The sequence below is a fragment of the Aotus nancymaae genome, unplaced genomic scaffold, assembly GCF_030222135.1.
Source record: "Aotus nancymaae isolate 86718 unplaced genomic scaffold, 86718_ANA_hifiasm-v0.15.2.pri h1tg000017l, whole genome shotgun sequence".
In the NCBI taxonomy this organism is placed as follows: Eukaryota; Metazoa; Chordata; class Mammalia; order Primates; family Aotidae; genus Aotus; species Aotus nancymaae.
Window position 1 is genome coordinate 1,306,065 of NW_026988429.1, and position 144,179 is coordinate 1,450,243.

At 43.9% G+C, this 144,179-nt stretch overlaps 1 protein-coding gene and 1 long non-coding RNA gene across 4 annotated transcripts; one reads left to right on the plus strand and one right to left on the minus strand.

Annotated features, from left to right (window-relative positions):
• Positions 1-6,147: 6,147 nt before the first annotated feature.
• Positions 6,148-7,096, minus strand: LOC105717138 (uncharacterized). Its single transcript, XR_001107455.1, has 3 exons — positions 7,015-7,096; positions 6,547-6,585; positions 6,148-6,436 (listed from the first exon to the last, which is right to left on the minus strand). It is a non-coding gene; the product is annotated as an uncharacterized LOC105717138 (long non-coding RNA).
• A 51,667-nt stretch (positions 7,097-58,763) lies between these two features.
• Positions 58,764-117,627, plus strand: HK2 (hexokinase 2). Of its 3 annotated transcripts, none has more exons than XM_012452133.3 (18): positions 58,764-59,279; positions 77,156-77,318; positions 91,272-91,420; positions 95,851-95,970; positions 96,904-96,999; positions 97,496-97,595; positions 97,902-98,085; positions 100,630-100,785; positions 102,111-102,344; positions 103,690-103,994; positions 105,131-105,279; positions 105,539-105,658; positions 108,970-109,065; positions 110,064-110,163; positions 110,260-110,443; positions 111,673-111,828; positions 113,012-113,245; positions 115,095-117,627. In XM_012452133.3, exons 1-18 carry the CDS (start codon positions 59,217-59,219, stop codon positions 115,237-115,239), a joined length of 2,754 nt encoding a protein of 917 aa, XP_012307556.1. In that variant the 5' UTR covers positions 58,764-59,216; the 3' UTR covers positions 115,240-117,627. The 3 variants fall into 3 exon arrangements, with proteins under 3 accessions (XP_012307556.1, XP_012307557.1, XP_064233917.1); XM_012452134.3 differs by lacking the exon at positions 58,764-59,279 and adding an exon at positions 74,735-74,767; XM_064377847.1 differs by lacking the exon at positions 58,764-59,279 and adding an exon at positions 74,926-74,973.
• The last annotated feature ends 26,552 nt before the right edge of the window (positions 117,628-144,179 follow it).

Sequence of the window (144,179 nt, forward strand, 5' to 3'; positions counted from 1 at the left end):
CTAATGCTATCCCTCCCCTAGCCCCCCAGTCCCCAACAGGCCCCAGTGTGTGACATTCCCCTCCATGTGTCCATGTGTTCTCATTGTTCAACTTCCACTTATGAGTGAGAATATGCAGTTTGGTTTTCTGTTTCTGTGTTAGTTTGCTGAGAATAATGATTTCTAGCTTCATCTATGTCCCTTCAAAGGACATGAACTCATCCTTTTTTATGGCCACATAGCATTTCATGGTGTATATATGCCACATTTTCTTTGTCCAATCTATCATTGATGGGCATTTGGGTTGGTTCCAAGTCTTTACTATTGTGAACAGTGCTGCAGTAAACATACATGTGCATGTGTCTTTATAGTAGAATGATTTATAATCCTTTGGGTATATACCCAGTAATGGGATTGCTGGGTCAAATGGTATTTCTGGTTCTAGATCCTTGAGGAAGTGCCACACTGTGTTCCACAATGGTTGAACTAATTTGCACTTCCACCAACAGTGTAAAAGCATTCCTATTTCTTCACATCCTCTCCAGCATCTGTTGTTTCCTGACTTTTTAATGACTGCCATTCTAACTGGTGTGAGATGGTAGCTCATTGTGGTTTTGATTTGCATTTCTCTAATGACCCATGATGATGAGCTTCTTTTCATATGTTTTTTGGCCACATAAATATCTTCTTTTGAGAAGTGTCTTAGAAATCGAAGTTCTAGCCACCGCACAGTGGCTCATGCCTGTAATCCAAGCCCTTTGGGAGGCCCAGGCAGGTGGAACACTTAAGCCCAGGAGTTTGAGACCAGCCTGGGCAACATAGTGAGACCCCATCCCTACAAATATATATACATATAAATTAGCCTGGCATAGGGGCACATACCTGTAGTCCCAGCTACCTGGAAGGCTGAGGTGGGAGAATCGCCTGAGCCTGGAAAGTCAAGGCTGCAGTGAGCTGTGATCATACCACTGCACTCCAGCCTGAATGACAGAGTAAGATCCTGTCTTGAAAGAAAGAAAGAAAAAGGAAGGAAGGAAGGAAGAAAAGAAAGAAAGAAAGAGAACGAAAGGAAGGAAGGAAGAAGTCAAAGTTCTGGAATTATTCTCATAAGTTAAACAACAATTTAAGAAACTCTTGCTCTCTAGCCGGATGCAGTGGCTCATGCCTGTAATCCCAGCATTTTGGGAGGCTGAGGTGGGTGGATCATGAGATCAGGAGTTCAAGACCAGCCTGACCAACATAGTGAAACCCCGTCTCTACTAAAACTACAAAAAATTAGCTGAGCGTGGTGGCGCGTGTCTGTAATCCTAGTTACTCAGGAAGCTGAGGCAGGAGAATCGCTTGAACCCAGGAGGCGGAGGTTGCAGTGAGCCAAGATTGCGCCACTGCACTCCAGCCTAGGTGATGGAGTGAGACTCCATCTCAAAAAAAAAAAAAAAAAAAAAAGAAACTCTTGCTGTCTGAGGTCTCACAAGTTTTAAGCCATGAATTTAAAATAGATGCTGCCGAAAAAGAATGAACCCTGGTAAACATTCTACTTGCTACACTGAGAAACTGTATGAAATACAACTTTATTTTAAATGTCTCTGGACTGCTTTTAAAAAGAACTTTGGGTCATGAATCTAATTCCCTTCTAAATTATAAAATGGAAAGTACTTTCCTATAGTTGGCACCTATCATATGTAGTTATAGACAGACCTACTCTGTGACACCATTTGCCATTCATTCAAATAATCACCATTCAGCCCTTTAAAGTATTTATTCTCTACCAGTTTCTGGCAGTCCTTTATGCATTAGGAAAGAACTGATCTGCTTTTATTTTCAGATTTTATTTTTAAAATATATATATTCAATGATATTTGGAAGTTTATACTTACCAAGGATTTGAGTAAAGTAGAAGACATTTTCTCTAGAACATTAAAAGTGTCTGAAGACCCGCTGACCCTCTCCCACACTAGTGCCAAGACAAGAAAACCAGTTTCCAGGATTTTTCTGCTCTCTTTGAGTTCTTGTCTCCAGGTACAAAGGAATTGCACCTCAGTTATTGGAAAGTTTGCAGAATAGAGGAATGGCCCAATGTCTTTGAGACATTTAGGGCAATGCCAGAAGTCCTGGAAGAAGAGAGCTAAATAAAAGTCATCTGGATATGCCCAAAGAGAGCAGAATACGGTTGCTCAAAATACCACTACTGAGTTTGGCTTCAGTCCCAGACAAGATTCTACACTAGATTATTTAAAATAATAACAATAAAGTTTGGGAGACTTTTGGAAAAGCAGCAATTACTGACATTCAGTCTGAGATTTTAAAAACAAATTATGTCTGCTTGACCTTTTTCTTTCCTTGACATTGTCTCTAGACTCATTTATTAAGAAAATATAATAGGCACAAGGCCTGGGTCATAATAGAGAATCAATATTTGATGACTGAATGAATAGGGCCTTTTGCAAAGCTTTTGATAAGATCTTTCATAACCTGATTGATAAAGACACAGCATAAGGCAGGCTGGAAGCAAGGTCAATAAACTGGGTTAGAATTTCCCAGAAAATATCATTCATATCAGCTGGGAGGCAGAGTTCTAATGTTGGGCCATCACCCCCTAGAAAGCTCTCCATGGCATGGGTACAGTATAGAGAACAGGCTCGTCAAACTGAACATGATATCGTGCTGGGGAGGGCAGCATTCATGCTGAGGAATTAAATCCAGATCAACAGACTACTGAGCAATTTTTAAGCCCCTCCTTATTCTCCCTAAATATAAATAATACATATTCATTGTATGCAATCTGAGAAATATAGGAGAGACTAAAGAAAAAGTATTTATGATCTCCCATCACCTGAATGTAACCACTGCTGACATTTTAGTATACTTCTTTATTTAATCTTTGTCTAATTTATACATATTTTATCTAGATGTGTTAATTTCATATTATTCTTTCACTGAAACTAAACTTTTTTAAAGCATAATCTGTAATGATTATATGACAGTTCATTATATATTTGTGTTGACTTATACATGTTCATTTGTAGTGACCAATACAAATAATTTTAGCAAATATTAATATAGCGTTTTACTGAGGCCCAGATACTATTTACAGTGCTTTAAATGTATTAGCTTTTTAGTCTTCACAATAATTCTATGAGGTATTCATTATCCTTATATTACAGATGAAGAAACTGAGGCATAAAGAGTTTAAGTAATTTGCCCCAAATCACCTAGATACTAAGTGGTAGGAGTGGAGATTTCTCTGTCTTTTGAAGTCAGTGTTGATATTGGAATGATTGATATTTATTAAATGGCATTGGAATGATTGAAAAGCCATTTGGAAATACATGGAGTTGATTTTCATATGGCATTTTCCTTAGAATAAATTCCAGATAAATCAAAGACTTAGTTATAAAAGCTGAAATCTTAAATATACAAGAACAGTGATTCTCAATGCTAGCTGAGCTTTAGAATCACTGGGGAGTCTAAGAAATACCAATGTTTGCCACTGGCCCTCACTTCCCCCCACAGCTATTTAAATCATAATCTCTGGAAGTAAGGCTAGGAATTGGTATTTGCAAAGTATGCTTTATGATTTATTTTTAAATTTTACTTTAAGTTCTGGGATACATGTGCAGAACATGCAGGTTTATTACAGAGGTATGCATGTGCCATGGTGGTTTGCTGCAACTACCAACCCATCATCTAGGTTTTAAGCCCCACTTGCATTAGGTATTTGTCCTAATGCTCTCCCTCCCCTTGCCCGCTACCGGTGTGTGATGTTCCTCTCCCTGTGTCCATGTGTTCTCATTGTTCAACTCCCACTTATGAGTGAGAACATGCAGTGTTTGGTTTTCTGTTCCTGTGTTAGTTTTCTGAAGATGATGGCTTCTGGCTTCTGGCTTCATCTATGTCCCTGCAAAGGACATGAATTCATTCCTTTTTATGGCTGCATAGTAGGAATTGGTATTTTTTTAAAGTTCCTGTGGATTGGAATGTAGCGAGGGCTAAGAGGCAATGACAAAAAATAAATAAAAAGGGATAGATTTTTTAAAACCTGAGAAGGGAGAAAGCTTCTCTATGTATGATGCAAACCTCAAAAGTTCTAAAGAAAAAACTGATAAATTCAGTGTGGAGAATTATTGTTTAATGGGTACAAAGTTTCTGTTTGGGAAGATGAAAAGTCCTGGAGATGCATGGTGCTGATGGTTGCACAGCAACATGAATGCACTTAATGCCATCAAACTGTACACTCAAAAGTGGTTAAATGGTATGTATCACGTTATGTATATTTTACCACACAAAAAAATGGCATTACAAAAAACATCATAGGCACAATCCAAATATAAATACCAGATTGGAAAAAATAGGTAACTCATGATAAAAAGAAGCTTATATATAAAGAGCTTGCAGGAATCAATAAGAAAAAGAGCAACCCAATGTAAAGATGGGCAACAGATATGAACAGTTTCCAGAAAAGAAAATATGTTTCTTAAACATATTAAAAAAAAGTCCATTCTCACAAAATGTAAGAGAAAATAAAACTACACTAAAATATCATTGTCGCTTAGATTGAGAAGTATAAAAACAGAGTTGGGGCCAGGTTCAGTGGCTCACGCCTGTAACCCCAACACTTTGGGCAGCCAAGGCAGGCAGATCACTAGAGGTCAGGAGCTGGAAACCAGCCTGGCCAACATGATGAAATCCATTCTGTACTAAAAATATAAAAATTAACTGGACATGGTGGCACTTGCCTGTAATCCCAGCTACTCAGGAGGCTGAGGCAGAAGAATTTCTTGAACCCAGGAAGGAAGTGGAGGTTGCAGTGAGCAGAGATGACTCCATCTCAAAAAAAAGAAAAGTTGGATAACTCAATTGTTGGTAATGGCCTGAGGAAAGAGCCATTCTTATTCTTTGCTGATGGGAATATAAGTTGGTGCATTTTCTATGGTGGGCATATTTGGAACTATCAATAGAAACTTCAAATGCACACACAACCTGATCCCATAATTCCACATCTAGGAATTAAACCTACAGAAATATCATACACAAAATGACATATGTACAAGGTGATTAAATGCAATTATTTGAAATAGCAAAGGGGGATGCAAACATCTACCAATAGAAGAGTTGTCAAATAAATGTTGGTATGTTGACAGCATGTACTTTGGGGACACTCTGTGGATATTAAAGAAATAAAATCTATATATTCTAACATAAAATGATTGGCCCTATGTGAAAACAGCAAGTGTAAGTAAATAATAACATAATTCTATCCATGTAAGAAACTGGCAAGAAAAGTCACCTCTGGGATATAAAGAAGACATTTTTCACTGTGTGCTTTTTTTTCTTATTGATTTTTTTTTTCTTTTTTGAGATGGAGTTTCGCTCTGGTTACCCAGGCTGGAGTGCAATGGCTCGATCTCGGCTCACTGCAACCTCCACCTCCTGGGTTCGAGTGATTCTCCTGCCTCAGCCTCCCGAGTAGCTGGGACTACAGGCGTGAGCCAACATGCCTGGCTAATTTTTGTATTTTTAGTAGAGACGAGGTTTCACCATGTTGACCAGGATGGTCTCGATCTCTTGACTTTGTGATCCACCCGCCTCGGCCTCCCAAAGTGCTGGGATTACAGGCGTGAGCCACTGCTCCCAGCCTTATTGATTTTTTTTTTAAATGTCATGAATGTTTCTCTCCAAGATAATTCTTTTTTCTTTAAATAAAGCTTCATTGGGGAGGGCCAGAACCATATAAAATGGTATCTAGAAGTATCATTTGTTGTATGCTGCTGTTGTTTGCTAAGTGGCAGGGGGAAGACTTGAGTATGTTCAGGTGATGGAGGAAGAACATCATTAGAAAGGAAAAGGCTGATGGAGCCAGTTATCTGGGGAGGAGGACAGGAATGAAGCCGGGATCAGGAGGCAGGCATTAGCTCTGGGCAGGAGCAGACACACCTCCTTCCCTGAAACGGATGAGATAAGGGGAGGACTCCTCCTAAAGAGATAAAACCAGGGCCCTGGGTGGGGTTGATGGAGCTCCCACCTCAGGCCTCTATTCTCTATGGAAAATATTAGATAAGTTATCTGCTACTACCTGAGGGAGGAGATGGTGGCCGAGGGGACATGAAGACCATGGTTAAAATGCAAAGCAGCTATTTCGAGAGCCCTATAAAACTGTGGTGCTGGCAGTCCGCGTGGCTGAGAAGCGTTCTCTAGCAGTTTTCAGCAACCAGGAGCCTGAGCAGAGGGCTGGAAGGAAGTGAAGAAGGGAAGGGCCAGCAGGCTGAGGATGCTAGAGAGTGGACAAGGTCTGAAACTATGTAGGAAGAGGGCTAGCAGTTCTATCCTCGGGTTTCCTGTTCGTCTCCCCAGTGAACCGGAACCCCTCCTACTCCCAGAGCACTTACAGTCCCCAGGGCCTGAGTGGGTGCTTGGTCATGGGACACAGCTCAAGGAATGTTTCTCAGATTAATTGACCCTGCAAACACAAAAACAAACAGATGAATAAACGAACTCCAAGTCTACCACTTCATCAATGCTGTGAGAAGGTCTTTGGCCCACCTGGCATTATCCAGCTTATTTACCTACCTTGTTAGCAAGATTTGTTTGCTCTTTCCAATACGATAGCTACAAAGGAAGGAGATATTGAGGTTCTGTGTTTAAATATGCTGCAGGCTGTGATGGCAAATACTTTGCAGGACTCCACTGGAGCCCCTCCTCTTTCCTAATGTCACTTTCAATACTCGCACTTGAAATCCCACTTTCAGTGGTCCATAGCTGCCTGCCTCTCTCTCAGAGTGAGTGTGGGGGTGGGGTAGGGGGGTGCGGAAGGACGGTTCTGCAGAGGGAGGGGAGCACAGCACCCTGGGAGAGGTGACACTTGGTTACTGATGTCTTAGTACTGGTGGTTTGCAGTTAAAAGGGACCAGCGGACACTTGGTATGGGAGGAGTGAAGAGGGGAGGCTCTTAAAAGCAATCTGATGATCAATGTGCGTCCTCTATAATTTGCGGGAAGGCCTATCCTTTCTCCGCTCCGGGCTCTGTTTTTCTCTCACCTCTATCAGCAGAGGAGTTTACTGTAGCCTGGGAGGGACTCCCCTTCACTCAGCCATTCTTCCCGCTGTAGTTGAGCACTTGCTGCAGGCCCCGCCTTTGGCAGGCAGAGGAATGCAGAGGCCCCTCCCTCGATGGCCCGCAGAGAGGAGCCTTCAGCTCCAGCTGGTTCAATGTCCCCTGATTGCCTTTGGATATTATTATCTGAATCCGGGATTAACAACTCCTGAACCCTGAGCAAGTGAGAGACAGCAGTGCCCTCCAGGGACCTGGCAGAGTGCACATGCCAGGCAGCACGTAGCTGCTACGGCAGGCATGGAGGCGCTGCCATGGAAACTTCCCAGGCGGCCTTTCCACTCACAACCTCTAGGTTCCTTTGTTTGTGTCATTCGTTTCTAGGAGACACGTGCAAGGCTGTCTCTCTTACATTTTCTCATCCCTGGAAAGAGTCGAGGAGGAGTTGCTGGTGAATGGGTGGGAAAAGTCAAGTGCAGCCCGGGTGGGAAAATAGCTGGTGGATGCCAGGGCTTCCAGCGACTTGTGGGGCAGTAGCTCGCAGCTCTCAGCTCTGCTGCTCTTGTGGGAGAAGCCCCTCTTCGGCGATTGCATTCTACCAGAGCGGCTGCCCTCTCCTCTCCCTGCACCTACAGGCTGCGAGGTGCTTAGGGGCAAGGTCAGGCAGAGCTGGATTTGCTGTACCAGACCTGGGTACCGAGGCAGTGAGATAAAGTTAAGAGAGCAGTGGAAGTGGAGTCAGGAGGCCTGAATTTTGCCTCTAATCCTGGCACAGCGTAACCTTAGGCAAGTCTTTTCCAGCCTCCTGGCTCAGTTTGCTTGTCTGGAAAGTGAGAGGGCTGGAATAGAACAATAATTCCACAATGCTGCATCCGAATCATCTGAGAAGCTTTATTACACAATGCAGATTTCTAGGCCCAACCCCAGATTCCTATTAATTATGTCTGGGTGGGGCCTGGCAATATGTATTAAGGGGAATGTAAATTCATTTCATTATGAGACTCTGTTGACATACTTGAGATAATTAGAGACACTTGAAAGCAGTCACACCAGAACTGTGAATCACTGAATTAGAAGTAAATGTCAAGTACACTTGAATAATTGAACAGAATATACTAAGAATATATTATCTGATTAGTTCCAAGCCTTTATGGCAACAATTCCACTTATCACATTATGCAATGTCTTTCAGTAAAAAAAAAAATGACTGTCATTGAAACCTTCTCAAGGAGACATGACCTCACAGTGTCCTTTAGCATCAGGAATAAATGGGTACTCAACCAGCCTCTTCCAGGTGACGGTCACCTACCAAACGCCACACCTATTTTGTAGGAAGTGGGGCAAAGAACAGGACACCTAGTACTTTCTTGAAACTTTCCTTCCTTCACTTCAGTAAATCCACTTCCTCTAGGTTTTTATTGACTCTTCAACTTTTCATGTATTTATTCAGTAAATACTGATTGTATGAGTACAGCCAGACTATGCTGGGCACTGGGGATAGAGTGGAGGGCAGGGTTGTGGGCCAACCACAAGATGATGTCATGAGTGCTGTGAAGGTGCTATGGAGTGCCTAGGAAGGGGTCTCAACCCAGGTGAACCCCAAGTATCTTCTTGCCCTTCTCCTGTCTCTAAGTATCGTCACTTTCTAAAACTTGTTGATATGGTTCGACTCTCTGTCCCCACCCAAATGTCATCTTGAATTGTACTCCCATAATTCCCATGTGTTGTGGTAGGCACCCAACGGGAGACAATTGAATCATAGGGGCGGCTTCTCCCGTACTGTTTTTGTGGTAGTGAATAAGTCTCAAAAGCTATGATGGTTTTATAAGGGGAAACCCTTTTCACCTGGGTCTTATTCTCTCTTTTGCCACCTCCATGAAAGAAGTGGCTTTCGCCTTCTGCCTTGATTATGAGGCCTCCCTAGCCAAGTGGAACTGTAAGTCCATTAAACCTCTTTCTTTGGTAAATTCCCCCGTCTCAGGTATGTCTTTATCAGCAGTGTGAAAATGGACTAATACACTCATTTTTGTGCATACCTAAAATGGTATTTATTGGCAGTATATTGGTGCAGAACAGGATGGATGTCCATGACCAGTAGACTGGCTGGATTGCAGGTGGCCCCAGCAGGGAGACTCTCACAGTTGGTGATGAGAGGTTCATACTGTAGGTTAGTCAGTATCAAGACGGTTCAAACAGCTGGGAAGAGATGAATACCATGGTGGGGAGGTGAGAGCTTTCTAGGTAGGTGTTTCACAAGTCCAGCAGTGGTCATGTGGATTCAATCTCAGCGTTCTGGGCCAGGACTAGGATGGGGCTTTGTCCAGAGGAACTGAGAAACTGAGCAGGGGATACAGGCATGGACACAGACTTGGGCACGATGGGGAGGGGTAGTGGTCAGTGAGGGATTCTCTGAAGAAGGGATGTCTGAGCTGAAACCTGAAGACTGACTCAGAAGTAACTAGACAAATAGAGGAGGAAAAGATTCCAGGAAGAGGGAGCAGAATGTGGAGGCTCTCGAGAAGAGTCTACCAATGCCTGCTATCTAAATAGAATCAATGAGTTTCCTTTCTACAGAGAGTGAATGAGAGCTCAGAAATCTTACACACCTGGAGAGTTTGACCAGGCTTTGAAAGACATCAAGAAGTCTGCTAAGGTGCCAGAATCCGGGAGTGACATTCCTTCCTAACCAAAGAGAATATTAATGACCTTTGCATGGTTGATTGGAAGGCCATGAGGTGGCCAATTTTCAGAGCTCTTCTTTATGTCTTAGGGATAGCTAGGTGATAGGAAAGAAAACAAGACCCTCTTATATATTTTACTTCCACAAAGTAAAAGTGGAATCCCCATAATGGATTATTTTGCTTTAAACAGTATTTTAAAATTTTAAGAAAAGAAAGAAAAACATATATTTAAAACATTTTCCCAACTTTTTACTATTTTTGATGCGTTTATTCCTTCCCATAGATATAAATTTTCATATGATATCATTTCTCCTTGGCCTGAAGAACTTCCTTTAACATATAGGTAGATTTATTGATGATGATACATCCAGTTTTTATTTGCCTAAAATATTTTTTACCTTCAATTTTAAAGGAATTTTCACTAGATATAGAATTCTAATTTGACAGTTTTTTTTGTTTGTTTGTTTTTTGGTTTTTTTTTTGAGACGGAGTCTTGTTCTGTCGCCAGGCTGGAGTGCAGTGGCACAATCTCGGCTCACTGCAACCTCCGCCTCCTGGGTTCAAGTGATTCTTCTGCCTCAGCCTCCCGAGTAGCTGGGACCACAGGCTATTGCCACCACACCTGGCTAATTTTTGTATTTTTAGTAGAGATGGGGTTTCACCATGTTGGCCAGAATGGTCTTGATCTCTTGACCTTGTGATCCGCCTGCCTCGGCCTCCCAAAGTGCTGGGATTACAGGCGTGAGCCACCGCGCCCGGCCGACAGTTATTTTTTATTTATTTATTTTTAAACGGAGTTTTGCTCTTGTTACCCAGGCTGGAGTGCAATGGCGCGATCTTGGCTCAATGCAACCTCCGCCTCCTGGGTTCAAGCAATTCTCCTGCCTCAGCCTCTTGAGTAGCTGAGTAACTGGGACTACAGGCGCGCGCCACCACGCCCAGCTAATTTTTGTATTTTTAGTAGAGACAGAGTTTCACTATGTTGACCAGATTGGTTTCGACCTCTTGATCTCATGATCCACCTGTCTCCGCCTCTCAAAGTGCTGGGATTATAGGCGTGAGCCACCGCGCCCGGCCGACAGTTATTCTTTCAACACTTTTCAGATGTGGTTCTGTTGTCTATGCTCTCTCTTTTTTCTGGTGAGAAATGAGTTGCCATTCTTATCACTACTTCTCTGTATGTAGTGTTTTTCCTTCTTTTGTACCTTTTAAGATTTTATCTTTCTATTTTATTTTCATAAATTTAACTGATAATATGATTTTCTTTGTATTTATCCCACTTAAGCTTTGATAGACTTCTTAGGTCTATAAGTTGATGTTTTAAATAAAATTTGGAAAAATTTTTGTCCATGTTTCTTTAAGCATTCTTTCTGTATAATTTTCTCTCTCATCTCTTACTGGGATTCCTATTGCCTGTATGGTAGACTTCATCTTGCAAATTATTGAGATTCTATTCATTCCTTTTAATTTTTTTCCTCTGTGATTCAATCTGGATAATTTTTATTGACCTGTTGTTAACTTCACCAGTTCTTGCATCTATAATACATTGTCTAATCTTTAGTTCATTCAATGAATTTAAAAAATTTTCACATATTAGATTTTTCAGTTTTGTAAGCCTCATTTAGTTCTTATTAGCATTTCATTTCTCTCCTGAGGCATCTCATTCTTTTATCTATCACATCCACCCATAGGTGCTTTAATACATTTACCGTAGTTATTTTAAAATCCTGTCTGCTGAGTCCTACATATAGGTTGCCAAGGTGTCTGTTTCTATTGGCTGTTTTACTTGATTATGGGTGACAGTTTCCTGCTTCTTCACAAGTTTTGTGAATTCTTTTTATTGTGCATTCATTATTGTGCATATTACATTGTAGAGATTCTGGGTTGACCTATCTTACTCTAATGAGGATAGAGTTTTGTTCGGGCTGGCAGTTACTGAAGGATTACCTTGTTTTTGCGAAGATTTCATTTAGACTATGTATGGCAAGTCTATTTTACTCTGAATGCTAGGGTTTAGGCCTCAGTCTTGGGATTTGGCTTTTACCCCTAAGTTACGGCTCTTCTGGAGTTTCACTGTAAAACTAAGGCCCACTGAATTGGTGAATTTTCTTCAAATTCAGTCTCCCCAGCACTAGACAGCAATGGAAATACCTGCACAGCCTTCCAGCCTCCCACTTGCTACTTTCTACTGGCTTTCTTGGACCTTTCCCTGAACATGTTCAATTCAGAGTCACCCAAGGATTTGAAAAGAATTTGCACACAGATTTTGGGCTTCCTCCTTTGAGACTCCTTCCTTTCCAGGATTTCTCTCTCAATATCCAGCTGTTTTGCCAGTCCCAAACTCTAACCTCTGACTCCTTAGCCCAGTAAGACTGATGGTTTTTGTCTGAGCTCTGTTCCCTTGCACTATACCACTCAATCCTTAGGGGAAAGAAATGGGATAAATATGGATCTCATCTGCTGTGTTTTTCTTCTTTTAAAGGTCAAATCCTCTTAAGTTTCTGTATGTTCTTCATTTCTCTCCAATGCTTTCAAATCATTTTTTTTTTCAATTTTGTCTGCAGTTTAAATTATCAACAGCAGAATTAATTCAATCTAGAATCACTGGAATAGGGATAGGATGGAAGTTGACTTTATTCTGCATATCTGACAAAAAGCCGTGATTCCAAAGCAAGAGTGATAAGAATGCTCAAACATCTTATTTGGGTAGTAGGGGAATTTAAGAGCCAAACCTGGCCTTTTCATAGAGTCGAAAATTGGCACTCAGAACAGTGAGTGTGGAGAGCAGTTAGGAGGCTGAGGTCTTTGTGCAGGTGTGTGTTGAAGGCTCATTTTAGAGGGGTGATGATGGAAACAAGGATGGTACAGGAAGGTTGAGCTAGACAAGAAAGACTTGGGTCTCACTGAATAAGGAGAAAAAAGAGAAAGAAGAGACAGAAATGACTCTTCAATTTTGATCTTGGAAGACAGAAGGGCACAACTCTTGAGAAAGGCATGGAAATTGGGAAGGTTGTTATAGGCGAAGGTGATGAATAGTTCTATGGAAGAGGCAGTGTTGAAGGTCAGTTAGGCTAGAGGTGGTGATCTCTTTTTGGGAGAGTGTAGAGAAGGCCGTGTGGAGACCTGGGGACTGATCCTGGGCAAATACTGGCATTTAATGGATGGAAGAAGAAAATAGAACCTTTGAGAGAACCTTCTCTGGAACAATCTAGAAGAGGCATCGGAGAGGTAGAAGGGGATCTATAGGAGAATCTGTCAAGGATAAAGAGACCTGGAGAGTGGTGAAAGCTCAGAGGCCTAAAGTGGAGGAGCGGAGACAAGAAAAGACCTCCAGAGACAAGCAGGTGGTTGGCAGTGACAGTGGTGAGAACAGAAGTCATCATAGGTTAAATAGGAAGTGAGCTTAATTACTTAAAAAAATTCTCTGCCTTTAATGCAGTCCTATTCCTCATCCGCCAGCTCTGCCACTCTCAGGTCAGGCTCTTTGTTGCCTCTGGGAGACTGGCAGTTGCAGTTGTTGCCAAGCGGCCTTTACAGGCTCAGCTCCCTGAGGATTAACCACCCAGAGAAGGAGTCAGCTCTGAGGACAGAGAGATGAGCACACCAGCTGAGCAGCCTAACCTCCCCATGTTTGGAAGATAAATGCTTCCCATCCCAGAATTTTAATTTGAGCTTTCCGACCTTTCCTGCTTTCCAAATATTTAGCCAAGATAATGGATAACATTTAATTGTATACCTGTCTTCCTCAAAGCGTTTTAAACAACCTTCTCCCAAGATCCAGATTGGCTGGGGATTAGGCAGAAGGAAGACATTGTTCCTTAAGCACCATTTTCCCTTTTGCAATCTCCTTGTCAGCTTTTTGGAGCTGGTCTCAGGTGACGTTAACATGGAGCTGGCTAGACACAGCAGACTCTGGGCACTGATTAGGGTGCCCCTCTCAAGCTAAAAGACTAAGGCATGAATTAACTGAGAATAAAGAGGAATAAGGAGGAGAAAAGAGGAGGTGGAGATGGTTTCTGGAGTCTAGTTTGATGAATGGAGAGGTCATTAAGCAAGATGGCGAATACAGGAGGAATGATGTGTTTGGAGAAGATCATGACCTCAGTTCTGAACTGTTTGGTTGGAGGAGATGGTGACATCCAGGTGCTACCCAGTAGTCAGTGTTATCTATGAGTTAGGGTTTGGAAGAGAGCTCAAGGGTGGGGATAGAGAGTAAAGAGTAACTGGGACATAGACTGTTGGGCACGGTGTCTCTGGATGCTTGGTTGAATTGCTCCAGTTCTTCCCAAAGTCCTTCTGATGTATTAAAGAATGCTACCCTAAACAGCCTGGATGGAGAACCACTCTAAGCAGAATTTTCAGAGTTGAAAAAGCCCCCAGCAGAGAGTCAGGATAGGTGGGTTCTAATTTCAGCTCCATTTTAACTTACCATGTGACCCAAAGCAAATAGCTTCTTGTTTCTGGGACTTGATTTTCTCATTTGTAAAATGAGGGGATCAGCTTTCGTCATCTTTCTCTACTAGCACCTGTGCTTCCGTAGCCATATCTTAAAAGGGTTCCCAAATGAAGTAGGTTAGAAGGAATGGGACACCTTGACAGAATACAATCAGGTCTTAGAGCCCTAGAAAAAAACTTAGAGTGACATATTTGAGAGTAACAGAAGGAAATAGTACTTTTTTTTTTTTTTTTAATCAGTTTGCTGAGTACTTTCAATGCACCAGGCACAGAGGAGGGCCCTCTGCTTCCATAATGTTTGGTCCTCACAATGCTGAGCTTCTGTGGCTTGATAGTAAAGGAGTTAGGATTCAAATCCAGGGCTTCCTGATTCCACACCAGTGCTGGTCAATACCGGGTATGAATGCAAGAAAAAGCTGAGAGGAGAGGTGGGAGCCAGGGGATCATTTGGCATAGAACCTGTCTTTTCCTTTGATCCTGTAAATATTTGTTGATGTTGTATAGGTAACTAGTAATATAATTTTAAAAATTATAATTTCAATTTTATTCTAGATTCAGGGGCTACATGAGTAGGTTTGTTACATGGGTATATTGCATGATGCTGAGGTTTGGGGGTATGACTGATCCCATTACCCAGGTCGTGAGCATAGCAGTCAAAAGTTAGTTTTTCAACTCTTTCCTCCCTCACTCTTTCCCCCTCTAGTAATCCTCCATGTCTATTGTTGCCATTTTGTCCTTGTGTATCCAATATTTAGTTCCTTGTTATAAGTGAGAATATATGGCATTTGGATTTCTGTTCCTGCATTAATTTGCTTAGGATAATGGCCTCCAGGTGCATCTATGTTGCTGAAAGGACATAATTTTTTTTTTGTGGCTGCATAGTAGTCTATGGTGCATATGTACCACATTTTCTTTATCCAGTCCACCACTGATGGGCACTTAGGTTGAGTCCATGTCTTTACTATTGTGAATAGGGCTGCATACATCTTTCAACAGAGTGATTTATTTTTCTTTGGAAATATACCCAGTAATGGGATTTCTGAGTTGAATGGTAGTTCTAAGTTTTTTGAGAAATCTCCAAACTGCTTTCCACTGTGGCTGAGTTAGTTTATGTTCCTACCAACAGTGTATAAGTGGTCCCTTTCCCCATAGCCTTGCCAGCATCTGTAATTTGACTTTTTAACCATAGTCTTCTGCCTGGTGTGAGATGATATCTCAATTTGGTTTTGATTTGCGTTTCTCTAATAATTGGTGATATTGAGCATTTTTTTTTCCATGTGTTTTTTGACCACTTACATGTTTTCTTTTGAAAAGTGTCCATTCATATCTTTTGCCCACTTTTTAATGGGGTTATTTTTTCTTGCTTGTTGAATTGTCTAAGTTCCTTATAGATTCTGGATATTAGACCTTTGTTGGATGCATAGTTTGTGAATATTTTCTCCCATTCTGTAGGTTGCCTGTTTACCTTGTTGATAATTTCTTTTGCTGTGCAGAAGCTCTTTTGTTTAATTAGGTCCCACTTTTCAATTTTTGTTTTTGTTGCAATTGCTTTTGAGGACTTAGTCATAAATTATTTCCTAAGTCTGATGTCCATAATGGTGTCTCCTAGGTTTTCTTCTAGGATTCTTATACTTTGAGGTCTTATATTTAAATCTTTAATCCATCTTGAGTGAGTTTTTGTATATGGTAAAAGATAGGGGTCCAGTTTCATTCTTCTGCATATGACTAGCCAGTTATCCCAGCACCATTTATTGAATGGGGGAGTGCTTTCTCCATTGTTTGTTTTTGTCAGCTTTGTTGAAGATCAGATGGCTGTAGGTGTGTGGCTTTATTTTTGGGTTCTGTGTTTTGTTCTGTTGGTCTATGTGTCCTTTTTTGTACCAGCATCATGTTGTTTTGGTTACTATAGCCTTATAGTATAGTTTGAAGTGGGGTAATTAGATGCCTCCGGCTTTGTTCTTTTTGCTTAGGATTGCTTTGGCTATTTGGGCTTCTTTTTGGTTCCATATAAATTTTAGAATAGTTTTTTTTTCTAATTCTGTGAAAAATGACGTTGGTAGTTTGATAGGAATAGCATTGTATCTGTAGATTGCTTTGGGCGGTATGGGCATTTTAACAATATTGATTCTTCTAATCCATGAGCATGGAATGTTTTTTTCATTTGCTTGTATCATCTCTGATTTCTTTCAGCAGTGTTTTATAGTACTCTTTGTAGAACTGCAGATTCTTTCAATTCCTTGGTTAATTGTATTTCTAGGTATTTCTTTGTGTTGATTTGGCTCTCAGCTTGAACATTAATTGGTGTATAGAAATGCTACTGAGTTTTGTACATTGATTTTGTGTCCTGAAACTTTACTGAAGTCATTTATCAGTTTTAGAAGCTTTTCAGCTGAGTCTTTAGGGTTTTCTAGGTATGGAATCATATAATCTGTGAAGAAAGACAGTTTGACTTCTTCTCTTCCTTTTACTTTCTTCTGTTGCCTAATTGTTCTGGCTAAAACTTTTAGTACTATGTTGAATAGAAGTGGTGAGAGTGGGCATCTTTGTCTTCTTCTAATTTTCAAGAGAAATGCTTGCAGCTTTTGCCTATTCAGTATGGTGTTAGATATGGGTTTGTCATAGATGGCTCTTACTATTTTAAGATATGTTCCTTCAGTGCCTAATTTGCTGAGGGTTTTTGTCATGAAGTGTTGTTGGAGTTTATCAAAAAATTTTTCTATGTCTATTGAGATGGTTATATAGTTTTTGTTTTTAATTCTGTTTATGTGGTGAATCACATTTATTGATTTGCAGATGTTGAACTAACCTTGCATTCCAGGAATGAAGCCTATTTGATTGTGGTGAATCAACTATTTGATTGCTCCTTGATTCAGTTGGCTAGTATTTCACTGAGGGTTTGTGTCTACGTTCCTCAGGGATATTGGCCTGTAGTTTTCTTTTTTTGTTGTGTCTCTTCCAGGTTTTGGTATCAGGGTAATGTTGGTTTCATAGAATCAACGAGTAATTCCTCCTCATCAATTTTTTGAAATAGTTTTGGTATAACTGGTACCAGCTCTTCTTTGTACATCTGGTAGAATTTGGCTATGAATCCATCAAGTCTGGGGATTTTTGTGTGTGGGTAGGTGTTTTCATTACTGATTCAATTTTGGAACTTGATATTGGTCTGTTAAGAGTTTCAATTTCTTCCTGACTGAATCTTGGAAGTTGATATGTATATTTTATATTGAATCTTGGAAAGTATATGTCCAGGAATTTATCCATTTCCTCTAGATTTTCTAGTTTGTGTGCATAGAGGTGGTCATAATAGTTTCTGAAGATACCTTGCATTCCTGTGGGATTGGTTGTAATGTCACCTTTGTTGTTTCTGATTGTGCTTATTTGGATCTTCCCTCTTTTTTTCTTTAATCTAGCTAATGGTCTATCGATATTATTTTATCTTTCAGAGAACCAATTTTTGGTTGTATTGGTTCTTTGTATAAATTTTGGAGTCTCACTTTCACTCAGTTTTGCTATGATTTTAGATATTTCTTTTCTTTTGCTAGCTTTGGGGTTAGTTTGTTCTTGTTTTTCTAATTCCTCTAGGTATGATGTTAGATTATTAATTATAGATCTTTCTAAGTCTTGGAGTGCTATAAACTTTCCTCTTAACACTGCTTTTACTGCATCCCAGAGATTTTGATATGTTGTATCTCTGTTTCCATTTATTTCAAAGATTTTTAAATTTCTGCCTTAATTTCATTGTTTGCTCAAAAGTCATTTGGGAGCAAGGTGTTTAATTTCCATGTATTGATTTCTATTTTTATTCCACTGTGGTCTGAAAGTATGGTTAGTATGATTTCAATTTTTTTGAATTTATTGAGACTTATTTTATGGCCAAGCATGTGGTCAGTCTTGGAGCATGTTCCATGTGCTGATGAGAAGAATGTATATTCTGTGATTGATGAGTAGAGTCAATAATATACGTTTTAAAGGTCTCTTCATAGAGATACTCAGTAAATACTTAGAAAATATCCCTCTTAAAGAAAAACTCTAATTTTTTTACAGATAAGGAAAGGATCACCCAACCCAATTCTAGTATAATGACAACTTCTAACTTCTAGGACCATTAGAGGGCCTACCCCAATTCCTCTCCTGGCTCTAAGCCAACAAGACTGAGTATAGAAACTAGGTTGGGTCTGAGCTGATCCTGGGCAGAAAGATAGAGGGCTGGATGAGGCATAGAGGGGTGGACTAAATTGGTGTTTCTGTGTAGAAACCAGGCAGAACATTACAGAAAAAAGCACATTGTGTGGCACATATTTTGCATTTAATAAATGTCAGGGATGATATCCGTGAAGGCAGAGTCAGTTGGGGTACAGTCACCACCATATTCCTGGGGGCTAGTAAGATACCTAGCACATAATAGGTGCTTAATAAATATTTACTGACTAAATAAATGAATCCATAAAATCAGGCCAAAGCCTGTTCATCTCTTCAGAGATACAGTCCAATGTGCTGGTTAAAAACACAGATTGTGGAGCCGAACTGCTTGTGTTTATAGCCTGGTATTGACTAGCTGGGAAACCTTGGGAAAGTGACTTAACCACTCTGGGCTCCAGTTTCTTCATCTGAAAAACAGAGGTGATAATACAAGTAACTCCCACAAAAAGTTGTGGTGTGGCTTAGATGAGTTAATATCTGTGATGTGCCTGAAACAGTCCCTGACATATAAGAGCGATATATTGGTTTGCTATTATTACTATCTCTTTGAGAAACATGTGCATTTTAAAAGAGACTCAAAATAAAATGACTGGGTTTAGCCCAAAGAAGAAATCATTAATGATTGAATTCCAATCTTTCAAAATATACCAAAAAAGCAATGTTGACCCAAATCCCAGTTCAGGTTCTATGTTTCTGGGACTGAGAGAGGATTTAGAAAAATTGGATGAGCAGAGTAGCTTTTGGTCCCAAGCAGCTAGAAAATGATTGTTTTCTATTTTCTAGACAGAAGAAGCTTGATGGATGATCAAACCAAGTCTCATGTGGAGAGTGGGAGAGAGGAGGTAGCTCAAAATGATGACTATTCTACCTGCCTCAAACACAATCTGTATCTTCCTGTTGGCCCAAGACTTGAGAGAAATTTTCACAGCAGTGGAGCCTTGCATAATTAGATATTCTTCCTCTGCAGATTGGGGTATAGAAAGGAGGACATTTTCATTTAATGAGAGGATCATACATGGCTAAGAACACAAGTTAGGAGTTAGGATAGAAAAGTGTTCTTCACCATTAATCCTGCCTATAATAAAGTCTGTTGCACTACTTGTCTCAATCTGGGTTGGATCAGGGAAGCTGAACCACTGTGAGTATTGTGGATTAAGGAATTTATTAGAGGAACTAGACCTTACGCAATTGTGAGAGAATCTGGGGAAATACGGATTTGTGAAGGGAAGTTGAAGAAACAGAGGAAGAGTCACTAACTGGCCCCTGTGCTGGCAAATGAGCTGAAACTTGCAGGAAAATCTGGAAGCCAGGCATGTTCCACCACTGATGTAGAAGTCCACAGAAGGTGGTGGACTCAGGGTGGCTTCTGTAGATTTGAAGTAGAGTGTCTGATGATGGAGCCTGGATTACTACTGGTCAGCAGGGCTGGCAATCAGGAAAGAGCTAGAAGGAGAGCCAGTCATGGAGTGGGGTGCCTACCTGCACCTCTGTGGTGTCTCTCACCTCCTCTGACATGTGACAAATGCAGATGGCTGTGGCTTCTGTCCTCCACTGTCACATAGCTTTACCTCTGGCCCAGGACCATACAGGTGAGGGATTTTGTGAGACAGAGTTCTCAGCATGGCCAAGTTGATGACAAAACCATTATGCACATTATTATAATAATGTAATATAATTGATGGTTGCTTTGGTTTGTTTTTATATTTATTAATTCATATTTTATCTCATTTTAAAATAGGATTTCTGAAGCAGCTTGGAGAAACATTAGAAATTGAATGAAATTTTAAAAGGAAGTGATAGAAGCAGAGAAAAATGTGTAGGGCAATAAAATAATTCCAACATAGTGTTGGTGTTCAAGAAATCCATCTAAGAGCCTGTTTCATTGCAGATGGAGCTATGGATTGGGCTCAGGGCATCCCAGAGCCAAAGCAAATATTTTGTGACAAGGATCATCACAAGGGGAGTGGCAAAGATTTTCCTGGTCCTGTGAGCTAAGGGAAATATCTCCTAAGGGTCCTCAAAAATATCCCTTTGATAAGGTTTCTTGGAACCATTCAATGAAATCTGTGCTCTGAGGAATTAAAACAAAGAAGACCTGGCATGTGCTTCAGGCTTTCTTGGCCTCATTCAGACCCTATTCTGCCAGAAAGCTGGCAGGAGACAATTTCTAAACATTATAGCTATATGAATGGATGGTCTGTATATCCTTCAAGGTAGGTTGATGAGCTTTTCTTTCTTTCGCAATCTCAGCTCACTGCAACCTCTGTCTCCTGGGTTCAAGTGATTCTCCTGCCTCAGCCTCCTGAGTAGCTGAGATTACAGGTGTCCACCACCATGCCTGGCTAATTTTTGTGTTTTTAGTAGAGATCGGGTTTCACCATGTTGGCCAGGCTGGTCTTGAACCCCTGACCTCAGAAAATCCGCCCACCTCAGCCTCCCAAAGTGCTGGGATTACAGGTATGAACCACTGTGCCCAGCCAATGAACTTCTTCTGTAAAGGGCCAGATAGTAAATGTTTTAGGCTTTGCAGGTCATTAGGTCTCTGTTACAACTACTCAGCATTATCATTATAGCATAAATGCAGCCATAGAGAGTCGTAAACAAATGAGTGTGGCTGGGTTCCAATAAAACTTTATTAAGGAACACTAAAATTTAATTCTAATTTCCATGTGTCACAAAATATTTTTATTTATTTATCAAGACAGTTTCATGTCAATAAATTTAAAGTAACCAAAACAAAGAGATTGCGGCCAGGTGTGGTGGCTCACACCTGTCATCCCAGCACTTTGGGAGGCTGAGGCAGGTAGATCATGAGGTCAGTAGTTCAAGACCAGCCTGGCCAATATGGTGAAACCCCGTATTTATTAAAAATACAAAAATTAGCTGGGCTTGGTGGTGCATGCCTGTAGTCCCAGCTACTCGTATTTACAGCCTGGTATTGACTAGCTGGAAAACCTTGGGAAAGTGACTTAGGAGGCTGAGGCAGGAGAATTGCTTGAACCTGGGAGGTGGTAGTTGTAGTGAGCCGAGATTTTGCCACTGCACTCCAGCCTAACCGACAGAGCAAGACTCTATCTCAAAAAAACAAACACAAAAACAAAAAACAACCCCCCCCTCCCCTGCCACACACAGAGAGATCGCTTGATCTCACCGGGCTCAAGTGATCTTCCCATCTTAGCCTCCTATAGCTGGGACTTACAGGCACACGCCACTACACCCAGCTAATTTTTAAATATTTTGTAGAGAATAGGTTTTGTCAAATTAGCCTGGCATGGTGGTTCAAGTGATCCAGCTGCCTTGGCCTCCCAAAGTGCTGGGATTACAGGTGTGAGCCCCTGCACCTGGCATGCTGTTCTTGTTAATATACCCCTCTCATGTTTTTCAAAATTCTCTCAGTCTAACTAGGGCATGTCAGGAAAAGCTCAAGCAGGGGTCTAAGACATGAGCGAGTGAAACCTATTCTGCAGGGAGGTAGATGAGAAATAATTTGAGCTGGGGACAGAGTAAATGCAGGTAGCCACTGAGCAATGGGATGTAGAGCCCCAGCTCTCTACATCACCCAGCTCCTCAGTCTAGACACTTTCAACTTAAAGTGTGGTCTTGGGATTGGCAGCATCCATACAACCTGGGAGGTTGCTAGCCTTGCAGAACCTCAACTCCTGCTCAGACCTGCTGAATCGGAAACTCTGTGGGTGGGGCTGAGGAACCTGTTTTCACACACCCTTCAAAGATTCTGATGCCTGCTCAAATTAAAGAGCATCTTAAACAGCAAGTGAGGTGTATGGGAATGTAGGATGACATCTCCAACTACATGATTCATAACAAGTTGCTGAAAAATTACCGTATTTTTCTTCAACTGCTTATTTATTCCCCCAACTGCCTTTTCCTTCATTCACCTATCAGCAACTTGTTATTTATTCATTTATTTAACACACATTTACTGGGCCAGGTATTATTCTAGCACTGTGGATATAAATGTAAACAAAATAGACAAAAACATTTGACTTGCTCTTGTGGGGAAACTTAATAATTGAGATTAAAAAAAAAAGGATAAGGGTATTTAAAAGGTGAAAAGTGCTAGAGACAAAGCAGGGAAGATAAATGGGCTGTGGGTGGGTGGGGACAGAGAAAGGGTTTACTGTGTACCAAAAAATGGCTAAAGAAGGCCGGCCCGATGGCTGGGTGTGGTGGCTCAGGCCTGTAATCCCAGAACTTTGGGAGGCTGAGGCGGGCGGATCGCCTGAGGTCAGGAGTTGGAGACCAGCTTTGCCAGCATGGTGAAACCCCATCTCTACTAAAAATACAAAAAAATTAGCCAGGCGTAATGGTGTGCACCTGTAATCCCAGCTACTTAGGAAGTTGAGGCAGAAGAGTCTGGGAGGTAGAGGTTGCAGTGAGCTGAGATCACGTCATTGCAGTCCAGCCTGGGCAACAAGAGTGAAACTCCATTTAAACATATCTACAACCACCCGATCTTTGACAAACCTGATAAAAACAAGCAATGGGGAAAGGATTCCCTGTTCAATAAGTGGTGTTGGGAAAACTGGCTAGCCATATGCAGAAAGCAGAAACTCGACCCCTTCCTGACACCTTACACTAAAATTGACTCCAGATGGATTAAAGACTTAAACATAAGACCTAACACCATAAAATCACTAGAAGGAAACCTAGGCAAAACCATTCAGGACATAGGCGTAGGCAAGGACTTCATGACCAAAACACCAAAAGCATTGGCAACAAAAGCCAAAATAGACAAATGGGACCTAATCAAACTCCACAGCTTCTGCACAGCAAAAGAAACAGTCAATAGAGTGAATCGGCAACCAACAGAATGGGAAAAAATTTTTGCAGCCTACCCATCTGACAAAGGGCTGATATCCAGAATTTACAACGAGCTAAAAAAGATTTACAAGAAAAAAACAAACAAGCCCATTCAAAAGTGGGCGAAGGATATGAACAGATACTTTACAAAAGAAGACATACATGAGGCCAACAAGCATATGAAAAAATGCTCATCATCACTGGCCATTAGAGAAATGCAAATCAAAACTACATTGAGATACCATCTCACACCAGTTAGAATGGCGATCATTAAAAAATCTGGAGAAAACAGATGCTGGAGAGGATGTGGAGAAATAGGAACACTTTTACACTGTTGGTGGGAGTGTAAATTAGTTCAACCATTGTGGAAAACAGTGTGGCGATTCCTCAAGGACCTAGAAATAGAAATTCCATTTGACCCAGCAATCCCATTACTGGGCATATATCCAAAGGATTATAAATCGTTCTACTATAAGGACACATGCACACGAATGTTCATAGCAGCACAGTTTACAATAGCAAAGACCTGGAACCAGCCCAAATGCCCATCGATGATAGACTGGACAGGAAAAATGTGGCACATATACACCATGGAATATTATGCAGCCATTAAAAACGAGGAGTTCGCATCCTTTGTAGGGACATGGATGAACCTGGAAACCATCATTCTCAGCAAACTGACACAAGAACACAAAATCAAACACCACATGTTCTCACTCATAGGCGGGTGTTGAACAAGGAGAACACATGGACACAGGGAGGGGAGCACTATACACGGGGGTCTGTTGTGGGGGAGGGGGGGGACAGCAGGGGGGTGGGGAGTTGGGGAGGGATAGCATGGGGAGAAATGCCAGATATGGGTGAAGGGGAGGAAGGCAGCAAATCACACTGCCACGTATGCACCTATACAACAACCTTGCATGTTTTTCACATGTACCCCAAAACCTAAAATGTAATAAAAAAAAAAAATTGAGCTTAAAAAAAATTAAAAAAAAAAATAATAATAGTAATTTTTCCCTACAAAAAATTTTCCCATTTACTTAATAATAATAATAAAATTGAGATATCATCTCTAGCAAAAACTAAAAAAAAAAAAAAAAAAAAAAGTCCAGGCACGGTGGCACATACCTGTAATCCCAGCACTTTGGGAGCTGAGGCGGGTGGATCACCTGAGGTTGGGAGCTCGAGACCAGCCTGACCAACGTGGAGAAACCCCATCTCTACTAAAAATACAAAAATTAGCAGGGCTTGGTGGCACATGCCTATAATCCCAGCTACTCAGGAGGCTGAGGCAGGAGAATTGCTTGAACCCGGGAGGCCGAGGTTGTGGTGAACCGAGATGGTGCCATTGCACTTTAGCCTGGGCAACAAGAGCAAAATTCCATCTCAAAAAAAAAAAAAAAAAAAAAAAAAGTTCTGAGTGAGAAAGTGGCAATTCAATAAAATCCTGAAGGAAGTGAGGGAGGAGCCATATGTGTACCTGGGGAAGCTCATTTCAGGAAGCAAGGGGACAGCCAGTGCAAGAGTCCTGAGGCTCAGCACTAAGGAGGCAAGTGTGGGTGGAGCGCAATGAGTAAGCGGGTGCGGTGCGGGGGGCAGGGCGCAGGGGGGAGGCAGGGGAGCTGCAGGAGGTGTGGCCAGGCTGCTAACAGCCGTAAAGGATCTCACAGACATTACGAAGGCTTCGGCTTTTACATTCTGTAAGATGGGAAGTGTATTTATTTTCTTGTTGCTGTTATAACAAATTACCACAACTTTTGTAGCTTAAAGGAATGTAGATTTATTTGCTTTCAGTTCTGGAGGTCAAAAGTTCAAAACAAGTCTTCTAGAGCTAAAAGCAAGGTGTCTGCAGGGCCAGTTCCCTCTAGAGACTTCAGGGGATGATCCAGTCCTTGTACCTTCCAGCTTTGAGAGCCCACTGGCACTCCTCGGCTTGTAGCTGCATCATTCCAAACTGGGCTTCTGATGTATCTCCTTCTCTCACTTGGACCTTCCTGTCTTCCTCTTATAAAGACACTTGTGATAACATTGAGTCTACCTGGATAACCCAGAATAACCTCTCTGTCTTGAGATCTTTTTTTAATTTTTTATTTATTTTTTACCTTTTTTAGAGATGGGATTTCACCATGTTGGCCAGGATGGTCTCAATCTCTTGACCTCGTGATCCACCCACCTTGGCCTCCCAAAGTGCTGGGATTACAGGTGTGAGCCACTGTGCCCGGCCCGAGATCCTTAATCACATCTGCAACATCTCTTTTACTGTGTAAAGTGACATAATCTCAGGTTCTGTGAATTAGGATGTGACACTATTTGAAGGAACATTATTCAGCCTACCACAAGAAACCATTAGAGCTGTGACACGGTGTGATGTGCATTCTAAGAGTCATTACAGATACTGTATTGAACATTGTTTTGGGTGGGCAAGAGTGTGAAACAGGAAAATTAGTTATGATATCAAAGTCAGTCTACTCTTTAACTCCTAAGGACCTTGTAGGCTGTTCCCACACAAACGAGCCTGTAATTCTTTTGTGGGCTGAATTCAGTTCTCCACCCCAATCCACATGTTGCAGCCCAATCCCTCGTACCTCAGAATGTGACCTTATTTGGAGACTGGGTCTTTGGAGAGGTGATTGAGTTAAAATGAGGCCATTAGCGTGGGGTTCCTAAAGCATCTGACTAATATCCTTATAAGAAGAGGAAATTTGGATACACAAAGAGATGGCAGGGATGTGAGTGCACAGAGAGAAGGCCACGTGAGGACACGGCGAGAAGGCAGCCATCTACAAGCCAAGGAGAGAGGCCTCAGAAGAAACCGAGCCTGCCAACCTACACCTTGATCTTGACTTCCAGCCTCCAGAACTATGAGAAACAACTTTCTGTTGTTTAAGCCACCCAGTCTGGGTATTTGGTTATAGCAGCCCTAGCAAATAAATAAAATTTTAAATGCTTTTCTGAAACCCAGACACCGATCCTCTTCTTCATCCCCTAGTTCAGGATTCCTGTCAGGAAAGGAAGTCCCGTAGTTGGCCAGATATTTCTGAAACAATCCTACCTACTTCCCAGGAATGAGCACTTAAAAAGAAAAGTCTAGCTCTTCAAAAGACACTGTTCAGAAAATGAAGAGGCAAATCACAGACTGGGAGAAATTACTTGCAAAACACATATCTGATAAAGGACTTGTATCCAAAATACATAAGCCACCTAAATAAAGGAATATACTTAACCAAATAGGTAAAATATCTTTACAAGAACTACAAACAATTCTGAAAGACATCGGAAATGACATAAACAAATGGAAATACATCCCATGCTCATGGATTAGAAGACTCAATATCATGAAAATAACCATACTGCCCAAAGCATTCTACAGATTCAATGCAATTTCTATCAAAATGCCAACATCATTTTTCATAAAATTAGAAAGAAATCATAAAATTCATATGAAATAAAAAAAGAGCTTGAATAGCCAAAGCAATCCTAAGCAAAAGAACAAATCTGGAGGCATCACATTACCTGACTTCAAATTACGTTACAATGCTATAGTAACCAAAACAGTAGCATGGTCCTGGTATGAAAGTAGATACATAGACCATTGGAGAAGAATAGAGAACCCAGAATAAAGCCAGATACTTACAACCAACCAATCTTTGACAAAACATACAAAAACATAAATTGGGGAAAGGATACCCTATTCGATAAATGGTGCTGGGAAAACAGGATTGCCACATGTAGAAGAATAAAACTGGATCCATATCTCTCACCATATACAAAAATCAATTCAAGATGGATTATAGACTTAAATCTAAGACTTGAAACCATAAAAATTCTAGAAGAAAACCCAGGAAAAACTCTTCTGAATGTTGACCTAGGCAAAGAATCTGTGACTAACACCCCAAAAGTAAATACAACAAAACCAAAAATAAATAAATGAGATCTAATTAAACTAAAATGCTACTGTACAGCAAAAGAAATAATCTTCAGAGTCAACAGACAACTCACAAAATGAGAGAAAATATTTGCAAACTATATATGCATCCAACAAAGGATTAAAAACTACATATTGGGTACAATGTATACTACTCAGGTGATGAGTGTGCTAAAATCTCAGACTTCACCACTATACAATTCACCTATGTAATAAAAAACCACTTATATTCCATTTATTATTTTGATTGAAATAAAAAATACTTATTTTAAAATGTGGGCAAAAGATTTGAACATATTCTTCACATTAGAAGAAATATGGATGGCAATAAATGCAGAAAAAGATGTTCAACATTGTTAGTAATTAGCAAATTAAAATCATAATGAGATATCGCTATATACCTACTAGATGACATAAAAAAATCTGATGATATCAAGTGTTGCCAGAATGCAGAGGTGCTGGAATTCTCATGCATTGCTTATGGGAATGCAAAGAGGTATAGCTGCTTTGGAAAAACAGTTTGGCAATTTCTTATAAAGTTAAAGATATTCTTTACACATAATCCAGAAATCTCAGTCTTAAATATTAAACCAAGAGAAATAAAAACATATTTTACTGTATGTGAATAGCAGCTTTACTCATAACATCTCAAAACTGGAAACAACCCAGTGTCCCTCAGTTGGTGAATAAACAAACCATGGTACATCCACATGATGGAATCAGGACTCAACTATTGACAAGTGCAACTACATGATCTCCAAAGCAGTATGCTAAATGGAAGAAAGCAGACATAACAGGCAACATACTGCATGCCCCATTTATGATATTTTTTTGAAAAAACAAAACTTCATAGGAGTGTAGCTCAGGTTATTGGTTGCCAGAGGCTGGCAGTGGATAATTACGCTAATTAAGACAACATGTGCGAAAGTGTATTGCAAAATGCTACATGAGAAGATATTACAGTATCGTGAAACACTGACAAACCTTCCTCGGGAAGGCAATCCGTGGAAGAGAATGTCTTCTACGCCTTTCTTGAGGCAGTGGTGCCTGCTGTCTTACGCTTCAGCATTTAAAAGGAGGCCCTTGAGAGATTTATTTGCAAGCTTTGCTCTAAAGCGACTTGCTAGCAACTTACAAGGTAGCTTCTTTCACTAAATTCTCTTTCCAGGCACTTAAACGTCAGTGGCAGTTATCCTCCACTTCTGCTCCTCTGAGGAGCAGAATTAGAGTTGATTCTTATTTTCTTATTTTATTTCTTTTTTCTCCCTGTACTTCAATGGATGCAAATCTTATTTTATTTTTTACATGGCTCTGCATTAAAAAAAAAACAAAAGCATAGAAATACATATAGTGGGGGAGAGTATGGGAAACCTCAAGCAGTCAGGTGTGGCTAGAAGTTGGGTGCATGGGGAAGTGGCAGGAGATGGGCAGGAGCTCCATTATGTCCATGAAGGAGATTGCATCCATGGGGTCCTTTTTGCAAAGGTCCTTACAGCCGTTCTGCTCCAGGTTTACAGCAGTGGATCTCAATGTGTCACACCCAGACCAGCAGCACTGACCTTGCCTGAGAGCTTGTTGGAAATACAAATTCTCAGACCTCACCTCAGACATTTTGCATCAAAACTCTGAATCAGGCTCAGCTCTATGTTTTAATAAGCTTCCCAGGTGATTTTTATCCATCTTGAAACCTGAAAACCATTGGTGTAAAGTATTCCCAATTTAAGACAATGCTCCCTGCCCCCAGTGAGCTAGCCAAAAAGCCAACTGCCTTCCTGATCTTTTAGCCCATCCTCTTGTACAGGATCCCCTAACTTGGTTCTCTAAACCCCAGAGAAGCCCTCTTCTCTGAAATAACGGCAAGTAGGTAAGGACTTGCCTCTGAATGAATAGATGGGATTTTATTTACAGACAAAGAAGCGCCTAAGAGGGCCACACTTCACAGTGCTTGCTCAAATCCAGATGCTTCCCTCTTTGGGTTAAAAAGATCTGGAAGTAACCCAGAAGAGGTGCTCAGGAGGCACTGGGTCATCTAGTGCTACAATGTTACAATGTGTCCTCTGCTGTTTCTCCAGATTCTGTGGCTCTTTTCTGTCTGTTCCCATTATCCAAGGACAGAGCATCCCACTCTGACCTCCCTGCAGAACAAGGCGGCCGTGGCTGCTTTGAATTGCCGTGAACCCCTCAGGGGCAGCTGCAGTGCCTTTGACTTTCAGACCCCTCACCTGGAAGCCACCTCTGCTTCACCAGAACTTACTCTGCTCTCAAACTCTACCTGGGATTACCGCCTGTATGTCTTGTTTTTCTTACAGTCTAAAGTGATTAGCGTATAGAAAGCCCAATAAATGATAGCTACTATTTTTGCTGTTTTTTTTTTTTTTTTATTATTAAACAGGAGAAGAGATGGAGGAAACCCTAAGGAGAGGGACCATTAGAGCCAGCTACATAATTTGCGGGGCCCAGTGCAAAGTGAAAATGTGAAGCATGGATGCTGGAAAATCACTCTCTCCTTCCCGTGGGCTCACTCTTCCAGTCCACATCTGATAGGTAACCCCTAAGAGGTCGCAACCTCCTTGCAGGGACATGCTTGGAAACTGAGATGGTTAAGAGGACCCACTGAGTGACTTGCCAAACACATCATCACCAGGGTACTTGCAACTCAGGGCAGGGATGGCTGTTGCCTTGTCCTGCAAGGAGCATGCCCAACCCCGACCCTCCCCATGTATGCACCCAAGCCTGGCTGAGGCTGGAGGGCAGTGGAGGAATAATACGGTTGTCACTCAGGCAGAGGGTCGTGGCTGTCACAGAATGGGAAGGGAAATATTGGCCTCAGGTTCACGGATGGGGTGGCTAAGAACTCATCCCAGGGAGGTGCTGGGAAGTGACCACACGTGAATCATCTGACCATATCACCTTGTCTCATCAGTGACATCTATGGCTTACCAGATACAGCCACCTTCATGGGCATGTGACCTGGGTAGTCACACAGGGCCATGCTCAGAAGGGCCCCATGCTTGATGTAATGCTCTTCTGCTGCCATCTTGAAATTCTAATGATTTTATCTTTGAACTTGTGTTTATTTAGTGAAGTCCAATGGGGCAATGCAGACATGTAAACAGAGGAGGAACGAACAATATGCGTGTCCGCCATTCCTCACTGGCCCATTTGCCTGTAGTATTCGTGAGGCCCCATGAGCAGAATCTGGTGGACTCATGCTGTGTAGGAGTTTAATGAATACAAGGAAGTGCACGTGAGTGCAAATTAAGTGTGGTATATCTACAACTCAATAAGTGGGGATATTATAGCCTAGATGCCACACCTTCTGTTCCAAGTAGAACTTGCTTCAAATACAGAAGGAAGGCATTTTAAGAAACAAAAACAATCAAGGAACCTATCATCTTTTCTTACTGTGTCAGTCAACCACTTATGCTGAAGAAGATGGCATAGAAGGAAAGGAAAAGATTGCACAACCCATAGTTCCTTTTCCCTTCGGTCCTTCCTTCCCCATTAGTAAGCCTAAGATAGACAGTGTTAGTAGAATGTGCATGTATTGAGAAATGACATAAAAACAGTTGAGTTTGCCTTGCACAGCATTTCCACCGTTTTGTTAAGAATGAAATACACATGCACGTTTGGGCTTAGAAACACAAATCGATTCGATTGATTTCGAATATGAGTTAAATGTGCTCGTTTGCATTTAAAACTAGCATTGCACAATATAAAGATGAATAGTAAAATGTATGCTAATAATTTAAATTTAAAATTTTCTGTGCTTAGAATGACACTAGTAGTAAATGAAAAACACCATGACGACAAGTCAAGAGAGAGAAAGTGGAAGAAAGAAAAAAGCCTTATATTTTAGTATCTTTAATGGCCCTTACCCTTTGAACAAGGGGTCCTGTATTTTTATTTTGTACTGAGACCCACAAATTATGTAGCTGGCCCTACCCTAATCATCCAGGACTTACCCTTGTGTCCCACAGGCTACCTCTCCACCCCAAGACCTGGCATCATGCTCTACAATTTCGGCATTCATTTGGCTGATCGATATTCCAGGTACATATGCTTTGGAAAAGACAATGTGTTGTATACACATGAAAAACTTATAAAAAATGATCGGATTTTAGACAAGGTTGTTTATCTCCACACTTTTTATAATAACAAAAATTTGGAACAAGATATCTGTTGCAATATGAGAGATTAATTTATTAAATGAATTGATGTCCATGCAGTGGAATATTTTGAGCCTTTAAAACTCATGTCAAAGCTACATATTTATTGATATGGAAAAGCATTCTTGCTGTATTAATACATTTAAAAATTAGATTACCAACTAGTAAGGATAGTGTGCCTCCAGTTTTGCTATAAAAGTTCAACTGTGGCTGGGCACGGTGGCTCACACCTGTAATCCCAACACTTTGGGAGGCCAAGGTGGGTGGATCACCTGAGGTCAGGAGTTCGAGACCAGCTTGGCCAACATGGTGAAACCCCATCTCTACTAAAGTGCAAAAATTAGCTGGGTGTGTTGGCAAAAGCCTGTAATCCCAGCTACTTGGGAGGCTGAGGCAGGAGAATTACTTGACCCTGGGAGGTAGAGGTTGCAGTGAGGTGAGATCATGCCACTGCACTCCATTCTGGGAGACAAGAGTGAGACTCTGTCTCAAAAACAAAAAAAAAGTACAATTGTAACCATTGGCTACATATGCATTTAAAGTATCTGAAAGGACAAATATAAAAATATCTATAGTAATTCTTCTACATTATAAGGTATAACTTTTTTTCAATGAAAATATTTACCATTTTATTTATTTTTATTTTATTTTACTTTTTTATTGCATTTTAGGTTTTGGGGTACATGTGAAGAACATGCAAGATTGTTGCATAGGTACACACATGGCAGTGTGATTTGCTGCCTTCCTCCCCATCACCTATATCTGGCATTTCTCCCCATGCTATCTCTCCCCAACTCCCCACCCTGCACTGTCCCTCCCCTATTTCCCCCCGACAGACCCCAGTGTGTGATGCTCCCCTCCCTGTGTCCATGTGTTCTCATTGTTCAACACTCGCCCATGAGTGAGAACATGCAGTGTTTGATTTTCTGTTCTTGTGTCAGTTTGCTGAGAATGATGGTTTCCAGGTTCATCCATGTCCCTGCAAAGGACATGAACTCATCGTTCATCGTTTGATGGCTGCATAATATTCCATGGTGTATATGCACCACGTTTTCCCTGTTCAGTCTATCATCGATGGGCATTTGGGTTGGTTCCAGGTCTTTGCTATTGTAAACTGTGCTGCAATGAACATTTGTGTGCATGTGTCCTTATAGTAGAACGATTTATAATCCTTTGGATATATACCCAGTAATGGGATTGCTGGGTCAAATGGAATTTCTATTTCTAGGTCCTTGAGGAATTGCCACACTGTCTTCCACAATGGTTGAACTAATTTACACTCCCACCAACAGTGTAAAAGTGTTCCTATTTCTCCACATCCTCTCCAGCATCTGTTGTCTCCAGATTTTTTAATGATCGCCATTCTAACTGGCGTGAGATGGTATCTCAATGTAGTTTTGATTTGCATTTCTCTAATGACCAGTGATGATGAGCATTTTTTCATATGTTTGTTGGCCTCATGTATGTCTTCTTTTGTAAAGTGTCTGTTCATATCCTTCGCCCGCTTTTGAATGGGCTTGTTTGTTTTTTTCTTGTAAATCTGTTTTAGTTCTTTGTAGATTCTGGATATCAGCCCTTTGTCAGATGGGTAGACTGCAAAAAATTTTTCCCATTCTGTTGGTTGCTGATTCACTCTAATGGCTGTTTCTTTTGCTGTGCAGAAGCTGTGGAGTTTGATTAGGTCCCATCTGTCTATTTTGGCTTTTGTTGCCAATGCTTTTGGTGTTTTGGTCATGAAGTCCTTGCCTATGCCTATGTCCTGAATGGTTTTGCCTAGGTTTTCTTCTAGGGTTTTTATGGTGTTAGGTCTTATGTTTAAGACTTTAATCCATCTGGAGTTAATTTTAGTGTGAGGTGTCAGGAAGGGGTCCAGTTTGTGCTTTCTGCACATGGCTAGCCAGTTTTCCCAACACTATTTATTAAACAGGGAATCCTTTCCCCATTGCTTGTTTTTGTCAGGTTTGTCAAAGATAGGATGGTTGTAGATATGTTGTGTTGTCTCCGAGGCCTCTGTTCTGTTCCATTGGTCTATATCTCTGTTTTGGTTTTGGTACCAGTACCACGCTGTTTTGATTACTGTAGCCTTGTAGTATAGTTTGAAGTCCAGTAGTGTGATGCCTCCCGCTTTGTTCTTTTTGCTTAGATTTGACTTGGCTATGCGGGCTCTCTTTTGGTTCCATATGAAGTTTAAGGTGGTTTTTTCCAGTTCTGTGAAGAAGGTCATTGGTAGCTTGATGGGAATAGCATTGAATCTGTAAATTACTTTGGGCAGTATGGCCATTTTCACAATATTGATTCTTCCTAACCATGAGCATGGAATGTTTCTCCATCTGTTTGTGTCCTCTCTTATTTCATTGAGCAGTGGTTTGAAGTTCTCCTTGAAGAGGTCCTTTACGTTCCTTGTTAGTTGTATTCCTAGGTATTTTATTCTCTTCATAGCAATTGTGAATGGCAGTTCATTCTTGATTTGGCTCTCTTTAAGTCTGTTATTGGTGTATAGGAATGCTTGTGATTTTTGCACATTGATTTTTTATCCTGAGACTTTGCTGAAGTTGCTTATCAGTTTCAGGAGATTTTGGGCTGAGACAATGGGGTCTTCTAGATATACAATCATGTCGTCTGCAAACGGAGACAATTTGACTTCCTTCTTTCCCATTCAAATACCTTTTATTTCTTTTTCTTGCCTGATTGCTCTGGCTAGAACTTCCAGTACTATATTGAATAGGAGTGGTAAGAGAGGGCATCCTTGTCTAGTGTATAAGGTATAACTTTTAAAAAAATCTGTGTCAGCTGGGTGCAGTGGCTCATGCCTGTAATCCTAGCACATTGGGATGCCAAGGCAGGCAGATCACAAAGGTCAAGAAATTGAGACTGTCCTGGCCAACATGGTGAAACCCCGTCTCTACTAAAAATACAAAATTTATCTGGGCAATGTGGCATGCATCTGTAGTCCCAGCTACTCAGGAGGCTGAGGCAGGAGAATCGCTTGAACCCAATAGGCGGAGGTTGCAGTGAGCCGAGATTGCACTGCTGTACTCCAGTCTGGCGACAGAGCAGACTTCTGAAAAAATAGATTAAAAAATAAAATGAAAAATGAAAAATCTATGCCTTCTAGCTTTTTCTCAATGAACATTTATTACTTGCATAAATAAATAATATTTTTGTTTGCTTTTTAGTTTGAAGTCTGTGATGGTTAATTCTGTTTCAGCTTCATTAGGCTAAAGATGTTTGGACAAACTATTTTCTAAAATGTGATTACCACTTAAATCGGTAGACTTTGAGTAAAGCAGATTACCTTTCATTATGAAGTGGGCTTCATCCAATTAGATAAAGTCCTTAAAATTGAATAACATAAAATTAACTATCCTAGTTAAGTAGCTGAAAAAATTCACATTTTCATTTAGCAAGTGTTTATTAAGTACATAGAATATGTGATGTGATAAGAACACAAAGTTAGATAAAATCTAGTCCTTCTTCCCCACCCCCCCAGACACTCCTCATCTTCTAGAGGAAGATGGTCAAAGAAGCAGACAATGGTAATACAAGGTGATAAGGGCAATGGTGGAAAGGCTCCTGGAGGTGAGTGGGGTACTATACAATTTTTTGGGGGATACAAAATTTAATATAAGTCTGTGATATGAACTATAAGATCAAGGAGCTTATATCTGAATCCAGACACAGACTGGACCAACCTCATCACTGAAGTTGTCTAAGATAACATAGAACTTGGTTTAGATGAAAAGATGGCACCGAGCTGCATCTAAAGAATGAGTAGAGCCGGGCGCATTGGCGTGTGGCTGTAGTCCCAGCTACTCGGGAGGCTGAGGTGGGAGGATCGCTTGAGCCCAGGAATTCTGGGCTGCAGTGCGCTATGCCGATCGGGTGTCCGCACCAAGTTCAGCAACAATATGGTGACCTCCCGGGAATGGGGCACCACCAGGTTGCCTAAGGAGGAGTGAACCGACCCAGGTCAGAAATGGAGCAGGTCAAAACTCCCGTGCTGATCAGTAGTGGGATCGTGCCTGTGAATAGTCACTGAACTCCAGCCTGGGCAACATAGCGAGACCCCCATCTCTTATTAAAAATTTTAAAAAACATTAAAAAAAAAAGAAAAAAGAAAAAGAAGAATAAGTAGAAATAATAATGAAGGGGAAAGAGGACAGTGCATTCCAGGTTGGAGAATGGGACGACGGGTAGCACACAGCACGAGTCATGAATCAGAGACAGCGTAGTGCATCATGAATTTGTGTTACTCAAGTGGAAAGGTGGGGAGAACCACAGGAAAGATTCTTGAGATCCATGAAACAACCTGTATTTACTGAGAGTCTGCTATTGCCAGGTACTGAGCATGCGTGTGGGTGTTGGGGAGAGGTGACGAAGTATGAAGCAGAGTGTGGTGGTTCTGCCTTCAAAGAGTTAACAGATTGGTTGGACACACACACACACACACACACACACACACACACACGGCATTTTCCATGGGCTGGAGTGATCAGAGACGGTTTTGTCCATTGTAGATATATGTGTCTTGTGTCTGGGGTGGAAAATGGGGGTAGACCAGGGTGAAGCGGATGGACAACAGAGAAAGGGTGCAGCCATATGTAAGCACAGGTTCAAAGAAGGCTCAGAGGAGCCCAGTTTCCACTACCTTGGGAAGAAATCAAATTTATTGGACGGGAGAGTTTGCATCAGGAAGGAGGCTAGGGCAGGGTGGAACAGAGAGAGTGATAAACACCAGATGAAGTAAGTTGGACTTCATCCTGTGGGCAGTAAGTCTTGATCAAAACTGGAGTGTGGCAAAGTTTTAGGTGTGTAAGATGGTGATGTGGGTATAAGAACGGTGACTGAAGTGTAGGGCTCCTGAGGAAGAGAGCAAGATCAGGGATGGGGAAATATTATAAAGAGCTTTGAACAACAAGCTAAAGGCTTCGAAGTTTATCTTTCAGGCTACTAGTGTTTTTCCAAAAAGTTTTAAAGCAGTGGCACTCCCCCCCTTTTTTTTTCAAAATAATCTTAGCAGAAGTTCAATATATCAAACAGAAACCAGCAGCCATCAAGTTTGCTTGGTTCGAAAACTCCCAGAGAAAGTGATGGGGATTCAGGGAAGTTGTAAACTCTGAAGTCCATGTAGGATCTGATTGACAGGAGAGAAGCTGAAGGCTAAAGGCAGGTTAAAAAGAGATGAGATAAAGGTGTGGATGGCAGAGAAGAAGGGAGCAAGGTGGATTTGAAAGGTTTAGAATTACAGCACTTTGGGAGGCCGAGGTGGGCGGATCACGAGGTCAAGAGATCAAGACCATCTTGGCCAACATGGTGAAACCCCATCTCTACTAAAAATACAAAAATTAGCCAGGCGTGGTGGCACGCGCCTGTGGTCCCAGCTACTCGGGAGGCTGAGGCAGAAGAATCGCTTGAACCCAGGAGGCGGAGGTTGCAGTGAGCCAAGATTGTGCCACTGCACTCCAGCCTGGCGACAGAGCAAGACTCCGTCTCAAAAAAAAAAAAAAAAAGAAAGAAAGGTTTAGGAGCAGGGAGCAATACGGAGGAGAGAGTAAGAGCCCAGTCTCAGCCAGGAAAGAGAAAGGATGGTAGCTGTGGGGTGAGATTCTTGGCTGCCATCAGGGAGGAGAACTTGAAAACATCTGGTCCAGTTGTGTGGCCACTGCTATGGATGGACAGTACTGCCTGTCCCCTAAACTTTGTTCAGTGTTGAGACGTTTTGGAGGAGCCTTTGGAAGAAGATTTGAATTTAGAGTCTTATAAAAAGTACAATACTATAGATGTGTCCATGCAGTCTGACAATCAGAAGTAAAACAACTCTCCCATCTGGGCTGTCAGAAAAGTTTTGTTTGAAAGTTCCAACACAGTTCCTTTTGTTTTTTAAACTTTTATTTTAAGTTCAGGGGTACACGTGCAGGATAAGCAGGTTTCTTACAGAGGTAAATGTATGTTAAGGGAGTTTGTTGTACAGATTATGTCATCGGGCCGGTATCGAGCCTAGTATCCATTAGCTATTTTTCCTGATCCTCTCCCTTCTCCCACCCTCTGTCCTCAGTAGGCCTGGGTGTGCATTGTTCCTCTCTGTGTGTCCATGTTCAACATAATTCTTCATATTGCTAACAATAAGCTTGAGTCCTGACTAAAATTACCTATACAGATCCCTGACTGTCAAGAATTGGGAAGCATTTGAGATTTTGCCATATTTGCAAGATAACAAGCCTGGGTCATGAATGCTGATCAAAAGACACAAGACTCCTGGGTCAGAGGCAAAGAATAGCTTAGTACTTATAGTAATAGCAGCAGTCTAGTATCCCTATTTTCGCATTGGTTCCTCTAACACCAGTTTCCACAGGGTAACAAAAGACCCAGGTAATTCTTTCACTTGTCATGGCTTACATTACAAGAGAGGAATCCCAGGCTTAGGGAACTCAAATATTTTGTGATGGGCCAGGTGCAGCGGCTCACACCTGCAATCCCAGTACTTTGGGAGGCCAAGGTGTGAGGATCATGTGAGTCCAGAAGTTGGAGACAAGCTTGGGCAACATGGCAAAACCCCATCTCTACAAAACAAAAATACAAAAATAGCCAGGGGTGGTAGCATGCACCTATGGTCCCAGCTACCTGGAAGGCTGAGGTAGGAGGATGGCTTGAGCCAGGGAGTTGGAGGTTGCAGTCCACTGAGATTGCGCCACTGCACTCCAACCTGGGCGACAGAGGGAGATCCTGTCTCAGAAAAACAAAATCTTTTGTGACAGTCAATAAGCCTGTTTGAACTTTGCCCTGAAAAAAGACACTATCTTTGTTATACTAGGCAGTAAACAAACCTGACTGCTGCTCTGGAGGGAGACACTATACCTTCCAGGGCTGTTAGCTGCACAGACATCCTTGAAAAGACAGTCTAGAATAAAGACAGAGAGTGCTCTGACTCCAAGATACACAGATATGCCAGAGACCTGTGAAGAATTGTCTCCTAATGTGACAAGGCTCTGATAATGCTGAGCTGAAGGGTTGACACATTTCTCTCACTCCTTGTCTTTTTCTTCTATGGAACCCGTAATACATAGATGACTTTTCCAGTTGACCTAAAAGGTCAAGTTTTCTCTCACACGAATTCTTTGAAGTGATCTGAAGTTCTTCAGTTCTGCTTGTCTATGCATGCCTAGTTTAATGATTTTTCACTGACCAGGTCTTTAAGTTACTTTGATTCTTCTTACCTTAAAGCCCTCAGATTCTTTAGTAGCTTGAAATTTTGTAAAACGGGACTGATTCTATTTACTTGGACCAAAATGCCAAACTCAAAATTAAGAGGTCTATGAGGAACGTTCAGAAACTCTCCTACATAATTTTCTCAAGTTTGAAAGAAATAAAATGCATATAGAGCTTTGCAGAAAGCAGTTATAAAATAGAGCAGCCGGCACACCTTGGTGAAAGATTTAATGAGGCAATTGAAGAAAGTACTTCCATATCTTGTGGGTTCTTCTAAGCCACCAGTCTTGTTACTTTATAATCTCACCACACTGGAGAGTCACACTCTGGCACCTCCAGATATGAGTTTTGTCAAAACAGCTCTGCAGATGGGACCGGGAACTGTAGCTCCTTTGAGCCGGATCTCTAAAGGGGATCCCCTTACCCACTTCCGAGTCTAGAGGTCTCCAGCAGAGGCTGCATCTTATTGCAGTGGACCAGCCTTGTATGTCAAGTGAAACTAACTGATTCTGCTACAATGACTGAGCCAGGTATCATTACCCAAACCAAAGGCAACTGGATATAGATTGGACATCATGGAGCTCAACCCATTATGAGGTAGCTTGGAGAAAAACGTAGCTGTCAGTACAGGTGACCCACATCGGATGGGACAGACAAGCCCAACCAAATCCTCTCTATAAGGCATATAAATGTCAGATCCACAGAGGGATGTGGGCATACCCTTAGTAAACAAAGATGTTGTGGTTCAGTTCCCCTTGAGGCTTGGTCATCAAACCCAGGCTACGTTGAGACTCAGACAAACAGAAAAGTTAAGAAGAATAAACAGATCCCGCGTGCTCTCACATTCCCTTGTATGCTCATGTCTATTTCCAACCCATCCTTGAAATAGAAACACATTATTATGTCCTAAAACAATTTAAGGACCTTTTAATCAATCTGTAAACAGACCTAGGATTAGAGTTAAAGAGGTGGAATGTAAATCCCACATGCAGAAGAACTGAGACCCTGGAGAAGAGGCGCCGTGCTCTAGCCCAGCACTTTATAAGCATCAAGTTAGGCAAACCTCTGCTGGTGAGGAGAGAAAGGTAGCTTCGCCATCTGCACTGCCAAATGCAAAGGTGAAGACTTGCTCCCAGCTGCTGCAGGAAAACATTCTATGGTGTGGTCCACAGTGTATGAGAGACTAAAAAAGTTCAAGCCCATTAGGAATGAAAGCTTCTTTGTCCACACCCCCTCAATAGAGGATCTCATCCTTTCCCATGTCTCTAAATAAAACTTTGCCTGACAACTCCCAAATTTTGCCTGCAGCCAAATTTCTGATATGAACAGAAACTCATGTAATTGGCTGTCCACTTGTGATCTCCATCTGAGTTATCACAGGCATTTCAATTTAGTATGTCTGAAATGGAATTCCATATCTACCCATCAAATCCATTCTTCCCCATATTTCTGTCTCAATAAATGGTACTTCCAGGCCGGGCATGGTGGCTCATGCCTGTAATCCTGCACTTTGGGAGGCCGAGGTAGGTGGATCACCTGAGGTCAGGAGTTCAAAACCAGCCTGGCCATTATGGTGAAACCCCATCTTAAAAAAAAAAAAAAAGAAAGAATAAATAAATAAATAAATGGTACTTCCCACTTGCTTAAGTCAGGAACCTGGAGTCGCTCTTCATCCTGCGTATCCAATCCACCAGCAAGTGCTGTTGGTTCTAGCTCCAAAACATGTCTTGACTTCCATCCACTTTTCTCCCTCTCTACAGCCATCATCCTTTGCCAGGCCGCTATCATCTTTTGCCTGGTTGTCTCAGTGGCCTCCTAACTGGTTGACCACTTCCCCTTCTGCTGTTTTCTAATCCATGTTCCAGACAACAGCCTGAGCGATTAAAATATGAGCCCTCTGTATCTGCAGATTCTGCATTCAGGAATTCAACCAAATGCGAATCAGAAATATTTGAAAAAAAAAATACGACAATAAAAATAATACAAATTAAAAACCAATACAGTACAACTATTTACATAGCATTTACATTGTATTAGGTATTATGAGTAATGTATGGATGATTTAAAGCATATGGGAGGATATGTGTAGGTTATATGCAAACACGATGCCATTTAATAATAGGAATTTGAGTATTTTGGTATCCCTGGGGAGTCCTGGAAACAATTCCTTGAAGATGCCTATGAATGACTATATATATATATACACAGTCAACGTATCTCTTAACAATGAAGATATGTCCTGAGAAATGCGTCATTAGGTGACTTTGTCATTATGGGAACATCAGAGAGTGCACTTACACAAACCTAAATGGGAGAGCCTACTCCACACCTAGGCTGTATGGGCTAGCCTATTGCTCCCGGGCCACACACCTGGACAGCATGTTACTCTACTCCATACCTAGGCTGTATGGGATCGCCTGTTGCTCCTGGGCCACACACCTGGACAGCATGTTACTCTGCTCCACACCTAGGCTGTATGGGATAGCCTGTTGCTCCTGGGCTACACACCTGGACAGCATGTTACTCTACTGAATACTGCAGGCAATTGGAGTACAATGGTATTTGCATATCTAAACATAGACAAGGTACAGCAAAAATATGATATTATAATCTTATGAGACTGGTGTTGTATATGCAGTCTGTTGTTGACTGAAAATCATTATGCAACACATGATATGTACACACACACACACACACACACACACACACACACACACATTGAACCATGCCACTGACCTGCTTAATACCCTTTAGAGCCTTCCCATTGAACTTGGAATAAAAATGCCACCTTCCTCTCATAGCCTTTCAGATTATCCCTGGAGCTGAGATTCATCTCACGCCCCCTTCACTGTGCTGGCCCCACTGTACTTCTCATAGTGGCATGTTCTTGCCAAGATATTTCCGGCCCCCACTCTGCCTGGCACTGGGGGTGCCATGCATATTGTATTTTCAGGAGCAATGTGCCCTAGAGCTGTGCATCAAGGCAGCCCTCTTTCCTGACCACACAACCTAAGATGGCTGCCAACTTCTCACTCTCAGAGCACCACGTTTTTTTCCCTCATAACCTGTAACACAATTTCTAATACATATTTATTTGGGTTTTTACATTTTAAATCTCTGTTGCCTCCTTAGACTGTAAGCTTCCTTCGGGTAAGGATCACACTTGACATGTTAACCACTGTATATATCTGGGCTTGATACAGTGCTTGGCATAAATTGGTGCTCTGTAAATTCTTGTGGAATGAATGAATGAAAGCAAACCCGCAGGGCAAGGGGAACAGGGTCTCACAGGGTTGGGTAGAATGAATTAAGCAGCAGTATGACACCAATACTGAGCAAACTCCAGGCTTGAAGGCATGGCATGCTGGTGCTTCTCGGAGAGTCCCATCTGCCAAGGCTCTTAAAACTGTGTGCTGATATAGCTCTTTAAGTGAGGATAAATATTAACACACCATGATTACCCCAACTGTGAACTCAACCTGTGTGGTCCTAGTTAAAGGCTTTATCTCTTGCTGTGATCACCAGACACACAAAATGAAGAGAGATCAGTATGCTCTGCCTCTCTCCCTCCTCCCACACTCCCACTCCATATCCTGGTATTCTTTGCCCTTTCAAGTCTCTGTGCTTTGCCTTCACTATTTACTTATTCTTTTGCTTCTCCTTTCTCCACGCCCAGGAGGCTGCCGTTTCTTTTTGGCTCCTGTATTCCAGAGGAGTCTCAGGCATTCTGGCCCTTGACTTGGGGCACCACTGCTGAATCAATCACCCCATTCTCATGTCTTTCCTTCTGGTCTTTCAGGCAGTGCACCAGCCACCTGCCTGCCCCTGCTGACCAGCACAGGCTCCCAGAGATCAGCCTGTTATCTTTGTGCCCTGACCCTCGCTCTCTGAGGCTGCACGTAGCTCTCTCTCTAGAGGGAGGGAGAGCCATTTCTCATGCTCCTGTGATTTGAAAAGTCAGGCATTACTTTATCACACAGTGCCTAGAAAAACCATAGCCCAAAATAAAAACAGATCCCTTTCTCTGTGGTGTCTTTCTACTTCCTTCTTAAACTTCTCTTTTTTTGGTTGTATATATAGTCAACAGAAATTAAAACCATAACTCAGTGGACATCAACTTACTATCGGAAAAACTACTGGTAGCATTATGTGTATATACTTGTATTCTAAATGTGATTACATGTTATCAAGATGTACATACTATAAAATTCAGTGGTTGTGAAAGTTAGATATGAAATGTTAAGTTTGCCTCCTATGTCCACACTGTCCCACTTCCCCTTAGCAAGTTTCTGAATCCTCCTGTACATTTATAAACATGCATATAGCTGCATTTTCCTTCCCCTCCTCCCATTCTTCCATTGTTCTGTACCTTGCTCTGTTCTGTGAACAATATGTTCTGCATCAGGAATCCAAAAATGTTCTAATTTATTTTTTTTCAAGATGGAGTCTTGCTCTGTCACCCAGGCTAGAGTGCAGTGGCTCAGTCTCGGCTTACTGCAAACTCCGCCTCCCTGGTCCAAGTGATTCTCCTGTCTCAGCTTCCTAAGTAGCTGGAACTACAGGCAGGTGCCACCATGCCCAGCTAAATTTATATTTTTGGTAGAGATGGAGTTTCACCATGTTGGCCAGGCCGGTCTCGAACTTCTGGCCTTAAGTGATCTACCTGCCTCCGCCTCCCAAAGTGCTGGGATTACAGGCGTGAGCCACTGTGCCCGGCCGCAAAAAAGTGTTCTTTTTATATCTGCACAGTATTTCATTTTTTGGACAAATCATAATTTACATTAAGAAAATAGCATGAATTTTCATACATATATTAAAGTATATTTGTGAATAAATTCTTCTAAATCAAAAGGTATATATAGGTTCATTTTTAATTTGATAGAGATTGTTGAATTGGCATCTGGAGTAATTTATGACCCTGCCTGTTTCTATACATCTTTGTCAGTATAGTTTACAAAATGTTTCTATTTTGCCAACATGCATTTTCTTATTTGATCTCAAGCATATATTTGTATGCTTAGAGTAGAAGTATCCAGTCATTTGGCTTCCCTGGGACACATTGGAACAAGAAGAATTGTCTTGGGCCATACAGAAAATACACTAACACCAATAATAGCTGATGAACTAAAAAACAAAACAAAACAAAAATCACGAGAAAAAATCTCATAATGTTTTAAGAGAGTTTACTAATTTGTGTTGGGCTGCTTTCAGAGCTTTCCTAGGCTGCATGCGGCTTGTGGGCGTGGGTTGGACAAGCTTGATTCTGAGCATTTATATTTCCTTTTCTATGAACACTTCATATTCTGCCTCTTTTTTCAAATGGAGCAATAATTTTTTCCTTATTGATTTGTAAAAGTTATTTATATTTTCAGAAAGTTCGCTTATGTATGGTGGGCTTGTCTTCAGTAATTAAAAAAATTTTAATGTGATTGAATTCAACTTTCTTTCTTTTTTTTTTTTCAGTGGAGATGGGGTTTCACCATGTTGGCCAGGCTAGTCTCAAACTCCTGGCCTCAAGTGATCAGCCCACTTCAGCCTCCCAAAGTGCTAGGATTATAAGTACGAGCCATTGCACCTGAACAGGAGTCTGATTTTTTTTTTTTTTTTTTTTTTTGAGACAGATTCTTGCTCTGTTGCCCATGCTGGAGTGCAGTGGCACGATCTCAGTTCACTGCAACCTCTGGCTCCCAGGTTCAAGCAATTCTCCTGTCTCAGTCTCCCTAGTAGCTGGGACTATAGTCACACACCACCATGCCAACTAATTTTTCTGTTTTTAGTAGAGATGGGGTTTTACCATGTTGATCCAGGCTGGTCTTGAACTCCTGACCTCAGGAGATCCATCCGCCTCGGCCTCCCAAATTGCTGGGATTATAGGCATGAGCCACCGCGCCTGGGCAATTCAGCTTTCTTTTAAGGCATCTGGGTTTTTGTGTGATACTTAGGAAAGCTTTAATTGGAGGGTATTACATATATTCTCCCTTGATTTTTTCTAATAATTTAATTTTTTTACACATAAATCTTTGTTCCGTCTGTAATTTGTTCCATCTGTAATTTATCTTGTTATAACCAATAAGATAGGAAAACAAGATAAATTTTTCTTCCCAGATGGTCATCCTGATGTTCCAACACCATTTGCTGGTTAATTCATCTTTTCCCTGTGACTTGGAAAACCAAAACTTGATTATATACTAAATGGCTCTACATGGCTCTGGGCTTTTTACTCTGTCCACTGGTCTGTCTAATCATGTCTTGTGTCATGTTTTAAACTCCTTCACCTCTATTTTGATGTCAAAGGGGTTACAACAGCTTTTTAGGCTAGCATTGGGGGTAGTGTTGGTATCTGGCAAAGCTAATGAGGTGGGTATATGGAGACTGAATCCTTAATTCTGGCCTAAATAACTCTTCATTCAGCTCAGTGCCATCTACTATAAAACAGGTCCTGACACTTTTAAGGAACACTGGTCTGGGCTGTCTAGACACCACATCCTCCTCTCAGTTAAGCACCGAAACCACCCTGTGAGGCGGCGTGTTCTTGGATTATTTTGGCTTCAAGAAACAGACTCAATGAGGCTGGTTAAAATAGTAAGAGACATTATATGATATGTGTATCTGCAAGATTGAATCTCAGCCATTTCATCAGAAGCCACACCACGAGACATCATAAGAAGATCTCTCTCTCTTTTTTAAAAAAATTTATGAGCTCGAATACAGTTTTTTTTGTTTGTTTGTTTATTCTTTGAGATGGAGTCTTCCTCTGTCTCCCAGGCTGGAGTACAGTGAGCCGAGATCAGGCTCCGCCTCCCAGGTTCAAGTGATTCTCCTGCCTCAGCCTCCTGAGTAGCTGGGATTACAGTGCCCGCCACCACGCCCAGCTAATTTTTGTATTTTTAGTAGAGATGGGGTTTCACCATGTTGGCCAGGCTGGTCTTGAACTTCTGACCTCAAGTGATCTGCCCACCTCAGCCTACCAAAGTGCTGAGATTATAGGCGTGAGCCGCTGTGCCCCACCTTGAATACAGTTTTGAAATAGAGACTGGCTCTGTCACCCAGGCTGGAGTGCAGTGGTGAGATCACTACGCTCTGCAGCCTCAACCTCCCTGGCTCAAGCGGTCCTCCCATCTCAGCCTCCTGAGTAGCTGGGATTACAGGCACGCACCACGATGTCCTGCTAATTTTTGTATTTATTGTAGAAATGGGGTCTCTCTATGTTGCTCAGGCTGGTCTCAAACCAGCCTGGGTCCAAGCAATCCACCTGCCTCAGCCTCCCAAAGAGCTGGGGTTACAGGTGTGAGGCACTGCGCCCAGCCTGAATACATGTCTATGTAAAGGTCTACTTCAAACATATTAGAATTCTGGCCTATGACAAGGGCTGGGAAGAAAAAAGAGTACAGATATCAGGGTTGAAGGGTAAAAAGAAAAAAATGAAAAGAAATAAACTACAAATAGAGGGGCCTTCCCTGGACAGATGACAGTGTGTTATGCATTAAAGAATAGTGAACCACTGACATCTCAGGTCTTAAAAAAAATTAAAAGTCAAAATGTAAAACTCCAAATGTTGGGAGGTGAAAAGAGTGGTAGGAAATTAGATAGAGGAGAGCAAAAATGGGGCAATACAGGGAGGGGATGTAGGAGGAGACAGATGACTGGAGGAGAACCAGTATTTCAGGTATTGTATCAGTCAGGATAAAATAGGTTATACTGAGTTAACAAATGACCTCAAATCTCAGGGGCTTAAAATTAAAAAGTTGTCTTGCTACTTGTCAGTTGCAGGAGGATGGGAACTTGTTCCATGTTGTCCTCACTTAGGGATCCAGAATGACAGCGGCTTTGTCTCTGTGCTTCCATGATAGCCAAAGCTCAACTTTTTGTGTGCACGTGCTCAATTATTCATTGGCCAAAGCAAGTCACATGCCTGTATCTAACTATAAAGGGACGTGATTATGGAATTCTACCATGAACTTAGAGAGAAGACTAGAAATATTTGGTGAACAGCACTAAAGACTACTACAGGTAGTGAGTACAGCTTTTAGGGACATGAGCCATAGGGTGAATTAACCTGACTTTAAATGTTAGGACAGAACTCTGGGATGGAGTCATGCTGGCTCAGAAATCAGCTGATGTCCACTGGGGAGTGGCTGAGTCCTGATGACACCAGCTGTCTGCACCTGTTCTGTAGGCATGAATTTGTCCTCAAGGCCTTGCCAAAGGCTTAGCAATCAGTCCTACACACATGCATACACAATTCCTGGGATGGCATGCCAACCCTGATCTTTGACCTAAAAAGCTGGTTTCTATAATTAATGATTTTGTTTTCAGTCTGAAGCGACAGTGGATAAGTAACTGTTGTAGCAAAAAACAAAGAACGGGGTAAATTGTTCTTCTGGGTGTTTCAGCTGATACTTTAATCTTAATTCCCTGAACTCCCATGTCCCCTTGAGATACCACACAATGTTGCAAATGGGAGCAGCCAATCCCACATTTTCCTTGCTGGCTAAAATTCTATCAATAGTGATGTTATACTTAGCTCTCTGACAAGATTTAGAGAAGCAATTTCGTAATGTTTTCTGACTGGCCAATAAGCAAGTGTCTCTCTGCCATTTTGAGTGCCAGCCTTCTTGCTTTGCAGAAGTATAAATGTTAGATAAAGCTTCACTGCGTTCTGGGATGACAGAGCCATATAACCTATTGCGATTAACCACCAATTTCTAAATTGTCTGTCTGGGTTACCCTGAAGGAGGCAGATGAACCTCAGCACCCATGAAGCATTGACATGGGGGACATTGCTGGCTGTCTGCTACATCCCTTCTTCTCTCTAAAAACCCTGATATTGTTTGGGATCCATCGGATCACTAAGGGGAAGGTGACCCCATCCTCAGCTCTAAGGGTAGGTTCTGATTAGTCTAAGCCAGGGTGTTTTAGCCTCAGCACTGTTGATCTTCTGGGCTGGATAGTTCTTTGTTGTGAGGGCTATAGCAGGTATTAGAGGATGTTTAGCAGCATCCCTGCCAAGAGCATGCCCCGGTGTAGTTGAATAGCCCAAAATTCCTCCAGATATTGTCAAATGTCTTCTGGGAGGCAAACTCTCACCCAGTTGAGAGACACTGGTATAAGCTCACCACTATAATCCTATTTCTCTTTCCAGGTAACTGGTTTAAGAATGGGTACGTGACAATTGGCTAATGAGATTAAGGGGAAAGAAAGCTGCTGAGGGGTTTCAGGAAACATTTTTTTTTCCTTATAAAAAAGAAACTTGGGAGGAGATTGTTTCCTTCTCTTTCTCTGGATCTTGTTGTTTACATTTGAAACCTGGTCACATTGCAGTAATCTCAGCACCCATTTGAAGATGAAGCGAACTCAGAGGGAGGCAGAGCCAAGAGAGTCTCCGAGAAGCAGGGCCAGAGCCCTGATGCACCAGCCTTGAGACTGGCCTGGAGCCTGGCCCACTGCTGGGAAGCTTTTTATTTGAAACAACAAATATCCTTATTGTTAGAGGCAGAGTGTCCTGTTACTTGCATCAGAAGTGACATTCTAACTGAAGTCATTGAAAAAAAGTGTCACAGAGAGAGGTCATGCTGGAGCTGCCAGAAACAGGGGCCTCGCTCATTCCTGCTGGGACAAGCTTCTTCCTAATTAGAAGCAATACATATTGCCCATCTCTAAAGTGACAGGAGGTTGAGAAGTTTACTTGGATTTTGGCAAGTTCATAAGAAGAAAACTGGGCTCCCACTGGCTGGAGGGAAGGGATGAGGCAGCTATGGAGATAAGAAGCAGATGCTACTTATGCAGGAAGAGATATGGGCTCAGAGAAACACAAAGGCATCAAACTGGTGCTTAGAGGGTGAAGGAGTCAGATTTAGATGCTAAGACTGACACTAACTCATCAGATCTCCCAAGCTTGGAAACCAAAACACTCCCAGTCATGTGAGAGTCCTGGTTTTTATCACTGGCTGCACATTGGAATTGCCTGCGGAGCTTTGAAAAATATTGATGCCTTGGTCCCACCCACAGAGTTACTTATGTATTGGATTGGGGTGTGACCTGGACATAATCTTTTAAAAATTTTAAATTATGATTTTTTGTGGATTCAGATGTCTTTACTACTCTTCTTTCTTTTTCTTTTTCTTTGTTCCCCCCCCCCTTTTTCTTTGCTTCTCTCTCTCTCTTTCTTTCTTTTTTTGACGGAGTCTTACTCTGTCACCCAGGCTGGAGTGCGGTGGCACGATCTCGGCTAACTGCAACCTCTGCCTCCCCAGTTCAAGCAATTCTCCTGCCCCAGTCTCCTGAGTAGCTGGGATTACAGGTGCCCGCCACCACTCATGGTTAATTTTTTGTATTTTTAGTAGAAATGGGGTTTCACCGTGTTGGCTAGGCTGATCTTGAACTCCTGACCTCATGATTCGCCCACCTCGGCCTCCCAACGTGCTGGGATTACAGGCATAAGCCACTGCACCTGGCCTGGTCCTTTCTACTCTATTGTGCTGTCTTGACACCAGTAGGCCCTTTTCTTAATTTAATTCAAGTGTGTGTGTGTGTGTGTGTGTGTGTGTGTGTGTGTGTTTGCAAAGAGATAATACTTGTGCCTCGTACAAGACTATACAATAAGGTGTCTCTCCTATGCCTGTCTCCCAGCCCCCAATTCTTCTACCTAGAAGAGAGTTTATGACTATACACAGGCATACGTTTATTTTATTTTCAGTTACTCTGTATACACCAATGGTGACTTGCTATGCACATTGTTCTACATCCCACTTTTAAAACTTAACTGTGTTTTGTAGGTCATTCCATATTAATATTTTTAGAGCTTCTTTTTTTTTTTAATATGGTAGCCAGTTAATTGTGTGAGTATGCTCTAAGCTACCTAACCAGTCCCCAAATGATAGCATTTAGCATGTTCCCAGTCTTTATATGGCAAAGGATGTTGCCAATGAATAACCTTACACAGAATGTATGGGTGTACCTGTAAGAAAAATGGGATTGCTGGGTCAAAGGGCAGGTGTACTTATAATTGACAGAGAGTGTCAAACTGACATCATGGAGGCTATGTTCTCCCACCTACAACGTATTCTTCCATCATAATAGTGAACAACAAAACACAATGCTTGGGAACTTAGAATGTGCAAGGAACTCAGAAGAATAGATTAAGTAGAGAAGCTTAACAGTGCTTCATGAATTTCATTTCCTCTTAGAGAAATCTGTTTACTTTAAAGAGTGCCTCTTTCCCGATGGTAAGGTATTAACATATTAACATATTAACAATCAAATCATTATTTGATTTTTGTTCAGCTAATGGGCAAAAAATGGTATGTCAATATAGCTTAAATTTGCATTCATCATTATTCTGCGTGATGTTAATCATCTTTTCACGTATCAAATAGCCATTTGTTCCTTTCCTGTTAAATCTCTAATGTGTCCCTTACCCAAGGGTTGGATTTCTTTTTCTTAGTAATTTGAAAAAGCTCTTTATATAGCAGGAAAATGAGCCTTCTGTTTCTGATGTATATTTTTGTCTTGGTTGTCTTTTGGCTTTGCTTAATAGAGACTCTTTTGTGGGTCTTTTATGACACTTAGGTTTTTAATTTTATTTAGAAATGGCTTCCCGAGTCTAATATTTAAAAAGCAAATGAACAAGCTTCTTGCCATGGTTTGCAGAAATTTTGGGGGTAGGCCTACTTGTTTACTTTTCCATATGAACATTATAATCAGTCTGGTTTCTTTTCAAGTTCATTATTTTTAGGTGGATTGCATTAAAAGTTTACAGGTGAACCTAAGAGGAGGTGAAATTCATGAAGTACTGTTGGGACTCCCTATTTGTCCTAGTTTTCTTCTGAGTTCCTTGCACAGCTGAAGTTCCCAGAATTTAATCTTTTTCTACTATTATAATAAAAGAAAATATGCCATTAATATCTTAAATTTTTTTTTTTTTTAAAAGACAGGGTCTCACTCTATCACCCAGCCTGGTGTACAGCAGCTAGATATAGCTCACTGCAGTCTTGAACTCCTAGGTTCAAGCGATCTTCCCAGAGCCTCAGCCTCTAGAGTAGCTGGGACTACAGATGCATACCACCATGCCTGGCTAATTTTTAAATTTTGTGTAGAGCTGGGAGTATTGCTATGTGTTCCAGGCTGATCTTGAACTCTTGGCCTCAAGTGATCCTCCCACCTTGGCCTTTCAAAATGCTGAGATTACAGGCATGAGCAATCACACCCAACCCTCATTAACATCTTTTGATTATGAATTTGGCATCAGGATTATTAAAAGCTTTTCAGGTGACTCTAATACAGTGAGTGGACAAGGAGCAGGAAGGGAGGGGTATTCTGGGTCAGCTGGCTGTAGTCCAGGAAGGAGTATTTTGTCATTGGTACTGTTTAGAATTGCCAGCCTATGGTGATAATTAAAAAGAACCATACAGGCTAAAGATTTTATTATTGTTTATAAATTCTCTGCAGCAAGGTACCTCTCATTGCTTGTACCCAGGGCCAACCGCTTCCACCCCTTGGTACAACCTGTTCCAAAGAGCAGTCATGGTTGAGAAGCATTGCCTTGGAGTCTTCCAACTCTCTCCCTGCTTCACATTCAATCACTTCTCGTGTTCTGTTCAGGGTACTTCTTACATTTTCCTCACTTCTTTCTCCTCTTCTCTGTCCTTCTGCCATGAGTCTAGTAGAGGCCTCCAGCATCTTTTCTCAGGACTCTGGTTTCACTCTTCTACCAATCTATCTTCCACATTGCTTCCAGCCCAGGCCCTGTGTCTTTAAGCACTGATGGGATTCTATTACCTCCCGCCCTTTCAGCTGAGCCCTGCCTACTTGCCCAGCCTCCTTTCTGCCACTCCCCACTAAAATCGTCTCTCTAGATCAGAGCACTGCATTTCCATTTGGAACAAACCAGTCTCTCCCATGTCCCTGAGACTCCACATTTGCTAGTCTTGACACTTGGACTTTTTTTCTTTTATTTTTTGAGACAGAGTCTCTCCCTCTGTTGCCCAGACTGGAGTGCGATGGTGCGATCTCAGCTCACTGCAACCTCTGCCTCCTGGGTTCAAGTGATTCTCCTGCCTCAGCCTCCCAGGAGCTGAGATTACAGGCACCCACCACCATGCCCGGCTAATTTTTGTATTTTTAGTAGAGACGGGGTTTCGCCATGTAGGCCAGGCTGGTCTTGAACTCCTGATCTCAAATGATCCAGACACCTGGGTTTTTAATGACTGAGTTCTTATAGAATAGGGCACTTGATGTTATGAGCAGTGTGTTTAGAAAACTGGATTCAGGATCTACTAAGTACCAGGCTCTGAACTAAAGATTTTGCTTATTCCACATCCTGATCTCCACTGTGCTGATGAGAAAACTACGGCTCAGAGAGGCCCAAGACCACAGTGTTTCCAGACTCAGCATGCTGCCATGCCCTTCTCATGCAGATTGTTGGAGGCATATACCCATGGCCCCATGTCCATTAGGATGAGAAGATCAGGCATGACAGCCCTCACATTTGGGATGGGCTTGGATGGGAGCCCCTGGCAATATTTCCTAGTGGCTTTTTCCTTATCTTCTGTGATACTGACGGAACCTGTGGACAGGTGCTAGGTTACACCTTGCATATGGAGAGGATAAATCATCCAGCTCCAGGTCAATTCATTTATAGTCAGTTTTCCTGGTGCTAATTTGCCTCCTGACTACTATTCCCCTATTTAACTAAAATCAAGTACAGATTTTCTATTTTTTAATCTTTCTGATATATATTTTGGATGTCAGAAAGCCAGTTTGTCTAATGGCATTTTAAACTTACCACATTCAGTGACTGTTGCAAGTGGTGGAGGTGTGTCAGGCTTTGGGACTTGCCAGCCCCTTTGAACATCTTTCTTATGTTTTGGGACTTTTCTGTGTTTTGGCTCCTCACTCCCTGAGCCTACTTTCCCTCTTGCAGCTAGGGCATGGTAATGTGATCCAAGATCTGCCAACCAGCTGTAAAGTTTCAATTCAGAAATAAATACCATAAAAAAGGAGGTGCTATGCAGAATTCCTTTTATCAAGGGTGCTGGGAGACAGAGATTCAGCTGTCAAGGTGGCTGTGCCACCTCCAGGCTGTAGCATCCCATGTTCAGTGTCAGGAATGTGGGCAGAGATGTCAGCACAGTAGCCATAGCAATAGCATTCACCCTGGCAGAGTTTAGTGGTATAACTCAAGCATCACTCTTGGCTGGTTAACCTCTGAGCCTGATCCCCTGCCCCTCCTGAAGAGCCTGCAAGAGACTTAAATATTCTTCAGTAAACTCATTTTCTGTGTAAATTAGCTTGAATGGTTTTGTTTGCAACTGTGACAGATAAAGCAGGGTGTTGTGTATCCATGTGACTTCCATTTTTCCATTTTAACTGCTTTTCAATGCCTTTCTTTCCCAGTCCCTCAAATACATACATTATAGTTGAGCTGTGAAACATAGGACACAGTGTTAAAGGTAATAGGATGCATAGACTCATGAGTATTCACATGCAGGGCAGGCCCACTCTTAAAATTTTCTATGTAATCCCATCACTTATGATATGCTGCAAACTTGATAAATCCCAATTAGAAAAAGGAATAGTTGGCAGTTGGAGGTCATTTGGCAAGGTGGTCTCTTCCCAGGACAGCTTCCTGAAGCCTGATGGCTAGGATCAGGTCGGTCATATGTGGAACCAGTGCCAGCACCAGCCTTGTGTAAGATCAGGAAGCTGGCATTTGCAGTCAGACCACCCTTGGCCAACTCTGGCCCGTGGCTCTGTCTCTTCCTCCTTCAGAACTCTACCATGTGTTAAGACAGATACATGTTTGGCTCCTAATGATAGACTTTTCTACTGTATTTGTTTTATGTGTTCATTTACATCTCTGACTAAATAGTTAATCCCTCAGGCACAAGACCCAGATTTTGTGTTTCTTTTTGTATTTCACTTTGAGGAGAGCATCCTGAACATTGTAAGGGTTTACTAATCATTTGCTGATTGATTTCCTTCCTGGGGCTGTGGAGCATAAATTACATGGCCGCCTGTCTCTTCACTTTTCAACATCTCTGTGTGTGCATTTGTGTACATGTGCATGTATGTGTATGAGAGAGAGTGATCTGAGATTCAATAAATAATAAACTTGAGGAATGGAATTTGGAGGCAGAAAAATCACAGAAACAAGTCAGCCTTATGTGGGTAGCCTCCCCTTAGTTTGCCATGTATCAACTGAGGTTTATAACAATACTTATTCCAACCACCTCCCAGGATTACTGGGAACTTTGTAAGAGATAACATGTACTTAAAGTTCCTTATGATTATTATCTGGTCCACCTGAAATGGGACCACAGAGGGGAGTGGAGAAGAGGTATTAAAATTAGTGTGTGAAGAAAGGATCATAGCTGACCCAACCCCACTGGCTTTGGTCCTACCTCCCTGGAGACAATGCATTTTGTAGCACCAGGCTATTGAATTTCCAACTGATTCTAGGCAGCAGGCATCCTCCTCTCCTTTCCCCCTCGCCCATCCCAGCCAAAGCCATCAATTCTACCTCTGACTTCACAATATCTAAACACATAAGTTTCCTCCCTGCCCCATTCTCACCTTGGCTTAGGTCCTAGTCTTACCTTACAGCTTCTGCCTCTTCCTGCCTTTGGTCTCTGACCTCCTTCCCTCCCCATCCATGTGGAGGGCAGTTATTGCCCTAAAAAAGCAAATGTGATTGTATGCTTTTCTGCTTTAAGAATCTTTGGGTGGGGCATGGTGGCTCACGCCTGTAATCCCAGCACTCTGGGAGGCTGAGGTGGGTGGATCACTTGAGGTCAGGAGTTTGAGACCAGCCTAGCCAATATGGGGAAACCCCATCTCTACTAAAAACATAAAAATTAGCTGGGCGTGGTGGTGCGTGCCTATAATACCAACTACTTGAGAGGCTCAGGCAGAAGAATTGCTTGAACCTAAGAGGCAGGGGTTGCAGTGAGCAGAGATGGTGCCACTGCACTCCAGCCTGGGTGACAGAGCAAGATTCCGTCTAAAAGAAACCAAAAACAAAAACAACAAACAAATAAAGAATCTTTGTTGGATATCTAAGTCTATATATCTATGGTGTGTCTATATCTGAAGAGGGAAGCCCAGTTATGAGGCTGCTCCAGTCAGGTGAGAGTTATTGGGTATGTGATCTAGGGTAAATGGAGAAATGGGAAAAGATTTGGGAAATAGGCTAGGCACGGTGGCTCACGCCTGTAATCCCAGCACTTGGGAGGCTGAGGTGGGTGGATTGCTTGAGGTCAGGAGTTTGAGATCAGTCTGGCCAACATGGTGAAACCCCGTCTCTACTAAAAAATACAAAAAAATTAGCTGGGCATGGTGGCATGTGCCTGTAATCCCAGCTACTCGGGGGGCTGAGGAAGGGGAATTGCTTGAACCAGGGAGTTGGAGGTTTCAGTGAGCCAAGATCATGCTGCTGCCTGGGTGACAGAGCAAGACTGTCTCAAAAAAAAAAAAAAAAAATTGAGAAATAATGTATAAAACTATAAACTCTACGTGTGTGTGTGTTGTTACACAACATGTGAACAGTAGTCATCTCTAAGATTCTTCTACGAATTCATTCAATAAATGTTTATCGTGTGTCTGCCATTTGTCAGGCACCATTTTTGGCACTGCAAACATGAAGGAATGACATAGGCACAGAGCCTGCTCTCTTAGCTTATCATCTGTTGAAGAGAGGAAGAACATGGTGAAAATAAATAGGAAATCAACCAGGGCCAAGTGATAGTGACTTGGGTAACTATTTGAGATAAACTGGTTAGGGAAAGCCTTCTGAGATGAGGTAGGAGGTGGGGACTTGACTCTGGAGGTCATTTGGAGGGATTCACAGTTCTCAAGAAGTTTTGCTGAGAGCATCCGTAATCCCAGCTATTTGGGATGCTGAAGTGGTAGGATTGTTTGAGCCCAGGAGTTCAAGACCAGCCTGGGCAACATATGGAGATACTGCTTGAAAAAAAAAAAAAAAAAGCCAGGTGCGGTGGCTCATGCCTATAATCCCAGTACTTTGGAAGGCCGAAGCGAGTGGATCACAAGGTCAGGAGTTCGAGACCAGCCTGACCAACATAGTGAAATCCTGTCTCTACTAAAAAAAAAAAAAATTAGCTGGGCATGGTGGTGGGCACCTGTAATCCCAGTTCCTTGGGAGACTGAGGCAGGATAATTGCTTGAACCTGGGAGGTGGAGGTTGCAGTGAGCCAAGATCCTGCCATTGCACTCCAGCCTGGGCAACAAGAGTAAAACTCCATCTCAAAAAAAAAAAAAGTTTTGCTGAGAGGCTAGATGGATCATGGATTTTTCCCCCCCTGTTTATCCATATATTCTTATTTTTCAACAATGAGCATTGGGCTAAGACTCCGGACCAGATTTTAGATTAGACTTTCAGATTTAACACCTGGAAGTCACTGCCCCCTTTCCATGGCAATGACTCAACAACCCAGAAGTTACCTACCTTTTTTCTAGAAATTTCTGCATAATCTGCCCATTAATTTGCATGTAACTAAAAGTGGGTAGAAATATGAGTGCAGAACTGCCTCTAAGCTGCTACTCTGGGCACACAGCCTATGGGATAGCCCTGCTCTGCAAAGAGCAGTGCCTCTGCTCCTGCTGTACACTGCCACTTCAACGTAAGTTGCTGTCTAATGCTACCACCTTGCCTTTGGATTCTTTACTGGGTGAAGCGGAGAATCCTCCCAGACTAAGTCCAAATGTTGGGGCTGCCTGCCCTGCATCATGAGGAGTTACTTGAGTGGAACCTCAATGAGGAAGAAGAATGAGCTGGCGACATGTCTGGAGAATATTCCAGATAGAAGCAAAAGGAAGAACAAAGACTCTTGGGTGAGAAAGAGTTTGCATTTTTGAGGAAAGCATGCCAGTGTGAATGCCAAGCAGTGTTCTGGGGAAGAACTTAGGAGGTGTCCAAGGGCATGGGGAGAAGTGGTAAGATGCAGGGTCTGTTTTATAGATGGAATTAACTGCTTGCTGATGGATTGACTGGCTGTGAAGGTGAGCGGCAAGAAGGAATCGAAGATGAGTTAGGGTGGATGGCAATGTCGTTTGCTGAGACAACTGGGAAAGAAAAAGATTTGGGAATCAAAGTCAAGTTCAGTTTTCAACATGTTAAGTGTGATATGCTCGTCACCAGTGGAGATAACAAATGGCAGCTGGAGAAATAAGCCTGCAACTCCAGGAGAGGTCCTCACTGTAGATTTGCTATGGTGAATCAACAGTCATGGAGCTGGGAAGGATCCCCCAGGGAGAAACTGTAACTAGTTCAGAGAAGAGGGTGGAGGGCAGCCCTGGAATATCCCAGCATTTATCAATAGAACAAACGGGCTGAGGAGCCTGGGGAGTGAGGTTAGCCGGAAACCAGCAGAGCGGAGCACTGGTGCTCTTACTGAGTGAGGAAGGTGTGTCCAGGTGGAGTATGTAATTAACTGTCCTCAACATCACTGAGATGAGGCGTAAGACAAGGGCAGGGAAGAGAAGAGATGTAAGATTTGGCAACATGTAGGTCATTATGATGACTATGACAAAAGCAGCTTGAGCGCAATTCTGTCTAGAGTACAGGCAAGGAGGGTTGAGGACGTGCATTTGGAAGGGTACATAGTTCTCAAGTTTTGCTGAGTGCATCTGTAATCCCAGCTATTTGGGATGCTGAAGTGGGAGGATTGCTTAAGTCCAGGAGTTCAAGACCAGCAACATATGGAGACCCTGCTTTGGAAAAAAAAAAAAAAAAAAAGGTGTGGCTGAGACGCTAGATGGATCATGGATGTTTTCCCCCCCTTTGTATCCATATATTCTTATTTTTCAATAATGAGCATTGATTACTTATATAATAAGAATTTTAAGCCTATACACATTGCAGACAGCATCCCACTGTTTGAGAGAAAAACTCCTCAGTAGAACATGGCAGACTTTCATCTTCCTTCCCTGAACCTTTTCTAACCTTAGGCTCGCCATTCTCCACCAGTGCCAATCTCATGTTTCCTGAAATCAGTATTGAAGTCAGTATTTCATTTTTGCCAGTTTCCATTGTGTATGTGTGTAAATTTAGAGTTTGGTGTCAAGTATTAGCTGGGGCTGGGGCTCCCACTCCTCTCAGCATTGGTAAGTCCCCTCCCATATCCATCCCACCCCATCCCACATCCAAGATCATCCAATTACACACTTACCATCCCCAGTTCATTCACGTTATCAGAGCTACAGAGATGTTCCTTTTCCACCTCCTACTTCCCCAGCTCTTAGGAGGCAGCATGGGATAATGGGGGAAGCGAATAGGGCCTTAAAGTAGAGGGACAGGGGTTCTTTTCCCCGTCTGCAGCCTTATTAGCTATGTGACCTCGGGCAAATCTCTTTTCTTTTTGAGACAGGGTCTCTCTCTGTCACCTAGGCTGGAGTACAGTGGTACCATCATAGCTCACTGCAGCCTCAAACTCCTGGGCTCAAGCCATCCTTCCACCTCAGCAGGGACTACAGGCACATGCCACCACGTCCGGCTAATTTATTTATCTATTTTTATTTGGGAAGATGAGAGTCTCACTACAATGTCCAGGCTGGTCTTGAACTCCTGGTCTCAAGCAATCCTCCAAACTTGGACTCCCGAAGTGCTGGGATTACATGTGTGAGCCCAGGCCTTGGGCAAGTCTCTTAACGGCCTGGTATGCCTCAGTTTCCTCATCTGTAAAACGGGGTTAGTAAAACCCACATCCTACCGGTGGTGTGAAGGATGGGCCGACTCTTGTATTGCCTGCTCTAGTGCGATCAGCAGCTAAGGCGGCTCGCTTTCCGGCTGTGCTACAATAGGTAAGAACCTGGATGCTTTAGACGTGTGACTGGGCAGCGGGAGTCCCTCACATGATCCCGAGATGCCAGACGGTGTCTCTTCGCACAGAGCGTGTGCTGGTCCAGTGACCCGTTTTTCTAGTCGCCCCACACCCCGGGTCCGCGATCACGCTCCCCCCACCCATAGCCGAGGCTGACGCGGCAGTGGCTCATGCGCCTTTCCGCCCCAGCCTTTCGCCACGGACCACACGTCCCATCTCAGGCGCCCCGCCCCGTCCCGCCCCCCGCCCCCCGCCCCCGGCGCACCTCCCCAGGCTGTCGGCTCGGGTGTCGGAGCGGCCGCGCCCGCGAGCCGTGAGCGCTGATTGGCTGCACCGCGGCGGCGGGCGGCCCGCCGCCGCACACACCCTCCCCGCGCAGCCAATGGGCGTGCGCACATCACGGACCTAGAGGCCCGCGGGCCGGCAGCCCCTCAGTAAGCCACATTGTTGCACGAAACTCCAGCGCAGGAGTCCTGGGCCTCCGCGGGCAACATCGTGTCACTCAGCTAAGAAGATCCGCGGGCAGGAGCCACGCGCGTGTGAGCCGAGAGGTCCCATCGCCCAAGTGGAGCCGGGCTGCGATTCTTCTCAAGTTGAGGCTCAGTGAGACTGTGGCCGAAGTTAGCGCCTTGACGTGGGACAACCCGACACGTTGCCAGGAGGGTACTGAGGCACCTTCCAGCAGTTGAGACGCCAAAACGCAGTCTCCGGAGACCCGCGCCCCCCGCCAGCCGGGCGCACCCTCGCCGTTAGCCTTTTTTGTGCGCCGCCAGGACTCCCAGCTCCCCGCCAGGCAGCCGAGCCGCGGCACAAAGCAGCCGGACCGCGCCGCTCGCCTCCCCGCACGCGCCCCCGCCTCGGTTTCCCGACTCTGCGCCGTCGGGCCGCGACAGGATGATTGCCTCGCATCTGCTCGCCTACTTCTTCACGGAGCTCAACCACGACCAAGTGCAGAAGGTAAGTCAGCACGGGCAGGGCGGCGGGCTGGACAAAGTGGCGTGGGCTCCGGGAGTGTCCTCCTCGACCCTGCGGGGACCCGCTTCTTCCCCACCCGGGGCCCGGGACGCGGAAAAAGTTTGGGCAGCCAGGACGCTCCTGGGAGCCTGGAGCCACGTTCGCCAGGCACGGCTGGCGAGTGCGCGCCGGCGGGGAGCCGGGGTCGCGCTCCGCCTGGCGCCCTCCCTCCAGCGCTCCGGCACGCTCTCTCCCCCAGCCCTTTTTTCCCGGTTACTGGAGGAACTGGTCACCCCACACGTAGTCTGGGATTGCTGCGCCCACGTGGAAGGGAGCCCCCTTCAGCAGCGCGAGTTCCGGCGAGAGCACGTGGGGAGGACCGCGGCTGCGGTAGGCGGCTCCGCTGCCGCGTGGAGCCGCCGGGGGCCGTCAGCGCTGGCGGACCGCGTGTAGGAGACGAGCGGTTCTCTCCTCTTTCCTCGCGGCCCCGCAAGGATAGGCTTGGGGAGAAGCTGACCCGGGAAGGTGTAGGAAAGGGGCAGAGGAGCTCTGCCTGCCGCGCCCCCTCCCCGGAACTGTGGAGCCCCGAACTGAGGCTTGGCGATGGGTGTCCCCCATTAACTCTCGCCCCCCCATCTGCCTCGGGACCGCCCCGCCTCGTGTCCCCAGGGCCTGCCTCCGAGTCAGGGGAGGGCTTTGGTTGTTTCTTTCTGGTTTGCTCCAAAAGTTACTCGGAGAGGGCCAATCCCCCGCGTTCCTGGATTCCTTGAGATTTGTGTCCTTCCGAAAATGACCTTTTTCTTGTCTTAGGCCTCAACCTGTCTGCGCCCACCTCGCTCTCCGCAGCTCCCTACAGCCGAGCGCTCACCCCGGCTGGGTCATTTGCATAAGAAAGCCTAGGGCCCAGCTGGGAACCTCACATTCCCCGCCTCGGGGTGTGGGGGTGGGGACGGGGACGGGCTGGGCTAGGGGCGCTCTCAGAATTGAGTTTCTGAAAGGCCCGGGATTAGGGGATTGGCTCCTGGCCCGGGCCTGGGCTACGATTTGAGGTAGGGGACAAGTTGGGAAGGGATTGGGGGAGGGAGGTTGTTTTACAGCCTTGAGGCAACTGAGCGTTGCTCAATTACATACTTGAAATATCAATGTCTGGTGGGAACACATTTTTTGGAAAATGTCTTGACGTTATCGTTCTGTGCGACAACCTGCTCGTACTCCCATTCTGGAGGTCCCGAGGGCGTAGGAGGCACCTCGATGTAGTGATGGCAGGTGAACCTCCAAGAAAAGCAGGAGTTACTCAGCCTCAGTCTGGAGGAGCGAGCAGAGGCGGTTGGTTTACTTGAGTTTTACTGTTTGTAAATGGCAGTTATTCTCCAACTAATTCCTTAAGATTTGTGTCCTTCCGAAAACGAACTTTTTCTTATCTTAGGCCTCGACCTGGACCTGTCTGTGCCGACCTCGCGCTCCGCAGCTCCCGACAGCCGAGTGCTCACCTTAGCCGGGTCATTTGCCTAAGAAAGAGCCTCCGGCCCAGCCGGGAACCTCACATTCCCCGCCTCTGCACCTTAATTCAGTTTATTTAAAAACGTGTCTTTGAGCTGGCAGGGTCTTGGTAACTTCTTAACTTCCAAGAACTCTTGGGGAAGGCTATCATCTCTTGGCAAGTGCTAAAATACACAGTGGAGGATCATTAATCTCAGGGAGTTCTTTTTGTATTACCCAGGACATTCGAATCCTTGCATAAATTCACTGTTCCTCATTTCAGAGGTGGGCACTAGGACTGGAGCCCTGGTGGCCCTGGTATAAACCATTCTATCTTGGAATGGGGGTCATCTCTCGGCTCCCAGAGTGGAACGGGAATTAGCCAGGATATCTGGAAATGAGTTGTAGTTCCTCTCTTGTGGTTTATTAACCACGGGACCCTGAGCCTCTTTGGACAGCCCGTTTCTTTTTGTAAAATGCCAATAGTAACAGCAGGCTTGTCCATTTAATGGAGTTGCGATGATTAAGCACAGCAGTGTGCAACTGTCATTCCTGTAGGCTTCTTTTCTTTACCTGTTAGTTTGAGAAGTGCCCCTGAGGACATTTAGGTGTATTTCTTCTAAACTACCAATGAGGGCAGAATTGAATCAGGCCTTTAACTCAATAGGTGTCAGAACCTGGGTCTCACAGCTTAGGTGAGCCAAGCTGTTTGATTCCAATGGCAGTTAGAAAGAAAGCAGAGAAAGACTCAGAGAATATCTTGGAACCATCTTTCTGAGCTGCCATTGGAAAGAAGAATTAAGAGAGAAGAATGAGTATTGAGTATAACTTTAGTCTTTTGAAAAGACCTTTTGATGTGGACCCTTCTGAAATCCCCTTGTGATAACATCCTCTTACATGTTCTGGGTTGTAGTCTGATGACATGGAAGGCTTGGGTTCACCTGCCCAGCGAGGTCACTTGTCTCCTGATGGACAAGACCATGTTTTGGGGCATTAGAGATGAGAATAAGAGTTATTTGCTCACTTTTGCAACATTTTGGAACTCAGCGACAGCAGAGCACCTACTGTGTACCTGGCACTGTTCTAAGCTCTTTAGGTATGTCAGCTTATTAACATTCAAATCAATACCATGAGACAAAGACCAAGTATTATCAGCATCCCTGTTTAACTGGTGAGAAACTGAGACCCAGGGTAACTTGCCCAAGGTCACCGGCTTTTCTGTAAGAGCTGGGAATTGAAGCCATGCAGTTGGCTTTAGAGCACCATGCTCTTGAGCACATACTCGCCTGTCTCTGGGGAACGTGAGCAGGCTCCTAGCCCATGCCTGTGCACACTCATGGATGCTGACACCACCCCCACCCAGCATGGCCACAGACGGAGCTAGCTCTTCTGTTGATCAGTGGCACTGGTACCCTCTGGCTATTCTGGCTGAGAGTCCTGGATTCATTTTCATCAACTCTCTAACTTTGTCAACTAGTCTCTGAGTTACTTTGGAGGACTCCTAAGGGTGTTCCTATTTCTAGTCTCTTTCTAGAGCCAGACTGGATCTTTTCAGCAGCCCTCTACAGCTCTTTATTGCTTCCCACTTCTACCCCCCGGCTCAGCCTCATCTTCTTCTCCATCCTTTCATTCTTCTGTCCTACCTGTTCATGCTAGGTCCTTTTGCCCTTGCCATTTTTGTGGCCCTGAACTCTGCTTGGCTTCTTTTCACTTAACCCCTTCCAGCTCAAATGCTGTTTCCTCTCTTAATTTTCTTTCTGCCTCCTTCCCCTGCTCCTGCGTGCTGACATAAGTGTGTTTGAATCTTGCATGACATTTGTTTCATTCCACCATAATGTTAGATAGAGTTGGTAGTTTTCTGTTCGGGTTCCTTCCTCGATTCTTCTCAGGCAGGGAGAATCTTGACTGTTAGGTTTGTCGCCCCAGTTCCTGGCCACTGGTGAGGTGCTCAGTGAGTACAAGAGTGAAGGAGGAGATCTTCCTGGAGAAAGAAGCTAAGTGAGGGGTGCAGGAAGTAGAGGAGCTGGGTGGGGCGGCTAGTCCTGGGCTAAAGGAATGGTATGTGGGTGGACACTTAGAGGGAAGGGCAGTTCTCAGCTATCCTGTCATCCAAAGCATGGCCTGAGGCTGGTCCTGAGAGGGAGAGAGAAAGGGAGAAGAATTTCCTGTCCTTCAGCAATCAAGGCTGTATGTCCTGCCTGTGGAGAGATAGAGTATTCTATTAACTGAGATAAATTAGTATACAAGATGCAGGATTTTGTCTCTTAAGAATGAGAATCAGGGTTAACCATAGAAATAAAATGAAGTATATGCTCCTTCCTCTGGCCATTGACTAAATTGTTTTAATAATTTAATAAAATGCCACAGACTGGTGGCATTTGCACTGGAATCCTGTAATAGACATAGCTCATGTAGACTCCTTGCTGTATGAGCAAGGGGTGACCTTTAGTGCTGGGCTTGAGAGGAATATTTTGGAAGCGAAAGGATTGAACAGAGACCCCAAGAGTCAAGAAAGCCAAGAATTTTGATGTTTTCTTAAGAACCTACAGGAGCACCAGGCCCTCTGTGATGTGGAAGACAGAAACCCAGACACTTCTCAGTTGTCTAGAGAGATAAGGCTCCAGGAAGTGATAATTTATGGCCAGCTAAGTCAAAAGAGAGTGAATTACCATGGGTGGGATGGGAGTTAGAGGCCTCAAGGAACCTTGGCACATTTGGACACCTACTGTGTGCCATTCGTCTCCATATATGAGATTAGAGTACCGAAAGTGAATTGCTGATTAAAACCCTAATAAGATTATTTTTGTCTTTGTAAATTTTGATTGGGCAAACTGACATTGACAGATTCAGTTCACTCCATTTGTTCAATTTGTAACGTCTTGGTATTCTAACTCTGTCCCTTTCTCTGCTCAGAAGACAACTGATGGTAGTAGGAATACTTTGTAGCTTTTGTTAACAGTCCCTTTGTTTTATATTGCCAAACTTCTATTTCAGAGAGCCCTAAGAAGTACTTTTTTCTGTACCTTTGAATGAATTAACATCCCTCTGAGCTCAGCCAAAGCCAACTTTTTTTTTTTTTTTTTAACATCACTTTTCAAAGTTGAACTTTTCCAGTACCCTGGGGAGTTTGGGCAATTGGAGTTCCTTTTCCAGGGGGAATCAGAGCAACACAAACCACAGCTGGCAGTGGGAGTAAGGAAATCTGATGAACTGAAAGACCTTGGAGCCCCAGAAAACTGTCTTCCTTTGTTCAGATACTTCCGGTTTAAAAGACCAAATCCTGATAAGAGATTCCTCATTCTCATCTTTGAGCTTTGAAGTCAGGAGGTTTGGTTTGTTTCCAACACTGTGTGTTGTCTGTCTTTGCCTTTTGAAAGCCGTGGGGGTTGGGGTGTGGCAAATTAATCCCACAGCTTACTGGACATATCTTCATATCACACTGTGTGCATCATGCATCATGCTTCCTTGCACTGGAGTGGCTCTTTCTGCTTATTTCTAAAGCACTATTCTCAGCCTTGGTACTATTGATATTTTGGGACAGATACTTTTTATTTTTTCCTGTGAGAGGCTATCCCAGCCTATCAGAAAGAGCAAGAATTTCCACCTTACTCAAATTTCCAGAGACAAAGCCTGTCTTTAAAAATTCTTCATTTTGAGCAGTAGTTTTCAACTAGGGGTAATTTTGCCACCCCCCCACCCCCCCGCCCCCAGTGGACTTTGGCAATGTCTGGAGACATTTTTGGTTGTCATAAAGCTTTGGGTGAGTGTGTGTTACTGACATCTAGTGAGCAGAGGCTAGGAATGTTGCTGAATATCCCACCACGCACAAGATAGCTCCCCATAACAAAAAATTACCTGGCCCAAAATGTCTGCGGTGTCAAGATTGAGAAACTGCTTTAGAAGAACATGGTCCATGCCCCCACCCCCTTCAGTTTTCAGGTGTATTGCTCATGGTCATACAGCAACTAAGTAGCCCTAGTTGGGACCAGAGCCCTGAGTTCTCAACAGTGTGCCATGTCATGGAAACATCATAGTGGGAAATGGGCTTCTACAAAAGATGAACTTAAGATGAAGTCTCCACAGCAATCTGCAGATGCCCACAGTCCCTTGCGGGAGCTAGTTGCTGTTTCTGTGTTCTCAACCAGAAAAATGTGGGCATACAAGTGCTCCAGAAAGCCAGCAAGAGAAGTCTACTCAGTTGTCCTTGGGAGATGCTCACCCTGGTGCTGCTGGAGTTTCCATAGAGGTTGGGCATAAGCCAGGCTTCCCAACAAGACAGGCATGTGAGCTGGTGGAATGGGAGCTCAGAAGACACTTGAGCCCAGGAGCAGAAGAGAGGAGCTGGTGACATCCACCGAGGGACAGCCTGACAGTTACTGGGAGAGGCTGTTTGATGAGCTGGAGTCAGGCTCCCTAGGGTTGAACTCTGGCTTTCTGCATAACATGCAAGTGTGAGCTTGGGCCAGTTATTCAACCTCTCTAGGCCTCAGTTTGTTCTCCTTACAAAATGCAAGGATTGTTTGGATAACACTTTAATAGAATAGTTGTAAGAATTAGAGAGAAAGAGGGTTAACAGGTGTGAAGCTCTGAGAACTGCCTGACATATAGCCAATGCTTTATGTATTAAGTGTTGGCACAGATGGTCCCCAACTTAACAATGGTTCAACATAATGATTTTTTGACTTTACAATGGTACAAAAGTGATATGCATTCAGTAGAACCTGTACTTTCAGTATTCCTATAACCTTTCTGTTTTACACTTTCAGTACAGTATTCAGTAAATTACATGAGATATTCAACACTTTATTGTAAAATAGGCATTATGTTGTGTTTGGTGGTAGGTCAGGTGTATGAAATGCATTTTTGACTTACTAATTGGGACATAACCTCATTGTAAGTTGAGGAGCATCTGTACATGAGACACGCACTCTTAGAGATGTCCCACTGCACTGTCTTCCTGGACAGGAGCAAAAAGAGGCCCTGCTTTACCCCGGATAATTCCCAAGAGCTTCTTTTAGAGTAAGTGGTGTCGGGCCCGTTTGTGTCTCTGTCTGATGTTGGATTGAATCAGAGGACAGAGAAGGCAGAAGGATGGAAAGTTCCTGAAGCCAGGGAAGAAGGATGCATCCTCCCTACACTACCCCTTTGTAGAGGTTTCTAAAACCTTCTCTTTCCTGGGTGTGGGAGATCCATCCTTAAGCTCTTCCTCTAAATTGCTTTTCTTCTGGTCCTTTAGGAAGGTGGCATCCCCATTCGAGGTCTCTGGGGTGCCTGGCACATTGGTGCATCTCAGGTTGAAACATCCTTGAGATGCTGTGGGAGACACAGCTGTGCTGAATGATCACAGTGTTATTTCCAGCTTTTTTTCGCTGGAGAAACCTAGTCTCTCTTCCCCCAGTAACTAACCCAGAGAAGAACAGAGGCTTCAGAGGGCAGTTGCTGAGGCTGCTTACTTGGGATTTTGTTTTCTTCTGTTGTGTAGTTTGCCTTTAGTTAAATACTTGTTTGCCCATCCTCATATATCTCCCAGACCCTGGCTTTCCACAGGGGAAATCATTTGCAGTGCCCTGTGCTGAAGAGTCACAGGACCCACCATGATAGGTTTGGCCTCACCAACCCCTGGAGTTTCACTGAAGGGAATGGCCATTCCCACATACTTTTGGCAGATTGGGTGAGGTTCCCTGGCCATCTTGGGCTTTGGCAGACGGCTCTTTGCCCCTCATATACAGACCCTGGGCTCTTAAGTGTGTCCCCTCCTGCTGAACCCAGGGTGCCGTGGGTTCTTGACAAAGCCCCGGGGGATTCTGCATGTGGACCCATTCCCTCCATCCCACCTCTTGAACAGGTCAGGAGTCAGGAGTGTTAGTCCTGTTCCTGTGAACAGAGAATCTCATTTCCCCTAAAATACCGCCTTCTTCTTCTTTTTTTTTTTAATTGCATTTTAGGTTTTGGGGTACATGTGAAGAACAGGCAAGATTGTTGCATAGGTGCATACGTGGCAGTGTGATTTGCTGCCTTCCTCCCCTTCATCTATATCTGGCATTTCTCCCCGTGCATCTCTCCCCAACTCCCCACCCCCCGCTGTCCCTCACCTATTTCCCCCCAACAGACCCCAGTGTGTAGTGCTCCCCTCCCTGTGTCCATGTGTTCTCACTGTTCAACACCCGCCTATGAGTGAGAACATGTACCGCCGTCTTTTAGGGGTGATCACTCATTTTGTTTGCTGATGGATTGCAAAGCATTTCCCAGACATTCTTTCCCACCGTAGTTAAATCTTATCTCAGTATTAACCAGAAGAGTGTGTCAGGCTCTGAGAACCTGGCCCCGGAAGCCCTTGGGGCCCACCCATCTCCCACTCGCCTCCCACCCACCCAGCTTTCCTGCCTCTCCACTATTTCTGGCCTGGATGCCTGGAGGTGGTCCATGTTTGTAAAGACCTTTTTCCCAATCCCTTCCTTCTGGTATCTCCATATTGTCTGATGAAGGAATAAGGCCAGATGAACCATCTGACAGCTTTAATTAGGGTTAAATGAGGGCATTTGAAGCTGCCACTTTTCCTTCTTTCCCATTTGAGGGACTTCCTCTTCCTGCTTCCTTCCAAATTTTCCTGTCTCAACCTCCTCCGTGAAGCCCTGTAGCCTCTTATCAGCTCTGTGTGTAGTAACTCAGGCTGCCCTTAAGCTGCCCTCCAGGTAGGCCCTGTTATTATCTATTATTCAGATGAAGAGACCAGGCACAGAATAGGACAGAACCTCACCCCAGGGCAAGCCAGAATCCAGACCCAGGCAACCTGACTCCAGAGCCAGGGCCCTCAACCCCTAGCACAAAGCTGCTGGGACAACTGGAGATGGTAAATTATGTTTCAGTTTCATGGGGTTATGAGTCAGGTATCATCTGGGAAGGGAACTTTGGGACCGTGTAGTCCAAACAAACCCTTCATTTTACAGTTAAGGAAACCAGGTGATGTGTACTAAGGGACCAGCCCAAGCTTACTCACATAGGATAAGCCCCAGATCTGGAACCCAGTTTCTTGATCCCCATCATGTTTTTTTTTTTTTTTTTAAAAAAAACATCATTGTGTAGCATAAACTCTTATCATTTTAGATGTCAGTTTCCCAAGAGCAAAGGCAGGATTTACTTAGTGAGTTGTATTTAGGGGGATGCTCTAATTAATTGTCCAAATTGGGCCACTTTTGAGAATGGAAGAAAGCACTATCAATAGTTATGCCATGACCACAGGTGTAAACTGAGATTGTCTTGGGTAAGCAGGGAAGTGTGGGTACCTTGCCTGTGGTGGGTGTGTCTTGGGGTGGATGGGGCAGACTGGGACAGACCCAAAGGCATTTGGTCCAGCAGGTGGACTGCTGGCAGCAGACAGGAGTGGGGAGTTCAGATGCCACTGTGGGGCAAGAGGCTCAGTGGCAGATTCTGGTCCCTGGCCTGGGGCTGTCCAGGGGTAGGTGGAGTCTGATCTCTAGGGGGCCTAGCATCCTAGGCAGGGTAGCCAGGTAGACTAGGAGGAAACCATGCTACTGTGAGGATCCCTTACAGGGTGGGCTCAGACCTGAAGAGCAAGGTCTGACACAGAGCACCTGGTCAGTCAGGAGTAGTCTGCTCTTCCCTTTCACCAAGTTGCTTTTCCAACTTTTCTCTTTGGTGTTCCCACAGCAAAGGTTTCTTAAGCACCTATTATATCTCCAGTATTGAGATAGCTGCCGATAAGACTGGAGAGAGACCATTTGTGCTGGGCTATGGAGGGTAAGTGGGAATTTGTTAGACAAGGGGAGGGGACATTCTGGGCAGTGGGGCCAACATGTACAAATTTCTAACTTTTTCAAGATAAACACTTCTCAGATTTACATTGATGTATGTGATTTAAATGATTGTAAATCTATATTTTATTACAGTAAAAGAAACTACCCACTGTCTGCCCTTACTGTCAGCTTGTAATTACTTGTTAACCGATCTGTCTCTTGCTAATAGACTGAGCCCCTTGCTGGCAGAGGCTGGTGTCTCCTTTATCCCAGTATCCTCAGGGCCCAGCCCTGGCACACTCAACTTGGTGCTCAGCCAATGTCTGTTGGCAGGTGAACTGTGCCATGGTCACATGCATCTGGGACATATTCTCCCTTTGCACTGCTGCCCCATAGTCAGAACAGAATGTCTGAGGACAGGAGGACCCAGGGCTGGGTGTCCCAAATGCTCATCTCCTGGACCCCGGACAGGTGCTGCTGCCTAAGATCTGTGTGGCTGTAACTTGATGCAGCTGAGAGTGAGAACTGGAAGAACAGGAAGCTCTGTGACTCACAAAGCTGCAACAGGATCCTGGAGGAGTGGCCCATATGCCTCCCTGGTCAGCTCTGCACTTACCTGCTGTCCCGGGCTTGTGAGTCTGTGGTGCGTCAGAGCTGGCATTGGCCTGAGGTGGCATGGCTGCTCCAGCAAGGATAAGCTCCTTGTCCCATCTGCAGAAGTGGCATAGCAGATTTGTCCGTTTCAGTCAGTGGGCTTTCAGAGGACAGGAGACTTACAGAATCCATGTTCTGCTGTGTGTCTTCCCCCCGCCTGGCTCATCTTTTTTTTTTTAATCAGAAACATCTGTCCCTGCCCTGGCAACTTTATACAATAAACTGGCTGCACTATGTACAGCCTTGGCCTTCCCCAGAGGAGTCTGTGAGGGCATTATTATTAATGAGGTCACTGACAGCAGTTGCCTGGCTTTCCCCAATGGGCACACCTGTGCCCTAGGTTAGGGCACTCACTCGGCTGGTCACCGGATGCTGTGGGCCTTCCAGGGACTAAGCCTGTGGTTTCAGGAGGCTTCTTCAAGCCTCAGTTTTCTTTTCAGAGATTTATGGTTAAACACTGGCAAAGGGATAATGCAAAAATATGAAATTCTTTTGAAATTAAGTTGCAAGCATGTGTCAGCACAGTCAGTGGAAGGCTTTGTGTGGCCAGATTTAAATGCTGGATCTCTCTTTGGTCTCTTTTGACCTCTTTAATCTTCTTCGGCTCCTTGACTGTATATAGTGGATAAACTTAGGGCCAAGTCAGTGCCACCTGCCTTTTTTTTCTTCTAGTGTCTTTTAAATTAAAGGATAATTGCACATGGGAAACTGAACGCAGCGGGTAACCACCATCCAGATACTGTAACAGATCATTACCTGAACCAGCCCCATGTTCTCCTACCCACTACCGCCACCAAGTGTAATCACTGTCCTGACTAACAGGATAGGTCTGTTTTTGTACTTAATGTAAATAGACTCATATAGCATATAAAAGATGCCTTTTGTGTCTAGCATTTTTCACCCAGCATTTTACTGTATTTTGAGATTCATCTATGTGGTTGCATGTGGTGGTAGGCGGTGCATTCTTGTTGCTGTGTGCTATCTCCTGCACCACTCTGGTTTGTTTGTTTTTAAAAGACAGTCTTTCACTGTTGCCCAGGGTGGAGTGCAGTGGTGCGATCCTGGCTCCCTACAACCTTGACCTCCTGGCTTCAAGTGATCCTCCCGCCTCAGCTTCCCAAAGTGTTGAGATTACTGGTGTGAGCCACTGTGCCCATCCCACCACCCTGTTTTGACTGTGGTTGATTTAAAGCAAACAAGAGTAGTCATAAGGCCCTTGACTTCCAGAAGGTGTGGTCCTTTCCAAGTTTCTGTCAAAGGGGCCAAGTAGGAGTGTTGACCTAATATATAGATGACCTGATTGTATCTTCAGGACAAGAACATGCATGTTAAGAAAGGTAAGGTTCAATTAGTTGGTCTTCAAGGGTCTAGAAGCTAAAGGGTAGGATTTTTAGCTGTGGTCAGCTACCTGGAGAGACGGTTCTAGACATTAAATTAGAAATATCCCAAGACTGGAGAGAAAAAGTTCAGCTGTGCCCCAAGCATCCTGCATCCTTTGCCTTGAAGCTTCTATGCTTGTGGAGTAACTTTCTTATCCTATTTGATCGCTTGAATTCACCTCTATACCAGGAGGGTGTGCCCTGTAGATATGACTGATGAACATGTGCTTATTCATGTATTATGTATTTTCTGCCTGCTTACTAAAAGGATTTGGTGATTTGGTTTAGCTTTCAGTAAAAAGATTTCTAGAACAAGAGTAATCAAACGAGCAGAGATGATTACCGAAAAACTTGACAGGCCAGGTACGGTGGGTCATGCCTGTAATCCCAGAACTTTGGGAGGCCAAGGTTGAACGATAGGCCGGGAGTTTGAGACCAGTCTGGGCAACACAGTGAGACCCTGTCTCTACAGAAAAATTAAATTAAAAAATCAGCTGGGTACAAGGGTGCATACCTGTAGTCTTAGCTACTTGGGAGGCTGCAGTGGAAGGATCACATGCCCAGAAGTTTGAGGCTGCAGTGAACCATGATTGCATCATTGCACTCCAGCCTGGGCAACAGAGCAAGACCCTGTCTCTAAAATTAAACAAACTTAATGGAGCTCCAAGCTTTCTGACAGTCAAGGCCAAAAGGATAACTCTCTTTGAGTCAGTCATCTTCATCCCATCGGCCTAAAACAGGAAGTACAATGTGTCTGGGCAGCTAGACTTTCTCCTGACACTAAACCCTACTGGGGACTGAATGGCTAGGGAAGCGTTAGTGAACAACACAGCAGCTTTACACAGCGCGGTGGTCTTTATAGTCTTTCCTTCCTTTGAGCCCTTGATTAAAAGTGATAGAATTAAACCTATGACACATTTCATGGGGAGCTAATGTAAGGTTGTAAAAGTAAGGAGCTTTCTGTTCCCGGAATTCATAATTTCCCTGGGTCTTGGGCTTGCCCATGCCTCCTGAGCCTTTCACACTGCTGTCTCTAGGTCAGCATTTATCTGCTGAGCTGGTTGAGCTCCAAAACTGTCCCCTTTGATTGCCAGTCTCTCAGGCCACTTAAATCTGTGACACTTCCCATGGGCTGCCTTGTATTATGCTCCACGTTCTTATCTGACAAGATTAATCTCTCCACGCATTCTAGAGGCACTCATTGGTCTATAATGTGAGCCAGTTTCTTTGATATAAAGTCCTAGAGAGCAGAGATCTTGATTTTTAAAATTTTTTTAAAATTATGATAAAATCATCATCACAAAATTTACCATTTTAACCATTTTAAGTACACAATTTAGTGGCATTAAGTGTATTATTCACATTGCTGTGCAGCTACCACCACTATTCATTTCCAGAATTAATTTCTTTAAAATTATGTTTCTGTACACTGTAGTGCTTTGCATATAATTGCTGTTTCATAAATGCCATAACATGGGAGATGCTGGGGTCGCAACAGTAGTCAGGATTCAGGGATTGAATGATACTGATCTTACAGACTCAGACATTGAAATTTAAGGTTTCGTTTCTTCTACACTTCCCTTTTAAACCCCTTAAGGTACTCAAGGTAGGATCTGTAGTACTTTATATAAAAACTGTCAAGATTGAAATATCGCTGTCTTCTGGACATAAAAATTTGATCAGAGCCAGTTTCCCACAGGGACCAGATAGGGTGGGCTCAGGATCCAGGCAGTGGCACCAGTCTTTCAGTTGCATTGGGCCTGCAGAATGAGATGGGCGCTTCTGGACCCGAAGGGTTGACATTCATCCGGGTGATCCAGATTCTAGTCTCAACTGTGTGACCTTGGTTAAGGCTGCTCACTGATGGGCCTTGGTTTTTCTGAAATCCCTTTCTTGCACTCACCTCCAAGCCTTTCCTTCCCGGGCTTCCGTATACCTGGCCAGGACTGTGTCTGGCCCACCCTGCCCACTGCTTACTTGGAAGTGGAGCCACTATGAGTGTCACCTTTTGTTCTGTCCATTCCTTGCTTCGTGACAGTGACACAATTTCCTCTCCTTTTTTTAGTGCTGGTCTGGAGGAAAATGCAGATACTTAAGGGGATGGGTGTTAATGGCTTCCCATTTTGGGTATTATCTTATTTCATAAAGACTATGGGGTTAATTTCTCTTTAGGGCTTCCTCTGACACTATCCCTAATTCTGTAGAGGAAGCAGGCATGCCAGACCAGTATGTTATGGGAAAAACTGAAACTGACCAAAGTTACCCAATGAGGAAGCTCTAATCTCACTCTTGCTGAATAGATATCAACTAACAGTGCTATCTCTGTCTAACACACACCCTCGCTTCCTGGGCTGACAGGTTGGCAGACAGGAAGGTAACCCGCTTCTCAGCCAGACTTTGCTCTGGCCTGCCTCTGATTCCCCAGCCTGGAATGCCCCCTCCTCCTTTCCTCCTCTCTCCCAGATAGAGATTTAAAGAGAAGCAGCCTTGTCTACACCCATCACAGAAAGAGAAGGAACAGTTTGGGGAAACAGCCTCTGCATTGTGACTAAGTAAGGTTGAGAAATACCATGATTGCCTGAAGGTGCCCCTGGGTGGAGAGAAGCCTTAGAAGAGCAGGGGTAGAAGGAAAGGGGGGGTGATAGAGAACTCTTGTCCCCACAGTTATGCTGATGACTCTGTTGTGTGGGGCCATTCATCCTGTTTTGTAGCGAGGAAGCTAGGGTTCAGATGAAGAGTGAGTCCTCTAATGTCGTGTACCTGTATGAATGCTACCACTAGGATTATTTACATACTGGTGTTTCTGATGCCAGAGCCCTCCCTTCACCACCACCAGCTACAAATTGAGGGTTGACCTGAATGAGTCTGCTTTGATAGTTTCCAGAAACTTACATCTCCTAACAACAAATACAGGGTTTGTCTTCCCAACTCCCAGCAGGCTAGTTCAACACAGGATTACTTCACAAGGACACATTTGGCCTAATATTTTAACCACCGACTCTCAAAGACCCCAGGCAGGAAAGTGGTTTGCAGTGTTGACCGGAACAGGGCCAAAGACAATCATGTTATTGGCATATTGGTAGCCTGCCAGAGGAGAGGGGAAGGTGTTTGAGCCCCAGCCCTACAGTTGTCATTTGGTTAGTCTGGAATGGATCTTTGGAATTCTCACTGTTTTTTTTTTTTTTTTAAAGCTTCTTAATATGATTCTGATGTGCAGCAAGTTTGGAAACTCTTATCACAAGTGGCAGAATGGAGATTAGGCAGAAGTATCAGAAAGCAGATTTATCTTTGATTGAGGAAAATCTTTGAAACAAGTAGAGCTGATCAGCAATGGAGTTTAGAGAAATAGTGAGCCTCTCAGGCTTGGAAGTATTCAAACCTAGGCCAGATAACTATCTATTGGGTGAAGAGAGACAAACTAGATAAACTCGAATACTATGTTTAGTGGGATTTTGAACTAGTTACCCTAAGAGCCTTTTATTTCTAAGGGTGAATACTTTTCAGCTGTAGTCCCACTGCTCTGTGTACATCTGCTGTCTCCTGCTTGGCTTTCTCCCTTGACTTTGGGCCTGGTGCTCCCTCCCACTGACTGCACTGTGGGTGAAAGTTGACAAGATAATGAAAATTGTATTCATCTCCTTCCTAATCCAGGAAAATCGCCTTTGTATGGTGGCTGCTTCTTGGTTTTGACTTCTGCTTCCCTTGGCTACCAACACAGCAGTGCCCACGATGGCTGGGTGGGCTCCACTGGTGTGTTTAGGAAGCTGTGGCATCAAGTGATTAATTATTATCCCTTCCTGAGTGGCCCTAATAAGCTGGGTGAATACATCATCGTGCCCTGGTGCCATCTATTCTCAAGTTTTGAGAGTTCAAAGAGCCCCAATGTGAAAGAGGGAAAGTTTGGGCCAAGCTACTGGCCTGGGCATTTTTCACAGCTGTTTCATATCCTCTGTCTTAGTCTCCTCTTGCGATAGAGAGGAAACTAAGGTCCCGGGGTCATCCAAGAAACAACAGGGCAGGCAGGGAGCGCCCATGTACACTAAGAGGGGCCCACACGACAGGCGAAGGTGGCTGTCCTGAGGGCCTGACATTGGGGCCAGACTGACCTCTGTGGAATCTCAGCTATGCCCCCTCATCACCCAAGTGACCTGCCAAACAGGGGTACAGAAGTTTTACAAAGACAATGGAGAACAGATCAGTAAAGCTGGAGGATGGTGCCTGACAGGTGAGAAATGCTTAAAGAATGTTTAGCTGCTGTAACTGTCACCACTACTGTTTTCATCTGTCATTGAACATGTGGAAGATGATCTTCTATTGGGCAAAAGGCAACATGTGTAAAGGGTGACTGTTTAACTCGATTCTTCTAGGGTTAAGGATGAGAAGTGTCTGATTGGAGTTCCAACAAGTCTTGAAGCAGTTTAAACATCGAAGGTAAACTAAGATTAGCTGCTGTAGAGTTTGCTCTTTTGTGTGCATAACTTCATGCTTCTGGATGTGATGATGGGACCTTTTAATCAGGTGGGACAGGCTCAGCTCCTCAGTGCAGAAATTCCTGAGCCCTTTGCAAATACTTGGAGCCTTCTATGGTGGGGGGAACATTAATGAGGCTTCTGGGCCTCTCTTCTCTTTGGGAAAGTAGTGAGGTCGGAGCATCTTTGTCACGTGTCATACTCATGACAATGTTCAGAGACACATCTGCTGCCCCTGACTTGCTCAGTCACCCCTGTGGGCCTCGCTGTCAACTGTCTGCCCTTCATGTCTGCATTGGGAGGTGACTGGAATAGAAGGTGGCCTTTTAATGGATATGGCCAGCCTGCATTCACTACAATACTGTTTGACCTGTATAGATGCTGCTGTATCCAAGCAGACAGGGGGCAGTCATCTAGCAGAGAGGACAAGACCAGTGGACCCAGACCAGAGGCCAATGCGAGGTCACATCCAGGAAAACACAGCCCTGGAGGCTGAGGTAGATTCCAGGAGTTGGAAACCAGCTGGGCAATATAGCAAGACCCTGTCTCAAAAATAAATAAATAAAATAAAAGATTTAAAAAAATCACCAAAAAAGCAAGGGAGAGAGTTATCTGATGCTTCTCATTCTCCTGGTATTAAATCTGGGAGAAGGTCATGTGAATTTATGTTGGAAACAGGATCAGTGAAAGAATTAGGAGAGTTGCCTCCACCTGAGCACAGGGGCTGCGTTATCATTTACAGAGTCTCTCCATTGTGTCAGGTGCTGTGCCAGCCTCCAGGTATGCAAAGGTGAACAATTAGACCTTGTTATTCTAGCCTTTGGTGCTTATGATTTGGACCCGAATAAATATTTAGTTCCAAATTGTGGATGGTGTTGTGAGGGGAAGAGCTCAAGCTCTTAGAGTAACAGGGAAGCCTGACTTGTGATCTGGAGGATGAGAGGAGGCCTCTGTGGAGAGAGGCCTGAAGGAGTGGTAGGAGATTAGCAGGGCATACACTTGGGGGGCCTGTGTGCATGAGCTTCAAGGCAGGGATGGGCAAGTTGGGGAAGGTGGGGAACTGAACCAGGGAGAGAATCTACACAGAGTGCAGACCTTACAATAACATTAGGAGGTGGGGCTGGCATGGTGGCTCACCCTTTTAATCCCAGGAACTTGGGAGGCCAAGGCAGGTGGAGTGCTTCAGTCCAGGAGTTTGAGACCAGCCTGGATAACATCGTGAAACCCTGTCTCTGCTAAAAATACAAAAATTAGCTGGATGTGGTGAAACACCTGTGTAATCCCAGCTACTTGGGAAGATGAGGCATGAGAGTCTCTTGAACCTAGGAGGCGGAGGTTGCAGTGAGCCATGATTGCACCACTGCACTCCAGCCTAGGCAACAGGGTGAGACTCTGTCCTCCCCGTTCCCCCAAAAAACCCCAGAAAATTAGCTCAGCATGGTGGCATGTGCCCGTAGTCCCAGCTACTCAGGAGGCTGAGGTGGGAAGATCACTTGAGCCTGGCTGAGATCTCATCACTGCACTCCAGCCTGGACAACCCAAATGACACCCTGTCCAAAACAAAGAAAAAAAGATTAGGAGGTGGCTAGAGGCCCCATCATGTGGGGCCTGGAAAGAATTTTGAGTTTTGTTCCAATGGAAAGCCATTGAAAGGTTTTAAGCCAGGGATCAGCAGAGTCTGGCTGGGTGTGGAAGTGGAGGGAAGAGGTAAAAGCGGAACTGGGGACTGTAGGAGTCCAGGAAAAAGGCAATGGCTACCTCGCCTAGGGTGAGGGGCGATGGGATTGATGTGACTGGACTTGTCAGGTGCTGGGAGAACAAGAAATGAGGGTAATGAACCCTGGCTCCAGCAATGTTGTCACAGGCCTTCAGACTCAACCATTCTGAAAAGAACTCTCCTCTGCCTTAATAGGCCTTTCTCCTAGTATGCACCGATTCTCCAAAAATTAGATCTATTTTTATAATTTTAATTTTTTTTAAAGAAAAAAGTCCTATCAATTGGTTCCTACTAGTGGTCTTTAATAATAACTTTCTGTACATAACAGGTTTTGTTCTTTTGAAGGACTGAGTGGTGTTCCATGACATAGACCTATGCCATAATTTATTTAACCTGTGGGTCTCTGCTCTTGTCTTCCTCCTTTCAGGTTGACCAGTATCTCTACCACATGCGCCTCTCTGATGAGACCCTTTTGGAGATTTCTAAGCGGTTCCGCAAGGAGATGGAGAAAGGGCTTGGAGCCACCACCCACCCCACTGCAGCAGTGAAGATGCTGCCCACCTTTGTGAGGTCCACTCCAGATGGGACAGGTACTGCACCTAGGGGATGGCTCTAGCTGCTGCGTTACTCGGGGATGATTTAGTTGGCTTTGCTCAGGGACCTAAAGAACTCAAAAGCCTCAGAAATCAACTCTGGCTAAGGGAAGCATTCAAGGAGTTAAATGGAAGGGTGTGTGATGGATGGACAGGAAGTCTGGTAAAAGCTGGCAGTCCTGGCAGTCAAGGGAGAAGCACCTTTGTCAGCCCTATTGTGGCATTGCTGTTGGCCATTTGTTTTCCACCTGTGTGCTGAGAAAGGCTGCTTGGCTCTGTTTGGCATTTTACAGTCCCACTGAGATTGCACGCAGTGGTGACAATGAACCACAACAAACGTACCTCACGTGGCCATGATCGTACACCATGGTAGCCGCTCTCTGGCTCATCTGTGCACGCCCTAACTGGGACACCGCGTAGGCATGTGGGAGGGACAATGTAGTGCACATTGACCTAGGTTTTTTTTCTCAAGCCCCATGAAAGAAGTACTAGAAATCCAAATAGACTTACGGAAAGAATGGAGAGCCACAGTGCGTATTAAGGAATTAAAGGTTCTGAAGTCCCGCAATACGAACCTATTAAGCTTTGTTTAATCACCTTATTTGGATACAGAATTATTTTATGTTGTACCACCCAGCAAGTGATTTTATCAGGTGGGGGAAAAGGATCACAGTGAAGATTCAAGTTGGAGAGGTCCAGTAGGTTAGGGCTAGATCACTGAAGGCCTTAAATACAAGCCTAAAATGTTTATAACTCTGCAGTAGCATTGGGGAGTAGATGCAAGTTTTTGGGGGATGTGAGCAGAACCATCTTGGTAACATTATATCATTGGCAGTATAGGTAGAGTGGAGGGGGAGCGAGGCTCGGCTGGCAGAGCACAGGACCTGACCCTGGTGGGTGGCGGTGGTGGGTGGACAAGAAGAGGATTCAAGGGTGGGGCCTGGGTGTTCGGCCCAGCTGCCTGGGAATGGCAACATCCCAGAGAAGGGGACCAAACAAAGTTGTGTCAGAGCTTTTATTTAATCCTATAATAGGTGCCTCCATTTTAGAGATGAGCAGCCTGTGAGGCCCATGAGGGGTGGGGGATGGAGGGTAGGTACTCACATCTAGGGGACAGGAGAAAGAGCCCAAGGGGCAGCTGCCAGGGCAGTGGAAGAACCAGGAAGCACAGTGTCTGAGAACGTAAAGGGGGTGAGATCTCCAGGAAGCTGTCAGGTCACTGGTGAGGCATCTGCAGGGGCGTTGTTGGGAGAGGAGTAAGGGCAGGGCGTGTGTCAGGGCTCGTTACTGCACGTGCCTGTGCTATTTCCAGCACATGTGTGTCCTTGAGGCTCATCTCCCTAAGTGCCTCTAGGGACATGGTTGTCTAATGAGACTTTGAATAGTTCCCAAAATAAGTAAGTGTTTGTTGAAGCCTTGGGACGCAGCCTGGAGCCAACACTGAGGGTATGACCTTGTTTATAATTGTTCTCTGAGTGTGTATTTCTCCTTTGCAAAGAGCCCCTTGAGGTGAGGGGCCTCTGTGGGTTATCTCTTCTTTGTCCTCTAGATTGGCATGTTTACCTACCACTCCCTCTGACTGGAAACCACACCCATTTCTGAGATTTTTATTTGACATTCAGGGCCTTGTCTTTATTTCACCCAGCAACAATACTAAATAAGTACCCTACATATTTTTTAAATACATATGGTCTAAGGACCCTTCTGAGCACCTCAATGTATTAACTCATTTGCTTTTCAAAAACCTTTACGGTAAGTACAAATTGTATCCACTTTTTTTTTTTTTTTTTTTTTTTTTGAGACAGAGTCTCACTCTGTCATCAGGCTGGAGTGCAGTGGCATGATCTTGGCTCACTGCAACCCCCGCCTCCCAGGTTCAAGTGATTCTCCTGCCTCAGTCTCCCGAGTACCAGGGACTACAGGCATGCACCACCACCCATGCCCAGCTAATTTTTGTATTTTTAGTAGAGATGGGGTTTCACCATGTTGGCTGGGATGGTCTCGATCTCTTGACTTCATGATCCGCCCACCTCGGCTTCCCAAAGTGCTGGGATTACAGACATGAGCCACTGCGCCCAGCCTATATCCACAATTTTTAGATGAGGAATTTGAGGCTTGGATGTCAAACAAGTTGTCCAAGATCATGCAGCCAGTGAGAGGCTGAGTTAGGAATCAAGCTTGCGTAAGCCGAAGTTCAGGCATTGGTACTACACCTGATGCCTTCTGTCTCTGTTAGTGCATGTGTCAGCCTGTGCACTTGGCACTGGAGCACACTGCAAATGCTCAACTAAAATTTTTTTTTGGAATGGAGTTAGGACTGATTGTTTAGCCTGTGTTATAGGCAGGTGAATTAACTTTGTTGGGGAGAACTAATTATGGGGAAAGTTTTCAAAATTCTCATTGTTTTCCAGAAGCTGGAGGCACCAAGACCTCCCATGCACCTTGAAGCTTGCACTGTTTGCAGCACATACTGGAATGTCTTATTCACTGAAACAAAGAAAGTGTCTCCTGGAATAGTGGAGACCAGATTGCAGGAAACCTACACCTAATCCCTCCTGCCTCATTTGCAGGGGGTCCATAGGTTAGCTCCTCACCTCCATACTCTCTGGAACTCAGCCTTTGCCTTTGTAAAGTAAAGAGGTTGGACCCAGCAGTTCCAGTCTGTTCTGCACATTTACTAGAACTAGTGTGCTAGTCTATTTACACAAAAACTTCTGAGATCCTGTAATGGGAGATAAACCCTTAGTGTTCATTGGATGGTGTCTTAACTCATTTTTGTGTTGCTGTAAAGTGGAAAAATATATATATACATATATAAACACATCATATATCTGCACACACAAACATATATATATATATACATAAATGCCAACTCAGCAATTCCACTTCCAACTATGTGCCCTGAACAGACTCCTGTATGAATCCAAAAAGACATGGCCCAATAATGTTCATTACACTGTTGCTTATAATGGCGGTGTATTGGATTTTTTTTTTTTAAGATGGAGTCTTGCTTTGTCACCCAGTGGTGTGATCTCAGCTCACTACAACCTCTGCCCAGGTTCAAGTGATTCTCCTGTCTCAGGCTCCCATGTAGCTGCAATTACAGGCACCCACCACCATACCCGGCTAATTTTTGTATTTTTAATAGAGATGGGTTTCATCATGTTGGCCAGGCTGATCTGAATCCTGACCTCAAGTGATCTGCCTGCCTTGGCCTCCCAAAGTGTTGGGATTACAGGTGTGAGCCACTGTGCCTGGCCTGGAAATAGTTTATGGCATAGTCATGTGATGGAATATTATATAGTATGTTACATACATGAGCCTATATGAATACGGATACATCCCAAACAATAAGTGGAAAACGTTGCAGGAGGAGACGTACGTCATAGCAGTTGGATGGAAATTTAAAGAAATTCCTCAAAGCTTTACCTACTTTGCTTATGAACACACACTCACATCATAAAGTTATTGGGATATTAACTGGAAAATGCATACCTGATAGCTGATAGGGGCTACTCCTGGCAAGAGAAAGGAAAATGAAATGGGGAGGAGAAGATGAGGGAATGTCACTTGAAGTGGTCAGCATCAGCCGGGCGCGGAGGCTCACGCCTGTAATCCCAGCACTTTGGGAGGCCAAGGCGGATGGATCACCTGAGGTCAGGAGTTTGAGACCAGCCTGGCCAACATGGCAAAACCCTGTCTCTACTAAAAATTCAAAAATTAGCTGGGCCTGGTGTCGTGCACCTATAATCTCAGCTGGGAGGCTGAGGCACGGAGAATCGCTCAAACCTGGAGTTGAAGGTTGCAGTGAGCAGAGATTGTGCTACTGTACTCCAGCCTGGGCAAAAGAATGAGACTGTCTCAAAAAAAAAAAAAAAAAAAAAGAATAAAGATACAGTGATCAGCATCAGGGCTTTCAAGTTTTGTTTTGTTAGTTGGGGATGTGAGTTATGGAATATGGCAGTGAAGATAGGTGACTCCCAAGTTGATACAGACTATCAAAAATGAAAATTCTCTGTTGTCAGCACCCCAGTGAAGTGCTGAGAGGAAAGGCTGAGGTGAAGTTGTGTCAGCGATTCCCTCCAGGTGGTTGCACCCAGCCTGGGTGCCTGCTGCTGCTGCTGGGGTGAAGCTGCATCCCTCTCGACAGAAGGCTCGAGGCCTTTGCTTCAGGGGCACCTGTTCAATGACACCTTTCTTAGCACCTTCATTTCTCAGCCTGTTCATGACTAGTATTACTTTTCAAATCTGAGAAATCAAAGTTCAGCTCTAGAGAGAGCCAATCCTTAAATCCATAGCTTTCTAACTTTTCTGTACTTTATCTTCACTGCAAGAAACATATGCATACAAATATTTATATGAAATGAAACAATTTTGGGCACCATAATTTATTCTTAAACATGATGAAGTTGGGTTTCTTGCCTTCTATTCTTTAAGAAAGTTGCTAGTCAGAACCTACTACATGTTTTTCACCTTGCAGTTTGAAAGCCACTGCCTTAAATGATCCTTGGCCCAGTTTGGTTCTAGATGAGCATTTCACTTCTTGCTGGCGTGAAATACGTAGTTTCAGGACAGTGTGGGGTGAGAGGCGAGAATCAGAATTATAGGTTCAAATGGGTTGGAATTCAAGCTGTGTGCTTCAGAGCAATTTATGCTATGAGACTCTATTTCCTTATTTGTGAAAAGGGGAAACATCAGGGGATTGGTTTTCTGAGACTTAAGGGAGCATCTGATATGTGACTTTCTCACATGTGCTACAAACACTCCTGCAGCCACAAACCACCACTGCAAAAGGCACGCTTATTGCCAAATTTGCTAAGAAAAGGTGAGTGAGTCTCCCAGGTTCTTAATTTTGGAAGAGATTGGCATCAAGGGAGCAGGCGTGAGGGTTCATCCCCATCACCAGGGGCCCTGCATTTTGGAGTGAAGACCAGGCTCCAGCTCTCAGACCAGCTCCACTTATCTAATTGTAATCAAAGTCCTGGTAGAAAATGTAGGAGAGGCCAGAAAGTTTTAGGCCATTCATTTGTGGTGGAGGCCTCCACATCATGGCTTATGGGCTCTCTGTAAGAAGGCAGGGAATGTCAGCAGCCACTGAGCCCTGTGGGGGTAAAATGTTCAATGCCAGTCCTGAAGTACCTGTGCTTCATAGGTTGTGTGGCCTACACAGTGTGAAGAAACATAGTTGGCACAGTTAAAAGTGCAATAGACATAAATGGCCCAGGAATGTTTTACTCCATGACTGAATTTGGTGTCAGCCAGAATATATTAAAAAATGGTCTCAATTTGTCTTTCTGCTTCTTTCCTAAACAGTTTTAACAAGTTGAAAGAATTCTATAGTAATCATCTATATTTTACTCAGTTTGCTTTATCCTTCCATCTGTCAGTCCATCTTGTTTTAATTGATGCATTACAAAATATAAATTGTATTTTGTAATGTATTTTGAGAAATACAGTAAATACTAATACTGAACTCTATTACTATGTATGCTGAAGTTTTAGGGTTGAAATATATGCTTCAGCATACATAGTAACTAGAGTTGAATATTTGTTGTATTTTCTTTTGATGTAAGATCTACATGCAGTGAAATAAATCTTAAGAGTATTATCTAATGAGTTGACCAATACACCTGTTTAATACAACCTTCACCAGAAAAGGGAATGCTTATACACTTGTGGGAATGTAAGTAAGTACAGCCTCTATGGAAAACAGTATGGAGATTTCTCCAAGAATTACTCTCAAAGAACAGTATGGAGATTTCTGAAAGAACTAAAAATAGAACTACCATTCCATCCAGCAATCTCACTGTTGGGTATCTACCCAAAGGAAAAGAAATCATACCAAAAAGACGCCTGCGCTTGTGTTTATCACAGTTCCATTCACAATAGCAAAGATGTGGAGTCAGCCTAAATGCCCATCAATGGACAGATGATTAGATAAGGAAAATGGGGTATATATACACAATAGAATACTATTCAGTTTTAAAATAGGAGGAAATCATATATGTTGCAGCATCTTGGATGGAACTGGGGGCTGTTATTTTAAGTGAAACAGCTCCAAAACAGACAAATACTGCATGTTTTCACTTATAAGTGGGAGATAAAAAATGTGTCCACATGGGCATAGAAAGTGGAATGATAGACAATGGAGGCTTGGAAGGGTGAGGGGTGAGGGTAGCAGGCTGGGGGTGTGGATGATGAGAAATTGCTTAACGGATATGATGTACGGTATTCGGGTGATGGATACACTAAAAGCCCTGACTTCACCATTGTGAGTATATCCATGTAACAAAATTACACTTGTACCTCATAAATTTATACAACTAAAAAAACCCTCCATAAAGATAGAGAACATTATACCATCACCCCAGAAAGCTACCTTGAGCCTCTTCCCAGTTAATCCCTGTTCCCGACCCCCCAGAGGCAGTCACATTCTAATTTTCCACATATATGAGTCTTGCCTGTTTCAGAATTGCACATAAATTGACTCATACAATATTTGTTTTTTCTGCGAGTCGTCTTTTATTTGTCATAATGTGGGATTTATCTGTGTCGTGTCTATGAGTCAGTCGTTCATTCCTTTTGGTTGCTGATTCCATAGTATGGTTAGAATCATCTATGATTTGAATATTGTTGGAAACCTGGGCAGTTTCCAGTTTTTGACTATTTGAGTAAAGCTGCTGTGAATATTATTGCACAAGCCCTTTTGTGGACATGTTTTTAGTTTCTTGTATAAACAACTAGGAGTGGAATTACTGGGTCATTCATAGAGTTTAGTATCTGTTTAATTTTTAGAAAACTGCCAGACCTTTTCCCTAAATTGTTGAACCATTTATACTCCCACCAATAATGTATGAGAGCTTTGCCTGCTCCATATCTTCAATAGCATTTGTTGTCTGTATGCCTTTGTTTCTCTTTTTGCAGTGGAGAGTTGATTAAAGAAAGCATTCATTTGTATTTGCCAGGAATCACACCATCTTGACCTCTCTGTAGGCAGCCCTAATCTGTGCTATGATCCTGTGTGTGATTGTGGTACTGGCCCTAACACAGCTCTGTCAGGGACCCACCACACACATCATAGGGGTCTGGTTTTCAGAGAACAGTTTCATCTTTTTTTTTTTTTTTTTTTTTTTTTGAGACAGGGTCTCGCTCTTTTGCCCAGGCTGGAGTGCAGTGGCACAATCTCGGCTCACTGCAACCTCTGCCTCCTGGGTTCAAGTGATTCTCCTGCCTCAGCCTCCTGAGTAGCTGGGACTACAGGCGCGCACCACCACGCCTGGCTAATTTTTGTATTTGTAGTAGAGATGAGGTTTTACCATGTTGGCCAGGTTGGTCTCGAACTCCTGACCTCAGCTTATCTGCCTGCCTTGGCCTCCTGAAGTGCAGAGATTACAGGTGTGAATCTAGCCAACAGTCCCATTTTAAAAGGGAATGCAGGGGCTGGGCCCAGTGGCTCATGCCTGTAATCCCAGCACTTTGGGAGGCCGAGGTGGATAGATTACTTGAGGTCAGGCGTTCAAAACCAGCCTGGCCAACATGGTGAAATCCCACCTCTACTAAAAATACAAAAAATTAGCGTTCAAAACCAGCCTGGCCAACATAGTGAAATCCCACCTCTACTAAAAATACAAAAAATTAGCTGGGCATGGTGATGCGCACCTGTAATCATAGCCACTCGGGGGGCTGAGACAGGAGAATCACTTGAATCTGGGAGGTGGAGGTTGCAGTGAGCCGAGATTGTAACACTGCACTCCACCCTGGGCGAAAGATCGATGGAGTGAGACTCCATCTCAAAAAAAAAAAAAAAAAGGGGAATGCAGGAAGAATTGATAGCGAAGGTCACTTGTGGTCAGATGGTGACACTTGGGATGTAAGCATAGATAGTCCATGGCCATAAGATTCACAGTTTACATTGGCTTGCGCTGCTGAGCAAAAGTTGCTAGGGCAAATCAGATGATTATCTTTTTAAAGGAATCCTAAATATGAGTTGGCTTTGTGTCATTAAAATAAGAAGCTGAAGTACAACTCAATTGAAAATGTGCCAGCTGCATGTTCTGACTTAGAAATGAAGTATCTTTGAGCTGTGTCTATCACCTTTGTCTTGGCAAGATTGTTTGGATATAACTATGCCTTATAAGTCAGAGTGAGGGTAAGGCAGTGTCAAATCGGTCATTTGACTTCTTCATCTCTGAACTGTGAATTATTTTCACAGGTAAGTATACTTCCGTCCTCTAGCCAGACTTAACCCTCTAGAGAGCGGGGAACCATGATGCTGATGGTGACGGTGATGATGATGATAAACATTGCAGATGTCTTTTTTGTAGTAGAGACAGGGTTTCACCATGTTGGCCAGGCTGGTCTCGAACTCCTCATCTCCGGTGATCCACCAGCCTCGGCCTTCCGGTGATCCACCAGGCTCGGCCTGGGATTACAGGCATGAGTCACCATGCCCGGCCTGTAGATGTCTTAAGTGCCAGGTACCATACTAAACGGTGTGTTTGAGCTATTTCATCAGTTCTTACAGTCATCCAATGGTGGGTACACTGAACTTCATTTTACAGAAAAAAAAAAAATAGATTTGGAGCAATTAGGCAAGTTACCCAAAGTCACATACTGAGCAGGTGGCAGCATTGGGATTGGAACTCGGCTAGCCGAATTGCCAATGCCTGGGCCTTTAAGCACGCCACCAGTGGCACATTTTGTGTTTATGTGCTTTCCACGCTGCTGGCATAATGCATGGATTCTTCTTACTAACCCAGGCCTAGCTGTTCAGTTCACTCAACAGTCCTCTCCGAGGCTTGGTCCTCTGTGCAGCAGCAGTGTGCTAAGCTGCCTCGTGCCCTGCCTTTGAAGAGAGAAAGTTGTGCTGGGGAGATAAGGCCCATGTAGACAAAACAATTAGAGATATCGGGCCATAGAATGCAAACAAATGATATGATAAAGGGAGACCAGGCTGGTGATAGGTTGCATAGAGAGCTGGTCAAACCTGAAAGAAGCCCTTATCTTGGTTGCTCTGCATTATATTAGCAACTATACAGCAGAGACATACATCAAGAGCTAGCACACAGCAAGTTAATTTGTGAACTTATATAGTCCTGGCAATATAAATTGAAGATTGTACTGATAACCTCAGTACAGCAGATGGCATTTACGTTGTCAGGCGTCGTGCCAAACACCTTACACTTCATTGCATTGAATCTTGATAAAGTGCGTGTGTGTGTGTGTGTGTGTGTGTGTGTGTATGTGTATGTGTGTGTTTCCCTGTGTTCTTCCTGTTCTGGGTTGTGGAGGGGAGGTGCTGGCTAGAAGGAGGTTATTGTTACTGTTACCCATTTTAGAAACAAATGATGAAATCTGAGTATCAGATTTCTAATAAATTTCGCAAAGCCACATGGCTGATACATGTTAGGGTGGGATTTGAACCCAGGTCTCCCTGTCTGAAAAGCTGAACATGCTCAAACCTTACACAATACTGAAATATAATCATGTTTTAACCCTTTGAAGAGTGGTTTCACTTCTCTGGGGCTAATTACACCTCTCTGTGACTAGCACGTATTTTGAGCTTAAGAAACATTTCCCAGGTAAAAGGAGCACCAGAGTGGTGCTTTCCAAAGGGTATCCTAGAAGCTTTGGGGTGCTGGTCATGTGTTTTATGTGTTCCACACCCCTCCCTTCAGTTGAAGCAGATCTGTTTTTCTCTATTTTACATTGTGGCATTTGGCCCATCAGTTTTGTTTGGAAATAAACATTCTGTTGCTTAAAATGGTTTGAAAACAAATGATGTAGAACATCAGATCACTGCGTTCCTAGTCTGTACCAGACACCAGCATTAAATGTGATTCATTGCCTTTAATGACACGGAGTATTGAATACTTCTGTATGGCTGAGCTCTTGTATGGTGGCCGGCGTTGCATTGTCATGGAGTAACTGGAATCCTGGGGTTTAAAAAGAGGCTGCCAGGTATGGTAGTGACCATGGTGATTCCAGGTACGTGGAAAATATGTGCCTGGAGACCTGTATCTTGCCGCATTACCTGGTTAGGACTTGGAGATATATCTTTTCCGTCCTCGTTTCATTTGGAGCATATGTCATGCATTCTCGGAGCAGTCCACTGTTGTGTGCTAGCAGGTGCTTGAAAACTAAAGGAAAAACAGGATCCCCTCAACCCAGAGTCACCCCATAGAGGAAGATTGGAATGTTCAGTGTAGTTACCTGGAGCCACTAGAAATGCTTTTGCAGGGCAGGAAGGGCAGATCCCTTTAGGGGCATTAAGTTATAAATAGAGGGCTGGTTCAGGAACTGAATGTGAAAGTATGCGTGTGTGTCTTTGACCCACCTCCAAGTTTAAGGCTGCATGCCTCAGGCATTAAGTGACAAGGAAGAGCTGCAGGCTCTATGGTTGGATCAAATACAGTCTGGTGTTCTGATTTGCCTGAGCCTCTCCCAGTTTTGGCACTGAAAGTCCTATATCATAGGAAACCCCTCCATTCTGGGCAAACTGGGATGGTTGGCTACCCTACATGGCCCTGGAGCCCATGCTCTCGCTGCTGCTCAGCTCAACTGTGGCAGCAGCCCTCAAGCTGCCTTCCTTGTGCTAGCCCTGTCCGCCACAGTGCCATTACAGTCACTAAAGCCCTTTTGGAAACACAAATCTGCTTGGCAATGGTATTTGCTGTGCGGTTATAGCCATGTCACGTGAGCTCTATGTTGTAGCCACTCTGGACGTGCCATTTTTTGGCACCCACAAATTAGTGCCAACTTGTAGTTATACCAAATCTCTGTCCTGCCTTACTGGACACTGGAACATGCCATGAACCTCCACAGCCTTGACAGGGAGAAAGGGAGCAAGTACCATGATAGGATCTATTAATGGAGGCATGATTACTGCTTCTTTCTTTCTTTCTTTTTTTTTTTTTTTGGAGACAGAGTCTGACTCTATTAACCAGGCTGGGGTACAGCAGTGGTGAGATCTGAGCTCACTGCAACCTCCATCTCCTGGGTTCAAGTGATTCTTCTGCCTCAGCCTCCTAAGTAGCTGGGATTACAGGCCTACACCACCATACCCAGCTAATTTTTGTATTTTTAGTAGAGATGGGATTTCACCATGTTGGTCTTGAATTCCTGACCTCAAGTAATCCACCCGCTTTGGCCTCCCAAAGTGCTGAGATTACAGGTGTGAGCCACTGCACTCGGCCTATATATTTCTATATGTTCACACACAACATAGTCCATGTTTCATGTAAGCATCACAACCTCTGGGAGACGTCGGCAATATGAATCCTGTTCTACGGGTGAGGGGATGTGCTCAGAGAGTCCTGTGATGTGCCCACACCACACAGGTAGTGAAGCGCTGAGCTGGAATTCAAAATGAGACCTGCCCACCTGTCTGAGGTCCAGTGCCTAACCGCTGCTCTGTGGGGTCCTGTCATGGGTGGGCATTTGGAGAGAGGGGCTGTCTCAGGATTGCTGAGTCACAGTGCTGGGCCTGCCTCGGAAGGAATGCAGTCCTTGGCTATGGTGGTTGTGGTTTTGCATGTATGTGGAAGAGAGCCACAGGGAGGAGGGGTGTCGGGGAATATGTGTTCCAGAGGAGTCCTGTAAGCAAAGAAAGAGAGGACCTCTTTCCTGGGAATAGGGTTATCAGCAATACTTTATTATTCGTGTTTTCCCTTCAGTCCATCAGAAAATCCTGCACACCTCCCATTCTTGGTGGAGCTGTGCCCTCCAGTGAATCCAGCTGGACCGGCCTCGGATGACAACCGGGGCAGCCTCGCCACCTCAGACCCCTGTGGTCACTGATTCAGCGGATCGCATGTGTCCTGGACTTGAGAGTGCTGATGAGGCAGTTCATCTTTGATATCCCTTTTATCCCTCGTGACAGCCACCACATTGCGTTTCCTAGAATCTGGCTAAGTTCCCACTACCAGGGAAGGCTCAGAGCTGGAGTGTCTGGAAAAGTCACCCACGGCCATGAGGCAGGGAGGCTAACCCCAGGTGAGGGCGTTGTTGCTGTAGCTGGTGGTGGGGCCACATCTAGTCGCTGGGCAGAGAATGGAAAATTAGTGCCCCTAAGAAGGAATACTGTGGTCACTGGAACTGATTCCAGTCACTTTTCTTGGGTAGGTTTCTGCAATCCCTTATGCTGTCACTGGCCTGGGAGACTCAAGGGTGGGTATAGGACAGGGTCTGCAGAGAGCCTGGAGAGAAAGTATCTAGCACTTAGTGAGTGTGTCCTGAATTCTTGGTCCTGCTCCACACTTGTGTGTCTAAGTTTTCCTCTCACAGCCACCCAATGAGATGTGATGTTCCCATTTTAGAGATGAGGCAACTGAGGCTCAGAGACTCAGGAACTTGCCTCCTGGACCGCAGTGATGTGGGCTCCAGAGCCAGTCTCCATGTGTCATGCCGCCTGGCACTGCTGGTTGTGTGGTTTCTGGTGGATGATGTCCACCCTTTTCCCCCTTGGGACCCTAGGGGCTGTGGGTGGTGGTTTCAGGTAGCTGGGCAGATGTGGCTTTTCTCAAGGGCTAAGTGCTAGAGGTGCTGAGTGGACTCAGGTATAAAACAAACATTCTTGGGTCGTTGAGTCGGAGCATCTCCCTGACCTCTGACCTGTTCTGCCTCACTTCAGTGCCGTTCTCCCACTGGGAAAGGGGCTGAATGTTGACAAACATGCCAATCAGTGACCCCCCGGGAAATTGCCTTGTATCCTTTGAGAAGGTTGTGGCGGGGAGCAGAAGACTGCGATGCTGCTCGTGGTTGGGGCGACCAGCTGGGGATGCACCTTGCCTGCCCTGCCAGCCCTGCCCCGCTGTAGGCTCCGCGCCTCTTCAGCACTTTCATTCTGTGCCACACAATGGGGCCTTTCCCTATAGCTGGTGTTATCACCCAGCATCTGGATGTTTCCTGTCCACACTGCTGTTTCCTGGAGGGTAGGAAGTGCGCCTTCCCAGTGACACATGCCAGTCTTCACCCATTTGTGTCTGTGTCTCCTTTCCAGAGTCTCACTCGTCCTGTCTCCTGTTCCCTCACAGCTTTTCTATGGCTTGAGTGGCCCGACTCTGGTTGTACACGCATTCTCTTGTATTCTAATAAGCCTGAGATACATTTTTGGGCACTTGCTTGGCTTATTCATCAGGCCTCTTAGTTTATAGTGAGTTGGACCTCACTCCACTCCATCACATGACCCCGCTGATCTTGCTGCATGACATGGCCCTCATAATATGCAAACATTAGAAAGTAAATTTATAACTGCCGTCACAATATGCAAACATAATATGCAAACATCAGAAAGTAAATTTAGTACTGCGGTCACAGTTTGGTGTTTTGAGGGTATGAGGAACAGGATGGACCCCTGGCATGGGGCTTGCTGAAAGCATTGAAGAGATAATCGTCTCTCAGGAGGGGGTGAGCACATCATTGGATGTGAAACTGTCTTATTGTTGATTGAATCATAAAAGTAATGTATATGCGATGGAATACTACTCAGCCATAAAAAGGAATAAATTAATGGCATTCGTAGCAACCTGGATGGGATTGGAGATCATTATTCTAAGTGAACTAACTCAGGAATGAAAAACCAAACATTGTATGTTCTCACTCATAAGTGGGAGCTAAGCTATGAGGACGCAAAGGCATAAGAATAATACAGTGGACTCTGAGGACTCGGAGGAAAGGATGGGAAGAGAGTGAGGGATTAAAAAAACAACCCTGTGAGTTTCCAGTTGTAATAAAGCTTTGAGAATTAAACAACAACAAAAAAGCAATGTAAAGGTGTATAGCATTAAATCAGACAATGTATAAATGTAGAGATAAGTGAATCCCACGGGCCACCCCTTACCCACAGATAATCCTGGAGGGACTTCGAATTTTAAGTCTTGGTTGGTTCCTGGAAGAGTTTGACTTTGTTGTCTTGCCCAAAATTAATAGCGGCCTTTCTTTTCTCTGCAGAACACGGAGAATTCCTGGCTCTGGACCTTGGAGGGACCAACTTCCGTGTGCTTTGGGTGAAAGTAACTGACAATGGGCTCCAGAAGGTGGAGATGGAGAACCAGATCTATGCCATCCCCGAGGACATCATGCGAGGCAGTGGCACCCAGGTATGACCCTTCTCTCGAGGCAGCCCCTGGTGACAAAAAACTTTCTTGGGCTATTCTTTCTGTACCTTCTCCAGTCGCTCTCAGCGTGTGGATAGACAGTCATCCACAGTTGTAAGGGATCCCTCTCGGCTGGAGCTCGGGCTGCTTGGTTGTGTTTTATACCTAATGTGTACTCAGTATTAAAAGCAGTGACCGGAGAGGAAGCATGAAATCCAAGTAAGACGCTGTTCCAGTGTTGTCACATTGCAGGCCTCAGGGCTTGGAAGAGGTCAAGCCCTCTGACTCCCGGTCTGCTGTTCTCTCTCCCACACGAAGCTCCCTCCTGGGAAAGGAATTTCTGACCATGAGTAGAACACGCGGGGGAGATATTTTTAGACTCATTATTTGTCTTTGGGGGTGGCCTTGAGGTAAGCTGGATTTCATTGTTATAACGCTGGGGTTGGAGAAGGGAGGCTGCATACCGAGGACTGTGGGCATTTGAGCGCTACCGAAGTTGTCACGTGACTCCATATAACATCAGGAGGGAAACAGAGGGTAGAGGCCCTTCCACTGCCTCTCCTGTACCTACACCAAGCTGAGGTATCAAAGAGGTTGGGCCCTGTTACTCAGGCACTCTAGCTATGTGATTCTGGGCAAGTGACATGGCTTGGCATTCATCTGTAAAAAGGGATGGTAGTATGCAGTTTGTGGTGTAGATTAGAGGAGACGATGCCTGTTAAGTATTTGGCATAATTCTGGTGCATAATCTAGTGCTCTTATTGTTTTTCACAGGGGCTTTTATCTTTTTATCTAATTGCTTCTTGTGCTATCACTTTCTGTGGCTAGTAATTGCATTGTTCCCTGTTGCGGGGGATATGGTTGCCTTTTCTTCCCATTGCCTCAGTCTCCTGCCTTGGGCCCCATCCCCCAGATTACAAATATTTAAGAACCAAGTAAACAAACAAACAAAAAACCAAAATCACACCTAAAGTTTGGCTGTGATTATGTAAAAGACTTCGTGATGATGATGTGTTGGGTGGATTTTTAAGTTGTGTGAGAAGCACACCCTCTCTGTTGCTCACACTTTGACAACGTGCAGGGCCCAGGCACCTGGCAGTCCCTGCAGTGCCGTCCCTAAAGCCTGGCAAGGACAGTGAAGTACGTCTCTGCCAATTGAGAAGAAGAATTCGTTTTGAACGTTCAAGATGTGAGTGAAGTTTTTCTTGAAAAACTTAACCTTAAAATAGCTTAGATCACCTAGTTAGAGGGTATCAAGAAAGTCTACTGTCCATGCAATAAATAAGCAAAACATTTGAGTCCAGATTTAAAAACAACAACTGTGAGACCCACCTCAAAGAACATTAAAACTGTTAGGATATTAGAAAGATTTTGAGTAAGTGGAAAAAGTGCTATCTACAAATGAAACAGAAAACTAGAAGAAAATATAGGTATCTTTGATCCTAAGGAATGGAAAGAAGACTGTGTGCCTAAAAGCAGCAGAAAACACTTAGAAAAAGACTGGAAGTTCATTGTGGCTATTTGAGTGGTGAAATTACTGGTGCTATTTTTCCTATATTTTCCCCTTTTTTGGTATTCAGTATCAGTATTTTACTTAAAGGAAAACAAGTGGATTGTAAAAATAACAATTTAGTTGAAACTAAGAACAAATCTTGAAATCCCAAACTTGCAAACGTTTTTGAAGAATTGTGAACCTGGGCAGTGGGGGTCCCTGGTTAAAGTCTGTCTTCTGGCACATTAACTTCTCCTGAAGAGCAGTGGATTGCAAACCTGAATAGCAGCCACTTAAGATTTTAAAAGTATATCTCATGGAAAGGGAAGTGAGCAGCTTTTCAGAGCAGTAAGGAAAAGGAAACTGTTTTAACTCATAACATGATGCCCTTTGAACCTTTTTTATGACAGGAAGATGTTAGCTCTTTCTCAACATCTTACCCTTAGTTCCTCCTCAAAGAGAAAATGAGATAGTCTTCCAGTTCAAGGAAGCAATGTCTCCTCTTCCCACTTGAGAAAAGGTGTAGGTTCTTTGAACCCAGCACTAGCCAGTGGAATTTCTTGCAGCGATGGAATCGTTCTCTGTCTTCCCTGTGCAGTATGATAGCCACTGACCCTGTGACAACGAGCCCTTAAAATGTGGCTGGTTTGACTGGGAACTGAATTTTTAAGTTTTTTTTCTTTTTTTTGAGACAGTCTCACTCTGTCACCCGAGCTAGAGTGCAGTGGCACTATCGTGGCTCACTGCAACGTCTGCCCCTCAGGTTCAAGCGATTCTCCTTCCTCAGCCTCCTTTGTAGCTGGGATTGCAGGTATGTGCCACCAGGCCCGGTTAATTTTTTGAATTTTTAGTAGAGATGGCTAAGTTTTTGAATCACCCTGTTGGCCTTGAACTTCTGACCTCAAGTAATCTGTCCACCTTGGCCTCCCAGAGTGCTGGGATTACAGGCAGGAGCCACTGTGCTGGCCTGTTTAAAAAATTCTAATTAATTGACATAGCCACAGATGGTCAGCGGCTACTGTAATGGGCAGGCAGTATTTAATGCTTCTTCACGGTCTATTTTTCTCTACCTTCCTATGTTGGGAGGGCAATTGGAAATAAAGCAGTGATCAGAGCTGGGGGAGGAGAAACAATTTTGCTTTTCCTCCTTCTAACCCCCGCCTCCAATCTTTGATGATTGGTCTTACCTCTTTGCACAACTTCTGCAACTCCCCCCCGACTTTTTTTTTTTGGATAAAAACTATTTGTATTAAAGATCATTTTGACTAGAGTACCAGGAAAAGAAGGTGCTGGGAATTTAATATACATATCATATAATTCGTCTCCAGTCAGCTTCCCAACAGAACAGAATTTGCTGCATATTTCCCTATTTTCATGTTAAAATACTTGAACTCTGTTCAAGGGAGTTGTCTCACCTGCACTGGTGATCCTCATGGCAAGAGAGCCTTGGTCTCCCAAGCCTTTGCTTTTTGAGAATGTTTTGGTTTGGAGGTCAAAGGTTCAGCCTCAGCTGTTGTTAACTTTGCATGGGATCAGACAGAGGGACAGACAGAAAGGATGTGGGAAGTTTAGTTAGATCCAGCCATCTTCCAGATTGGGGTGGCCTTGTCTTCCTGGGTCCCTGCTGCTGACCATACCCTAGGCATCAGGAGAGCCAATAGGTCTGTCAACTTCCCTCCCCCAACCTCTCAGTTCCTTTATAAATGCAAATATGTTGTGTGGTTTGGCGTAGTGGTTCTCAAACTACTGTCCCTGGATCACCTGGAGGGCGGAGGCCTTGCTAACAGATGGCTGGGCCCCACCCCACAGTTTCCTCTATCATCGATCAAGGGGGGACCCTAGAATGTGCATTTCTAACATGTTCCCAGGTGATAGGGCTGAGGTTCCTGCTCCAGGAGCATGCTTTGTAAAACCATGGTTTATAGAATCTTCTTGTTCCTTCCTGGATAGGAAAAGGATAGTTGTCCTCTTACTCATCTTGGCTTTTAGATTTTGTTACTTGGTCAACCTGGAATCTGCCCAGCCTCTTTGGCCTCTGCTTACTTTTTATACCAGAATGCCTCTGGTCTCAGCCCTTAAAACCTAGACGGTCAGCAACTTCTCTTTGAGGGTGTAGGGTGGGCAAGAAGGACGCCAGGGGATTGTGGGCTTTGGGGCTGATTGAAAGCCTGGCTTATTGTGAATACAGCTTTTCTAAGGTTTAGGAGCTCTGGGTTCTGCATAATGAGAGTGTGTGGTCACGGCTCTGAGGTTGCTCACCCACAAAACCCTACTTATTTCTCAGCGCTCTTCATGGACTCACTGGATGTTCTGTTTAGAAAGTTAGAAAACAAAGATAACTTCTTTGAATTGCCCTCAGGAGATTAGTTTTCTAGAATGGGGAAAAAAATATAAAAATTACTTGTTTTTGTTAAGTTGGTTCATAGAATGCCAACAGAGAATGTTGTCCCCGCAAGCCACTCCCTGCCCCATCACCAGAGATAGGGATGCTAAAATACTTCTTGGCAGCAAGATGGGCTGGCCTTTCTGGTAAGATCATCAACTGGGCATCTATGTCAATGGAGCTCTGACGGGGTCACCAAAGAATGTTCTGTTCCCCAGGCATGCAGTGACTTTTTGATTAATGTTGGCCATGATTTCCCCTCCCTCACAGGGTTATCGTGACAGCAGTTTAGATAAATGGCTTAAGTAGAAGACAATATTTAGTGGGCAATAACTAATGTTAAGCCTTTATATGTATTGACTCGTGTCCTCCTTTTTGTAACTCCATGAGGACAGGTCCAGTTATAATTTCCATTTTGTAGATGAGCAAATGAAGATATCAGAGGAGATATGGGTTTTGCACACATTCAGCTAGTTACTTGCTGAGCCAGAAGTGCATGCCCTTAATCTCCATGCTCTTCTACCTCTCTGCTTACCGCCCTGTGTTGTGTGTCCTTAGCTGTTTGACCACATTGCCGAATGCCTGGCTAACTTCATGGATAAGCTACAAATCAAAGACAAGAAGCTCCCATTGGGTTTTACCTTCTCGTTCCCTTGCCACCAGACTAAACTAGACGAGGTAAGATGGGCTCTTCAGACACTTTCGTGCTTCACTCTTGGGGCTGGGAGGGCTGAGAGGACTTCTGAGCCACCTGCTGTGGTATTGGTGGTAGTACTGGGGGATTGTGCAGATGAAGTTCTGCCTTTCTGGGTGAATGTGTGTGTCAGTGTGGGCGATGGTGAAGAAATATATGGGGGGTTGGGAGTGCTCTTTATCACCCTCTCTCCCACACACATTGCACAGTGTCCTTATCCCATCCAGGGAAACAGGAATGAGAAAGCAAGAACTCCTTGATCTAAAATGTCATGATAAAGACCCTTGGAAGAAAGATGCTTGAAGAGTTAATAATGTAAGGACACAAGAACAGTCATGTATTGCTTAACAATAGGGTATGTTCTGAGAAATGCTTTATTAAGCGATTTCCCTGATGTATAAACATCATAGAGTACACTTACACAAACCTTGGTGGTATAGACTGCTACACACCTAGGTTGTATGGGACAGCCTGTTACTCCTAGGCCTCAAATCTGTATAGCATGTTATTGTACTGAATGCTATAGGCAGTTGTAACACAGTGATATCTGTGTATCTAAACTAGGCAATAGGAACTTTCCAGCTCTATTATAACCTTGTTACCACCACAGTATAAGCAATCTGTCATTTACTGAAACATTGTTATGTGGCACATGACTGCGTCTTATAGTGACAGATCTAACCTGCTCTTTCCACTTCCTGGAGTTTATTATGAAGGACTCATTCATTTAACCTCCCTTACTGGTCTTTGAGGGGCCTGAGTTTCTTTTTCCTAGGCTAGCCAGGAAGTAATACACAAATTCAATCACGACTTCAGCCCAGTGGCAGAGGTCTCTGCTAATGATGGCAGTTTGAGAGATGTGGTGTGAACTTTAGTTTTAGTGGGAAATCAATATTCACTCCTTGCTCCTCTTTCAGAGTTTCCTGGTCTCATGGACCAAGGGCTTCAAGTCCAGTGGAGTAGAAGGCAGAGACGTTGTGGCTCTGATCCGGAAGGCCATCCAGCGGAGAGGGGTGAGTGGGGTGGTGGGAGCCTGGGGTTTGTGGGCTCTTCTGGGTCCACCTTGAAGTCTCCCTGAGTGTCCTTGACTCATCAGATTTGTTTTGTGGAGCTTAGGGAGAGGTTCTCTTTTCCCTGACACATGTACCCAGTAATTTTGTATGTGATCAGCTGCTTTGGGGTGGGGCGGGGGGTGGTTAAATTATCACAATGAATAAATAATCTTAGTCTTGGCACAAGACTCTTAAGTTCTTAACCTGAAGAAGACTTGAATATCATTTCCAAGTAAGAAAGTTGGAATGATGTTGGCATGGAGTGGAATGGCACAGAGAGAGAATAAGAAAATCATCTTATCACAGCAGTTATGGGGAGGAAGGGGGAAAGACAGAGAGACAGACAGAGGCAGAGAGAGGAGGTGGAGGATGAGAAGGAGTAGTGACGTACAGCTAGAGTCAGGAAAGTCACCCTCTGTGATGATGAAGGTCAGAGCCCTCCCTTTTATCTCCACAGGACTTTGATATCGACATTGTGGCTGTGGTAAATGACACAGTTGGGACCATGATGACTTGTGGTTATGATGACCACAACTGTGAGATTGGTCTTATTGTGGGTAAGTGAGTGAACACTGGGCATGAGGGCCTGTGCTGGCCAAAGGATGGGGGTGTGGGCTGGAAAGGGAGAAGAGGCCCATGGGCTGGGTGTTCCTTTATAGTTCATATTAGAAGATAATGGTCCAGTCATTTTGGAGAACTGAGCTGGGACTCATGGAGTTGGGGGTAGCAGAAGATTGGACCATGTGTTGGGATGTCCCCAGAGTCTGCAGTGAGAAATCCCAGCCACCCTGCAATGGTGTAAGAGGGAAGAGGGGTGGGGGGGATGGAGCAGGTGTGTGTATAGCAGTCCCTTGTTTTGGCAGGCACGGGCAGCAACGCCTGCTACATGGAAGAGATGCGCCACATCGACATGGTGGAGGGCGACGAGGGGCGGATGTGTATCAACATGGAGTGGGGGGCCTTCGGGGATGATGGCTCGCTCAACGACATTCGCACTGAGTTTGACCAGGAGATTGATATGGGCTCACTGAACCCTGGGAAGCAACTGTGAGTAGGCCCTTCTTGTGTGGGTGGGCTTGGAGGAGGCCTCGGGAGCTTAGTTTGGGGCTGGTCAGGGTCAGGGGGTGGTTTCTTTACAGTCTTACATCCTCAAAGGTTGCCAAGGTGGCCACTGGTCATAGGAATGTCTGTGACTACTAATTGCTGAAAGGATCTAAAACAGAGAGCAAGTGGATATCCTAGATTATATCTAATAATGTGTGTCCTTCAGAGGAGTCATTTTGGAAGGTTCTAGTCTGAGTGTAAGTGGGTGGCCCTGCTCTTCTTTCCGCCTTCTATTTGTAAATTGTCCGTGGGAACTGTGAGCCACCAAAGAGTGTTGAGATGGCCAAGACCGGGGTCTCTGAAAGCTCCTTTTGTAGCTCCCACTCCATCACTCCCCAAAGGACAGGCTGACAGCTGGCTGCTCACTGCTGACCCCTGGGGTCCCAAGGCCTCCTGCCGCAGCTGCAGGCAGACCCATGGCCTCTGGAGACATTGGCTGAGGAGCTTCCTTGGCCTCCTTCCCTTGGACCTTGGCCCAACTATGTCCTGGGATGGATTGGAGGAGAGGCTTCTAGCATTTTGTATCCTGAATATTGTATTCTCCAGCCTGGCCTGCCTTCGTTTTTAGTTGCTTTTATCTCTTACAAAACCTTATTTCACCCTCACAAACATTGGCCAAATGTGCATGGGAAAGATCTTGAAACAGGGATTGCTTCAAGGTCTGAAGCAGTTGCAAAATATTTTGAGCAATACAGATCATTTCTGGTCTTGTTGAGACTGTTGTAGAAAAGCTTTGTGTGCAGATCTCTCCTAGGAGAGGAAAATTGAACTCTATAAACCAAGTCAGTGGTAGGCAACCTTTCTTCCCGGGAGAGTCCTTGCTTTCTCAAAGCATGGTTTATTTACCTAAGTCACTAAGCTTCTTTCATATGTTGAAACGTGAGTCCTTTACTTGAACTTTTTGAGGAACATACTGGTTGTCTGCAGTGGGTGATGAGAGGTTTATGAGCTGAAAAGTCACTCAGTGTCTGCCTTCATGAATGAGGCACACCCAAGTCATTCCAAGGAACTATAGGTCCTTTCAAGTGTCAAAAGACAAATGTGCCAGCCAGGCCATGACAACACACCCCCGGCTTATCCTTAGACAAGACAAAGGCTGAAAGGACATATACCAAATTGTCATCCATGGTAGCCCTGAAGTCACCATAGACATTTTTTGCCCCCTCTTATATGTTTCCAAGTAAGTATCTTCCAAATGTTGACTGGAACAAAGTGTTTTTAAAAACTAGAACAAAAACTTATATAAAAAAAAAGAACACCCACACTTGGGAGCCCCTCTGGCCTCAGCCCACTCCCCCTAGCTCCCATAGAGCCAGCTGTGTGGGAGAAGATATTGGGGCAGACACGGAGTTCCTTACTGTTGAAGGCAGGCTGGCATCCAGGCTCGTTTCCTTCTCCGGAAGCTCTGCCTGTCTCGGTGCACTAACGTTTAAAATACGCGCTGTGATCTGCGCAGTTTCGCCAGCTCTCTGCGGTACTTGGCCGTGGGTCCTGAGCAGGCTGCTTCCTGAAGGCCTGGGTTCCTCTCCGAATGGTAACCTTGGAATCCCTTCCACACCTCAGTTCTGGGCCTCGTCGTCACTGGGGCTCATCCTAGTTACTGCCAGCAGGCCTGGGCGCCTCCTCTCTCCAAGACACAGATTCTTTCTCAAACATCCAGAAAGGGGCCTTTTGCCAAAAAGATTCGCCAGAGATTGGTTTCCTCTGGCTCAGCCCTAGCCAGAAAGACCAATTTCCAAAGAAAACAGTGCCACCTAGTGTTGAAAAATTAAATCACCTTACCGTACTGCTGATCTTTAACCCTTAAAACATGCCTTTGTGTTGTCAGCTGCCTGCTCAGAAGCGTGTTTCACTCTCAGACTCCTGAGACCCATCATTTAGAGTTCAGAGCCCAGTGCCGATTCCTCTATCCCAAACTGCCCTTATAATGTTGCCCCATCATCCCCTGCCCCAGGTGGTTTTCACACCATTTTCTCTGGAGCCCATCAACGGCTTGCAGGGGTGGACAATGTGAGTAGATGAGTTTCTAGGCCTGTGCCACATATTTAATCAGATCAACCTTTTCTTTTGTAAATAAATATTGGGCTATGTAAGATTTTAATTTTAAAAAGTATTTTCTGTCTAGAGAAGAATTTTAAAGATTACTACCCTACACATCTTTACCTAAAATACAGGCTATTCCAGAATGTTCCATACTCCCTAGGTATTTCATTTGTCTGCTGAAGTCTCATTCATTCTTCTCCATAGGTCAAGGCCCAACAGCCTGCAGGGACAGCCCAAGCCAGTTCCCCTGAGCTGTCACCTCTCCACGTATCTTACTCCTGGGCCGTGCTGCACAATTAACCCTTAGTTGTGCCGCAACCCGTAAAGTGTGAAGTTTCACCAATAAAGTGTGAAGTTTCACATGTGCACATCTTGCTTCAACAGGGAAGCTTTGAGTACATGGACAGTGGGGGCTTTATGTTTTTGGTCTGTGTCTCTTGGCAGGTTTGAGAAGATGATCAGTGGGATGTACATGGGGGAGCTGGTGAGGCTTATCCTGGTGAAGATGGCCAAGGAGGAGCTGCTCTTTGGGGGGAAGCTCAGCCCAGAGCTCCTCAAAACCGGTCGCTTTGAGACAAAAGACATCTCAGACATTGAAGGGTGAGCTTCTGGCCAGCCCCTCTATTCATTGGATCACCACAAGAGTAGACGGGTAGTTGGGGAATGAGGAGGGGACACCACCTTTTGACTATTCAAATGTAGACTGCAAGAGGGCCTCATATGACGTGGACTATGGTGGGCCTGTGGCTTCACTTCAATTACCAGTCTCCACTTGTTGATTTCAAGGGTAATTGCTACCAATGACAAGGTGCTGGGAACCATGGTTGGCCTCCATATGCGGGGACTTGGGCTGTTGCACTGGGTTTGAAGCAGGAGGCTCCCAGAAGGTCCCTGAATGACTCACCTGCATCTGCTTCCTTTTCCTTCTCCTGAAGCTCTGATATCTGGTTCCCTATTGGCGATGCTCAAAAAGGACTCTATCATGACTCATGCTTCATAATAGAAAGCTAGGTCTTTGAATTGGCCAGAGATATACCTACCCAATTAATTCTGATAAGTAGAGCTGGGGCCTGCATTTTCAAAGCCCAGCAGGGGCAAGAGTGAGGATGGCCTGATTTTTGTTTTTTTGTTAACAGTATCCCAAGAGTCGGGCCATGTTTGCTGTTCTTGAGATTTCCACTTGTAGATTAAAGAAGTTCTGGTGTTTCAGGGACCAGATGGTAGAGAGGAGGTGTCTTTGGAGCCAAATGGAGCAGTGAAACAGTTCAAATGACTTTGTTTTAAGGGGAAACTCTTGAAGGAACAGAGCCTACTTGTTGCAATATCCCAAGGTGATGCAAGTACCCCACAGTGATGCAAGATTTAGTTCCCTTGAGAAGGGTGCTGAAGTTATAGCACCAGCCCCTTATCAACTGTCTTTAGACACAAGCTAAAGCATTGCCAAGTCCATGGTGAAATGCAATAGACCCGACTGCTTTAGAGAGAGAAACCAGGTGGGCATCACAGCAGGGTTCACATGTGGAGAGTGGCTGACAGCAGAGATGCTGTCTGTCTCCCCTAACACAAGCAGATGTAGCACAAACTCCACACACACAACTCGGTGGTAAATCACCAAGAACAGGACCTTGTTTTTACATAGCACATGCATAGGAAATACTAGTTTTTCTCAAGTGTGTGTGTGTGTGTGTGTGTGTGTGTGTGTGTGTGGTGTCTTGGAGAGGAGCCTCAGGGTGGCTGTGCTGTATTTAGTACCCTCCTCCTCCTCCTCCTGCCCCTGCACAGGTGGACTGAGCAGTGAAGAGGGATTCTGCCCCCACTGGGCGATAAATTTGCTGGAGCTGAAGGGCTTCCTTGCCACCCACCAACACACACACTGGCCACAGTGGGTCAGACATGGTCCCACATGCTGCCTTTCTGTTTCCCAGGGAGAAGGATGGCATCCGGAAAGCCCGTGAGGTCCTGATGCGATTGGGCTTGGATCCGACACAGGAGGACTGCGTGGCCACTCACCGGATCTGTCAGATCGTGTCCACACGCTCGGCCAGCCTGTGCGCAGCCACCTTGGCCGCCGTGCTGCAGCGCATCAAGGAGAACAAGGGCGAGGAGCGGCTGCGCTCCACCATTGGGGTTGATGGCTCCGTCTACAAGAAACACCCCCAGTGAGTCAGTGTCCAGGGCCTGGAGATTCAGTTCCTGTAGCACCTGGGGCTGAGTGACTCCTTAAGCCAGCTCCATTTTGCATATCAGGGGTGGTGTGGAGGGACCATGGAGCTGAGGGTCTTGGTGGAATAAAAGTTCCCACCTGGGCAAGAGGAACTGGGAGGGAGTCATGTCTGGCATAAGTGGGGGTGATTTCTGAAGGCTACTGGTGACTTGGGTGCTCCTCAGAGCTCCTCTGGCTGCTTGGCACTCTCTTTGCCACCTCTTTTTTATGAGTTATTGTTTCTGTCTTTACTCTTAGAATTCTTGGTGATTCCTGCAGGTGCTATGTCCCCTGCCAAGGGCCACCCCAGCCCAATAGGGTTACCAGCTTTTCTGGTTGACCTTGGTATTAAGGTGACCTGCCCTGTCTATAATAATTTGGTCCCTCAGGTCATAGGTACCAGAATGTTCACATTTCAGCTGAGACCTGGAAGATGTCTCTCTATTGTGCCCACTTATTTCCCTATCATTTTCACCTGATAAGAATGCCAGGTCAATGTGCCTTCATTTTCTAAACTGGTCGGTGCAGGAGGCCTCAGCCCTGAGATTCGCTGTTCCTACCCAAGTGATGCAAAAACTTGAGTGTGCATGTGAATCATGTGGGGATCTTGTTAAGAGGCAGATTCTGATCAGAAGGTCTGGGGTGAGCCTGAGATCCCACATCTCTACCAGCCCCCAGTGAGGCTGCAGTCCACAGACCACACTTGGAGTAGGAAGGCCCTGGAGACCATGGCTCCAAGTGGCCACTACCCGGAGTTCCTGGCTGAACGTACCCGTTGTCTCTAGCTGTGCAGACACTGTTGGGATCATTGGCAGAAACTGGCAAAAGAGAGGCTAAAGTCCAGAGAAGCATTCTAGCTTTTAATTTTGGGTCTTTCCCAGACAGCTAGTGGAATGAGTGACGGAACAAGACAAGTAGGTGGCATCAGAGCCACCTAATACCACAGGGCAGCTCCAGCAAAGAGGCTGACGGTACCATGATGGGCAGAGGAGCTGTGGCCAGGGGGCCTTCTTCAGTGAGGAAGAGGCGGTCTTGTGCGACTGCATGCAGGAGACAGTGGCTTATTAGAAGGTCCTTTCCTTTCATGGTGGTGGTGAACCAATCCCCGGTGGTCATGGTTGAATATCTGGTTCTCAAAGTGGCTCCTAACTTGGGAGAGTGGGAAGAAGATGTTTAGGGCAGCACAGGCCCCAGCAGGAGCTTTTGGCATTTGGGCTGAGGCGGTGGGCAGCTGTCTAACCATGTGAACCATTGACCCTAACCGTGGACACCTGTCTCTTACCCGCCCTGGGGAACTGCAGTTTTGCCAAGTGTCTACACAAGACCGTGCGGCGGCTGGTGCCTGACTGTGATGTCCGCTTCCTCCGCTCCGAGGATGGTAGTGGCAAAGGTGCAGCCATGGTGACGGCGGTGGCTTATAGGCTGGCCGATCAACACCGTGCTCGCCAGAAGACACTAGAGCCTCTGAAGCTGAGCCGTGAGCAGCTGTTGGAGGTCAAAAGGAGGATGAAGGTAGAAATGGAGCGAGGTCTGAGCAAGGAGACTCATGCCTTTGCCCCTGTCAAGATGCTGCCCACCTACGTGTGTGCCACCCCTGACGGCACAGGTATGCAGCAGGGTTGCCTCCTGGCTCACATGGTGGGCCTTTGTCCTGGTGTTGATGCCCTGGAAGGGCTACTTAGCATTAGCATTGGACATTTGAACCAGAACATATTTCTTTAGCTGTATTACTAGGGAGTTCTAGTCTTCGATAAACTCAAACAAGGTGCTCCTCTGTAAACAGTAATAATGGTCTATACTTATTGAATGCTTACTGTGTGTCAGAGCACTTTATATGTATGAATTTATTTAATCTTTAACTGTTAAAAAATAGTAGCAGTTAATTTTATGTATTAACCTATGTTTGACAGAAAACTGAGGCACAGAGAAATTAAGACACCTGCGCAAATTCACACAACTAGAAAATGTCAGAGCTGGGATTCAAACCCAGGAATTCAGGTTCTAGAATTGGCTCTTGCAGCCATCACATTGGTCTGGGTCAGGATTGGCAAACTGGACCATGGGCTGAATCTGGCCCACCACCTGTTTTTGTATATAAGGTTTTATTATTACACAGCCATGCCCATGCGTCTGCCTATTGCTCACAGTTGTTTTGCACTGTCCTGGCAAAGTTGAGTGATGGCAGCAAAGACTGCATGACCCACAGAACCTAAAATGTTTGCTGTATGGGCCTCTACAGAAAAAGATTTCTGATCCCTGCTGTAAGTCTTACAACCTTGGAAGTGGTGGTCTTAATTCCAATTCAGAGAAGACAATGGATGAGCAGGCCAGTGTAACACAGTCGGTGCAGGATTCAGAGACAGAGACTGGGATTTGGTCCCTGCTCTACCCTGTCCTGGTTGTATGGCCCTGGGCAAGTGATTTAAGCTGTCAGCCAGGTCTCAATCATCCATGAGAGAGGAATGCAGCGTCTCCCTCGCGGGCCTGCCTAAGGGTTTAACCACGACCCTGTGTGAGGCACATGGCACTCTGTAATTGTCCAACAAGGGAGAGTTTTCTCATTTTAAAGGTATTCCTTTCAATTTTCTTCAGGGAACTGAACTCTGCTGTTCCTTCTCTTGAATGTAATATAAGGTGGCATTTGATGGAACAGGAGTGGTGTATTTGGATAGTTTTAAGTGTACTCTCCCAGCTTCCCCAGATTCTGCCCCAACTTATCACCTCCCTGGGCTTATTTTCCAGAGAAAGGGGACTTCTTGGCCTTGGACCTTGGAGGAACAAACTTCCGGGTCCTGCTGGTGCGTGTTCGGAATGGGAAGTGGGGCGGAGTGGAGATGCACAACAAGATCTATGCCATCCCGCAGGAGGTCATGCACGGCACCGGGGATGAGGTGAGCGGGCGGTGCCTCCAGGAGGGGGTTGCCCAGTAGACGTCACCTCTTGCCTTCAAGGACAGTGTTTTCTCTGCTCACCTGTGACCCTGGGGAGGGTTAGCTAGACCCAGGGCTCCAGCCTGGTCTTGATTCAGGTTTGTGCCTGAGCTTGCATTTCTTCTGGGTGGAAAGAAACATTGAGGTCTTGCACAGGTCCTGCTGGGGGCAGCCTGCCCTGCCCAGGGCCCCTCCCTCAGCATCTAACTTCTCCCTGCAGCTCTTTGACCACATTGTCCAGTGCATCGCCGACTTCCTCGAGTACATGGGCATGAAGGGCGTGTCCCTGCCCCTGGGTTTTACCTTCTCCTTCCCCTGCCAGCAGAACAGCCTGGATGAGGTAACAGCACCTTCCTGGAGGGCTCTCCTGTGGGCTTTATTGATTCTAAACCAGTCAGGAATGGAGCAGCGGAGAAAGTTGAGCTGAGACTAAGGAAAGAAGGATGTGAGTGACCAGTGGTGGGGAGGGGCCCCTTGATGGGAATGAATAAGTTGAGACTGGTGGAGGTTAAGTAGCTTAGCTCAGCTGTAACAGCCTTTGGGGTGATGATGATGTTAACAACTGGCTGGGTGTGGTGACTTATACCTATAATCTTAGCACTTTGGCAGGCTGAGGCAGGAGGATTGCTTGAGGCCGGGAGTTCAAGACCATCCTAGGCAACATAGCAAGACCCCATCTCTATTGAATATGCGTGTGTGTGTGTGTATGTGTGTGTGTGTGTGTGTGTGTGTGTATGTGTGTGTATATATAGAAACAATTAGCATTTTTTAAGCACTTACTTCATGCCAGGTACTATATTAGGCTTCTCATGTGCATTATCTCATTTATCCTCACAACCATCACATAAGAGAGGTGTTTGAATACCCATTCTACAGAAAGGAAAATAAGCCCTGCAGAGGTGCTGGGTATCTCGCCCGAAGTAATAATAGCTTGGGAGTGGTCAAGCTCTCATTTGGATTCTGGGTTCCTGATTCCTGAGCCTGTGCTCTCAGTTACGCTGTGGGGTTCCTGAGGCCCTTGTTATGGGCTCAGGGCATTTTCATGCCATCTCCTGTTGTGTGGTTGGCTCTTCCCTGGTCTCACCTTTGCTTCTCACTCCTCTTCAACTTGCCTTGGATAAATGAAGTAGGTGCATGAGGATCCCGGATGCTCTGGACTTGAGTGCCCCGAGAAGTGGAGGAGAGCTGAGTAGGCAGTGCTGGATCTGCTGATGACGGGTGGCCGTGGGCACCGGATGTCAGGAGATTGTTTTTAAGCAGTTGTGTCTGTCTCAGTCATGTAGAAGCGCACGTGCACACTGCAGGTGTGCAGTATGTTGCGCATGCCACTGCTAGGTATAAAAGGCATGGCTCCTACCTTTAGATGCTTGCAAATAAGCTGGGCTGACGAAGCAAGCTCAGAAAAGGAACAGCTGCTGTTTGGAATGTGGCCCCAGTGGGATTGACACTGAAGCCCCCAGGACATGGAGTGAGACAGATGTTAATCTGAGCACATACCTGGGGGATGTCAGGAAGACTGGGAACAAGTCAGAAGAATGAGTTGATGGGAAAGAAAGGTGGGCAGGCTGATCAGTGTGGAGAGGGGCATGTAGGTGGGAGCAAGTGACAGGAAGAGCTGGGCCAGCACAGAAGAGCCTACCCCAGTGGAAAGACCAGCATTTCCCATAGGGTCCCTGCCACTATGGCCCTCAACTTGGCTCCATTGAGTTTTGTAAATGCCTCCTCCTCCTCCTTATCTGAGAGAATTCCCCATGCACACTAGTATAATTAAAGTTTTAGGAAGTTCTGCAATAAAAACTCTGCTTAGTCTGGTATTTCTCAACACCTATTAACATTCATCTAGTGTTAACCAGACCAGCATTAATACTTATGTACTATTTAATGGACCATTACTTATTATAACAAAGATGTTAGGAACAAACTTGTTCAATAGTGAGATAATAGATAAATAAATTATGACCCACTTATTACTTAGTATCAGTCACTAGTTATTTGTAAGAAATTTTAATCACATGAGAAAATACTGGCGTGTATGACTAGAAGTTTTAAAACTTTTTTTTAGAAATGGTAATCTCTTTATAATATAGAAAAATGGAAAATACAATGAATGGGATGATAAAAACATAACACTCCATTGTATATCCTCTTCTAGACTTTCTACCAGAATGTTTTCAAGCAGTTACTGTCTTAACTTTTCATGCCAACAGGTTATATATTTATTTATCTATTTACCAGGGAAACCGAAAGGCATGCTAACTGTTTCTGAGTTGTGAGATTCCAGGCCATTGTATTAGATTTTACTCTGTATTCCAGGTTTCTGTGAGGAGCACTGTGTTAGGTCTAGAGTCGTAAAAATTAAGAGCAAATAAAGCGGAAGTCATTTCTCCCTGTGGGCTCTGGCAAGATCCTCCTGTGATGGGGAAACTCACAGTGCAGAGGCGCGCTCCCCGCCCCCGACCTTTCCCAGCTGCTGGCCTGGGGCAGGCCTCCCAGCTGTTGGGCCTCTGCTTGCCTTATGAGTATGGATCACCTGAAATAATGTTATTTGAACATTCCATAAACACAAAATTTTGTCAGAGATGTGAAGCTAACTTGTAGAGAGCTGGGTAGAGATAAGCACACACTCGGTCTGGTCCTGGGTGTGTCAGACAGCACTCTGACGGCATGTGCTTTGTTTTTCTGAATCCCCTGGGATCTGAACACAGCGTGGCACCTCCAGATTGATGTGAATGAAATACCAAGCTGATAGGCATGAATCCCCCAGCAAGGCCTGGAGAAATCTTGCAAGTGGGTGGGTTATGAGCACACAGCTCATTTATGGAAGCCGAGCTCTTGGGTAAGAGGTCTGAAGCCCTGAGGCTTGTTTCCTGATGGGCTGTGGCAGCAGAGAGGGCATCAGGGAATAAAACCCAAAGTATTTCTCCCAGGTTCAAAGCCATCATTCATCTGCTCCCGGAAGACCACATTGAAGGCAAGGGGCCCACTGAGGATGCTGAGGAGGAACCTGGAGTTGTTTCCCTCACTGAAAGACATGGGGTGGTGGCGAAGCCTAGTCACCCAGCTGTGGGCAAAGCACTTGTTCACCAGATGCTGGAGTCTGAAAATTAAGAGACGTTCTCCATGTTGAAAACACTTTCCCAGTTGAAAAAAAAAAGGAAAATTAAGAGACGCACACCGACCCTTCTGATGTAAAGGATAGGGACAGAACAAACTGCTTTGCCCAGTGAGGAAGCCAAGCATATGGGAAGTTGCACAGCAGGGGCCGCTGCATGGTGCTTATGAGCCCATTCACTGGGATCAGCGGGCCTCAGAGTGCATCCTGCTTCTTTCTTCCAAGATATAGGCCTTGAGCAAGTTACTCCAGAGCCTCGGTTTCCTGTGAAGTGGCCGTGAACATGATAGATGTTCCACAAGGGTGCTGTAAGATTAAATGATATAATGCATGATCTATGCTTAGCCCAGTACCTGCTACAAGTTGCTGCTCAATACCTTAGGAACAGTTTAGACTAATTCGTGGGTGAGATAATTGGTGACTCCAGGGGATATGTCTGACCTGTGAGGTTGAGAGCTAGAAGTACCGCTAGACCCCTAGAACTGACCTGGGAACCCTTCCCTGATGCTTCCCTCTCCATGCTTGTGTGTGATTTTTAGAGCATCCTCCTCAAGTGGACAAAAGGTTTCAAGGCATCTGGCTGCGAGGGTGAGGACGTGGTGACCCTGCTGAAGGAAGCGATCCACCGGCGAGAGGTAGGAGAGACATGGGACGAGGCCTGATGTGTCAGCTCCTTGACAATTGACCTGGTCTGTGTGCTCAGAAAGTGAGGGCAACATTAAATGTGAGGGCAACATTAAATGTGGCTGCATGGGTTGGGAAGAAGATTAACTCAAATCATTCAGCAATTGAGTGTGCACTGTGTGTCAAGCCATGCTCTCGGCACTGGGGGTTCAGGAGTGACCACAGCAAAGCTTTATCCTATAAACAAGTAAGTCCATAACCTAGTGGCAGTTGCTATTAAGAGCTATGAGGCTGGGCATGATGGCTTATGACTGTAATCCCAGCACTTTGGGAGACTGAGGCAGGTGGATCACCTGAGGTGGGGAGTTCGAGACCAGCCTGACCAACATGGAGAAACCCCCATCTCTACTAAAAATACAAAAAATTAGCCAGGCATGGTGGTGCATGCCTGTAATCCCAGCTTCTTGGGAGGCTGAGGCAGGAGAATCACTTGAACCTGGGAGGCAGAGGTTGTGGTGAGCTGAGATTGTGCCTTTGCACTCCAGCCTGGGCAACAAGAGTGAAACTCTATCTCAAAAAAAAAAAAGAGTTATGAAACATACACACACACAAAAGTAAAAGAATAAAAGAATGGCTACTCCATAAGCAGAGCAGCCTGAGGGCTGCTGGTTGCCCATTTTTATAGTTGTTTCTTGATTACATGCTAAACAAGGGGTGGATTATTCATGCCTCCCCTTTTAAGACCGTATAGAGTTAAAAAAAAAAAAAGGAGTGAAGTGGGGTGAGGAGAGCAGATGGAGCAAGTGTGCTGGAAAGGGCACCGTTAAATAGCACAACCAGGGAGAGTCTCTCCGAAGAGGTGACATTAAAGCACAGACCTGAATGGAATGAAGAACCAGCCATGGTGTCTGAGATACATTTTATATACCTATAAATCTCCCATGCAAATGTCTGAAAGGAGAATATCGGGATTCACCTGTGAACTGGGCATCTGCTTTTGCCCTCTCAGGAGTTTGACCTGGATGTGGTTGCTGTGGTGAATGATACAGTCGGAACTATGATGACCTGCGGCTTTGAAGACCCTCACTGTGAAGTTGGCCTCATTGTTGGTAAGGACCCGGACTGTCCTTTCCGCATGGGGATGCCCAGCCTTGGGTGTAGGGGGGACAGTGCTGAGCGAGGCCCTGGTGTCCTGTGATTGGCAGGCACGGGCAGCAATGCCTGCTACATGGAGGAGATGCGCAATGTGGAACTGGTGGAAGGAGAAGAGGGGCGGATGTGTGTGAACATGGAATGGGGGGCCTTCGGGGACAATGGATGCCTAGATGACTTCCGCACGGAATTTGATGTGGCTGTGGATGAGCTTTCACTCAACCCCGGCAAGCAGAGGTAGGCACTCAACTGGGGCCTTGTTAAGTATATCCCAGAACTGGATGGCAACAAGTGATCAGAGCTTCCACAGTGGCATCTCCCAGGACGCTCATTCTTGTGAGATGTTAATAAAAGAGGTTTCCTTGGAAAGGGATTCTTGTCAAATGCACCTGGAAAGTTCTGAGTTAGTAAATGCAAGAAGCATCTTCCACCCTGAAGCTTGGGAGAACAGGTGGGAGAATACTAGAACCTAGGTCTGGCACTCTAAGGAGAAACAAATAGAAAGTTGAAGTATTTGCTGCTGTCAGGCTGAAGAGCATCTCTTGCGTGATGCAGACAGGAGCCAAGCCTCTCCCTCCTCCATCCTCCAGTGCCGAGCACCCCCTGTTGTCAGAATTGAGCAAGGGGCCGGCCTCAGTGTCTCAAGGCCCTGTACATGGTGGAGGAGTGGGGTCTGAGCTGAGAGACAATAGTTTAAGATCTAACACACTTCTCATTAAGATGTTGTCTATAGTGCTTCCTAACTAGATTAATCAGGCACCCTAGTTCTGCAGAGTACACCTTGCAAAACGTGTGTCCAGAATAGAAGTCACAGACTAAAATACCTCTGGGGGCCAGGTAGGCAACATTCATAAAAGAAGTAGGCTGGTCCAAGACAAGATGGAGTGGTGATGGGGTATTGGTTGAAACTAGGGACCTAGTTTTTTTAAAGGCAGAATTCAGGACCAAAAGACCCTCAAGCCACTGCATAGTCATGTTTAATTCCAGTGGCCAGGACAGGGGCCCTACAGCTGGCAGTAGTTACTTGAGTAATGATGATTAAGTCCAAGAGAATGCATGCTGAATGCCTAGTGAGGTTAAAGATTAAGACTCAGCATCCTCCCCTCTTCCTAGAAGTCTGGTGGGGCTATGGTGTGTGTTCCTTCTTGAGTTGCTTCTTGAAGGTTCGAAATAAGCCTTGGAAAGGAAATGAGTTCCTTTTCCTGCGGGTTCCTTTCCAAGGCTTATTTCCCCAGGAGCCCCACATGCCTCGGGCACTGTGGTCAGTGTTGCTGAAGATTGTGGATTAGCATGCAAGGACACCAGGGATCCTGCCCAAGTGAATCAAGTAGCAATTCCTTTCCCATCAGGGGAGCCTGCCTGTCTGCCACTTCTGATGCACGGGGGGTGACTAAGCTGGCCTTTCCTGTCTCCACACATCCCTCTACCTTCCTACTTAACCTCCATCAATGTTACCCGCATTGCAGGTACGAGAAAATGATCAGTGGAATGTACCTGGGTGAGATTGTCCGTAACATTCTCATCGATTTCACCAAGCGTGGGCTGCTCTTCCGAGGCCGCATCTCAGAGCGGCTCAAGACAAGGGGCATCTTTGAAACCAAGTTCTTGTCTCAGATTGAGAGGTGAGAGCTTAGGGCTCAGGCTAGCGGGGGGCCGTGTTCTTCTTTTTACTCGACGGACAAACTGAAAGATTTCCATAGCTCAGGGCATGACTCATACAAAGGTCAGTTGAGTGGTGAACACATTCATATCTATAGTGTTTACTAAAAGCACATTATGGACAGTTGTCATTTTAAGGGCAAACATAGCACATTTTTGTGAAAGTTTGTGCTAAGCCTGGCCTGAGGTCATGCAAAGTGATATTTTTGGGTTTTAGACCATATATCAAAGGTAGAAAGATACCTGCTTGTAGCATGTAAATTGAAATGCACAGAGGAAGATAATTTATGAAAGCGTCCGCACTCAGCTTGACGGCCCTTCCTAACTGCTGGCTGCAGTAATCAGGCAGCCAGGATTGAGTAAGGGTTGGAACGTCAAGCAGTGCAGATACATGCCACACAGTGGCTCATTAGAGCAAAGCCTCCATCCTACAGTCAAATGATGGAAAATCTGCTCCAAATTAGAACCGTGAATTTCAGAGCCCTTTAAAAATTAATGCTGTGTCATTACTCTCAGGGCAGAAAAGAACAGGAACTAGACAACTGATATGAGTAGACCCCTAGAGCATTTGCACCAGTGAATACAAAGATATGTTCTAGCTTACAGGTTTGTTATGTTCAAGGAGGTGATTCCAGGCTTCTAAAATAGTTTTCTTTATATTTTATTTTCTTTCTACAATTTTATTTACATTGCTTCATAAATAGCATATAAATACAGTTCAGACCAGCCAGAGCAGCAGAGCAGAAATAAAGCAGGAGTCTAATGCTGCTTGGTTAATTCCTGTCCTGCAGACCCATGAACAGCAGCGAGAGAATGGCCATGGAAGAGCTTTGTAACTGACCGCTGCAATAAACAGTGAATTTCCTTTGTTTTGAGTATCCACTTTGTAGTAGCAATGCTCTGCTTCAACTAGGGGGAACGGAATGAGGAACTGTTTGGATTCCTGTCACCCTCGAGAAGAGTCAATGTGGTCCAGTAGGATGAGCACTGTTCTGAATTTAGGAATGGGAACCACCTTGCAGGGCCAGCTCCTGGAGAGCCAGACCCCCACAGAGCCTCCCCTATAAAGGACTCAGGCCCTGGTGTGGTAGGCTACCAGCCGTTTTGATGCATGACTGAACACTCGCTGTCTCCTTCCCACCCCAGTGACTGCCTGGCCCTGCTGCAAGTCCGAGCCATCCTGCAACACTTGGGCCTTGAGAGCACCTGTGACGACAGCATCATCGTTAAGGAGGTGTGCACTGTGGTGGCCCGGAGGGCAGCCCAGCTCTGTGGCGCAGGCATGGCCGCCGTGGTGGACAAGATACGAGAAAACCGTGGGCTGGACGCTCTCAAAGTGACAGTGGGTGTGGATGGGACCCTCTACAAGCTACATCCTCAGTAAGTGGCTGACCCCAATCCTCCCTGCTTACCTTCTTTCTGTCTCTTTGTTCTTTCCCTTTTCTTTCTCTCTTTCCTTTGTTACTTTATAGTGAATTATCAGCCATTCCAAACAGTGTATATAATACATATATTAATAGCCAGAAGTAGGCCTGTGTTTCACCCCTCATTGTGGGAAGCCCCCCTCTGAGTCCCTCCACAATGGTGTCCTCACTCTCCCATGCCAGGAGTAAGTGTTGTGCTGAATCAGTCCCTTGCTTTTCTTTTCTGCCCCATATATCTAGGTATGCATCCATATTGTTTAGTCTTACTTATTTTTGAAACTACCATAAATGAAATCACATGGTATCTCTTCTGTGGCTGGTTTTTCTCACACAGCATTTGTGTTGAGATGCATCCTCGCTGAAGAATACAGTTGTAGTTCATTAGTTTTCAGAGCTGTATAGTGTACCTTTGATTATATAGTAGTTTTTTCTGTCATTGATGTGATATTTGGGTTTTTTCTATATTTTGACCATTATAAACAGTGCTACTGTGAACATTCTGGAAAATGTATGCCAGAACTCTGGAGCAAGATTTTTTTCAACATTCTAGAGCAGCGGTTGGCAAGCAACAGCCAAACTGTCATTGTATGTAAAGTTTCCTTGGGACACAGTCATGCTCGTTTGCTCATGTGTTGTCTCTGGCTGCAGAGTTGTTGTAGCTGACCCCAGAGCCCACAGAGCTGAAGGTACTTACTGCTTGGCCCTTTTTAGGAAAAGATTGCCATCCCTCTGTGTGTAAGTGCTAAATTTTCTTTTCTTGTTGTTCTTCTCCCTCTCTTTCTCCATCTCTCTTGTTTTCCCCCTTGTTGACATTTCTCCTCTCTCTTCTTCCTTCATTTGCATATGTTTTGAACAATTTATTTTGAAGTCTGGAAATGCCACAAATCCTCTCTCCTGGGAGCCTAGAAGCCTTTTAACAAAAGGTTAAAAGAGTAGATCTGTGCCCTGGCTCAGGCAGTATGCACAGGGCTGAGTGAAGAATGGGTAGTGTTTGATTGAACTTCACCTGCTCTTACTAGGTTCATTTCAAGGAGTTGGAGCTCTCCCAGAGTCTACACAGTTAATGAAAAGGGAGGAACTTTAGAAGTTCTCAATCTCTTTTTTGGGATACCAGTGTCATTGTAAAAATAAGAGCCTTGGTTCCAGATGAGGATTGGGAGGGGGACAGAAGCTCAGCCACCAACCCTGGGACGTGGCATCCTCAGCTTTGCAGGTGTGGAGGGCATCCTGACCCTGCCGTGTTGGGGCAGATTATGACTCTCTCTTTGTCTGGTCCATATAGGAAGGATCTGTGATCACTGTGATATCCTAGCAGTGACTGTAAGTTGCTCCTTTGCCTCCAGTGACATTTTGGAGCAGATGTGGGTCTGATATGAGTCAATATACCTGGAAAGTAGAAAATCACATTCCTGAGTCCTGGTCTCCCCATCCAGAGTTTGCGAACAAGTTGTGCTCTTCTGTTAGGCACACTTGTGGTTTCCATGGCTGTTTGTTGAACTTCTCTTTTATTGATTAGTTTTAAGAACACAATTTGCCAGGATCTCAGACATTTGTCCCAGAGTTGAATCCTAGCTCTCCCAACGGCTGATGTGATGTGGAACTTGGGCATAGTACTAGTATCTCCAAGCCACAGTTTGCTGGTACTTCATATATAGAAAATGTTTAATACATTATAGCTGTCATCTTTCTCCTCTTCCTAATTATTTCTGGGTTTCCAGCACTGCTTCTTAGCTTTCCATTTCTAAGTGCACAAACCAATCATGACTAAGATTGTTTTTCCTGTGTCTTCCTCCCACCTTTTCCAGCTTTGCCAAAGTCATGCATGAGACAGTGAAGGACCTAGCTCCAAAATGTGATGTGTCTTTCCTGCAGTCAGAAGATGGCAGCGGGAAGGGGGCAGCGCTCATCACTGCTGTGGCCTGCCGCATCCGTGAGGCTGGACAACGATAGAACCCCTGAAATCTGAAGGGACTTCCTTTTTCTCTCCCTCTTCTCTGTTTTAAATTATAAGATGTCATCCCCTTGTGTCAGAGACAGACCCTTTGGCTTTTCCTTGGCAGAGAGGACCCCATTGGACTGGGTTTTGTCTCTGCATCTCCTCATCACAGAGCTTGGTGCCCGAGCTTGGCCCTGCTGAGATACAGTTCCAAGAAAGGATTTGTTCACATGCATCACATGTGAACATTGGTTCTCTTAAAACATGAAAATTGTCACCCTTAGAAATCCCCTTTGCCAAATTCCATGTCCCTGTATAATTCTACAGGATGGGGACACTAATGAAGGTATGGTTGCTTCACCTTGGAGCCGGAACATGACATTTCTAAGTGGGGTGCATCCCCCAGCACTGATGTTGATACTGATTCTCCTGTCAGAGATCTGGGAGGTCTCCACTGAGGATGTGAGCCTGATTGTCTTATAGGCAGATGTGGGGAGGGTGGAGGGGAGACAAAGAGGGAAATCCATGGATGACCATGGAGCAGCCCCTCTTCAACCTCATCTACAAGCATTCGCCCTGTGGATTCCAGCATTTACTATTCCTGGAATCAAGGAATCCTAACACCAAAGCCAGGAGTTGATGCATCCTGCAGTTGGGCTAGTCGTCGCATCTCAGCGGGGTGCAAACATCATCCATAAGCAATGGACCTTTGCGGGAGGGGGAGTTTTGGTTTATTTTACAAAATTTTCCTGCAAAAATGGAAACAGTGTATTTTCATTTTAATTTATTTTTGAAATTTTATTTAGTTCTTGAAGTAGATCTGCTCCTTCATCTTGACATGTAATGGTCAGTTGTACGTAATGTATTTATATGTTAATTTGTTATGTATATAGATATGCAGGTCCTGTCCAAATTGGCCTCAGTGTAGTTAAAGAGTGGAAGGGGAAGATAATAGTCATAGAAATACCTCATTCGCCTGTGGGAAGAGAAGGGAAGCCTCTTCAGGGTGAGTGAATGGCAAAGTGGTTGCTTTCTGGCTCCTCCTTCCCCTGCGGTCTTGGAAGTGTGTGGAGGGCAGGGACAGAGACAGAGGCTGGGCCGATGGACTGAAGAGACCACAGCAGTTGGCTCCTCTGTCTAGAGATTTTCTTGGGGTAATATTCCATGAGATGTTAAGCAAAGGAAACCAAAGGAATCATTTCAAATAGACTCATGGCTTAGAAATTTTTATTCTTGGGGCAGTCAGGAGTATTCTGAAGCTTTCTGACAAGATAAAGGAAGTCACCAAATTTTTTTTTTTTTTGATTGTATCTAATCCTCAACAACAAACCAAAACAGAGCAATTAAACAACCAAACAAAACCTCAGGGACAACATTTCTGGTGTATTTGTGCCCTCACAGCAAGTTTCACCTTGGTTTGTATTTTAAATGTTTTACAAGAATTGTTGTCCATGTGCTTCCCTAGGCTGAGCTGGCATTGGTCTGCTGACCTGTTTTTGTGGTCTTTTTTTTATATGCAATATTTCTTTCCAACTATTGGGAGGGATGAGAGTGGCTTAAAAACTTCCGTCCCTGCTTTTCAAGAGTGCAGTTGATTCTGAATCTGAAAGCCCGCCTCTGTCCCAAAATACACACAAGCACAGACATTAAACCTGGATACTACATAATAAGGAGGGATGTAACTATTGAATTGGATACAAGGATCAGAATGGAAAGATGGAAAGAAACTCATGACATTGCACCCAGTTTTTGTATATTTATCAAACTTGTCCTGAGAATAGTGTCTAATTATGCAACGTTTAAACAAATTTGGGTTTAATTAGGTGAAAATGGCCCAGCTCCTCTCAGGAGCACAGAGGGGAGAGGGGCTGGTCCTTCTCGTTTGCTCCCGTCTGGGTTTGCTGTCAGGTGTAGCACCTCTGCTGCTTCCATCTGCACTAATTGACCCAAAATGTGGGTGTTTTCCTGCTACACAAAAGCCAAAAGCTTTCACGTAGATTTTAGGATCACTAAAAGGTGCCCAGAAAATAGAGATGAATTTTAACTTAAATTTTAATCTTGAAGATTAGATACTATCTTTGAAGTTACACTTTTTTTTTTAAGATAGAGATGTAAGTGTGTAGGTATTGAAGATGTGTTGTTGGTTTCCAAAAAGGAACACTGGAAAATAAATTTTGAATGGTTGTGTTTCCAGAATTAAGTTGACAGTCCCTTGCTGACACAACTTTGCTTTGTATAAATATAGTGGATCTCAATCTTTGGGGTGTGCTGAATAGCCAATCATCTCAAATCCTTGAGCACTCAGTCTAGTGAAGATGTTGTCATTATGTATAATAAATAACTAGTTTAATTAACTATGTGATGTTAACTATTATTAATAAATTTTAACATTTTCCAAAATACTGAAATGTGTGATTCATGAATGTTTTTGAGTGTAGTCATCTTCCAGTCACGTCAGTACTTCCTGGCCAGCCTGATGAGTAACTTATGGGTGTCTTGATTTTGAGTGTGTGTGTTTTGAGAAGCATGTGGCCTTTTCCAGAAACTCAGTCCCAATGGAACTAGAAGGCAGCTTTTCCTGGGCTGCCTTTGACCCTTTAGATTTCAAGCCACTGAAGAGCTATGGCTAGCCCTGCAGTCTACTGTTTAAATGGCTTGGCTGAAATTAGCACAACCCTCAGGGCCTCTGCTTAGTCTTAGTTGGCAAATGTGATTCATATTTGGGATATGTAGCTCTCATGTGAACATCTAAAAAGCACTTGCCTCTGTCCTCTCCCTACCAACCTTTCTCCTTTCCCCATTAAGCAGAACACAGGTCTGAAGAATAAATTCATCAAAGACCTTGGTTAAGATGAGATTGGCTAATACGGGATTTGCCTAGTTTTGCTTTTTCAGAAGAAAAAAATAACATAAATGGCTTTTACATGAGCAATTCAAATATAATTGTTAAGAATGAGTAAATTAGGTAAGTAAATGGGATAAATGCTTATAATTAAGCTTGTCATCATTTCAAAAACTTTTAGGTAACTGAAAATCATAAAGTCAAGTCATGTTTGATTAAATAATAGATAATCATAAACTGACTTATTTCTAAGTAAGTTAAAATACAGAAATATTAATTATTAAACATAAGTTTAGGTTTATATATTTTGACATATTAGATTGTACATGGTATAGAAAAGATAGGATCCGTTAATAAACAACAACAATAACCATATGGAGGGAACATATATTATTAAGCTCCTGGCCTCAAGCAATCCTCCTGCCTCAGCCTCCCAGAATGATGGGATTACAGGTGTGAGCCACTATGTCTGGCCAGGAATACATATTTCTAAAAAATATAAAATGGTTTTCATCCATAGACACTTACATAAAACAATTTAAAATAACTTATTTCCTAGGTTTTCAATAGAAATTATGGCTACTGGCCGGGAGTGGTGGCTCACACCTGTAATCCCAGCACTTTGGGAAGCCGAGGCAGGCAGGTCACAAAGTCAAGAGATCGAGACCATCCTGGCCAACATGGTGAAACCCCGTCTCTACTAAAAAATACAAAAATTAGCTGGGTGTGGTGGCATGTGCCTGTAGTCCCAGCTACTTGGGAGGCTGAGGCAGGAGAATTGCTTGAACCCAGAAGGTGGAGATTGCAGTGCGCCACTGCACTCCAACCTGGCACCTGGTGACAGAACAAGACTCTGTCTCAAAAAAAGAAAAAAAAAGAAATTATGGCTACTAAGAGTTAAAATTGTAATTAATATGTGTAATTAAAACTACTATGTTTAAGAAAGAATATACAGAGTATATGAGGAAAGTAAGATGTTACAAGGTATGAAGATAGGATTTTATTGTAGAAAGAAATGCTTTTGTTTGGGAGAAGTTATTTAAAGTTCATTTTAGAATAAATGAAGAAAGGAAGAAATGAGGAAGATGAAACTCAATATAAAAAGTTGGGGGAAAGAAAGCATAAAAAAGTTGTAAGAGATTATAAAAGTTTTCATGTTGTGTGGTCAAAACTGACTGAGATTGAATGAATTTACTAGGTTTTATTAAAATTCGCTTTAGTATTGATGATACACTGATACAAAAGTAAAATTTGTTTTTCTCTTTTACATAAGATTTTCTTGCATCAATAAGAGATAATAAAAGACTTTGTTTGCTTTTTGCACAAAGTACAAAAAAACTTTTAAAAGGGAAGAGAGACAAAAACAGATTCTGGAGAGAGATCCAAGATGGCCGATTACTAGCAGCTCAGGATTGTAGCTCCCAGTGAAAGCGCAGAGAACGAGAGGATGCCACACTTTCAGACGAATATTTGTTGCTCATGGACCAGGAGATTCCCAGAGGAGGAGCCCCACGGGTTGCCAGCATGACTCTTGTGGCCGGCATGGCAGTTTTGCCGGTGCCCTGGCACAGTGGTTCTTGGTGCAGAGTAAATGGGACTGGGTCCCCTTTTGGTCGACGTTTGGAGCTCCGGGAAGGCAGATTAGCCTATTCAGTTGATTGAAAAAGGGACTCAAGAAGGAAATCAGACCAGAGATTCCCTGGCAGAAAAGCACCATCAATCTTAACACTGCTGTTTTAGCCCGCGCAGTGGGTTGCTCAGATTCCGGCGCTGGGAATCAACAAGTTGGATGTCCACTCAGAGACCTAATTTGAAAATCGGTAATTACAAAGACCACAGGTGGATAAATTCACAATGATGGGAAGAAACTAGTGTAAAAAGGCTAAGAATACCCAAAATCAGAATGCCTCTCCCTCTACAGGGGATCACAGTTCCTCATCAACAAGGGAGCAAGGCCTGATGGAGAATGAGTGCGTTCCAGTAACAGAATTAGGCTTCAGAAAGTGGATAATAAGAAACTTCTGTGAGTTAAAAGAACATGTCCTAGCCCAATGTAAAGAAACTAAGAACCTTGAAAAAATGTTTGACGAAATCCTAACGAGAATAGACAATTTAGAGAGGAATATAAGTGAATTAATGGAACTGAAGAATACAATACGAGAACTCCATGAAGTATGCACAGGTTTTAACAGTCGAATTGATCAAGCAGAAGAAAGGATATCAGAGGTCAAAGACCAACTTAATGAAATGAAACGAGAAGACAAAATTAGAGAAGAAAGAGAGTAAAAAGGAATGAGCAAAGTCTCCAAGAAATATGGGACTATGTGAAAAGACCTAATTTACATTTGATAGGTGTACCTGAATGTCATGAAGAGAATGAATCCAAGTTGGAAAATATTCTTCAGGATACTATTCAGGAAAACTTTCCTAACCTAGTAAGGTGCAGGACAATACTCAACTCCAGGTAATACAGAGAACGCCACAAAGATATTCCTCAAGTAGAGCAACCCCAAGACACATAATCGTTAGATTCACCAGGGTTGAAATAAAGGAGAAAATTCTAAGGGCAGCTAGAGAGAAAGGTCAGGTTACCCATAAAGGGAAGCCTATCAGACTCACAGCAGATCTCTCAGCAGAAACTTTACAAACTAGAAGAGAGTGGGGGTCAATATTCAATATCCTCAAAGAGAAGAATTTTCAACCCAGCATCTCATATCCAGCCAAACTAAGCTTCATAAATGAAGGAAAAATAAAATTTTTCACAAACAAGCAAGCACTCAGAGATTTCATCACCACCAGGCCTGCTTTACAAGAGCTTCTAAAAGAAGCACTATACACAGAAAGGAACAACCAGTAGCAGTCATCCCAAAAACTTACCAAAAGGTAAAGAGTATCTCCATAATGAAGAATCTATATCAACTAATGAGCAAAATAGCCAGCTAGCATTAAATGACAATATTAAACTCACAAATATCAATATTAATCCTAAATTTAAATGGATTAAATGCTCCAATCAAAGACACAGGCAAAATGAATAAAAAGTCAAAACCCATCGGTATGCTGTATCCAGATTCATCTCATAAGCAAGGACACACAAAGACTCAAAACAAAGGGTTGGTGGAAGACTTACCAATCAAATGGAGAGAAAAAAACAAACAAAAAAAAAAAACAAAGAAAACCCCAGGAGTTTTAACTTTCGTCTCTGACAAAATAGACTTTAATAGTAACAAAGACTAAAAGAAACAAAGAAGGACATTACATAATGGTAAAAGGATCAATGTAACAACAGGAGTCAATGATCATAAATATATATGCACCCAATATAGGAACACCCAGATACATAAGACAAGTTTTTAATGACTTATAAAGAGACTTGGACTCCCACACAATAATAGCGGGAGACTTTGACACCATATTGTTAATATTCGACGGATCAACAAGATAGAAAATTAACAGGGACATCTATGATTTGAACTCAGACCTGGAACAAGTAAACTCAGTGAATATTTATAGAATTCTTCACCCCAGGTCCACAGAGCATACATTTTTCTCAGTATCACATTACACCTATTTTGAAAGTGACTACATAATTGGAAGTAAATCACTCTTCAGCATTTGCATAGCATTTCACAGACTTAAATGAAATATTGGTTGGCTGGCTGTTATTTTCTTCCCTTATTCCTTCCTGTCTCTGCTGTTAAGCACAATTATTGGCATAAAAGAGGTTTTTAACACCTATTTTTAGATTGCATTCCAGCCTGGGCAATAGAGCAAGACTCCTGTTCTCTCTCCCTCTTTCTCTTTCTCTTTATTTAAAAAAAAAAAAAAAAAAAAAAGAAATTCCTAATTTCTCACCTTTTTATTTCTCCAACTTTTACTCTCTCTCATTTCCTTTCTAAATTCTGCCTTTAAGATCTTTTTACTATCATATTGTTCCTTCTTTTACCCATTCCTTCCCCTACTTTAGCCTAAAAAACAGCAACAACAACAACAAAAAACAGATTCTGTATGCCTCATGCTGTCTTTTTTAGTTCTTTTGATTACCTGAAAAACTAAGTAGCTATTTAAGAGTGAAGATTTTTGCTTATTGAAATACTTTTATTACCACTTTGGCAAAATGAATATTACTTTACGGTGTGATTCTATTTTGATCAAGTATTTTAAACCTTGGACATATTTTACAGCCCCCTCCAATCAAATTTTAAATTCTAGGTTACATTTTTTGACTTTGAATTAAAATTTGGACATCACAGAAGGGCCCCTGGGTGTCCAAGAGAGACATGTTAGGCTTATTTGTATTTTAAAATCATACAAGAAGTATCATCAAGTAAAAAAATGTCATTTAACTTTATTCAAGTTATATTTGTATAAATATGTTATTAATATGTGGTCAAAATTATATAAAATTCCAAAATGTTGATATGTTGTGGTATGTTATTAGTCATAATATTGCTGCTAAGTTAAATTGTTGTAAACCACAGAAAATAACAAATGATTATCATTGGTAGACATGGGGGGGACTGAAAAGAGAAAACTATGTTTCAGAAGAAACATACATTATTAGATTTCAATTCATTATTTTTGGGATTTTTTTCTTTATGTGCAATTTGAACAGAATCTTACATTCTTATGGTTTTCTTCAATACCTGGCTGCAAGTATCTAAACTAATGTATCCAATTTTTCTTCCATATTTTTCTCTAACTTGAAATCACTAAAAATTAAAACTGTCCTTTTTCTGAGGTTGAGGCTATTCAATCTAGCTTTCAAAAAAACTTATACTACTGGAAAGGAGTCCCAATCCATACTCCAAGACAGGGTTCTTGGATCTCATGCAAGAAAGAATTCAAGGCAAGTATGTACAGTAAAACGAAAGCAAGTTTTTATTAAGAAGATAAAGGATAAATAAATGACTACTCCATAGGCAGAGCAGTAGCTTGGGCTGCTGCCATAAGGATACTTATAGTTATTTCTTGATTATCTGCTAAACAAGGGGTGCATTATTCATAATGTTCTAGGAAAGGAGTGGACAATTTCTGGAACTGAGGGTTCCTCCCCCTTTTAGACCATACAGGGTAAATTTCTGATGTTGCCATGACATTTTTAAACTGTCATGGCGCTGGTGGGAGTGTCTGTTAGCATGCTAATGTATTATAATTAGCACCCTAACAATAACGAGCAATGAGGATGACCAGAGGTCACTCATCACCATCTTGGTTTTGGTGGGTTTTGGCTGACTTCTTTATCACATGCTGTTTTATCAGCAAGGTCTTTGTGACCTGTATCTTGTGACAACCTCCTATCTCATCCTGTCACTAAGAATGCCTAACCTCCTGGGAATGCAGCCCAGTAGGTCCCAGCCTTATTTTCCCAGACTCTATTCAGTATGAAGTTGCTCTGGTTCAAATGTCTCTGACACTTATATTTGGACAAATTTTGTGCATGCAAACTACAAACCAAAAAACATCTGTCAGATTGCCGCTAATCTTCTTAACCGACTGCCTTCTAGGCTTTAAAGAAACCGGCTTATGCACTACTCCAGACATTTGTTTTTCTTATTTCCATAGAAATGCCTCTTATTAAGGATCTTTTTGCCTACATCATATATGGAGGCCTACCTTTGAGATCCCATCTGCAATGCCAACCATTTATTGAACTGGTCTAGTCCCAAGAATGGGAGGCTGGTTGAATGGGACCCTTTGCCTACTAACTTGATTTTTCTATCCACAACTACTCACTAAATTTTTAATATATAAACCTTCTAGGAAAGTTTCAGACAGGGAATGTTGGGTCTCAGAAAACAATACCGCAAAATATGGTGCGTGGACATGCCAAATACAGAAGCAGCTTCAGGAGTTCTCTATACTCCCATCCCGCCCCAACCCTCTGTCTCTCCAAAGCATAGGATGAGGCTTTTCTCTAACACTCCTTTATCTGTATAAAGGTTGGACCTACCAGGGAGAGCACAACTGTCCTCCAACCTCTCCCTGAAATTTCATTATCTATTTCAGAAAAGAAGCCTGAGGAATACAACCACACCTGAACAGACTTTTTCATAAAATAATGTCTGCCTCTTAGGCTCATTGAGTTTCAAAGAAAATTATTCACAAGTTAATATCTGTCTTTTGAGTCTATTCATTCTCCCTAATACTCATTTACTATCCCTCAAAAAAATTGCCACATTTTCCCCATCTCTTCTTCCTTTATGAAGAAGGGTATATATGCATCTGGACCTCATTGAGTTATTGGATAATACTCTATTAATTATCCTGTGCTTATGCATGTTAAAATACATTTGTATGTATTTTATCTCCTATTAATCTGCCTTTTGTCAGTTCATCTTTGCAAACCTTCAGAGAGTGAAGGGGAAAGCTTTCCCTCTTTGTCCCTAAACCTTCAAAGAAATGAGTAGTCTGCGCCCAAGTTGTTTGTAGCTTGGAAATTGCTTTTCCAGCTTCTTCCAAGACTGTTGGGTCCTTTTCTTTCTTTCCTTTTTGCTTTGTTTTCTTTAGCTTGGGCCTCAGGTGCAGAAGGCTAAATTACTTATGCTTCTGCTGGATTCAGGGCATTTTCTAGCCTTTGCAAACACCCTTCTTGCTTTTTCATTTTCTTATTCCCTTTTACCCTCATTTTCCATTCTCTACTTACAATCAACAACTGTGTTATTGTGTTTGATGTGCAACTTATTTTTGTATGTTTTTATAAAGCATATATTGTTTTATGTGCATGTTTTTAAAATTTACAAAATGCTATCGGCTAAAAGTCTCTTTTTTCCATCCACTAAACACCATACTTTTAAAGACCCATAGATGCTGCTACGTGTACATCTAACATTACTTCCAGTTGCTTCACAGTATCTCATTGTGTGGATGCACTGTGTGTTCCTATTCACTCCCTCAGTGGTAAATATGTGCATTGACTCAACTCCACCTACACAAACATCATTGTAACAAGCATCTCTGCACATGTTCTTTTAATTGTCTTTGTGATAATCTTGCTGGGCATCTACACCGGAGTACGATAAGGGAGATCACAGTGTGTACATTTGTTTCATTTGACCCTGAACTACTAGATTACTCTTCTAAAAGTGCTCTACCCAGCCCCTTATCCCACCGGCAGCAAATCTCCACTAACACTGGCATTATCCAGCTTCCTAATTGTTGTTAATCTGCTGAGTGGAAAGTGAGATCTTTTGGTTGTTTTAATTTACATTTCTCTAATTACTATGAGCTTGAGCATCTCTTCATAGGTGTCTTAGGCTTTTGGATTTTCCCTACTTGGCTTTTCATATTCACTGCTAATTTTTCAACCAGGGTTCTTTCTTTTTTCTTCCTGATTTGCTGGAGTTTTTTGTTTAATTTAGATCAGTCTCTTGTTGGCTTTAGATATTGCATGTATCTTTTCCTAACCCGCTTTATTTATAGGTTTACGTTTTACCTTAAAGTTCCTGTTTCCAATCAAAGGATTAATAAAACTCTCAGAAAATCCATCTTTCTATGTAACATTAACTAGGTTCTAGTTTTATTTTATTTTTTTTCACATGATTAGTGAGTTATTATATTTTTTATTACTGATCTGGGACATCTTTTTCTTAAATGTTTTCTGAGTGTTTTATTCTGTCCTATTGATCTGTTTTGCTTGTTCTTGGGCCAGTAACATGCTGTTTCTATTACCAGGGCTTGATAGTGTACCCTAATATCTAGCAGGGATAGACTCCCCTCTTCGTTTCCATTTATTTATTTATTTATTTATTTTAAGAGATGGGGTTTCTCCATGTTGATCAGGCTGGTCTTGAACTCACGACCTCAGGAGATCAGCCCTCCTTGGCCTAAAGTGCTGGAATTACAGACATGAGCCACTGTGCCTGGCCTGACTCCCCTCTTCTTTTTCAAAGCTGACTTTTGCTATTCATGGCTCTTTATTCCTCCATGCAAATTTTAGAATAAGTTTATGTAGTCTCTGAAGAAATTCAGTTTAAGTTTTGATTACAGGTGTAATGGATGTACTGATCTGGGGGAAGAATTGACTTTTACAATATTCACAAGAGCATAGAATATCTCTCTGTATATTTATAAAATCTGCCTTTCTATCAGAGTTTCAAAGTTTTCTCCATAATTTTGTGAATTATTTAAGTTATTGCACAGACAGTTCACAGCTGCTGTGTATGGCCCTTGAGTTTTAATATTTTTTCTGGTTGGTTATTGCAGATTTCAGCACAATTTTTCAACCTTGGCATTATTGACATTTCGGGCCAGGTAATTCTTTGTTGGGGTGGGAAGGAGGTTCTGTCCTGTACATGGTAGGATGTTTAGTGGCATCCTTAGTTTATATCCATCAGATGCCAGTATCACCCCAACTCTAGTTGTGACAAAATGTCTTCAGATGCCAAATGTTCCCATGGGATTAACAGATAAAATACAGGATACCCATGGTTTTGTCTCAAATATTGCCTGGGACAAAATTATATTAAATATTTACTCATAGTTTATCTGAAATTCAAGTTTAATTAGGTATCCTGTATTTTTATTTACTAAATTTGTCAACTGTACCTGAGGAGCAAAATCATTCCTAGTTGAGAACCACTGGTGTAGAGAAATGTCAGACATTTTTATAAGTTGATCTTATTTCAGACTACCCTGCTGAATTTTGTTAATTGTAATGGGTTCTTTGCTCTGTTGGTTTTTCTATGTAGATAATCCTACAGTAATGGCAGTTTCATCTCTTTTATTTTTCCCTTCAAGTAGCTAAACCTTTTTTTTTTTCTCTTTAAATATTTCCTTTTCTTATGGTAATGGTTAGGATCTCCAGCACCAAGTCATATAATAGAATTAATAGGGCATTTTGGTCCCATTTCCAATTTTAAAGGGAATGTGCCTAACTTTTCTCTATGTGAAAAATGTTTGCATGTTCTCACTCATAGGCAAGTGTTAAACAATGAGAACACATGGACACAGGGAGGGGAGCATCACACACTGAAGTCCGTTGGTGGGAACCAGGGGAGAGATAGCGGGGTGTGGGGAATTGGGGAGGGATAACATGGGGAGAAATGCCAGCTACAGGTGATGGGGAGGAAGGCAGCAAACCACACTGCCATGTATGTACCTATGCAACGATCTTGCATGTTCTTCACATGTACCCTAAAACCTAAAATGTAATAATATATATATATATATTTTTAAAAAAAGTTTGCTAGGTTTTTTGTAGCAATTTAAGGGTTTTCTTTTCCATTCTACTGTCTTAGTCTGTTCAGGGTGCTCCAACAAAATGTCATAAATATGTGACTTATAAATAGGAGAAATTTAGTTCTCAAAGCTCTGAGACTGAGAAATCCAAGATCAAGACACTGGCAAATTTGGTGCCGGTGAAGGCCCACTTCCTTGTTCATAGAGGACATCTTCTCCCTTCATCCTTACATGTCTTTTCTTTCTTTCTTTCTTTTTATTGTACTTTAGGTTCTGGGGTACATGTGCAGATCATGAAGGATTGTTGCATAGGTACATACATGGCAAGGTGGTTAGAATGGCAATCATTAAAGAATCTGGAGACAACAGATGCAGGAGAGGATGTAGAGAAATAGGAACACTTTTACACTGTTGGTGGGAGCGTAAATTAGTTCAACCATTGTGGAAGACAGTGTTGCAATTCCTTAAGGATCTAGAAATAGAAATTCCATTTGACCCAGCAATCCCATTACTGGGTATATGCCCAAAGGATTATAAATCGTTCTATTATAAAGACACATGCACACCTATGTTCATTGTGGCACTGTTTACAATAGCAAAGACCTGGAACCAACCCAAATGCCCATCAATGATAGACTGGACAAGGAAAATGTGGCACATACACACCATGGAATACTATGCAGCCATAAAAAACAATGAATTCATGTCCTTTATAGGGACATGGATGAATCTGGAAACCATCACTCTTAGCAAACTGACACAAGAACAGAAAATCAAACACCACATGTTCTCACTCATAGGTGGGTGTTGAATAGTGAGAACACATGGACATAGGGAGGGGAACATCACACACTGGGGTCTGTTGGGGGGGCTAGGGGAGGGACAGTGGGGGATGGGGAGGTTGGGGAGAGATAACATGGGGAGAAATGCCAGATATAGGTGATGGAGGGATGGAGACAGCAAACCACCTTGCCATATATGTACCTATACACGTCTTTTCATGTAAGAAACTATGGTCTTTTCAGCCCCTTATAAGGGCACCAATCCCATGTATGAGGGTGTCACCTCATAACTTAATCAACTCCAAAAGAATATACTTCCTAAAACCATCACATTGGAAATTAGGTTTCAATCTATGAATTTTGGAGGGGTCACAAACATTCAACCTATAGAATTCAGTTTGCTAACATTTTTAATTATAAAAAAAAGCTGTTGAACTTTATTAAATGGTTTTTCTGCATCTATTGAAATAAATGTACATTTTTCCTTATTTACTCTTTACTGTGATGAATAACGTGGCTGCATTCTCTAATAATTTTTCCTTATATTGCTGGAATAAACCGTATCTGTTGTTTAGTACATCGTTGGATTAGTTCAGTTAATATTTTATTTATTTATATTTTTTTAAGGCATGAAGGAGGGAGAGAGGGAGGGAAAGAGGGAGTGAGGGAGGAAGAGAAAAAGAGAAGAAAGAAAGAGAAAGAGAAAGGGGGAGAGAGAACAGGAGTCTTGCTCTATTGCCCAGGTTGGAATGCAATATAAAAATAGGTATTAAAAACCTCTTTTATGCCAATAATTGTGCTTAACAGTGAAGACAGAAAGGAATAAGGGAAGAAAATAACAAACAAACAGCCAACCAATATTTCATTTAAGTCTGTGAAATGCTATGCAAATGCTGAAGAGTGATTTACTTCCAATTATGTGGTCACTTTCAAAATAGGTGTAATGTGATACTGAGAAAAATGTATGTTCTATGGACCTGGGGTGAAGAATTCTATAAATTTTACTTGTTCCAGGTTTGAGTTCAAATCATAGATGTCCCTGTTAATTTTCTATGTCATTGATCCGTTGAATATTAACAATGTGGTGTCAAAGTCTCCTGCAATTATTGTGTGGGAGTCCAAGTCTCTTTATAAGTCATTAAGAACTTGTCTTATGTATCTGGGTGTTCCTATATTGAGTGCATATATATTTGTGATCATTAACTCCTGTTGTTGCATTGATCCTTTTACCATTATGTAATGTCCTTCTTTGTTTCTTTTAGTCTTTGTTACTATTAAAGTCTATTTTGTCAGAGACAAAAGTTACAACTCCTTGTTTTTTTTCTTTTTTTTCTCTCCATTTGATTGGTACATTTTCCACCAACCCTTTGTTTTAAGTCTTAGTATGTCCTTGCTTATGAGATGGATCTGGATACAGCGTACCGATGGGTTTTGACTTTTTATTCAATTTGCCTGTCTGTGTCATTGATTGGGGCATTTAATCCATTTAAATTTAGGATTAATATTGATATTTGTGAGTTTAATATTGTCATTTAATACTAGCTGGCTATTTTGCCCATTAGTTGATATAGATTCTTTGTTATGGAGATACTCTTTACCTTTTGGTAAGTATTTGGGATGACTGCTACTGGTTGTTCCTTTCTGTGTATAGTGCTTCTTTCAGAAGCTCTTGTAAAGCAGAACTGGTGGTGATGAAATCTCTGAGTGCTTGCTTGTTTGTGAAAAATTTTATTTTTCCTTCATTTATGAAGCTTAGTTTGGCTGGATATGAGATTCTGGGTTGAAAATTCTTCTCTTTGAGGATATTGAATATTGACCCCCACTCTCTTCTAGTTTGTAAAGTTTCTGCTGAGAGATCTGCTGTGAGTCTGATAGGCTTCCCTTTATGGGTAACCTGACCTTTCTCTCTAGCTGCCCTTAGAATTTTCTCCTTTATTTCAACCCTGGTGAATTTAACGATTATGTGTCTTGGGGTTGCTCTACTTGAGGAATATCTTTGTGGTGTTCTCTGTATTACCTGGAGTTGAGCATTGTCCTGTTTTACTAGGTTGGGAAAGTTTTCCTGAATAATATCCTGAAGAATATTTTCCAACTTGGATTCATTCTCTTCATGACATTCAGGTACACCTATCAAATGTAAATTAGGTCTTTTCACATAGTCCCATATTTCTTGGAGACTTTGCTCATTCCTTTTTACTCTTTCTTCTCTAATTTTGTCTTCTCGTTTTATTTCATTAAGTTGGTCTTTGACCTCTGATATCCTTTCTTCTGCTTGATCAATTCGACTGTTAAAACCTGTGCATACTTCATGGAGTTCTCATATTGTATTCTTCAGTTCCATTAATTCACTTATATTCCTCTCTAAATTGTCTATTCTTGTTAGGATTTCGTCAAACATTTTTTCAAGGTTCTTAGTTTCTTTACATTGAGCTAGGACATGTTCTTTTAACTCACAGAAGTTTCTTATTATCCACTTTCTGAAGCCTAATTCTGTTAATGGAACGCACTCATTCTCCATCAGGCCTTGTTCCCTTGTTGATGAGGAACTGTGATCCCCTGTAGAGGGAGAGGCATTCTGATTTTGGGTATTCTCAGCCTTTTTATGCTGGTTTCTTCCCATCATTGTAAATTTATCCACCTATCATCTTTGTAATTTCTGACTTTCAAATTAGGTCTCTAAGTGGACGTCCAACTTGTTGATTGATTCCCAGAGCTGAAATTTGAGCAACCCACTGCGCCGGCTAAAACAGTGGTGCGAAGATTCATGGTGCTTTTCTGCTTGGGAATCTCCGGTCTGGCTTCCTTCTTGAGTCTCTTTTTCAATCAGCCGAACAGGCGACTCTGCCTTCCCGGAGCTCCAAATGTTGACCAAAAGGGGACCCAGTCCCGTTCACTCTGCACCAGGAACTGCCATGCCAGGGCACTGGCAAAACCACCGCACCGGCCACAAGAGTCATGCTGGCGACTCATGGGGCTCCCCTGCTGGGAATCTCCTGGTCCGTGAGCAACAAAACTTCGTCTGAAAGCGTGGCATCCTCTTGTTCTCTGTGCTTTCACTGGGAGGTACAATCCTGAGCTGTTAGTTATCGGCCATCTTGGATCTCTCTCCTAATATTTTATTTGCTAATTTTGCAGACTTATTGTATCAGTCTGTTTTCACGCTGCTGATAAAGACATACCTGAGACTAGGAAGAAAAAGAGGTTTAATTGGACTTTCATGTGGCTGGGGAGGCCTCAGAATCATGGCGGGAGGCAAAAGACACTTTTTACATGGTGGCAGCAAGACAAAATGAGGAAGCAGCAAACCCAGAAATCCCTGATAAGCCCATCAGATCTCATGAGACTTATTCACTAGCATGAGAATAACAAAGGAAAGACTGGACAGCATGATTCAATTACTTCCCCCGTAGTCCCTCCCACAACATGTGGGAATTCTGGGATACACAATTCAAGTTGAGATTTGGGTGGGGACACAATCATTCTGCCCCTGGCCCCTCCAAATCCTATGTCCTCATATTTCAAAACCAGTTATGCCTTCCCAACAGAGCCCCAAAGTCTTAACTCAAAAGTTCACATTCCAAAATCTCATTTGAGACAAAGCAAGTCTCTTCTGCCTATGAGCCTGTAAAATTAAAAGCAAGATAGTTACTTCCTAGATACAATGGGGGTACAGGTATTGGGTAAATACAGCTATTCCAAATGGGAGAAATTGGCCAAAACAAAGGGGTTACAGGGCCAATGCAAGTCCAAAATCCAGTGGGGCAGTCAAATTTTAAAGCTCCAAAATGATCTCCTTTGACTCCAGATCTCACATCCAGGTCACGCTGATGCAAGAGGTGGGTTCCCATGGTCTTGGGCTGCTCTGCCTCTGTGGCTTTGCAGGGTACAGCTTCCCTCCTGGCTGCTTTCATCAGCTGGTGTTGAGTGTTTGTGGTTTTTCCAGGTGCACGGTGCAAGCTGTTGGTACATCTACCATTCTGGGGTCCGGAGGATGGTGGCCCTCTTCTCACAGCTCCACTAGGCCATGCCCCAGTAGGGACTCTGTGTGTGGCCTCTGACCCCACATTTCCCTTACACTCTGCCCTAGTGGATGTTCTCCATGAGGGCACTGCCTCTGTGACAAACTTTTGCCTGAGCATCCAGGCATTTCCATACATCTTCTGAAATCTTTGCAGAGGTTTATAAACCTCAATTCTTGACTTCTGTGCACCCACAGACTCAACACCACATGGAAGCTGCCAAAGATTGGGGCTTCCACCCTCTGAAGCCACAGCCCAAGCTGTATGTTGGCCCCTTTAGCCATGACTGGAGTGGCTGGGACACAGGGCACCAAGTCTCTGGGCTGCACACAGCACGGGGACCCTTGACTGGATCCATGAAACAACTTTTTCCTCCTGGTCCTCCAGGCCCATGATGAGAGTGGCTGCTGTGAAGTTCTCTGACATGGCCTAAAGACATTTTCCCCATGGTTTTGGGATTAATATTAGGCTCCTTGCTACTTAAGCAAATTTCTGCAGCTGGCTTGAATTTCTCCCCAGAAAAAAATGGGTTTTTCTTTTCTATCACATAGGCTGCAAATTTTCTGAACTTCTATGATCTGCTTCCTTTATAAAACTGAATGTCTTTAACAGTACCCAAATCACATCTTGAATGCTGCTTAGAAATTTTTTCTGCCAGATACCTTAAATCATCTTTCTCAAGTTCAAAGTTTCACAAATCTCTAGGGCAGGGGCAAAATGCGACTGGTCTCTTTGCTAAAACATAACAAGGGTCACCTTTGCTCCAGTTCCCAAGTTCCTCATCTCCATCTGACACCACCTCAGCTTGGACCTTATTGTCATATTGCTATCAGCATTTTGGACAAAGCCATTCAAGTCTCTAGGAAGTTCCAAACTTCTCCACATTTTCTTGTCTTCTTCTGAGCCCTTCAAACTGTTCCAATCTCTGCCTGTTACCTAGTTCCAAAGTAACTTCCACATTTTCAGGTATCTTTAAAACAATATCTCACTTCTGGTACCAATTTACCATAGTAGTCTGTTTTTACACTGCTGATAAACATATACCAGAGACTGGAAAGAAGAAGAGGTTTAATTGGACTTGTAGTGTCACATGGCTGGGGAGCCTTCAGAATCATGGCAGGAGGCTTCTTACATGGCAAGAAAAAATGAGGAAGAAGCAAAAGCAGAAACTCCTGATAAGCCCATCAGTTCTCATGAGACTTATTCACTATCAGGAGAATAGCACAGGGAAGACTGACTCCCATGATTCAATTACCTCTTCCTGGGTCCCTCCCACAACATGTGGGAATTCTGGGAGATACAATTCAAGTTGAGATTTGGGTGGGGACACAGCCAAACTATATCACTTATTCAGAAATACAATGAGCCTGCAATTTTTTTTTCGTATTGGCCCAATCTAGTTTTGAATCAGGATTACATTACTTCATAAAAAAGGCTTGACAATTTTCTCTCTTTTTCCACTTGCTGGAACAATTTGTGAGATTAAAAATAATTTGTCTTTTGAAAGTTGGGTAAAGCACATTTGTAAAGCTATCTGGGCTTTAGGGAGAGGAGCTATGATTAACATTTCAATTTCTTTGGTGCTTGTTAGTTTATTCAAGTATTCTACAGTTTGGCATTTCATATTTCCCCACAAAGTTATATATAATATCTAAAGTTTCACATTGTTTAGTATACAGTTGTCTAAAATACTGTAAAAATTTTTTTTTTATAAAATTTCAAACACATTCAAAAGTAGATTAATGAACCTCTGGTGCTTCAGCAGTTATCAATTTATGGCCAATCTTGTTTCATCTGGAGCCCCACCCGCATCCCCTCATAACTTTTTGAAGTAAATCTCAGACATTGTATCATGACACCTGCAAATGCTGCTGTAAAAATCTTCAAAAGACAAAGACTCTTTTTCAGCCTGCTCACCATATCATTACCTCCTCCCCAGATAATAATTTATCAACATCAGGAAACTCCCAATTAGTGTTTAAATTTCCAATTTTTTCACAAATGTCATTTTTTTTTTTTTGGTGGGGAAGATAAAGTTTGTCATTTGAAACAGAATCCAAACTTTACAGATTGCATTTGGCAGTTTTAATATCTCATAACCTCTGTTTCTCCTCAGCCTTCTGTTTTCCTCCCAGAGTTTCCCATGATTGCATCTTTAGTTTGACACATTCCCTTGTCTTCTGTACTTCCTGTAAATTGGCAGTTAAATCTCAATCTGATACAGAAGGACTGGGCTCCCGGCTAAATCCCACCCTTAAGCCTGGAACCATGGCCCTCAGTGAAATCAGGTGACCCTGTTTTTTGACCTGAATGTTGCCTTTTTGGCCTGTCCCACCCCATCCTGTGCCCATAAAAGACTTAAGCTGGCAGAGCAACACAAGCGGCTGAGCGGTGAGCAGAGAAGCAACTGAGTGTCGGAGACTATGGATAGATGCAGCTCACTTCAGACAGTGTGGCTTCTGAGAGGGAACCGGCCAGAGACTGCCAGGCAGCAGGGAAAGATCACCTTCTCCTCTCCTTTCCAGCCTCCCTTTCCTCTGAGAGCCACCTATTGCTCAATAAAGTCTTCTGCATTCATTACCTTTCAAACAGTTCATGTGACCTGATTCTTCCTGGAAGCCAAACAAGAACCCACGTGTCAAGAGGGCAGGGACTGCCATCCCAACCCTCCACTGAGCTGGTTGGCACTTGGCCATCCCTGGATGGCAAAGCTGAAAGAGCTCTGGTTGTAATGTGCTTGGACACTGCTGTGGAGCATGCATAGAGCCTGCTCCCTCCAAAGAGGAGCAACTGGCCAGTTCTAGCGTTCATTTGCTCAGGTTCCTGCAGTCTCTTGCTCTTATGCTTTCTCATGCCAGGAGTGGCCAGTGATGGGTTGAGTGAAATGAACCACTCCAGCTCCTGCCCATGAAGGGGGCCAAAGGAACTATCCCATCTCAAATCCATGATCTGATTTAGGTTTGATGTTTTGGCAATGCGACTGCGATTACATTATTCTTTCATCTTTGTTGTGCCTGTAATTGTTTTCCCCCCCTTTTTCATCGTAGGTTTTATCTATTTGCAATTTCATTTTCTCACTCTTTTTCTTGATCAGTTTTACCAGAATTTTATCTCATTAATCGTTTCAAATAATTAGCTTTTGATTTGGTCATTTTTTTCTGCTTTGTCCTTCTCCATTTTATGGAGTTTTGCCTTTATTTAGTTTCCCTTGTTTCTTGGATCTGTTGCTCTTATTCCAACTTCTTGAATTTACAATTTTACTTGTGTTTGAAGTTATAATTTCCCTCTCTCTACTGCTTAAGTTCTAAACATTTCAGTTCTACACACATTGCCATTTCATCGGCACGCCAACTAACTAGCAATTTTCTATACCTTTTTTTAACTTTAAAAATATATTCTCTTATTTAGTTTCCAGTAATATGGTTTTATAAACTATTCCTCTGTTATTTATTTCTAATTTTTTGGCATTCTGGTCTGAGGACGTAATCTGTATGATGCTGATTCTTTGGAATTTATCAAGTAATCCTTTGTGGCCTGGTATATGGACAATGTCATAACCCTTATATATGTGCTTAAAAACTGTGCTTTCTCTGGTATTGAGCATTGAATTAGACAGAAGGCGAAGGGGAGAGAGAAACAGAGGCAGCTATATTCCAGAGCATTCACAGAGGTTATTTCTGGGATGGGAAAATTATAGGTGGTCTTTATTTTCTTCTTGGACAACAGTAGTCTTTACTTGCCTATGATTTCAAACATGTTTGAAAACAATGTCAAAGATGTTGTAGGCCTCCCACTGCCCTGGTGGGTCAGAGCAACGGTGTGGGCAAGAGGGAACATTTTCCATTGCCCGTCATCTGGGTGGCTCACCTGACCTTCTGGGCCTGCCATCCTGCTCTATGAAATGAGGATATTTAAGCTCCCACTCAATTTGAACATTTGTTTTCTGTTATTTATAAGCTTCATCTGCTGCTGGCACGAATACCTGAAAATCCTGGGACTGTGGGATGTGGTCCAGGCTCTCAGGTGTCAGCATCGCAGGGAATCCCACAAACCTATCCCTGGAGGGAGTGCAGAATCCCACGCATGAAGGGGTTGGGGTGAGACTTTTCTCAGTACTATCTGGAGAGGGTGTGGACTCTTTCCTTCTTTCATTTTGGGATGAACATGTTGTTTTTTTTCTCATGCTGCACTCTGTTTTCCAGGCTGCAAGCCCATTTCCAGGGGAAGCAGACAGGAAATGACAATCAGAGCATTGAAGTAAATGGGAATCAGTATCCTTGGCAGTGCCTGGACTTCGAGCCTGCTGAGGAACAAGCATGTGTTTTGTTTTATTAAATGTTTTCCTTTTTAATAAGCAGTGGGAAATGCCAGGACCGTCTTCAGCTGCCTGCCGACCCTGGGACCGGGGTAGGGGATGCAGCACTCAGCCTCCAACTGCATGTTTCTTCTCCCGAGAGCTCAGTTGTGCCAGGAATGTGCTTGCCTTGGCACTCCAGAATCATCCTAGGGAACCAGCTCCGCCTTCTATACAGGCAGAATTCTACCTCTGACAGGACCAGGCAACCGCTTCTTTGGCAACTTTCTACACATTTCTAAGCCCCTGATGTTGCCCTAAGGCCATTTTCCTATGCTCCATATGAAAATATCAGGAAAATGGGTTGTACATGTGTATTATTTAGTTTGTATGCATTATGAATGAAGCAAGTATGAAGTTGCTGCACAAATACTTGGATGCAAGAGATGTCATACTACTGAAATCAGATTAGATCTAGTTCTGAGCCTTCCCTCACCAGGTGGATCAGATGTCCCAAATCAGGTATTCCCCAGGATGGAGCAAGAGTCCCTGGGGGAAGACACAGGCCAGAGCCACCTGAGAAAGAGCCTCCAGTCTTCAGCCCATTGTGGTCCCCTGATTTCTGAGACCAAGTGGCCTCTTGGAGGGCTCCCGGTGACAGCCAGTCAGCTGTGACCCTTGTGCTCAGGTATCCACCCCACTTCGCACCAGACGCTGACCCGGATCCTGCTGAGAGATAGCACCCCTGGAGGCAACACTGGGCACTGCACTTGGCAAATGACCACCTCTGTGTCGTCAGCAGCTCCGCCTCAGAGGCGCCCTCGTGTGGAACCATCCCAGCCTTTACATCCCTGAAACTCCAAGTGGGCCTCTGATGCCCCTGAAAGACAGGAGGCTGCTCCAGGCTTAGACACTGGCTGGATCGCTTTCGTTTAGATCCCTCCAAACAGGCAGATTAGTTTAAAATCTTGTGGATTTTCTCTGTTTCCTAAGATATAAATAAGATATCAAGGGCAGAGGGGTTGGAGGAGGGGAAGGGGAAGTTGCTAGGAAGGCCCGTCTGTCCCAGAGGATGGGCACAGGAAGCAGAGGTGAGGGTGGTGAGGTGAGCAGGGAGCAGGCGGGGTTTGTCAGGGCACTGTCCACACTCACTGACTCCTGTCACCTCCAGTGCCTTTGGGCCCCCTTCTGCATAGATCATCCTCAGAAGCCTGAATCTTCAACCAGAGCGAGCTGATTATCTAAAAGAGATGGCCAGACTTCTCAAGGTAAGCAGTCCACACTGGACAGTCTAAAAGAAAAGCCTCAATTGCTTAGGTTTATTGTAAAGCAGTAATTTAAATGCTCTCGCTGAATGCTGTGGTGACCACGGAGATGGGGCTGGTTGTGAAAATATGTGTTCTGAAATACGCACCTGGACATCCCCTGGCCTTTTGATGGGATGCTCCCAAGGCCATGCTCAGCTTTGCTTGATATCTAGCCAAATACAGAGACTTCTGGGGCCTCCTGTCTTGTATTTACGAAAGCCCATGGGTGCTTATCCCTCTCCTTCACATTGTTTCTTCATCTTTATATCATTGTCCCTTCCAGTTCTCTGGAATAAATATTCTTGCTTATGATTCAACGATGAATCCTGGCTTGTCTGCGATTGGATGAGGCACACCTTTGCAGAAGACTAGGAAGTCACGTTTTTATTGGAGAGTCTGGGACAGGGGAGGGCTCCATAATATTTCCCATCGGTAACACCTCACCAGGTAGAGTGAGCTTAGGGGTCAACACCACCTCCTCCAAAGGCTAAATGAGAGGTCTCTAGGCCCCGAGCTGTCCCAAGCCAGGTGCCTAAAGTCCACTGTTTCTGGGCAGAGGCCACCTTAAACAGGTAGAGCCCAGCCCCTTGTCCTTCAGCTCCATTATCTGCCCTATTTAAGGCCAATGGGAAGTTACCTCACATGACACCTGACTTCATTGGTCAGTGCTGCAAGCACCCTTCCCTGGAGGACCTAATCTTTTACTCCTCTCTTCCTCTCAACCCTTCCACTGTGCCCCCTGGAACTCCACCATTAGCAAATGACCCCAGATGTTCAACCTTCTCTCCATATGTTCTCTCTTCTCCCTTGCCTGAACCCACTCATTCATTCAGTTATTTAACAAACATTGGTTGAACCATTACTAAGACCATTGTTTTAGATGCTGGGGATACAGCAGTGAACAAAACACACAAACCTCTGCCTTGCATCCTAGTATTGAGAGAAAGAACACGTAACGTATGTTATGTCACGTGTGCTTAGTGCTGTAAAGAACAGTATAGCAGGGTAAGAGCCTAGAAAAGATGGTGTGGGGCAGTGTGGCTATCCCATACAGAGTGAAGAAAGGTCTTTCTGATAAAGTGAAAATGGAATCGAAGCCTTAGGAGGTGAGGGGAGTCACATGGCTCTGTGGGGAAGAGCTTTGAGGCAGAGAGAGAGAGAGAGTGAAAGGCCTTACAAACCGCTGGGAGATGTTTGGAGCTTTTTGTTGTTGTTTGTTTTTTTTTGAGACAGGGTCTCACTCTGTTGCTTAGGTTGGAGTGTAGTGGTGCAAACGTGGCTCACTACAGCCTTGACCTCCCAGGCTCAGGTGATCCTCCTGCCTCAGCCTCCCACGTAGTTAGAACTATAGGCATGCAAAACCATACCCACCTGATCTTTTGATATTTTGTAGAGATGAGGTTTTGCCACATTGCCTGGTATGGTCTTGAACTTCTGGGCTCAAGTGATCCACCTGTCTTGGACTCCCAAAGTGCTGGGATTACAGGGGTGAGCCACTGTGCCTGTCTGACTTTTGGATTTTAAGCAAAATGAGAAGTTGTTGGGAATGGTTTTGAGCAAAAGAGTGCCAAGGTCTGAGTTAAATTTTAAAAAGAGCACATTAGCTGCCATGGAGACAATGGGCAGACACAGCAAAACCAGACATGAAGCTATTGTGAAAGCCAGATGAGAGATGATAGACCAGGGAGTGGCGACGTCAGCCGTAAGAAGTGGTCAGGGTCTGTGTGTGTTCTGAAGGTGGAGCCAATAGATTTGCTGATAGAATGGATATAGGGTGTGAAGGAAAGAGAGACTCAAGGCTGACTCTAAGGTTTTTGGTCTCCATTCCATGAAAGAATGGAGCTGCCACCTACAGACATGGGGAAAACGGAAGGCGGTTCTGAAAGGAAAATCAAGAGACCTATTTTGAACGCACTCAGGAACAACAGTCACCCTAGCACTCCCACTGTGGGCTTGAACGCTGTTTCCCAGGTTTGCGGATCCACTGTCTGGGCAGAAAATGGACCAGACATCCTGGAGCATCTTGAAATATACCAGATAGCAGGGAAGTATCAAAGCGATCAGGAGCCTGTCAGAAGGACTAAGTAGCCAACTCGGAGGGGCGCCTGCTTGCTGAAAATGGGAAAATGTGAGCATCAAAAGGATAAAACCACACTGGATGGAAACATCATCGAATGTGTTTAATCCATAAATTTATGGGACACTAACATTGGTGTCTTAATTGGTCTGTTTTAGAGAATGATAGAGAATCAATTCATTGTTTTAAAAACTAGTTAAAAATGGAAGGAACAACCATTTTGAACTGCCTTTCCTGTACAAACTTTACCTCAGGGTAACCAAACAGTAGATGAGGGACATTTCTTTGCTTAGAAGGATCCCAGTTAATGAATGAAGAAGAATGATAGATTTTGTATGTCACCATCTGGCAATCCTCATGAGGTAATAATCCCAGGCAGTGAACATAAACTGCTCTAAATATGACAAAAAGAGAGAAAAGCAGACAATATGTGCCTATTGATGGGTGACCACACCACCACCTCTAGAATCCTAACACCAATTTGCAGATGCTAGAGCAGGGGGTGGGATGTGTTAGGCTATAGCGTGGGGTGCATTCAGCAAAATCCTAGGTAAGGAAAAGCCTCTAGGTCCTTGTTTCAACAAATAAATTGAAAAGAAAAAAGAGATGAAGAAAGAACCTGTAGATTAAAAGAGATGTAAAAGATGTATCATGCATTATACTGGGTGGGCCTTATTTGGATTCTGATTCAAGCTTACAAAAAAGTATGAGACAATGAGAGATTTAAACACCGACTGTGGCTGAGATGTTAAGATTTTTTAAATGAATGTAATGATGGCACGATAATTGTGTTTAGAAACGAGGCCTTATCTTTTCGAGATGCAAACTGAAATATATACAGATGAAATGATGCAACATCTATAGGACTGGCTTCAAAATAATTCAGGCTGGAGGGAAAAGAGACAAGACAGACCATGAGTTAGTAATTGCTGAACCTGCGTGATGGGCGTGATGATTCACTATGCCAGTCTGTCTTTCTAGTTTTGTGGATGTTAGAAATTCCCTACTATAAAAAGCAAAAAAAAAAAGAGAAAGGATAAGAAAGAAAAGAAAGAAAAAAGGGAGGAACGATGGGAAGAAGGAAGGGAGAAAAGATGGCAAGGAAGAAAGGAAAGCAAGGAGAAACTTCTGGATGTGTTAAGTTTGTGCTGCTAATTTCTCTTTTTTTTTGAGATGGAGTCTCGCTCTGTCGCCAGGCTGGAGTGCGGTGGTGCAATCTAGGCTCACTGCAACCTCCGCCTCCTGGGTTCAAGTGATTCTCCTGCCTTAGCCTCCCGAATAGCTGGGATTACAGGTGGCATTCTAACAGCCACCACGCCTGGCTAATTTTTGCATTTTTAGTAGAGATGGGGTTTCACTATGTTGGCCAGGATGGTCTCCATCTCCTGACCTTGTGATCTGCCCACCTCGACTTCCCAAAATGCTGGGATTACAGGCGAGAGCCACCAAGCCTGGCTGTGCTGTTAACTTTATGTTTGCACAGAGATGTTGCATAGGTAGTTGAGTAGTGGGGGGAATGAAGTTCAGGAGAGTATTAAGGTAGAGTCGAAAATTATGGAGTCTTAAATTGATAAATGTATTAAAATCACAGAACCTGTGAGATCACCTTAAAAATGAACATGAATAAGAGAAAAGAGATGTTACATGTTGCGGACCAGCCGTGGCACAACCCGTGGGTGTTCCTAAGCCCCAGTGGTGACGAGGGAATTAAGGAAAAAAAGACACAGACACAGAAATATAAATCATTAGCATGGGCCCAGGGGTTCTTCACAAGATGAGGACTGTGAAGACCCCGAGCTCTAGGCTCCACACATATTTACTGCAACACACATAGTTTGATCATATCACTTGAGGTGGGGTGATCATGGGATGAGTACATAAAATGGAACAGTTTACATCATCTACATTTAGTAGGGGGTATGTGGTTATTCTAAAAAGCTAAACTAGTATTGCATAAACAATAGATAATTATTGAGGTGCAGCTGCAGGAGTGTGGGAATGGGTAAGAATCAGCAAGTTCTGACCACAAGAGACTATCTCCTGAGCCCAGTCACCCATGGGGCAGGCGGGAGACCAGAGGATGCCACTCTTATCTCAACCAGCCCAGAGGCCTCCCGCAAGGCCCTTTAAGAGCCTGTGAGCAGGGTCCCCTCCTCCAGGCCACGAGACTCTTACTGAGGGGTTCAAGCAGCAGGAGGTTGAGCAACGGACCAGGTGTTCCAGTCTTCGATGGCCAAATGTTCCAGGGCTGTGATCAGCACTTTACAAGCTTTCTCACCAACCCAGCATTGTTTTACAGAGTACAAGCTGCACTCTTTGTTTGGCTAATACAATGCACAAACTTCTATAAACTCTAAATCTTAAAGTAAGGCTAACTTATTAAACAGAAGCAGATTAACTCTTTAGTAGATATGGGGTAGGTGTGCTCTCTATTATTTTGGCCTACAGTTACAGACTAAATCTTGGGCATTTCCAAAATTGAGAGGTAAGAAAGAAGAGGCAGAAAAGGGGCCCTGCAGTTGCAGTTCGAAAGGGGTGTTCTGGGGACCGATGTGTCGGACAGACATCATGTCATCAAGGGGAGGGGCATGCGTCATCATCTGTGTCAAATGCGGGCAGGGTGGAGCAGATGTGGCTGAGGGCTGAGGGCCTTAGGCAGAGAGGAGGTAACTGTTGACCTGGACCAGGGGAATTTTGGGGGAGTTGCGGGAGAAATCCTGGTGTGGATTCCTGAAGGCAGAGATGGAGATGGGAGCTATGAGCATTGTTGGGTTTTTAGGGGAGTCTGGAATAAAGATCAGCAGAGAAATGAGATAGAGGTATGGGTGGGGTGTGAGGCCAACAGGTTTTTTTTTTTTTTTTTTTAAGAGATGAGAGAAATTATAGCATGTTTTTTTCCAATGGAAGTGATGAGGGTAGACGAAGAGAAGAATAGAGGGAAAGAGAGAGAGAGAGATTGAGAGAGAACAGCAATCAGTGATAATGTGAGATGGGGACAGTTGTGATGATGTGAGACAGGGACAGTTGCTAGCCGGATGTTCCGGATCACCCAGTGGGCCTGAAACAGGTTTGTCGTCAGGTCAACTCTGATGCTTTTGGCGTCAGGGCACATGTATTTCACGGTCAGAGGCCTGAATACCACATCTAGGGTCTCCCCAGGGACCTCATGAAAGTGCTGATGCAGCTTCATACTCACGTGGCTATTCTGAATCTGTGTCCACAGTGAGGGGATGGGTTGAGCCCCAGGTGTGGGGCTCACAGACCAGCACGAGCTGTGTTAGCCCAGCTGAGCTCACTTGGAGCCACTTTCTTGGGCAACTTGTACATGTTCTTAGTAAATCCCTCACCTTTCACTCACTGGGTGGCACTGAGAAGCAACTGATGCCTTCCTGTTCCAATGGGAACGTGTGCCTGCTGTTCCCAGCAGGATCCCGACAGCTCCAGCTGTGCTCTTGCTCTGCCGCTCCTTGTAGCTGTCCATCGCTGAGGACAAAATGGTGAGGAGAGGCCAGATCACACAGACCACACATTGGGGAAGGGCTAGCGTTTGGTGCTGGGGCCTGTGCTGAGGCCAGGCTCTGCTGCGGCACAAGGGCAAGATGCTGCTTCTGGGTCTGCGGATGAGGCCAGAGGCAAGGCTGGGGTGGGGCTGGGAGCAGAGCAGGTGCTGGGATGGAGCAGCTGGAGAGTGCTGGTTGCTTGATCAACACAATGTCTCTCCCCACAAACATTTCCCTGCATTAAGTCTCATTTTATTTCCATCATGCTAATAATAAAAAGAAGCCTGGTAGCCCCTTGGGTACCAATCACAAGTATCACCGCTAGATTGAACCATTCTTCCTGGGTGTCTGCATTTGGTTCCTTCAGCACACAGAACGGAGCTCTGAGGACTCCTCCAGCCACTGCCCATGGCCATATCCCCAGGGAGGGCCCTCAGTGCAAGGTGTGGAGCAGTCATTCCAGTTTCCCACGCTCTGGTATTAGCTCTGGCTTAGGTAACCTGCCAGCTCTTCATTTCCCCAAGCAATCTGTCTCCTACTACAGCCTTTCAAAATGCCTCATGGCACATCGAAAGGCGCCCTGGACAGAGGGTCCAGAGAGCTACAGTTTGCTTCAAGCTCTGCACGGACCAGCCTTAGGCCTCCCTTCTTCAGGTTTTAACACATTTTTGTTCTAGGCATTGGAGATGCAGTAGTGAAAAAAGAAAATTCCTGCCTGCATAAAGTGTATATTCTAGTGGGGAAACAGATATTAAACATATTAAATCAAAATATGATGTGCCAGGCAGTGACAAGGTCTGTAAAGAGAAATACAACAGGATGGGGGCGGGGACGTGTGAGTGGCGTGTGTGTGTGCATGTGTGTGTGTGTGTGATTTTACATAAAGTGATCAGGGAAGGCTTCTAGGAGGAGATATTTAAGCAGAGGCCTGAAGGAGAAAGGCTTACCTGGGG

What these genes read in the sequence shown, in the direction of transcription:
- HK2 (XM_012452133.3), top strand. Translation starts at nt 59,217, where the DNA reads ATGATTGCCTCGCATCTGCTCGCCTACTTCTTCACGGAGCTCAACCAC. An exon ending in GTCCACTCCAGATGGGACAG is followed by an intron (nt 77,319 to 91,271) that starts GTACTGCACCTA and finishes TTTTCTCTGCAG; the next exon opens with AACACGGAGAATTCCTGGCT. An exon ending in TGCACGGCACCGGGGATGAG is followed by an intron (nt 105,280 to 105,538) that starts GTGAGCGGGCGG and finishes TTCTCCCTGCAG; the next exon opens with CTCTTTGACCACATTGTCCA.